The sequence below is a fragment of the Oryzias latipes genome, chromosome 11 (assembly GCF_053564925.1).
Source record: "Oryzias latipes strain Hd-rR chromosome 11, Olatipes_Hd-rR_3.1".
Lineage (NCBI taxonomy): Eukaryota > Metazoa > Chordata > Actinopteri > Beloniformes > Adrianichthyidae > Oryzias > Oryzias latipes.
The window spans coordinates 4,063,216-4,205,498 of NC_136247.1; the positions used below are offsets into that span (position 1 = coordinate 4,063,216).

A 142,283-nucleotide genomic window follows, 5' to 3' on the forward strand; every position below is an offset into this window, starting at 1 on the left:
AAATTTTAAAATTCTGTGACACAAATGATCAAATCATTTCTTTACAGCTTTATTGTAAAATAAAATCAAAGTGACTGTTTTCTGTGGGTTTTTTTTTATATCATATCCATTTTGGCCATTTACTCCTCTTCTGGAGTTTGGTTTTCTTTTTATGTGACTTGTGATGCAGTTGACTTCAGGCAGAAGCTGAGCTAAAAGCTGATCTGTCAACGAGGTTCAGAGGTTTTCACAGCTGATGATCCTCCTGCTTTGGTTGAAGCTTTTTTTGTAACTCGGAGCAAAATGTTAAAAAAAGGAAACGTTTTAATTTCCCAAATAGTACTGATGGGTGTTTTCAGGAAGCAATTCTGGCCTTAAGCTCATTTGTGTTTGGAAACCTCCATCCTGCAGACGAGACCCCTGACTTCCTGCAGGAAACTGCAACAAATTTACATGTAGACTCATGCATTAGGTCAACTTCACAAAAAATACTCCAAAATATTTATGTTCTGTATATAAACAATTTTCTAAAATGCAAAAAAAAACCTAACATTAAAATGGATAAAAATAAATTAAAATAGTATTTTTGCTTCATCAAAGCCTGTGTGTTTACTTGTTTGCTTTGTCTTTGTGTTATATAGAATAAATATTTGGGTTTAATGCTTTAGGGAATTAGAAAATGATTAAGCTGAACTCACTTTGCCGCCTCCTGCCTGGCTAAAATGAGCTTGTTTAATTTTTACAGGTTCATTTTAAAGGTTATACTGAACCCCGAGGGTCTGGAAAGCTCAGTCTGTAATAAATACTGTGAAGTGTTCTCAGCGTGTGTTAATAATTGCCTGAGAAGTTTTTTTCAAAACAATTGTATTTCTCTGTCAAGTCTTCTGATATTCAAAATGAAAAAAAGAGTGAAGGTACACATGCTCAAAGCAGGCATGTAAACAGAAAAATAACAAATGGAAAAGAGTTATCAAAGCTAGAAACAGATCACGCTAAAAAGGGGCTGCTGTTAAATAAATTTAATGACAGAGGAAACCGTTTGAGCCACTGAGAACAAAAAGAAAAATGAGGAAGTACATTTTAAAGTTAAAAAAGATGGTGGGAGTAAATTTCTCAATTAACTTTTCTGTTTTTATCCTAAGTGGTGAGTATGAAGTTCTATTTATTGTACAGAAGTTCAAATATAAAACATCAACTGTTGAGATGGAAAAAGACACTTACTCATGGTAGGCATGAGTCCATTAACAGAGATGTTTTTCCTGACAGAATGAAAATTGCAGAAAACTTTATTTCAGTCAGACAACTCTTGCAGAAGAATATTTATTTGACAACATCTTTAGGTTTTCACAACATCTTTACGTTGGGATTCACAACTTGATTCACAACTTCGTTTTGGCATAAGGCTCCGTTCAATTCCTTGAGATAATTCTTTTTTCCTTACACTTTCGGGTAACGGAGCCCACAGGTGGAAGCCGGGGAGGAGGGAGGGGCGAAGAATGCGCGCTGAATCCATCCCCACAAACCTCCAAACCAAACCAGAGAGAGAATAACAAATTAACTGTCCAGTCGAGAAAACAAGGCCGTGACGAGACTGACACACTCACTAATGCGGCCGACGCAAGTCCCCGAAGCCAGGGCAGGACCCACTGGGGTACAGAGCGGGGAAAAACAGGTGGAGCAGAACCAGATGCAGAACATGCGGGGCCAACGAACGAGGATCGCAGAGCGAATCAAAACGAGCCATAGACTTTGCACAAAAGAGACCAAACATAGGGAAAATGTCCACAACGGAGAGACGGGTCCAAGAGAGACTAATTTAACATGCTGACTAACCAGCAGCCACAACAACGAAAAAAATAAACAGAAGAACCGTCGTAATAATAAAGCCAGCATCGAATTAAAAATGGTCAAGATTGACATTCAGCTCCCAATGAACAAAACAGCAATAGAGAAAATGCCAAAAGCCACAGCCGATTCAGCCAGCATGTGAAACCTGTCCAGACGAGGACCGCCAGCCTTCACAACCACAGAAAAGATCCCACAACCCCTGAGACAATAACCGGACGACGCAGAACCACACAGCAGAAAATGAATCAGAAGTACACCATGAAGTGGACCATGAGTCAAAAACTACAATTCCCAGGGTCTTTAGGGGCGTGACATCACCGATTACTGAGTAAACAGGAAGCAAGAAGCCTTAGAAAAAACAACACGAGAAAAGAACCGCATGCCGCTCACCGTAGAAATTCTGATGGCCACGGCAGACGAGAAGACCCGGTCTGTTCCTGATCGGGCGCCACGGACAACCCGAACACCGCGGAAAGCACACCCCCTGCAGACGCACGCGACCGCGGCGACACGAACGCGCTGGGCGCCGTCAGCCTCCCGCTGATCGCCGCAAAAGGAAAGCAGATACGGGAAGCGAAAACCCCACATCAGAAAAATGGGGAGAGAATGAACAATTGTACACCTGACTTAAATAGGACGCTGAGCAGGTGAGTTAATTGACTGACCCGCCCTAGGGGAGTAACCTGTAACTCTGCAGAGTGTGCCTGCCCGAAATGCGACGAGTCGCTATTTAAAGGGTCGATCATGCAAGATTTTCTTTTTTTTAGCTTTTTATTATACTGTTCATTCCTCACAAAAACACCCCCAAAGTGGTATTTTGATCCATTCACAAATTTTTGAGCATTCTTCATTCCACATGCTCTCTGAGAATCGGTGCCTCCCAATCCACAGAAATGAGCGGGTGATGATCAGGTAAACGCTTTCTTTTTACATGCACAATATGCACACCTGTGGTGTTACCCTCACCTTTGGGCTTCACACCCAACAGGCTTTGCAGTTGCTGAGGGCGTGGTCTGACTGTTCTACATATACATAAGATCAGTCCCCAACCCCCGGGCCGCGGATCTGTACCGGTCCTTGGGTCATTTGGTACCGGGCAAACACAGAAAGAATAAATAACTTACATTACTTCTGTTTTATTTATTTCAGTATCTAAAAGATGTTTTTATTTTGAAAAATTGCCAGATTCTCTGTTACATCCGTCTATGTCACTCTTGACACAGGTCAAGGGCTCTTCTTGGTCACGTGATAGGTTAACGCTAAAATAAAACCCAGGAACTAGCAAAATGAGTAAAATACAAACGTCTTTGGAAAGTTTCTTTGCCAAGGGGAAAACGCCCAGCCAGGAGACAGATAAGGAGCCTTCGACTTCCAAAATAAGAAAGATACATTTAATAGACAGTACTTCTTTTATGCACCATGAGTGAGGGAAGGGGAGAGGATGATGACACCTGGACAATGTACAATGACATGGCCGTCAAAATAAAAGCTCAGGGTTCGTCTTGCCACATCTCTGTTCCTCCTTCATTGTGGCCTTGCTACAATAATCGTTCGCCACGTCTTAAACACCAGTCCGTGAAAATTTAGTATAACCTCATACCTCTCTCCGCCGTTGTAAGATTGGGGACCCCAGCATAAGGTGATTTGCCAGCCGTAGTAAGCTGGCACATGACAGAACAAAGCTTCACGTTCAGAAGACAAGATGTGTCTCTTCATCAACGCCCCATTGATGACCCCGATCTTGAACATGTCAGAACCAGCAGATGCACAAGGGTGCCACCTGTGTGCGCAGCTTCGGCCAACTCTCCTTGCCTGGTGGCGGGAGATTACAGAGGACTGGCTGAGGAAACAGACCGAGTCCTGTGCAGCATGTGACGTCTGCAGGAGATGGAGGAAGTTCAGGTGTAAGTGTCTGTAGTCAGCGTGGATGTGCGCCGCAGGAGCTCCCTGTGCTGTTTCCTACAGAGGTTCGGAAAGAAAGCAAAGCGTTGTGTCCGCCATATGCGTTTCCGAGTTCGGGAAACGCCATGTCTGGCACTCAGTAGCAGCTGTGGGTGCTGTCTAACATGGAGAGCTACTTTTTGTTACACTTCTTTTTGGAGCCTGGCTCCCAGAAAAGTTTTGTTGCCCCCACCTATTCGGGTATAGTCAGTGCGCTATAACAACCCTTCGGGGATTTTTGCCGTCTGAACGACGCCCCAACACCTGACCGATATCTTATTCCTCACATTCAGAATTTCTCGATTCGTTTGTGCGCTGCCTTAATTTTTTCTAAAGTAGACCTGGTGCGCAGTTACTATAAGCATACGGAGCGGGGGTGAAGACATGCCTAAGACTGTGGTGATCACTCCTTTTGGACGTTTGGAGTTCCTGCACATGTTGTGTTGCGAAATGGCGATCCAACTCTCCTGTGTGATGTTTCCACAGGACTGCCTCGGTAGGTCCTGCGGGATGGCGTCGCCGCATTTTTTCATTTGTCCATTCCCTCTCTGACCCGGGTGTCCGCATGTCGATGAAGCTGATTAGTTCCTATTTTGTGTGGCCTGGGTTGTGTAAGGACGTTGAGGGATGGGTCGCGTCTTGTGTTGTGTGTCAGTGTGCCAAACTTTACCGCCACACTAAAGTTCCCCTGGAAAGCTTTCCCGATCATGGCCAAGCATTTTGCCCATGTGCACAAGGATTTGCTTGGTCCCCTGCCTCCTTCAAAGGTTTTTATACACTTGTTAACCATTGTGGATTGTACCACCAGGTGGCCCAAGGAAGTTCCTCTGTCCTACGTCCGCTGACGTGGTCAGTGTGATTCTCTCTGCCTGGATTGCCCATTTTGGTCTGCCTCAAGCGAGGGTGCGCTCACAGATGACTGTTGGCTGGATTGTTTGCTGTGGTTCCTGACCGAGAGTAGGTTTTTGGAAAGCCACTACGAATTCTAGGGGATTTCTTGTTAGAGTCGTCGGCCCGGGATCCCCGTTTCCCGTCGGCTCCTGGCCCCGTGCACCAATGCATCCCACAGTCATTTATACCTGCAACGCTCCTGTCGGCTCAGTTTGTTTTTGTTTGACACAACACCACCCCTTCAGTCTCCCTACGATGGTCCGTGCCGTGTCCTGGAGAAGGGGGACAAATGCTTTGTTCTGGACATGGGCAGGCGCATAGAGCTGGTGACAGTGGACCGGCTTAAACCAGCGTTTGTGTGGACAGGCGACATTGTGCAGCCAGCTGGAGTGTCTCGCCATTGACGTCGTCCTTTCAGATCCCCGGATCTGCCACGTTCTGCTGTTACCTGCCCAGAGTCAGGACAGATATCATTAAACGCCCACGTAGAATGGGTTTTGAAGGTTGAGTTCCTTTCTAGGTGTTCTGGCCGGGCTTGGCACACGAAGGAATAAATCTTCACGTTCAGAAGTCAAGAAGTGTCTCTTCATCATTGCCCCACATCAATCTTTGCAAATGTTGGGATGTTGTATGTTTTCGTGGGAGAAACTCAGAAACGCTGGCGAGACCGGCTCTAGGTTGATGTCATGATATGGGCGGCACCCACACGGAGCGAAAGGCAGAGCCTCAGAATCGTCTTCCTTCCAGGTAGCAAATGAACTGAGAAAATAAAAAAATCATTCTTTAGTGTCATAAAGGTAATATATTATCACATACATGGATTTACTCTGAAAGACCCAAGAAAGGCATGATAGAGAAGGAAATATACACACAGTATGAATAGTTATAGACCTGCACCCAAATCTTCTCAGTTCATAAAATAATTGAAAAATGATTTACGCAAAAACAGGCTTAATTGTTGAAAAGTGTCTCAATTTCATACAGATTTAAGAACAACCATAACAGCAATGATTCATTTCTGTAGTTTGAATAGTGGCCAGGAACATTTCATAATGAGAGGTTTTGCATTGGTGCATTTGACAAATATGATTTGCTACTGTTTGAATGAAAGCACTTAGCATGAAAACACAAACACACAACAGGCCAAAGGATTCAGCAGGCTCCAGTTAATACACATGAATCCTCAGGTACTATGAGGTGCCCCACAAGGCCTAAAGTTTTTATTTAATTTATTCATACTGTATGTGTTTGTAAGAAAATATCATCTAAAACTGTCTCAATCTGGGAGAATTTAGAAACGTTTTTAACAATTGAAGACACTGAAATAAATAATGTTAGAGGATGGTTTGATTGAAGAATCTTTAGAACAGACACAAACTAAGGAGTTTTGGCTCTGAGAGAAGAAACAATCACATCAGTGTCAATGTTTCTATAAAAAAGATTCAATATTTTACATGATGTGTTGAGATGCAGCAGCTCTACTGACAGAAAGTGATGAAAATTATTCACTGTAAAAACACAGAGGATGAACATAAAAGGTTTATTTTTTAAGTCCAAGCTTTCAATATTCAGACCGATTCATCTTATGTGAAAGATAAGCAATCAGTTCATATCAGAGCATTTTCATAGATTTTTGCTGTAGGGCATGACTGCAGCTCTTTATGGAATTAAACTTAAATTTATTAAAATACTCCTAAAGTGGGGGCTTCACAGGGATGTAGTGTTGGTGCCCTCACCTCACAGCAAGAAGGTCCTGGTTCAAATCCCAGCTGAGACCCTTCTGTGTGGAGTTTGCATGTTCTCCAGGCTCTCCAGTTTCCTTCCACGATCCAAAAACATCCGTCATGGGTTTATTGATGATTTGCAACAACTTGTAGCGGGAACCAGCACCTCAATGCAACCGTAGCTGGGATAGGCTCCAGCAGCCCTGAGCAGGTCACCAGTCTGTTGCCGGGCAACTCAACCACACTCACACTAAAGAACAATTTCAGAGACACCAATAAACCTATGAAGCATGATTTTGGACTGTGAGAGGAAACCGGAGTGCCCAGAGAAAGCTCACGCATGCATAAGGAGAACACGCAAACTCCACACAGAAAGGTCCCTGTCGGGATTTAAACCAGGACCCTCTCACGGTGAACCACTACACCCCTGTGACGCTCACCACGATAACCATTTGAGCTTTTACTCTTTTTTACTTCATTGTAAGAAATGTTATGACTAAAAAAACTAGAATGAAAAGGAGGCGGCGTTTCCCCGGCAGGAGGGACACTGAAAATCCTTTTCCTGTGTGTTCAGTGTCATCAGCAGAACATGTAGTTGAAGTTGATGCCATAGGGGCCGAGACAGTTTTTCCATTCCCCCCCCGCCTGCAGGTAGGCGTCACGTTGTTCCAGGTCAGAACTGCGTGGAAGATCGATGAGCTCGAACCTTTCTGTGGTCAAAAGTTCATCTTTTGCAGGAGCTAATGTAAAGTGAATCAAATATAGTGAACAAAATTAACATGTACATAAGTTATTTTAGAATTTTATTGATTGATGCTCATATTAGTAGACCAGGTGTTGGACTTCTTAGTGCATGCTGCAGCACGCAGAGGACTTGTGTGAGAACAAAAGAAACCTCTGCTTGATCCAAATTAGAAACTAGAACAGATGAGAACTATGTGAGTTATAATGAGAAAACTTATTAGTGTAGCGACCTGGGGGTTAGCCCCGCCCTCAGCCCCTAAGGCTCATGGGAAGTGGGGAGTTTTGGGGTGAAAACCATGAGTGAGAGGACTGGCAACAGAAGTGACCTCCATGCTGTTTGGGCTGTGTGTGTGCTTGAATTATTGGTCTTGATGCTGAAAAGGAAACTTTGGTTCTTTGCCTGCTTAATTCTTGACGCTGTCTGGTGTTGCGCAGTGTACGGGGCACGGACAGTTGTCCAATGAAGCCACAATATGAGCATCTTCTCTTTTGCCTACCCACTAAAGTGAAGCTCCGGCTGGGTCGTTTCATTAGTAACACATTTTAAATCGGTCTGGTGTGACACGTTTGAAAATGCTCTGTAGAGAGAAACTTCCATCAGGCAGTATTGAGGCTACAGCCAAATCAGGAACATGTGACTTCCGCATTGAAGCATATGTATAAAACAGTTGCGGGCATACTACGGGCCGCGGGCTGGATCCGGCCTGCCTCCATGTTTGGTGCAGCCCACTGAACAATACCAGAGGCCGGTGTTTTTTAATTTTATCTGGCCACACGATCAAGACCTGCATAGAACGTAACATTTCATTCCCCCCTTCTGCAGTCCAAATCTCTAAAAATCTTGTCAAAAAAAAAAAAAGACAGTCTTCCCTTTCTACGTCGCAGTTCATCTTTCCCGGTTTAGCTCATTCTTTTAGAGCGATTATGCTGGATTTTTCTGTTCTTTTCTGTTCTGTGTCCTGATTGGCTGGAGACCCTGTCAATCAATAACCTCCGTGTCTCCTGTTCAGAAACGCAGAGCTCTTCAGATCTACAGAAATCTGTGATCGATGAGATCTTTGTTTTCATTTTAAGATCCTGGATCTAATTTCATGAAGGTTTGAGAATTTAAAGAAGACAGAAAAGGGTGAAAATGTTCATGTTTGTGTGAGAAAAATGTAGAAAGTTGGCAGTGAGGAGTTTTACTGCCACAATCGTCTGTGATCAGACTTTGTGATTTTCAAAGTCTCAGCGGGAAAATGATGGGAGAGGATCCACTATTTATTGGTTTTTCTTTTTACTGTATCAGTATATTTTTTCCTGACTTTTTGTCTTTGAAAATCACAGTTATTTGATCATTTTTTAATTTCATAAATAGTGTTATTTATTTTATTTAAAAGATCATGAATTAATAAAACTTAATTAAAGGGCTTTACAATAAAATAAAGATAAAAGAAGTTTAAAGAAAAAGAGTTATTGTGGCCTCACAAGAAAACATTTGGGGATTCTGCTAGCATCCATGTGGTGTTGGAAGATCTGTTGATTTTCATTCTTCCCATCATTCAAACACCACATGAATGCAGCATTTCTCTAAGTTTTACATGAGGAACATCAAGCCGTTGGTGCAATTGGCTCTAAATTGAGAACAAAAGTTTTTAAACTTTAAAATATAATCTTTAATCCAAATGTTTACATCCAGATTCCATTTTATTTCTTTCTCACTCTACGCATCTGCTCCTGGTCCGGCCCTTCTATCCAATTTTAGAACCCTATGTTGCCCGCCAGTCAAAATAATTGCCCACCCCTGGTATAAAAAGTACAAAAGGTACAAAAACAAACTTCCAGTCTGGTTCCAAAACCGTTTTCATTCTCTCTGATTAGATTTAATACAATTTCTGAATTTCTGGTGTTTAGGAGTAGTATTCTTTCAAAGAGTTTCTGGCTTTGCAATTCTAAAGAAAATGTGTGCATCTGTTTGCAAAAGCATAACCCTTCTGTGATTTGGCCAAAAAAACATTTGTTTGTGTAAAAAATAGCACACATTCAAAGACATTTCCTTTGTTTTTCAGGTCCTAAATTGCACATAATAATAATAATAATTACTAGAATGACCATAATAATAATAATAATAATAATAATAATAATAATAATAATGGATTGGATTTACCTGCACTTGTTGCTCAAAGCGGATACAGTGTGTCCATTATTTATTTACTCCTCACTCACACTTGGTGATGGTTTGTACTGATGTACCACAGCTGCCCTGGGGCAGACTGACAGAGGCGTGGCTGCCAGTTTGTGCCTACAGCCCCTCTGACCTGTACAGGTGCTTTCTTCATGAGTTCCCATCCAGAAACCTGTAAACTCAGGTTACAAAATGTTTCTGATGACAGAAACCAGTATGTAAACATCTTTATAGCTTTGCATAAGATCAGGTCATTTTGCACACAAATCAAAAAGACAAAGTAAAACTACAAAACCACAAAATGATTTTGCAATTTCAAAATGTTTTTACAGAGTCAACATTTAGTCTGCAAAGGCAGATCTGATTTATATATATATATGGAGATCATTTTAAAGAACATATAGAATACTTATGAAAGGACCAAAGTTAAAGGGATGTTGTCCTGCCTCTTTTTCTTTTTTTCTTGCCGGTCATGTGATGTCATAGCAGGCAAAAAAAGTGCCAGGTGACATCTTATCACACTCTCTGACCTTCTTGTGTTGACAAAGTGTTTCTTGCTCTGTGTGCGGTCAAAACACCAAGCAGCCATGGCAACAGTCTAAATGATCCTCACACGCTGGCACTTTGACCACGTGCACACAGATCACCAAGACAATAGCGAGTGAGGAGCATCCTTTACTGAGTTCAGCTGCACTCCACATCAGAAGATCTGGAGGGTCAAATCCAGCCCCTCACAATGCAGCCCCTCCTTAATTGGTGAAATGCAGCTGTCTGCAACTGTTGCTGCAAATCCGTTACAGGAAGGTTCATCAGAAAAGACACGTCCATCATTAAAATGATCGTTCACATGTGGCAGCAGGAATGTTGCAGGAACTGCTCCTGGAGGGGGTCAAAGGGTAGAAAGGCCACGGTTAATTCACAGATTCTGCAGCTAGGTATTTGTTTTATTTAGCACCAACTTCATGAAGGAAACATTTTTCATGAGTGCTGCTGCCTGGAGAAAACACCCACCTCCTGAAAGAACACAGCAGGTAAAGCTCTTTCACCCTCAGGAGCTGCGTTAAGCTGTTTGCTTTACTGCGCCTCACTGTGTGATCAAAATCTCAGCCCGCTTTGCACAGCATGAGGGAGGAGGGATAATCATATGGGCTTAGTTTGCTGCTCCAGGAGTGAACCTTCAGTCAAATAATTGAACAAACTCTTTACATGTGAGGCCAACTTTCTGAAGCGGAATCATGCAGCAATCCCCCATGTGCAAGCGGCACAGGAGGGGGTTCAGCACAGCACCCTGAGGGCTGCCATGCTGCATGTGAGGGTAGCAGAGAGGTCTCTGACAGACTAGGGGGGGTTTGTGGGAAAATGTCTGATCCAGGAGGACTGTGTTGAGCTGTGGTGAGGGCCTTCCTTCAGTTCAAGGATATCCAATCATCCACAAAACTCCAGGAACTGGAATCCAACAGAACTGGAATCCCACAGGATGATTTTTGTCTGGATCAAATTCTAAAAATGTTTCTTTTCTTGTCTTTTTTTTCTATCTTTTAATCTTCCATCGTTTTTGTTATTTCTGATCTCCTTGAATACTGGGTGGTAAGACAGGAGCAGGTGTTTGCCCTCTCTTGGTGGGTGGAGTGTTCCTGCCCCGGGTGGAGGACTTTAAATATCTTGGGGGTTTGTTCACGAGTGAGGGAAGACCGGAGCGTGAGATTGACAGGCGGATTGGAGTTATGCAATTGCTGTATCGGTCCGTTGTGGTGAAGAGAGATCTGAGCCGGTAAGCAAAGCTCTCAATTTACCGGTGGATCTTCGTTCCAATTATCACCTATGATCATGAGCTCTGGGTCATGACTGAAAGAACGAGGTCCCGAATACAAGCGGCTCCAATGAGCTTCCTCCGCAGGGTGGCTGGGCGCTCCCTTAGAGAGACGGGGAGGAGCTCAGTCACCCGCAGAAAGCTTGGAGTAGAACCCCTGCTTCTCATGAAGAGAAGCCAGTTGAGGTGGCTCGGGTATCTAGTCTGGATTTCTCCTGGACGCCTCCATGGGGAGGTGTTCCGGGCATGTCCAGGAGGCCCCAGGGAAGACCCAGGACACGCTGGAGAGACTATACGTCTCTTGGCCTGCCTGGTAACGTCTCGGGGTCCCCCCAGAGGAGCTGGAGGAAGTGGCCGGGGTGAGGGAAGTCTGGGCATCTCTCCTTAGACTGCTGCCCCCGCGACCCGGTCCTGGATAAGTGGAAGAAGATGGATGGATGGATGGATGGATGGATGGATGGATGGATGGATGGATGGATGGATGGATGGATGGATGGATGGATGGATGGATGGATGGATGGATGGATGGAAGGTTGCTTTAGGTAAATGATAGACCGCCACCACTTCTCAACAAACGGAAGCCAGTTTCTGGAGGGAGGGGCTCCTGAGGGAGCACAGGTAAAATGACCATGAAGGAGAAGACCCCGCCTCCTTTAGAGTGAACGTTGAGGAGCACATGATTACTGTTTTTATAATGTCTTTGTGTTTTTATCCATCTAGTAAACAGAGTAATTTAAATACTTTTTGTACTAATTTAAATATATTTATTTCATTTCTGTCACCTATATTTTCAGGACCTTTTTAATAATGTAGCATTTCTTGTTGCGGTTCTAATTTAATGCATCCTTGCCTTTTAATTAACAATATGTTTTTATCATTAATGCTATCCTAAACATCATTGTTGTTGTTGTTGTTAGTTGTAGGTCATTTGGTTTTCACTGCAAAGCCCTTCGGCGCGATGCTTCTTTTCTTTCTAATTTCCTCTGATATCAAGTTTTTTACCAAGTGGAGCGTAATTACGCTAACTCATATCCGGTCTTTTGGAACAGACATACTCAGAGTAAGCAAGTTCAGGCGAATTTCAGCCAGAGTTCAGGGTAAAAGTCAGGCTAGTTTAAACATGCTTCCTGGAATACCCCCTGTTACGTCCCTCTTCAGAGAGGAGGGAGAAATGTGTAACATAAAGAAAATTATGATAACCGGGCGGGGTTAAAGTTGGCCACACAGCCGTTTATTCAGTGACAAATAACACTCACAGGGGACTAAAAGAGAAATAATCAACTCAACACCAAAGGTGCAATAAATAATGGGATAACTTAAATTCTCAGGCTTTAAAGCAAGGCACCAAATTACTCAAAATGCAAACAAAAGACCACAAGAGTAAATGTAACAAAAGGACAAAACCAGAATCAAAGCTAAGGGGGAAACCAGAGGCTTTCTCAAGCTAAGGCCAGGCAGACAGCAGGGGCAGGCTGAAGAACAAATTCCCACTCAGGAATGCAGCCGCCACTGGAGCAGAGGATCCTCGGAGCTTTTAAGCTTCCCTCCAAGCCAGGCGATAGGTAGCAGCCTCAATCAGCTCTGCAGAGGGGCGGAGTCAGCAGCTGTGCAGGAGCTGGACTTCTACAGGAGCTGAGAACACATATGCATACACACACGCACACACAAGACAAGCAGACAACTACTAGGGGTCGTAACACCCCCCAGGCAAGAAAATGAAAACTCCACCAATGTTGTCATGTTTGTATTTGAGGAGAAGGAAGCTGGAGGAAACATTGCTGTGTCTCTAAGTAATCATAAATCAGATTTTCATTTATACTTTTGGTTTGTAAGAGAGAAGTTTCCATCTTGTTGACATCGATAAAGCGACTCTGAGAAACCTGCTGGCTTCAGAGTGAACGGCGGTTGTTTGGCCTTGAGTTTGTGGCCTCCAGGTGTGATGAGATGCTGAACTCCTGCAGCCAGAGGGGCCGTTATCATTCATGAAAAGGATTTTCATTCTTTTAGGATGGACCTGCAAAAAACAAAGAGTCCTTCAGGTCAGATCCAACCTCAGTTCATTTGAATGGTGGCGTGTTAAAGAATTTAGAGTCTGAAGGACAATTCCAGGTTTACTGTCCTTTTAAATAAAACAACGCCCCTCCCTACACCAAAAGAAATACATAATACATGAGACTGTTTGATTAATTATAATGTAATTCATCCCACATCCCTGCATTAAGGCCAGATTGTCTTCATTGTATAGTATACAACTTCACTTTTGGTAAAGTGAAGTTAAAGTCCCATTAGCTATGTGAACTGCGTTCTCTGCATTTGACCCCCCCCCCGGAGGAACGGTGGTTCCAGCTGCACCCTGGAAGCAGGTGGTGGTTTAATGCTTCATTCTGAGGATCTAGCAGTTGGAGCTAGATGTCTGTGTATCTATTTTTTCAATCAATTGAGGACTGGTACCCTAAATTTAATGGATATCTGTGAAGCTCTATGCATATTTTGTTGTTCTTGTTCTTTTTTAAATGTTTGTTTTGACTGCTCGAAATACGATATTTCCTTTTTCAATTCCAAAATACAAATTAGGTAACATGTTAGATAGGTTTTAAATGAGAGACGCTGGTAAAAATTATGCTATAGATGTTTTTGAGAGTTTATGTGAATTTTTGATGGAGGGTGGGGGGTTACTGGGTAGGATTAATTTAGGTTATAACACATGACACTTACTAACAATCTTTGATTTAATGTCAAATTATCCTAAGTTTGACATGTCTTTGTAAAAAAAAAGTATATATATATATATATATATATATATATATAATTTATTTATTTATTCGATACAGGGACAGCGAATATTAACAAACATTTCTGTCAATATGCCAGAGTTAGCCAAAGGTCAATTTTTTATCTGCAGTCCCTGGGTAGATGTTAAAATCACCCTAAAAGATTAAACTTTAATACATATTTACATAACATTAGGTATATTAAACCATACATTATGTAAAATTAGCAGTTAACCTAAAAATAATTACGAATGTATAACTGCTGATTGTATTGTTTTGTGCATTATTTTTGCTTTGATTGCTTGAAATAAAATGTTTCAAATCAAATATCAAATCAAGACCTAAAGGAGATTTAGGATTACTCCTCCTTTGTAGTTTTTATTTATTCATTTATTAAACAGGAAAAGATGCAAAAAATATTCTGGCCCAACGAAGTTAAAACCCTTTCCTCTTAAAGGTTCCTCCTCTTCAGAACATAAAACTCAGACGTACAACACACACAACATGACAAGACAGAGAAAAAAATCAATAAAATACAAATCATACAACTGAAGCAGTGTCAGGGGGACATGAAATGTGCCTTCAGTGGTTATTTCTGTCCGTTAAATGCTAAATGAGTGTTCTTTTGAACAGACTTAATGATTTTTTTGATCTGACGACTTGTGGTAGCTCATTCCTAGCTTTAGTCAACACAGAAATCCAAAATCTTTGTCCATGGGAGTTCCTGAAAGTATTTATTTACCAGTATTTTTTTGTTTGTTTTGTAGATGAGCATAAAAAGGATTTTTAGGGACATTTTTGAAGACAGTGCCAGCATATGGAAGTTTTTCTGTTCCAACTGATTCTGAATTTTTTAAACATTTGAATGGATGCAGCTGAAAAATCAAGAGTTAAAAAAGTTCAGAATCTGATGGAACAGATAAAACTTCCACAAAAACACATCTTTTTTTTTTGTTTCCTTTTTTATTCACTTAAATCTTTCTTGTACTTGTGAAGATCTGTGAGCCACTTCCTCTTCTGCAGACTTCTGAAATGTCACTGGTCTGTGCACTGAGGGGGGGTCAGCAAACATTCGACGGGGGCAAACTTCAGATTAGAATCTATCAGATGGAAGAACATTGTACACGTTCTTTGCAGACGTTCTCTTTAATTTGTGTCTATTTTATTGTTGTTTTCTTTTACTGTTGTGACCTTTAACACTAAAACCCTCTTCTGAATGTTCTGCCGTCTCTAAAAGCTTCTGTGGAAATCTGTTCTGCAGAATAAAAGCTGCAGATCCCGTTGATGATCAATAATAGTAATAATAATTGATACTTTATTTATCCCACAATGGGGATATTCTTCTCCGTTTGACCCAACCCCTGGGGGAGGGGTGAGCTGCAGCCAAACCGTGCTCGGGGGGCAGTAGCATTAAGGGTGCGGTGTTAATTGCTTGCCATTGATTTGGTAATTGCCCCAGTATCCTTGTTCACCCTCCAGAAATCAAACCCTGGTTTCCTGCGTGGTAGTCTCTCACCTTACCAACCGAGCTACCCAGCCACAAACAAGTACAAACAAATCCAAAAGTTTAAACCACATTGAGAATTTCACTGTTTTTTATGCAGCAGTTTGTCAAAGCGCTTCAAAGCTCCAGCTTTTATATTGAAATTAAAGTTTAAATTAATCCAAACTTCATATTTCACTTTCAAAATCTCTTCCTGGTTTCTTTTGGGGGGATTGAGAGGTTCAGTATCTTTGTCGGATTGTTTGAACCGGATGTGTTTTGTTTTCCGTTCTCTGTGTGGCTTGAATCTGTGAATGGATCACAGAGATTATTTGTTTTCCTGTCCGAAAGCTTAAAACATGCAGAGAAAAGAGGCTTCACCTCCCAGGAGACGCTCTGGAGCGGTGTTTGGTCATGTTGGATCTCTTTTAAGGACAAATGTAGTTTAAAGGCATCATGCGTGAAGCTGCATTCATGTCCAAATGAAATGAAACTTTATGTGCACTCACATTCACACAGATTTACGAGCTTGGTTTCCACGACGATGGAAGCTCTGGTTCAACAAAAACATGCTCTTAACCACCGTAAAAAATAAAAGCGCTGCTCCTGGATGCACAAACAGGAAACATGTGTTCCGTTGAAAAACATGAAGCATTTACAGTACAATGAAAGAAAAGCTGATGAAAGTGGAGAAAAAAAGTGAAAGTCTGGATAATCAGAACCTTTCAGCGCCTGATCATCCATGATGAAGGTTGTACATTTAGAGAAACCCTCCTCCTCTTACACTCTGTTACCTGAGCCGTGATTCCTGCAGAGGAGGGTCAAAGCTCCACCCTCTCCTCCCCAGCATGATGGTGTACACGTGTCCTGGCTCTCTGCATGTGGGTGCTTGTGAGGCGTGTTACACGTCAGTGCAGCGGTGAGGAAACATCCATTCAGAAGGGGACAGACAGCAGGGGAACCTTCACCTTCAGAGGATTGGGTCTTCTCTGCAGTGTAGCTTTCATCCCTTCCGCCTGCCATGATGATGTATTTCAGGAACCTCAAATCCTTGTGGGAGGGGGCTGGTTCTGTTTAATAGTGGAGGGTTTTCAGTGGTTTTTACAATCCTGTTATGTGCACATGTAGACCTCTGAGCACCTGTGAAGCTGAACGATGACATCGATCATTTAATGTTGGAAGAAAAAGTCCCTCTGACCGTGAAAAACAATCGTTTTGATGGGATTGTCTCCTTCAGTACCCAGACGCCCCGCCTCTTTGTCCGTCATTGGACAGGCCTCATCTCAGAGCGAACGACGGAGTTCTCTGCATCCCAGCAGGATGCAAACATCTGCAATAAGCAACAATTCCGGACTTGATTAGGAAAAGTTACTGTGGAAAATACAACAATCTGGTTTTTCTGAATGAGAATCTGTGTTGGACAAAAAACAGCCACGCCCACTTTTTCTCTTGGTTTACTTTGAGCCACAGAAGTCCAACAGAGTTAATAAAAACACCACAAAAATTCATTCGAAAAAAACTCATGAAGATTAGATGTTCATTTTAAACCAACGCACAGTTCATATACTTATAACACTGACGTGATTCAAGTTTTTCCTTCCATTCATTTGGCTTAGTCGGGGAGGGGGAGGGGGGGTTGAGGCTCTGGTTCGGTGGATCTCTGAAGGCTTCTGTGGAATGGAGAACAGATCCTCTGGGGGGGGCATCCAGGTCTGAAACTGAAATAACGAGCTAGAGGTCAGAGACTGAAGCAGGTGATGGTGCAGCCAGTGACTCGGCCCCTCCCACAGGCAGCTGCTAGTGTAGACAGCGACCCCCCCCCCCCCCCCCCCCCTCCCGGTTACCATTGGGTTCCATGAATCACCTATAGGTGACATCTGTGAGACAGTTTTACAGATGCTATAAACTGCTCTCTACACACTTTCTACACTTTTCTCTCAGCCAATCAGGATGCAGAACACAGTGTGCTGTGAAGGAAAAAAAACAAATGTGCAAAATTGTGCTTAAAAAAAAAAACAATGCAATTTTGTATGTAAGTAATGCAAAGAAACCCAACCAACAGTGGGGCGTTGCAGTTGGAGCTGCAGCTCTTCAGAGAACCTCAGAGAAATAAAACTTAACCTCCTCTGAACGAGTTTCATCAAAAAGCTGCTTCTTCTGTGGGAAGAAAACCATAAACCCAAAACCACAAGGCTGGAAGAAGACACATACGCATCCTAATGTTGTTTTTTAGAAACATCTTTATTCCATAAAAGCCTTTTTTCTTTGAGGCTCGAGTCAAAACAAAGTCACAAAAACACAACTTTATTTGAAATAATAAAAGCACACAAAAGTTTATTTTTATCCCATCGGCAGAACAGAAAAAGGTTTGGATAAGGAAACGGCCAAAGCCCCCACCTCACATGAGGACAAGGGGGGTGGTTACCCCGAAAAGGGGCGCATGAATGGATGGGCGTAAAAATATGTCTGCAGCAAATATTTGATCTAGGGTTTGCACAAAAATGTGGATTTACAAAAAAAACATTAAAAAACAGGACATTTAAGAAAATAAGAGTTTTTTTTTTAGGATATTCCACTTTTCCATCTCACCTGTTGACCCCAAAAACCAAAGAAAAAGTCGTGTCTCATCGTAGAACGTCAGTTTGAGCTCAGATCTAAACAAACTTTAACATGGGGGGGGGGGGGGGGGCAGGTAGAAAAAGAGACTTCCCTGAACGATGAGAACTGCTGAAGGGATTCCCTTTGAGAAACAGGAGGACTTTCCTGTCAGAGGAGAAGATGACAACAGGAGGAGCGCAAAGACCTCCCCCTGCTGCTTCAACTGAAGAGTCAAAGGTCACCAGTTCCAAACTCTTTGGCAAATAGAATCCATCATTTCAAATATTTTCTGTCATCAGTATAAAAACTGTGAATAAAAAACAGTTTGATCTTCTTCATGGGGGTGAAGAGCACAGGCTCCTGGAGACGGCCGAGTCCCAAACGTTGGAGCCTTTATTACATTCATGGTCAGAACCACGGCTCCACCTTCAGGCCCCGCGGCCTCCTCTTCCTCGCCGTCCTCGTCACATAAAGTCATGCAGCTCTGCCTCCAGAGCCGCGGCCATCTCGTCTGCCTCCGAGCTGCTGCCTTCCTCTTCCTCGTTGGAGTCCTTAGAGGATTCGTCAGAGGAGCTCCCGTCTTTCTGCCTCGTCTTCGCCTCCTCTTCTTCCAGCTTCCGTTTGTGGCCCCTAAAAAAACGAAACAAGGAGATGGGAATGAACACCACGATGGTTCTGGAAGTCCACACTTAGCAGATCATCAGAAAACAGGAACGTTTTCCAAACATAAAAAAAAAAATCATCTTCAACCAGTTAAAACTAAAAAAAAAAGGAAAACCTTTAGTGAACTTAAATGAGTGAAAATTCAGAATCTGCAGTGATTTTATTCACTTTTTAGAAACAATAAAACCAAGTGATACTCACACTCATGTTATAGTCACACAAAAGTGTGATATTCACACACACACCTATTTACACACACTAGTTATATTCTCATACTCCTATTATATTCACACATGATAATCACACACAAGGTAATTTCATACACAGAAGTTACATTGACAGACAAACATACACACACATTTTATTCGCACACGTACATTCACACACGTTATGCTTGCACACACACACACACACACGTTACATTGATGCACACAAATGCTAGAATCTCACACACATTAGCTCCTCCCTTTTGTGACATGACGGCAAACACGCCGTCTCTCTGCAGCTCCGCAGTGACAGTTTCTGCAGAGTGGCTTCTTAAGCGTGGAGTTAATGAAGTGGGTGGGGGTGGGGGGGTCTGTGCCTGGTAACTGTGGTGGTCTGACACCAACTCTGCTGGGAGGCAGAGCCCCCCCTCATTAGGCTGGGCTGCTGTCAGGACAGCCTCCCACCACTTCGCCGTGCGTTCGTTAAGGTCAGATGTCGGCTAATATCAGAGGAGAAGCTTCCAGCAGCCCCCCTGCTGGCGGAGAACCTGTGTGTGTTTATGGGGGGGGCCTCATGTTTGAGCATCCTGCCTGTCAAGAAGCAGCAGAGCCAGAAATACAGCTTCAAGAGTTTTTTATTCATTGGTTTGATTTGGCAGGAGAGTCAAACCAGTTTCTGTGAGCAGATGACCCCCCCCCCCCCTCCTTGTTTGCAAATAAACAGGGCGACGGGGGGTGTACTGGCTGGTCTGAGGTCCCCTGCTGCGCTTTGCTTTGCATCATTACACCCAATCTGAATCGTGTGCCGTTACAGCCCCCCCCTCCCATGCACACAAACCCACTCGCCTCCTTCACTTCTGAGCAAACAGGAGAAGCCGATTCCGTCCGTCTGCAGTTCAGCGCTTTATGTTCATGATCAGGCGCTCCGGGATGGTTGCCCTGCGGTGAGCAGTAACTGTGGGTCCTCCTTCTGCATCACTCTCCTTCTACTTTTTAAGTAAACCATTTTTGTTTTGTCTCAGCAACAGGCCCACAGTCCAACATGCACGTGTCAGGAATGTAATCTGCAATAAAAACCTGCAATCAGAAAAACGATGCGGAACCGCTCAGGTCACGTGACACAGACGCTCATCCTCATGCAGATGTTATCATCCAACAACGCCGAGTGAGGAAAACGCAGTTGAGATGTTCGGTCTGAAACGGCAGCTTTCTGACCGGAGAGAAGTGCTGGAACTGCCAGAGAAATGGGAACGCTCACATTCCTGGTTCTTCTATGGAAAGCCAAGAGGCTCAAAATACTCTCAGTCAAAATGACTGACATTTTTTGATTCTTCCAGAACATCGTTGATGCTTTAGACCAAAGAGCTTCCAGATGTGTAGAACTCCAAAAGACTAACAAGAGGCAAGAAAAGTCCACCTGACCGGTTCACTAAACCCCAAAGTTCCAATCAGTAAGACTGAAGGATCTGAGGAAACTGGCCATGTGCGAAAAGTGATCAATACAGCAATGACAATTTGAATTGCAATACGTGAACAAATTGCAAAGCGAAGAACAACTAAACACCGCAAAGTCTGATGCCATGGTTTTTCACCAGAGAAAGGTAGTTTTCCATCTCAGGGTGGGGGGAGTGCTCCTGCCCCAGGTGGGGGAGTTTAGCCCTTGTTTAACCCTTTAACCCTATCCTAGGCACTTTAACATTGGGAGTTGGGTCATCTAGACCCACTAGACAGTGCTCTGAACCTTTTTTCTTCAATGATTTGTGATCTTCACTGGTGTCCATGGATTACATGAAATCTTTCCACCTTTATCCACCTTTGTCATGGTAGGGAGAACACGTCAATGGAAGGGGGGGGGGGTCATCTGGACCCCATAGGATAGCACAAGGATTAAGTATCTTGGGCTCTTGTTCACGATTGAAGGAAGACTGGAGCGCGAGATCGACAGGCAGACTGGAGCAGCGTCTGTAGTTATGCGGTGGCCATACCGGTCCGTTGTGGTGAAGAGAGAGCTGAGCCAAAAAACAAAGCACCTTAATTTACCGGTTGATCTTCGTTCCAATACTCACCTATGGCGTGGACTTCGGACCATCACAGACTACAAACCTCCCCCACAGACATGTGACAGCTCCATCTCCCTGCTGAACGATCTGAACTCCTACGCTCGCTTTGAGGCAGCGAACAGCACAACGGCCCAGAAAACTCCACCCTCTCCTGGTGACCAGGTGTTGTCGCTGTCTTCGGACAGCTTGAGGAGATCCCTCAGCAGGATCAATCCACGGAAAGCCCCAGGACCAGACAACATCCCTGGTCGGGTGCTGAGAGACTGTGCGGGTGAGCTGGCTGATGTCTTCACAGACATCTTCAACATCTCTCTGAGTCAGGCTGTCATCCCCACATGTTTCAAAGCCACCACCATCATACCCGTCCCAAAAAAGCCATCTCCCTCCTGCCTTAATGACTACCGTCCGGTTGCTCTGACCCCCATCATCATGAAGAGCTTCGAACGGCTGGTCATGCGGCACATCAAGTCTGCCCTGCCCCCCTCCCTGGACCCATTTCAGTTTGCCTATCGGTCCAACCGTTCAACAGAGGACGCCATCTCAACTGCTCTTCACTCCCCACTCACTCACCTGGAGAATAAGGACTCATATGTCAGAATGCTGTTCATTGACTTCAGTTCAGCATTCAACACCATCACCCCCCCAGCAGCTCACCCACAAACTGGCTCAGCTGGGGCTCAACACACCTCTGTGCAACTGGCTGCTAGACTTCCTGACGGGGAGACCACAAGCAGTGCGAGTCGGCAGCAACACATCCAGTACTATCATGATGAACACGGGGGCTCCCCAAGGATGTGTGCTGAGCCCCCTCCTCTTTACCCTGCTGACCCACGACTGCGCTCCGACACACAGCTCCAACATTTACGTTAAGTTTGCCGACGACACCACAGTGGTGGGTCTCATCAGGAGCGGAGATGAGACAAACTACAGGAGTGAGGTGAGCCACCTGGCTGCTTGGTGCAGAGACCATAATCTCCTCCTGAACGTGGAGAAGACGAAGGAGATGGTGGTGGATTTCAGGAGAGTGCACACTCAGCATGCTCCTCTGACCATCAACAACACTACGGTGGAAAGAGTGAGCAGCACCAAGTTCCTGGGTGTGCACATCACAGAAAACCTCTCCTGGTCCGAGAACATCGCATCACTAGCTGGGAAATCACAGCAGCGTCTCTACTTCTACTACGCCTCGGGGTCCCCCCAGAGGAGCTGGAGGAAGTGGCCGGGTGAGGGAAGTCTGGGCATCTCTGCTTAGACTGCTGCCCCGCGATAAAGTCCCAGATAAGTGGAAGAAGATGGATGGATGGATGAAAACAACTAAAACATTATTTCCATTTCACTGCAACAGTTCCATTTAAGTCAAAATAACTTAGTTAACTACATAAAGGTGTTCATCCAGTTAGTCAAATGCGTAAAGGACTCCATCTTTCTCATTCATTAAAGTCCCACTCCAATCATCTTTACAAAAATAAAAATAAATAGTTCCCAGTGGTCTTTATGATTATATGATGATGGCGTTTTTAGCCAAAATTAAAAATCCTGTCGTTTTCTAGGACATAGTATCTGCAGAGCAGCAGGAGTTAAACAAATATTAGAAATTCACCTCTGAGTTGTGTGCGGGACCTTTGGTGAAGAGTAAGCCCGCCCCCACTTCCTATCACCCTTGGTTTAAACTCTCTCCTGCTCCTGCTCAGAACTCCAACCTAACATTACTGGTCCAACAAATATGGTGATCAATCAGATCTATCCAGACGTACAGTTCTGATCCAGATTCCAACTCAGACCAGGAAAACAAAGACGTTCATGGATCTGACAGTAGATGATCAGAATGGAGCAAAGATTTCACACATAGACGGACTGATGATCCAGTCAGTCAGCTTTTAGGTTAACAACATACACACAGTGCAAACTTCGTCATTGGAACAACAGTCACTGTTAGCTGCTTTGATTTTGCTCCAGGATGGTTCTCCAATGACACTAACTTTAAACGCTTCCCACAATGCTTTGTCTTGCCATGGGGGTGGGTGGGGCTGGGGGCTGGGGGTTGGAGGTGCGGTCGGAGTGTAAAGTAAGGAATTGGAGGGATGTAAAGAACCAAATAATAAAGAAAAACGTTCAACATTGAGTCTAAACTCTGGCTTCACTAAGGCGGGACTTCCTGTCGGTTCATGATAAGCCCCCCCCACGAGCTATGTAACAAAGACGCATTTTTGCATTACGATATTTATCTTTTTTAAATTATAAGGATTTTCTAAAAACACTGGTCGCTCCCTTTAACAGAAAACGAGTGAACATCTTCTTACTTCAGGAAGATCCCAGGAGGACGGATGTTCTGACAACAAGCCCATGAGGTTTTCAGAGGCTCCCCGGAGTCACACTCACAGCAGCTTCATCAGTGAGATGCTGCTGCTGCCGCTGCATGGTTCAGCATGGGTCAGATAGAACACCACCCAACCAAGCCGTCTTTTCCAACCCAAAGCATTTCCCAGACTTTGACTGACAGCTGCAGATGCTCTGTGTGATTGCTGTCAGTGGTTGCGAACGTTCACCGTCCCTGAGAGCAGATTTTGACTGGAAGAATTGGGCTTTCACACCTGGTCCTGGTTGTAAAAGCTCACCTGAAGCCCGTCTGCCATCAGATGGAGGGTCTCAGTGAGCATGTGCAGAGGAACGCAGGTTGGCTTAATCAAATACAGTGTTAATCTATGAAAACTCCCATTCATCTAGAATGGTTCCAAAGCAATGGAAGTTGTTGGAAGACGCCCCCTTTCCCCTCCCCGTTACTGAGAACTGGGAGCAGGGAGCTTGTGGCCCGCCCCATTTTCTACATGATAAATAACATTGTTTTCAAACGGCATTTTTACATCTGCTTCACAAGGACTGGAACAAAAGAGTATTTAGAAGTGAAGCTTTGGTGCGATTTCAGTAAACCTGATTTTCAAGTATGCTGGGTTTGCCGATTCATCGCTTCACTCGTCACTCAATAATTGGTCTTCACCCTGAGCCAATAGCTAAAGAGCTAACTTTCCTCACAGCCAATCACAATCAATTTCCTGCCTTTAAATTCATAGAAACATCCAGATTCCAGACACTTCATCAGCCCTCCTCGCCCCGTTCTCCTCCCGGCTCTTCAAATCGGAGCGGGCTGGCATTGACCGCCATTAGCGTGCGGGCTATAAGGTCTATTAATTTGGTCTGCGGTCATCACAAACATGTTCATGCTTCACTGTTAAATCTTTCAATCACGCTTTCAAGATCTCTCCTTATGAAAATGCATTTTCTTTTGTTTATGTCCTCCATCAGAAAAATGCCAGAACATGTGAAAAACACCATTTTCACTGTAGGGGGTCTTCATGGCAGCAAAGCGAGAACGTGTCCTGGATTTTTACGTGGAGACAACAGCAGGGAAACCATAGGACAACGGGGCAGAGCTCTGCATTCTGCTGCCCCGAGTCCTCTCCTGCTCTGGCAGACGCTGAGAAGAGCAGCTGTTTTCTATGACGGTTGGTGCTACTGAACGTCATCCCGGTGTTGGAGCTTGGCTGGCAGTCTGAGCAGAAGCAGCTTTCCTCTACCACCCACGACCAGCAATAAATAAAACACCCGCAGACCCAGCTCCTGTCCTGAAACAGACGGGTCTACGCGCCCATGTAAGGTCGTCAGGAGTCCAGCTGAACAAAACTCAGAAGAAAAACTGTCCCTTTTGTGTGTTTGTGTTTACATGTGTGTGTTTGTGTAAATAAGTGTGTTTTTGAAAATGTTTGACTTCAGTAGCTGGGATAGGCTCCAGCAACCTCAGGACTCCAAAAGGGATTTAGAGGGTTTAGATCAGGGGTCACCAAACTTTTTGAGACTGAGGGCTATTTCATGGGTACTAAGTGGTATGAAGGGCGCCACAGGACCTGCTTGCTAAAAACTTCTTTCTTTGGTCCTGTGTGTGTGTCTTTGGTCCTGTGTGTGTGTCTTTGGTCCTGTGTGTGTGTCTTTGGTCCTGTGTGTGTGTCTTTGGTCCTGTGTGTGTGTCTATGGTCCTGTGTGTGTGTCTTTGGTCCTGTGTGTGTGTCTCTGGTCCTGTGTGTGTGTCTTTGGTCCTGTGTGTGTGTCTTTGGTCCTGTGTGTGTGTCTTTGGTCTTGTGTGTGTGTCTATGGTCCTGTGTGTGTGTCTATGGTCCTGTGTGTGTGTCTCTGGTCCTGTGTGTGTGTCTTTGGTCCTGTGTGTGTGTCTTTGGTCCTGTGTGTGTGTCTTTGGTCCTGTGTGTGTGTCTATGGTCCTGTGTGTGTGTGTCTTTGGTCCTGTGTGTGTGTCTTTGGTCCTGTGTGTGTGTCTCTGGTCCTGTGTGTGTGTCTTTGGTCCTGTGTGTGTGTCTTTGGTCCTGTGTGTGTGTCTTTGGTCCTGTGTGTGTGTCTATGGTCCTGTGTGTGTGTCTCTGGTCCTGTGTGTGTGTCTTTGGTCCTGTGTGTGTGTCTTTGGTCCTGTGTGTGTGTGTCTTTGGTCCTGTGTGTGTGTCTATGGTCCTGTGTGTGTGTCTCTGGTCCTGTGTGTGTGTCTTTGGTCCTGTGTGTGTGTCTTTGGTCCTGTGTGTGTGTCTTTGGTCCTGTGTGTGTGTCTTTGGTCCTGTGTGTGTGTCTATGGTCCTGTGTGTGTGTGTCTTTGGTCCTGTGTGTGTGTCTTTGGTCCTGTGTGTGTGTCTCTGGTCCTGTGTGTGTGTGTCTTTGGTCCTGTGTGTGTGTCTTTGGTCCTGTGTGTGTGTCTTTGGTCCTGTGTGTGTGTCTATGGTCCTGTGTGTGTGTCTCTGGTCCTGTGTGTGTGTCTTTGGTCCTGTGTGTGTGTCTTTGGTCCTGTGTGTGTGTGTCTTTGGTCCTGTGTGTGTGTCTATGGTCCTGTGTGTGTGTCTCTGGTCCTGTGTGTGTGTCTTTGGTCCTGTGTGTGTGTCTTTGGTCCTGTGTGTGTGTCTCTCTGGTCCTGTTTGTGTGTGTGTCTCTGGTCCTGTGTGTGTGTGTCTTTGGTCCTGTGTGTGTCTTTGGTCCTGTGTGTGTGTGTGTGTGTCTCTGGTCCTGTGTGTGTGTGTGTGTGTCTCTGGTCCTGTGTGTGTGTGTCTCTGGTCCTGTGTGTGTGTGTCTTTGGTCCTGTGTGTGTCTTTGGTCCTGTGTGTCTGTGTGTGTGTGTGTCTCTGGTCCTGTGTGTCTGTGTGTGTGTGTGTCTCTGGTCCTGTGTGTGTGTGTCTTTGGTCCTGTGTGTGTGTCTTTGGTCCTGTGTGTCTGTGTGTGTGTGTGTCTCTGGTCCTGTGTGTCTGTGTGTGTGTGTGTCTCTGGTCCTGTGTGTGTGTGTCTTTGGTCCTGTGTGTGTGTCTTTGGTCCTGTGTGTGTGTCTCTGGTCCTGTGTGTGTGTGTCTTTGGTCCTGTGTGTGTGTCTTTGGTCCTGTGTGTGTGTCTTTGGTCCTGTGTGTGTGTCTATGGTCCTGTGTGTGTGTCTCTGGTCCTGTGTGTGTGTCTTTGGTCCTGTGTGTGTGTCTTTGGTCCTGTGTGTGTGTCTCTCTGGTCCTGTGTGTGTGTGTGTCTCTGGTCCTGTGTGTGTGTGTCTTTGGTCCTGTGTGTGTCTCTGGTCCTGTGTGTGTGTGTGTGTGTGTGTGTCTCTGGTCCTGTGTGTGTGTGTCTCTGGTCCTGTGTGTGTGTGTCTTTGGTCCTGTGTGTGTCTTTGGTCCTGTGTGTCTGTGTGTGTGTGTGTCTCTGGTCCTGTGTGTCTGTGTGTGTGTGTGTCTCTGGTCCTGTGTGTGTGTGTCTTTGGTCCTGTGTGTGTGTCTTTGGTCCTGTGTGTGTGTCTCTGGTCCTGTGTGTGTGTGTCTTTGGTCCTGTGTGTGTCTTTGGTCCTGTGTGTCTGTGTGTGTGTGTGTCTCTGGTCCTGTGTGTGTCTTTGGTCCTGTGTGTGTGTGTCTTTGGTCCTGTGTGTGTGTCTTTGGTCCTGTGTGTGTGTCTCTGGTCCCGTGTGTGTATTTGTGAAACGTATCAGGGATTTGATTATTTAAAAACCTGTTATTGTTAAAATAATGTTTAGGTCTCATAAAACATTAAAACTAAATCACAGAACTCATCACTGGGATTACTCGGAAAATATTTGGCATTTTCCTAATTTTGTGCAACACCAACAGTAAAAGTCCTCCAAAATGCTCAATACTTTCAGAAACAAATGATGGATTGTTTATTTATGGTCTGAAGAAGTGCAGCTGTTTTCCAGCCTGCATTACCTGCTATCTTTATTTAGACGTTACTATCACCAACTAAACAACCGTAAAAATAAATGGATATGGAAAATACAGACAAGTATTTAAAATGTCTGTAAAAGTTAGTAAATGATGACATTATTAGAATGAGCTGAGTAATTTAAGCCAACTGATGATCCAGGTGTTGCTCAATGGTCTCCGTGTGCTGTTTTACCTCGCCTGCACTCACTACCCCTCCCCTTCTCCTCACACACACAGACACACACACATGTCTCTTTCTCAAAGGCGGGAGCGCCGGTTCGCAAGTTTCAGGCCGTTCCATACTCTTCCATATATTTCACCATAGCAGAACTAAAGTGCATCAATTACTTTTTTTTTCTTTTTTTTTTCTACCTTGTCCTGTCCAACAGCTGGGCAGACAGATGAGAGCTGAGGGCCTCTTGTGTTGGACATATTTTACTTTAACAAGAGGGGTTATTAATCTTCAGACAAACCAGAGGTATGTCTGAATAAACCCCTTTTGTAATTGAGGCCAAACTTTATTCATTTCAATCATGTTTGAAAATCTTTGGTGTTGGACCGGACGGAAAAGGAAAGAGGGGAAGAAGAGAGAGGGACGTTAGAGAGAGGGGGGGTAGGGGGTGATAATAGGAGGGGAAGGGGGATAAGACCATGAAGCAGCATAAAGCAACAAGTTTACTGGTTGTTAATCATTATGGTAAGGTTCAAATGTAGTACAATAAGGGCGGAGCCTGTCCACACACACACTCAAATGTTATAAACACACCTGCTAGTTGCAAAAATGTCCACCTGTCGACATGTACACAAAACAGATAGTGTTCACACGCATACTTATGCCTTAAAACCAACTAGTGTGAAATATTTCAGTCATTCAGTCATGCAAACTGTTAGTGCAAAGGTGAGCTAACACCTGTGCTCAGGTGAGTGTTTATGTTCTTCTAAAATGGATGGTGGAACGTGGAAAGAAGGAGGGAGAGTGCCCAGCCATCCCCACCCCAAGACCCCCACCGCAGCAGCAGCGGCAGCCGGAATCCCCCCAACGCCACACGGGAACCGGCAGGGAACAACCGCCGCCCGGGCGACCAAGCCCGCCACCCAGGCCAGGGCCAGCAGGACCGCCGCAAGGCCCCCAGAGCCAGAGAGCAGGGAGGCACGGAGGGAGAGAGAGCGCCGCCCCAGCCCAACCAGGAGAGCAGCCCCCCCGCCGCGCCGGGAGAACCCAACGCAGGGCCCCACCGGAGAAGGACGCCCACAGCCCCAGACGAGCACCCCACCACCACCCAGGAGTTCCGGGCATCCCCCCGCCCCAACCCCAGGTACGAGCCAGGACCCCCCAAGGGAGACCCGCTCCGCACTCCAGGCAGCCATCCGCCCGGCCCACGGTTGGTCCAGGGAGGAGCGAGGCAGGGGCCCGCCGCCCCCGCCCAAGAGGGGGGAACCCCGGGGAAAAAAGAGGGCCCACATGGGGTGTTGTAAATATGGCCCGACCAGGCTCGGCCACAGTTGGAAATTTGGCGGGGCCCAGCGCTCAGGAGCAAGGACCAGAACCCACCCCCCAGGGACACGAACACTCCCGGCTCAGATGTAATGTGAAAGTGCATCAATTACTAATAGCAAGCACTGAATCATCACCCCTACTATCCAGGCAAGTACCGCTGTGCCTGAGTCTTAATTCACTATCCTCTCAGTAGCGGCCCCACTGGACATGTCCGAACCTGCTACCCGTGCCCCATGGAGAGCACAACCCTGGTTTGTCGAGAACGACACTCACATAAGTTAGCGGACAAACATATCAGTTTATTTTGAACACACCCACCACCAGCTAAACAGCCTAAACCTCACTTTTGCTCACAGCTCCCTCACGATTTAACACTCCAGAGATTCCCCACTTCCCATGAGTCTTAAAAGCTGAAGGCGGGGCTAACCCCCAGATCGCCACAAAATATTGATTTGCTTTATGAGCAGTGCTGTTTTTGGAGCATTCCCTGCGGGCGCCACAAGGGGTTTTCGGGGGCACAGGGTTGGTGACCCCTGGTCTAGAAGATGGATGGATGTTAAACTCTTGTGTATAAAGATTTTATTTGGTCCATATTTAAGAATACCTGAATATTGATTACCAGATGCAGTATTTAACCATGTGGACAAACCATCCCCCCACCGAGTTAATGACAAAAATGACTTCAACAAACATCAAAAGCATAAATACATGAACTGTGGAATGGCCTGAATCAAAGTCTTGGTTGCTCAACAGAATCCTTGATGAAATAAAATGAGTGTGTACAAAAGAGTTTGGGAAGAACAGAAGGACCATGGGGACACACCTGTCATCAGCATCACAGGTGTTTCTCAGAAGTGAGTCCAGGTTTTTCAGAGTGGCTGGAAGCTCCACCTGACCAGAGTGGTGATCAGAAAACCACATTGAACTTTCATGTTTCATTGTTTTAATGCAGAGAAACAGTTTAGCTCCTGTAATTCATGCTTTTATCTTAATTCAGATTTAGAAAACTTCTGATTATTATTTGCTTTTGTTTTGAAAATCTTTGTTCAGATTATTTGTGGTTTAGCCGAACAGCTGTAGCAGTTCTGGGATTATATAAAATTACCTCTACTTTAAAAGCTTGAAGTTTGGCCTGATATAATCCATGTGGAGGAAACTGCTCCCGCTCAGTTTGGTACCAGACTTGGGTGGGGGGTGGGGGCAGTGGTGTCAGCTGGGTGCTGGAATAAAGGATCAGCCCCACAGCCGGCTACGCATTATCGCACATAATTAGGCAGAAAATTCCATTATCAAAACAATAATTTCATTATCTCACTCAGGCTGCAGAAATGTGGAGCATCCTTCATTTTTAGACCTGACAACGGAAAGAGGGGATGCAGCAGAGGCTGGGGGTGGTTGTGGGTGGTTCTGCTCGGTCTGAACAGAACCGACCAAAGGCGACACTAACCCACAGCTGACCTTCTCCCAGCAGCTCCAGGACTGGACAGTGCTGCCGATGCTTTGTTCACAGAAACACCTCTGGAGGGGGAAGCTGCCAAACTGTTTGTACCTGACAAATCACATGATGGGAGCTGGATCACACGGCTGCAGATCGCTCCATGAAAGGACGGGCTCAGAGGGAGTGCGGGCGTTTAGAGGAAACATGAGCTGCAGAGCAAAAACAGACGAGCCGGTTTCCATTAGGCTGTTTGTTTGCTTCTGACCCGAGTGTCAGGAAGCTGTACGGTGTTTCATTAATCTGCAGCGAGCGGCTCTGCGCAGAGCAGGCAAAGGAAAGCTTTGAGGACAAAGCTCTGCTGCAACAACCAAGCTGCTCCAAGAAAAAAGCTTCAATAAACACAAAGTGGAGACAGGCAGCGCCGTAACAGAGTCAGGCTGAGAAACTGTCATGGACGGGGCCCTGGGGGGACAGACTTCCTAATTGGAAAGCACTCCCAGCCTAGTGTGGGTATAAAGAACAGGATCTTCATCAGGAAATCAGACTTTATCATCATCATCATCATCATCTGCTCTAATGGAGCTTCCAGCATAACCTGCTCTGGGTTTCTACCAGCGTTGTCACCACTAACCGGTTAATCCTCCATGCTGGTTAACAACACGGCGAAAACACAAAACATCACCAAGTATTTTTGCCTAGCTTCTATTTTATGACACTTCATTTAAGTGTTAACTTTTCATGAAAATGTAACGACTTGCTTTAATAACTTTATGATCTTGATGAGTCGTTTGATGACAAAAACGTCTCATTTTAGGCAAAATCTCAAATGAGACTAGTGCTAGTCATTTTAATTCGTAGGCTTGTTTTTAAGAAACAGACTCGTTTAATTTAAGGAAACTGTATTTAACAACAGCAAGGCAGAGGTTTAGAGGTAAATGTACATTTATATAAACAGACAATGTGTATTTTAGTCTCAATTCAAGATGTTTATTGTGTAGAAATAAGGAGAGTTGGATAGATGTAGCTATTAAATTGGATATATTTGGAAGGGGGGGGTGTTCAAACATACATATATATATAATTTAAAGATTAAAAAGTGTTTTTTGAGGAAAACATACCCATTTTAAGAGATAACGTTTCCAATTTCCATTGCAAAATACTTAAATATGAATGTTTATGGCAGATTTCAAGATTTCATTTCATCTTAAAACGGCAGGACAGCGCTTCCTAATCTTGAATAAATTAACAAATCAAATTCTACTTGTTCCATTTGAAGATTTTCTTTGCATTTATTAGACAACAACATCTATTCTTTGTTTTATTAAACGTGCTTTGAGAAGGACTGTTTTCCAGTGGAGGAGTTTGTACTCATCTCCAGCTTCATCTGAAAAACATGTAAACTCTCACTTAAGGGGGGGGGGGTCACACAGTAAATCGACCCGCCTTTAATGGAAGAAACAGCTGCTGGTAGTAAAACCGTCACTGATGCAAACATGAAGGAGACTTTCTGAGGACACTACGACCTGCACTGGGTCCCTCATGACACTGGTCTGATCCAACAGCAAAGCCAAAGGAGGGTTCAGGTGCTCTGAAGCCGTGCCACATCTATTCGAAACTTTGTTTCTATGTGGGGGCGCATGACAGGAGCTCAGCGCGCCCACAAAATGAAACGCCATGAAGTGAGCGGCACTTCCTCTTCCAGAAAGCCCGTCTGATGCCACCAGGCTTCGGCAGAAAACCCTCATTTCCCAGGCGGCCCCCGTTTCAGCCGATCCAAATGGAGCTTTGCTGCCAACAACGACAGGCTGTAATACAAGCTGATGGAGAAGATAAGATTTTATTTCGTTTCATCATCCCAAACATTTAAAAAAAACAACCTGGGAGGCATCACTGCTGGAGGAGGGCTGGAGCCAGACACGGAGGAGAGAAAAAGCCCAATCAAGGAGGAGGACTCTCACTCCATCTGTTCAACATGAGGATCGTTCTGGAGATCACTTTGTCTTTTTATTCAGAACTTAGAAGAACATCCACCTTTCTCTGAACTCTAAATGACACACAGTTGGGTTTTTTACTGTTGCGTCTTCAAAACGGCACAGATTCAAAGACAAATGATATTCCGTATAAAAGAAAAAAACAAATAAAAACCTTAAAACGAGTCTTAAAAAAGTTATAAAATTAAGGGCTTGGATCATTGATTGCATCTAAGAACTGGACTGAGTGACTCCTCCCCTCAGCATTCCAAACAGGAAGTACCTGCTGGCTCCAAGAAGCCAAAATCCCATAGACCATAAAAAAATAACCAGCTGTTATTCAGTCATTCTATTGGTCAGAATGATCTGATACCTTTATCAATATATTCTTGATGATCCTCTTTTTTCATGATATTATGTCTTTATTGCAGGTTATTCAAGTTACAAACTGACCAATCAGATGCCTCAATAAATTTAGGTGGTTAGATTGAGTGTATCCCACTTTCAAGTGGTAGAAGTGTGGAATTCAAACAAGCTCACTCCTGATTGGTGAGAGTGGTTGCCACAGAAACGGCTTGGAGACTGACTCACACCAATCACTGCTTAGTGATGTTGTCTGGGTCCAACATGGCGGCGTCCGCATCACCAAGAACTGGTGACTGAACAGACTTCATTTGGTTGGAGCCAAAAGTAGACTTTTATCTACGGATGACATCACACTCGCTCTGTCCACTTCTGTTAGAGAGTCAGTGCTTTGGATTCAAATATAAATAAAATCTTCTTAACCAGATAGGCCAATTTGAAATGACTTCATTAATCAAACTACATCTTTTGACAAGAGCAAAGAACGACATGAGGTCAGAAGAAACCAACATGGAGCTAATTCCTGAACTCGGAAAATTAGAACATAATAAGCGATGGAGGACATGATGGAAGACATGATGGAGGATGCGATGGAGGACGAGATGGAGGACATGATGGAAGACATGATGGAGGACATGATGGAGGACGCGATGGAGGACGCGATGGAGGACGCGATGGAGGACATGATGGAGGACATGATGGAAGAGATGATGGAGGACGCGATGGAGGACGCGATGGAGGAAGCGATGGAGGACATGATGGAAGACATGATGAAACACATGATGGAGGACATGATGAAAGACATGATGGAGGACGCGATGGAGGACGAGATGGAGGACATGATGGAAGAGATGATGGAGGACGCGATGGAGGACATGATGAAGAACATGATGGAGGACATGATGAAACACATGATGGAGGACATGATGAAAGACATGATGGAGGACGCGATGGAGGACGAGATGGAGGACATGACGGAAGACATGATGGAGGACGCGATGGAGGACATGATGGAGGACGCGATGGAAGACATGATGAAAAACATGATGGAGGACATGATGAGAGACATGATGGAGGACATGATGAAAGACATGATGGAGGACATGATGGAGGACGCGATGGAGGACATGATGGAGGACATGATGAAAGACATGATGGAGGACATGATGGAGGACGCGATGGAGGACATGATGGAGGACGCGATGGAGGACATGACGGAGGACATGATGGAGGACATGATGGAAGACATGACGGAGGACATGATGGAGGACATGATGGAGGACATGATGAAGAACATGATGGAGGACATGATGAAAGACATGATGGAGGACGCGATGGAGGACGAGATGGAGGACATGACGGAAGACATGATGGAGGACGCGATGGAGGACATGATGAAAAACATGATGGAGGACTCGATGGAGGACGCGATGGAGGACATGACGGAAGACATGACGGAGGACATGATGGAGGACATGATGAAAAACATGATGGAGGACATGATGAAAGACATGATGAAAGACATGATGGAGGACATGATGAAAGACATGATGGAGGACATGATGGAGGACGCGATGGAGGACATGATGGAGGACATGATGAAAGACATGATGGAGGACATGATGAAAGACATGATGGAGGACATGATGGAGGACACGATGGAGGACATGATGGAGAACATGATGGAGAACATGATGGAGGACATGATGGAGGACATGATGGAGGACATGATGGAGAAGATGATAGAGGACATGATGAAGAACATGATGAAGAACTTGATGGAAGACATGACGTAGGACATGATGAAGAACATGATGGAGGACATGATGAAGAACATGATGGAGAACATGATGGAGGACATGTTGAAGGACGAGATGGAGAACATGATGGAGGACATGATGGAGGACATGATGAAGAACATGATGGAGGACATGATGGAGAACATGATGGAGAACATGATGGAGGACATGATGAAGAACATGATGGAGAACATGATGAAGAAAATGATGGAGAACATGATGGAGGACATGATGGAGGACATGATGAAGAACATGATGGAGGACATGATGAAGAACATGATGGAGAACATGATGGAGGACATGATGAAGAACATGATGGAGGACATGATGGAGGACATTATGGAGAACATGATGGAGAACATGATGGAGGACATGATGGAGGACACGATGGAGAACATGATAGAGGACATGATGAAGAACATGATGGAGAACATGATGGAAGACATGACGGAGGACATGATGAAGAACATGATGGAGGACATGATGAAGAACATGATGGAGGACATGACGGAGAACATGATGGAGGACATGATGGAGGACATGATGGAGAACATGATGGAGGACATGATGAAGAACATGATGGAGGACATGATGGAGGACATTATGGAGGACATGATGAAGAACATGATGGAAGACATGATGGAGGACATGATGGAGGATATGATGGAGAACATGATGGAGGACATGATGAAGAACATGATGGAGGACATGATGGAGGACATGATGAAGAACATGATGGAGGACATGATGGAGGACATGATGAAGAACATGATGGAGGACATGATGGAGGACATGATGGAGGACATGATGGAGGACATGATGAAGAACATGATGGAGAACATGATGGAGGACATGATGGAGGACATGATGAAGAACATGATGAAGAACATGATGGAGAACATGATGGAGGACATGATGGAGGACATGATGGAGGTCATGATGAAGAACATGATGGAGGACATGATGAAGAACATGATGGAAGACATGATGGAGGACATGATGAAGAACATGATGGAGGACATGATGGAGAACATGATGGAGGACATGATGGAGGACATGATGGAGACATGATGAAGAACATGATGGAGAACATGATGGAGGACATCATGGAGGACATGATGGAGGACATGATGAAGAACATGATTAAGAACATGATGGAAGACATGACGGAGGACATGATGAAGAACATGATGGAGAACATGATGGAGGACATGATGAAGAACATGATGGAGGACATGATGGAGGACATGATGGAGGACATGATGAAGAACATGATGGAGGACATGATGAAGAACATGATGGAAGACATGATGGAGGACATGATGGAGAACATGATGAAGAACATGATGGAGAACATGATGGAGGACATGTTGAAGGACGAGATGGAGAACATGATGGAGGACATGATGAAGAACATGATGGAGGACATGATGGAGGACATGATGGAGGACATGATGGAGGACATGATGGAGGACATGATGAAGAACATGATGGAGAACATGATGGAGAACATGATGGAGGACATGATGAAGAACATGATGGAGGACATGATGGAGGACATGATGAAGAACATGATGGAAGACATGATGGAGAACATGATGGAGGACATGACGGAGGACATGATGAAAAACATGATGGAGGACATGATGGAGGACATGATGAAGAACACGATGGAGAACACGATGGAGGACATGATGGAGGACATGATGGAGGACATGATGGAGAACATGATGGAGAACATGATGGAGGACATGATGGAGGACATGATGGAGGACATGATGAAGAACATGATGGAGGACATGATGGAGGACATGATGAAGAACATGATGGAGAACATGATGGAGGACATGTTGAAGGACGAGATGGAGAACATGATGGAGGACATGATGAAGAACATGATGGAGGACATGATGGAGAACATGATGGAGGACATGATGGAGGACATGATGGAGGACATGATGGAGAACATGATGGAGGACATGATGGAGGACATGATGGAGGACATGATGGAGGATATGATGAAGAACATGATGGAGAACATGATGGAGAACATGATGGAGGACATGATGAAGAACATGATGGAGGACATGATGGAGGACATGATGAAGAACATGATGGAGGACATGATGAAGAACATGATGGAGGACATGATGGAGGACATGATGGAGGACATGATGAAGAACATGATGGAGGACATGATGGAGGACATGATGAAGAACATGATGGAGAACATGATGGAGGACATGTTGAAGGACGAGATGGAGAACATGATGGAGGACATGATGAAGAACATGATGGAGGACATGATGGAGGACATGATGGAGGACATGATGGAGGACATGATGGAGGACATGATGAAGAACATGATGGAGAACATGATGGAGGACATGATGAAGAACATGATGGAGGACATGATGGAGGACATGATGAAGAACATGATGGAAGACATGATGGAGAACATGATGGAGGACATGACGGAGGACATGATGAAAAACATGATGGAGGACATGATGGAGGACATGATGAAGAACACGATGGAGAACACGATGGAGGACATGATGGAGGACATGATGGAGGACATGATGGAGAACATGATGGAGAACATGATGGAGGACATGATGGAGGACATGATGGAGGACATGATGAAGAACATGATGGAGGACATGATGGAGGACATGATGAAGAACATGATGGAGAACATGATGGAGGACATGTTGAAGGACGAGATGGAGAACATGATGGAGGACATGATGAAGAACATGATGGAGGACATGATGGAGGACATGATGGAGGACATGATGGAGAACATGATGGAGGACATGATGGAGGACATGATGGAGGACATGATGGAGAACATGATGGAGGACATGATGGAGGACATGATGGAGGACATGATGGAGGATATGATGAAGAACATGATGGAGAACATGATGGAGAACATGATGGAGGACATGATGAAGAACATGATGGAGGACATGATGGAGGACATGATGAAGAACATGATGGAGGACATGATGGAGAACATGATGGAGGACATGATGAAAAACATGATGGAGGACATGATGGAGGACATGATGAAGAACACGATGGAGAACATGATGGAGGACATGATGGAGGACATGATGGAGAAGATGAGCGAACCATCACTCAAATGCTCTGGCTTCATTATCACTGAACTGTCGCTATGTCTGTATCTGAGCGCCGATGATGGCAACAAGTCAGAGCAGGTCTTACTCAACAGTAGGGAAAAACAGACAAAGGTGAAGCTACAGATGGTCCAGGATGCTTTGGTTCTTCATTCAGCTTCAGACTACAGCTATGTCTGGTTCTGATAAGCTCACCAGTTTAAAAATCAACACACCAGATTCTTTTAAGATCTAAATCATTTTAATTCAAATATGCAGGGTGTACTGATGTACAGGTTTAGGTGCTCTGGAATGATATAATGCAGCTTAATCCATGGTGAAGGCTAAAGACCTGATTTAAAAGTTGTGTTTGCACCTTATCCTCAGTGAATCATCCACAGAAGCACCAGAATCCCTTACGCACTATTTTTCTGTGCACTCATTTCTCTGTTTTGGGTATTTCTGGGACCCAGGCCCATCATGAGGTCATGCCAGCACTGCATCATGGGCTTTGAAAGACGAGTGTGAGCCTCAACCAGACAAACACACTTTGAATCAGCGTCCTCGTGCGTCGCCGTTGCTGTGACCGCGCTGTAAGAACATGCTCGTTCGGGCCGACAAGTTTCACACTTTCATCTTCACACGGAAATAAATGCACTCCAGAGAAATGAGGTGCAGGAAACAGGGGAGCGTGAACACGCATCGCCTGAAGGAACAGGAAATTAGAAGAGAGGCGACAGCGAGAGGCAGACGAGAGAAAGATTGTCACTCCGGCAAACATTAGAAGAGGAAGAGGAAACAAATTTGAGGGTGGACGGAGAAAGCGCTGCATAAAAACCAGAGGAAAAGTTTCAGATATGTCTGATGTCAATCACAGAACTCAACGTCAGCATCAACTGATGCCAGTTTACACAAGACTAACAATTGTTACGACAAAGAAAAGCTACACATGTTGAGAGATTTCCATGCACTCAAATGAAAGGGGTGCACTGCAAAAACTGGACCTTCAGAAGGTAAAAATAACCTTATTTCAAGAAAAGTTGTCTTATTTCCTATCTTGCAAGAAAAATAATCTCATGAATAAAGTTTTTAAGCAGCAAAATTATCCCGGTTTGAAGAACGTGTCTTTTTTCTTAAAATAAGAATCCACTGTAAGACCATTTTTCTTACCCCGTTGGCAGATTTATTTTGCTTATCTAAAGGAAATCTGCTAATGGGGTAAGAAGTTTTGACCTAGAGCCTGTCTTTGCAGTGTGACATGTCGCCAAGTGTGACGTAATGCCCATTTTACAGCACTATGATGAGCAGGTTTGAAGGTAAGGGATCCGTCTTTCTGCTGACGTTTATTGGTGGTCGTGTTTTGATCCGTCCTGAAATCCTTTTTTGCTGAAAGAATGATGACAATGTCTGTTTTTGAATAAATGTGACAAATAAGATAACCTAAATGCATATTTCATCTCTTAACCCTTGTGCTATCTTGGGCTACGTTCACACTGCAGGGCTTAATGCTCAATTTGGATTTTTTGAAAAAATCTGAATTTTTTGCAAGACCGTTCACATTTCCAAGTAAATCCGAACTTTTGTGGTCTCCAGTATGACCGTGAGATGACCCAAAACTGACCCGCATGCGCAGAAGAGTACTCAACGGTGAACGACGTCACTCGTTTGTGGAGCCAACGTGAACAATGGATGTCAACAACAGTGTTGTCAACAGTAGAGCTCTTTTTGCAATATTAAATTTATTTTCACGAAGGAGCAGCACAATCACAATCTTCTCATTTTAAGACGGCATTGGAGTCTGGATCGTCTGTACCCACTGTAGTAGAATCAGGATGTGTATATGTTTGGGCTGCGCGTGCAGCGGTGGAGAATGGGGGGGGGGGGGGGGGGGGGGGGGGGGCAGTGTGGGCGCGCATTCATGTTGTGTGTTACGGAGGAAGGAGAACGGTCATAAAAGAAGGTTTCCCTCAGAATAAATGCTATTGATTCTTTATTAACCCACTCTGGAGAATCCCGGAGAATCTAAGGGTCAGAACAGGGAGGAGGAGGAGGATCCGCCTTGGGTCCCCCGCGCTTCTGATCACGGCCGTAAAGGGGAAAAAGAAAAAAAAGTAATCGCGGGCAAGGTTCAACACCACGCTCGGCCATTTAGCTGGAAATATTTTCAAAAACCGCCCGGTTGCGATAAGAGCCCTGGAGTTTGGCCTGAATAGAGCCGTCACCCCAAATATGAATCCAATCGGTGACCTGGCTTCCTTTCCACTGACTGGTCTCATCAGCATCGTCTGCCGTGGTTGATGTTTATGTTCTCGCCTATTTCAACGCAAAATTATGACGTTTGTTGCGTATCGATGACGTATGGTCCGGAATCAAGCCGCCTGGCCGGTCAGACGGCGGTCGCAATTGAAAAGATCGGATACGTTTCGGAATCAGGACGGCATAACCAAGTGGCCTGGGTCGCAATTGAAAAGATCGTATCTGTGTCGTTCAGACTGTCATGTAAAGATCAGAATTGGGCCGCTTAGGGGCAAAAAAATCGGAATTGGGTCGTTTCAGCCTGCAGTGTGAACGTAGCCTTAGAAGACCCCACCCTTCCATTGACGTGTTCTCCCTACCATGACAAAGGTGGATAAAGGTGGAAAGATTTTATGTAATCCATGGACACCAGTGAAGATCACAAATCATTGAAGAAAAAAGGTTCAGAGCTCTGTCTAGTGCAGGGGTCTGCAACCCAAAATGTTGAAAGAGCCATTATGGACCAAAAAAATAAAAAAAAATATGTCTGGAGCCGCAAAGTATTAAAAGCCCTATTTACGCTCTTTAATGAAGGCAACGCATGAAACATGTATCTATATTAGCTATATTAGCCTACTATCAAAATGACTAAGTTGTTACAAATACATTATGAGCATTAACGATTAAATGTTTATTCGCCCTGCAGTGCATTCTGCGGAGAACGACGGGTCACGTGACTGCTCTGTTGTGCAAGTTTGACTTCATTACAATATCACTGAATTATGTTTCATTGCTTTGATTAAATTATAGAAATGTAATAAAGAAATCCGATTTTTGATGTCATTTTTTTTTTGAGGATTCGAACAAAAAACAACAAAATGGAACGTGCCTGCCATGCCCCTCTCTGGGAACTAAACAGAGTGCAATAAAATGCAGCCTGCGTTTATAAAAAAGAAAACAGCAGCCTTTTGAAAAGGTAAAGTATATAAAATCAAATTAATACAGTTAAGTTTGAATTCTGTGCAAATGCCAAGCAAGTCAGTGCAATGGTAAAACAGCAGCGTCCTCTTGTTTGGCTGTACATCTCTGGCAAAGACAGTCAGCTTGCGCTGGAATGACAGAACAGCTTCAAGCATTTGCGGCGCCTGTAGACTTTCCTTCAGCTCATTTGGGTGGCTTGTCACAGTCATATCCACCAAAAAGTGCAGCTATTCGAGCCACTCAGTATCTTCCAGTTGTGGGTAGTTCAGGTCTTTGCTTTTCAGGAATGTTTTCACGTGTTCGAAACACACCGGAGCTGACCCCTCTTGATGAGAGACTGGAGGCAATAATTGGGGAATCCCTTTTAAGTGGAGTAGTGACTGAGGCGGAGGGGGACACGACGCGCCAGATGCACCGGGTGACACACCCCCAAAAGCCCGCAGAGGTCCAACAGGACGGCTCGAGGAAGTCGGAACCGGCTCATAAGCCACTCGTCCTCGTTTGCCAGCACGTCTTCTTGCTGTCTAAAGATGCGTTCACTCCAAATTCTTTCATTTGACACATTTTCTAAGAGCGCAAGATCAGCCATTGTGCGTCATTACGCATTGTGATGGGGCATTTTATTTCCATCCATTTAATCACATCTGACAAGCTACAGATGTCGGTAATAATCCACGTGGAAATTTGAAATTGATCAGCGCAAATGTAATTTCTTGTTGCTTTCTGAATGGTTGAGACATACGCCATACATTGTTTTATCAAAAATAAACCAAACTAAAGGCATATGCATGAATACCATAATTCCATAGCTTATGACGAAATGTTTTACTATGAAAACAACTTTCCCTAGTGGACAATTACTGCATCTCTCTCTATCTATCCATCTGTCTGTCTGCACCTATATCTGCTCCGCCAGACGGACACATTGACGAGAATATCAGTTTTGTACATTATTTTGTTCTGTTAACTATATTATTTATGAGGATGAATTGCACAACATGCCAATATTGCAGAACATATTTCACTTTTCTTTCTGCAAAGAAGTGTTCATTTGAATTTCTGTTGTAATTTTGTGTTTGATTTTTTTTAGTTTGTTTCACTGCTGATCGATCAAACGGGTGTTCGTAGGCTGTTAATTGTAAGACTTGCTTTGTGAAGTCTTCATGTTATTTATGAGAGGCAGTATTGTCATTTTCACTTTCACGTGTTTCTTCCATCTGCCGACGGTGTCGCCGTTTCTCATTTCACCCGTTTTTGTGCGTACGCCTGGGTCAGAGCTTGCGTGAAGGACCGCCCATTTTCCCGTCAAGTTTGCTTTTTATAAATCTCAACTATTGCGTAGAGAGTGGCGTACGCCTTCTTTTGTGTGTACGCAACGTTTATAAATGAGGCCCCAGGTGTGTCTTGTAGCTCCCTTGAGGCTCATGCGGCCACGTCATGAAAATGGAATGTACCATTGCTGCTCGTGTGGTAAGAGCATCGTGAAGTCCTCATGAGGCTAATGTAAGTTACACGCACTTATGACATAAGATTGATGCTGTCGTACTGTGTCCTAGGCCATATTTTAGTCATCAGTAAGGAGACAATACTGGTCCCTTACCGACTGCGCACAAATGCTGCACACACAGGGTGTGCACGTGACACGCAAGTACCCACACAATCTACACTCTGATTGTCTAATTTCCCCATTTCTGACAGTCAGGCTACACGCAGGGAGGGTGCACTTATCGAGTGAACGGCACTTACGTCAGGGGGAGCAGGTCTTGGGGGGGGAGGTTCACAAATGAAACATCCACATGGCGTGTCTTTGTCTCAACTTCTTCACTGTTAAGTGTTCACTGCTACAATTTCAAAACGTTGTGCAGGCCACCAAGTGCGATCTGTATACAATTGCCCATTTTTCGCCCAAAGACAGTCCGAATCCACCCGTAAAGGCGGTTGGGACTAGAGGCCTCATTCCACAGCCTGACAGCGGTTGGGACAAAAGAACTCCTAAAATGCTCTGTGCTACATCTAAAGGCCCACTCCTTCTACTTTTATGAGCAGCAACTGTCCCACGTAGAGGATGTTCTCCGTTGGAAACGATGGCCTCCATCTTTTGTCTCATAAACACCAACAACAGACTCCACTCTAACTCCAAGAACTGACCCATCCCTCTAGCCCTTGTGCTATCCTAGACACTTTAACATTGGGAGTTGGGTCATCTAGACCCACTAGACAGTGCTCTGAACCTTTTTTCTTCAATGATTTGTGATCTTCACTGGTGTCCATGGATTACATGAAATCTTTCCACCTTTATCCACCTTTGTCATGGTAGGGAGAACACGTCAATGTGAGTGTGGGGGTCATCTAAGATAGCACCAGAGCTAGAAGAAGCTGAATGGAATTATGTCTTCATCCCTTTCTTCATTCGAACATTACCGTTTACTGTCGCATTTATTATTTAGTTATGTTTAAATATTCCTATATCTACCTCATAGTACTTTCTTTTTATTATCTATCCTCTCCTGTCTTACTCCTTTAAACCTTTTTCATATCTTTCTAGTTTGAAAGAGAGCACAAGACACCAAAGTCAAATTCCTTGTACATGCACTGTACTCGGCCAATAAAGCTAATTCTGATTCTGAAGCTCAACCGGAACGCATGACATTAATGTGAGGACGCAGGCCGAGCTCTGAACCTGACGGATGAACAAAGAGCAGCAGCTGATGTGAAGGTGACATTTGCGCGTTGATGAGTTTTGGACTGGATGAGCTGTAAACATCCATCAGCCTCCAGCTTCACTCACAGCTGATCAAATCTGCATACATTAGCATGACAGGATGAAAACTGGCTTTGGAAGATTGGATTAGCCGGATGCCGTTTAGCTGTGAGGAGAGCGCTGCCGCATTTGAACAGCCTGAACTGAAATGAGCAGCCAGCACAGGTAACTTTTCACCTCTTCAACTTTAAACGCAGACATGCGGAGGCCTGGAGCACCTGCCCTCAGCGCAGGTACTCACTGTGTTTGTGTAACTACAGCAGCAGATGGAAGAAAACCCCTCAACCTGAGCCTCTAGACCTCCAGAGAGCAGAAACATGCTGCTGATCCAATTTGATCCGTGTCAGAGGTCAACCCCTCCTGGAGGGGGGATCCAGTTCTATTCAGATAGAAATTCTCTAAAGGACTCTGCATGCCAATGAACGGAAACAATCCGTTTTTTTAAATCACACGTTAGAGATTAAGACAGATCTAATCCCACATTTGCATTACAGTCACATTAAAGTGAGAAGCAGAGTCTGTGTGAACAGAGGGATGACGAGCATCTTAATCTTCATCATCGCTCTGATTAAACAGGATGATGAAAACGTTGCTGCTGCTACTCTCTGCGGTGCCGCATCGTGCAGATCATGGAACATGCATGAAGGAGGAAACAAAGACCAACATCCACGCAGCATCGCTGCAGCCGTGAAGAACGCCTTTGAATATCTGCTCTCAAATGAAGATAAAGAGGCTAAACTTCCCAGCAGACGGTGGAAAAGATACTTCACTGACGCTGTCACCAGTAAAGAGGAAAGTGCACTGCTGCTGCTAACAAGGAGGCATCAAAATTAGACCCAAAGAGTCCGAGTTCCAGAGCAGTCTCTTAAAAAGTCAATAGATATCAACTGTGATGAATGTAATGAGTCTGCAGTAAAGATATTTCTGCTGCTTTGTGCTTTAAATGAGGTTCTTTTGCTGCAGAAAAATAACAGTTAAGAACAGAGATTTCAGAACAAAAACACACCTTTTCCTTTCTTACCTGCTGCACCGGGGTTTGTTTGCTCAGAGCTTTTACCAGGAAAGATGCACCAAAGGGTTCATTTAAAAGCACTCACAGACCTGTGGTCTGAAGGATTTCTAGGGATTCTTTCTCATTTAATCTCATTACTGTATGATATAAAAGCAGAATTAGACAAGATCCTGCCAAATCTCCATCCCTGCATGGCTGCTGGATGAAAAAGAAAGAATCTGATTCATCAGAAGAAGTTCAGAGCTGATCTGAGAAAAGCTCGGCTGTTTGTTCTGCAGATCCTTTCAACCCCGAGATGAAGACTTTCTGCTCACAGCACGTTAGAACGGACTGCTGCACGGAAAAAAAGATTTTTCTTAGGCGTGTGCGGCTCTGCAGCAGCGCCCGGACGCCACACTTTCCAGCCATCTCTGAAGCACATGCACTGAGTTCTTCAGATGTGCAGGGGCTTTTGCAGCCGTGTGGCCGCCGCAGCAGAAGCGTCTGGACTTATCTGCAAACACGAATGTCGCCCAATACATGGAAAACAGATGTGTGCGCAAATCATCTGAATAAAGCTCCTAGGATGCAATTAAACATCCTGGACGCCACAGACATGGTTGGTTAATGAATGAGCATCGCAGGACAACCAGGGTTACTCTGATACTAATGTTATCATACATGTGAGTTTGAGAAAAATGGGACAATATCGGAGGCTGAATCCCAGCTGAAATACCCATAATCCTCCAGAATGAGCCATCATCAAGCACACGTAGAGAGAGTTCCTCTGTCCGTCTATAGAAGCTGGGGATGTTTTCAGCTGGTTTCCTTTATAACTGGAGTAAACACCTGGAAGGGGGCGAGTTCACATTTTATCAAGAAACTATGAGACAGGCTAAAAGACAGAGGTCACTGTTGGAACTACTATGCATTTATCCTGCAGTTTCTTTGAACATCAGATGACTGAGATAAGGTGACGTGTGGAGGAATCAGCGGCTGTCCACATTTGCTGAGTCTACATCATTCTGGCACAGTTGGAAAAGACAGAAGCACAAATTTCAGGCTTTAGCTAATTTCCAGCTTTGGCTTGTAGCTTTGTCATCTGGAGGCAGATTTTCTGGAGAACATTGCTGTTTTTACCTCTACTTCTGGACTTCTAGAAGATCTCAGTGGAGAAGGTGACTTTTTTGTTTTAGTAGAGTCTGCCTCAGCGTTTGTTAGAAGTGTTTGTTGCCACATGAGCTTTGACTTCTTACAAGCGACTTGAAAAATGATTTGCGCCCACCAGGGCTGAAAGGGCGTCAACCTCAGACCTGGAGGTTAAGGTTCCAACACGGTGCATGAAGGTTTCTGAAGCCCAGGAGCGTGTGGCTCTTTGTTTTTCTAAACCAGCATACTGGTCAGTTGTGATCATGCAACGCTTATCTTAATCATCACTTTTGCTACATTGGCTGTTTGTTTCTTCTCTTCCAATCTACATTTCTTCTTGCTTTGAGGCGCATTTCTGTGCAGATCTGTTTGGAGGAGGAGAGGAAAGCAGACATTCTCAGGATAAAGATGTGTGGCTGGCAGCAGATGGAAGCATCATTTCAGCGCTGCAGAGGTGCCCTTTTGTGAGTGGTTGGATGGATTATGGCAGAAAGCTTGAAAGGAACAGCAATAACAGGTGCTTTGTGTTTACTCCAGGGAGAAACAAGAGACACGGGCAGGAGCAAGTCCTGAATGATGCTGAGAACAAAACCCAGGCATTCACATTTCCACAGTTTCTTAGCAACAGATGTCAGCCTGTTTGCGCCAAATAAAAGGACGCAGCAGAGCGAGGGACACGGGCTGACTCAACGGCAGCTTGTGGTGGACAAAAGGGTCCCACAGAGACCAGGAGGTCCCACAGAGAACAGGAGGTCCCACAGAGACCAGGAGGTCCCACACGGACCGGGAAGTCCCACAGAGACCGGGAGGTCCCACAGAGACCGGAAGGTCCCACAGTGACCAAAAGGTCCCACAGAGACCGGAAGGTCCCACAGTGACCAAAAGGTCCCACAGAGACCGGAAGGACCCACAGTGACCAAAAGGTCCCACAGAGACCGGAAGGACCCACAGTGACCGGGAGGTCCCACAGTGACCAGGGGGTCCCACACGCACCGGGAGGTCCCACACGGACCGGGAGATCCCACACGCACCGGGAGGTCCCACACGGACCGGGAGATTCCACACAGACTGGGAGGTCCCACAGTGACGGGAAGGTCCCACAGTGACCGGGAGGTCCCACAGAGACCAGGAGGTCCCACAGTGACCTGGTTTCAGCCCACTCTGAAGAAAATGGTGTTCTTAACATTCTCTTTTAGCATTTTCTTATTATGGAGGACATATATAAAGAAAAATAAGCTTAACATTGCATTTCTGAGTATTTCTTCATCCAAATCGTGACAAATCAGGCGCTGACTAAAAAATGCTGTTTGAAAAAGACCATAATTGTGACGAAGAAAATAATCTGGGGGGTTGGGCGGTCACAGTCTTCCTGCTTCACTCCATTCTGATCATCCACTTATCCATGGATGGATAGATCTGATATTGATCACCATTTTTGTTGCACCGCTCAAGTTAGGTTGGGGGTGTGAGGGTTTGGCCCCACTCCGATCATCTTTTGATCTATTCTCAAAGTGTTCCTAGTGGTCTTTTAATCAGGATTGCGATGATTTTAGCCAAAATGAAAAACCTGCGTTGTGTTCTAGGACATAGTTTCTGCAGAGCGGCAGCAGTAAGGGTTGATCGCTCATGTCATAATTAAAATTGTGGACGTGTAAATGAAGGTCTCTGGTTCTACAGAATTCTGCAAATGTCATTCCTGATCTCCAGATGTAGCAGTCACTGAGCGGCCATGTCTATCTTTCACACTTTTTAATGCATCTTATGCTTTTAAAGTGGTGACTAAAGTTGAGTCTGCTGAGCAGGGTTGGTGGGGGTGAGTGCAGGCTTATTATGCTGTTGTTTGCACCTTTCTATAGACCCAAACACCCACCTGCCAGTTTGTGCCCACATCTCTTTCAGAATCAAATGCACGCCTCCCCCCTGCTGTCAGTCTATGTAATCATGTGCTGCTGCTGTGCAGCCCTGCAGGCTGGGGGCGGAGCCCTCCATAACAGGGGAGCCACTCAGTGGACAGAGTATTTTGGGCTTGACTTATTAGCAGCAGCCAAAGGTGGCAGGCCGGGTGACAGGTGGACTGACGTGTCTGAGCGAGCGTGGACACCGAGCCAAAGTAGACAGGTTTAAAGAACGCAGATGTTTGTGTGAGTCTTCATGAAACAAAAAACACACAATTACTACAGGAAACTGCGGCGAGAAGGGACGATAGAGCGGGGAAGATCTTCAAGAGAACAGACACAGCAGGAAACTGGAGCATGAGAAGTTTCTGTCCACGTGGGGGGGGGGGGGGGGGGGGGGGGGGGGTGTTCAATAAATGTAGAACAAACATCTCTTCTCTGGTGAGCAAATGCTTAAAGAATAAAAAATAATAGCCTGCTTTGTGTTCAAACTCAAGGTGACCCCCCCCCCCCCCCCCCCCCCCCCAGCAGAGTTGTGTTGCAGCTGCCCTCAAGGTACTAAATACTACATTTTTAGTAGTTAGGGGTGGGAGGGCACTTATGACGTACAGGTGATGCTGTTGTACGGCGCCCTGACGCCACACAATAGTCAGTATTATGTCGGTATTAAGGTCTCAATTTCTTTAAGTTGCATGTTGTGTAAGTGTTCACTATGGCCCGTCCGTCACCTGACCTGTGCTTGTAGAAAAAATGAACATTTCTCCTTCAGGGTTGACAGAGTAATCTATGACTTTGATATTTTGTGAGGGCCACCTGCACGCTCCGTACAGGTTTGCCCACTTTTCACCCGCAGACAGCCCATAACCACCAATGAGTTCAGCTGTGAGCAAACCAGCCACAGATCTGATCAAAGACACAAAAATCCCACCAGTAATGCTATAGTTAGGATCACAGATTAAATGACAGATTACTGGCGCTGGTGTAATCCATCTTATGCCCTCTGAAACATGTGCTTGGATAAAAATAAAAAATAAAAAGTAGCAAAGAATGAGGAGTCCAGACAGCCTGGCCAGCCCTCAGCAACAGGAGACGGTCATAATTATGTTCTGAAATCGTCAAACGCCTGCTGTTTGGAATCAGTCTCCATGGCAACGGACCACACTGTCTAGCTCGGCTGCGTGTTCTGATTAAAGGGGATGGAGCAGTAAGACGTGGAAAAATGCACAGAGGCCTGAGAGTCCTTCTCACCTGGAGGACTTTATGTAACTCTGACGCCAACAGAGAAAGACACTCACACACCATTTCTCTGCAGGGAAAGTGGGGGGTGACGGAAACTGCGTCTCACCTGGAGACATTACGGGATGGACCGTCACTGCTGGATGCTGTGAGGGGCTTCTCCTCCGCACTCTGTGGACTGACCCCCCATCCAAGCCGGTGTCCAGCTGGGGGCGGTCTGCGCTCCTCCTCAGCCTTCGTCTCCTCGCTCCTCGGCCTCTCCCTCCCGCGGCCCTCGCTCTCGTTGTCGCTCTCCTCACCTAAGATGTCGTCCACCTGCATTTGGTTTGGTTTAAAAAAAGCTGCAGTGAGTTTTCTCATGCCTTCAACACACATGCATCATGACACAACTTCAGAACCATCGCATCAATAACACACACACACGTACGCACGCACAGGAGTGAAAACAGGCTTTTCTTCCAACTACGCCTGTATGAAAACTATAAACGGCATCTCCACAGAGTCCTGTGCTGTAACGGACACACCTGTGATTCAGGTTTCTGTGTGTGAATGCAGACCCCCATCCAGCATCCTGCTAGAAACCAAGATTTTTTTGAAAGTCAGACTTGCTTTTACCAGATTCCCAAAAAATGTCCATGTTTCCCTAAAAACAGACGATTTATAAAAAAAAAAAAACTCCTGAAAAAAGGGATTCATTGTTCTGTTTGGGTCATGACTATTAAAAAGTTTATGATTTGAGATCAGAATCTCCATCTGTTTTAGGAGCACTTTAGTGAGCATTGTAACTCCTCAGGATGTGAAAGCCTCCTCATGATTGTGGTCTAAAATGTCAATAGAACTGATATCAAACCAAAAATCAGTCAGCTAGATCTGAAAAGTCTGCATCTTAAACCCAAACACAATTTTAATAATTTAGATGATTGCAAAAACGTTTCTCTGGCTTTTTCTGCCCCTTTAACTTCATGTGGATGACTTCACAGAAAACAAAAAAACAAAAGTCAATCTGCTTAGGAGGAAAAACACAGACACAGCCTGGGATCTGTGCTTTTTCTCAGAAGGTAATAATTCATGCAGCCCATCATTATCGATCATTTGCTGAAAATTGGTCCATTGGCAGCCTGAGATCGATGGAGGCGAGCGCAGCCGCGGCAGCGTGTGCCGCCTGTGGTCATCGGATCATTAGAAGAGCCGGGATGAAAGACGGCAGAGTATTACTGGCCTGAAGCGCGCTCATTACAGACATGAAAACACACAATTTGTCCACATGAGCAGGAGATGAAAAGAAGGTCCATCAGGACATTAGAGACCAACAACCGCTCGACTTCAGCAGCTTTTTGTCTTCCTCTTTGCTTAATATTATCTCACATGAATACTCGCTCCTTAGGCCTTTTTTAAAATCCTTCACTGCAAAAGCCAATGACAGTCAATCCTTCTGAACCCAAGCCAGCAATTAGCAGGAGCTGCAGTGGAGGGAGGAGCGGGGGCTGAGGCCCGGGGTGGGGGGTTCAGCTGAGAGCGGCATGAAAAAAATGAGAAACCATCGAACGGAGCTTTGATTTCAGCTCTGTTCTAACGTCTCACTCTGCAGCACATGTTCCTGCAGAACGTCCGGTTCTGTAGCGGATCTCTGAACCAACGCTTCTCCGTACTCCTGATCAGATTTATACTCAAGCAAAAAAACATCCAGCTGTGTTTTCCTAAACATTCCTCCTGTTTTTCAAACCTTTCATGCAGGAGCCCTGGTCTCCTTACCATCGCAGATCAACAGGGGTTTATTTATTCAAGACTGAAGCTCCTGCTGAGTGAAGCTCACCAGGATCCTTCATAGACCTTTCTCTTTGCGTTTTATCAGATTTGGTTCTGCTGCTCACTGTGCATTAAACATCGTGGTTGAGTTTTGAACCAATCACATTTTAGCTACCGTATGTGGATAGGTTCTATGAAATCTCCCAGATTCCTTCAGAATCCACAAACGAGGCTGTTGTGTGTTCAGCAGTTTCATCAGCCAATCAGATCTCAGTCTGTGACAGCATGAAGTCTTTGTGTCTTCATGTCCGAACAGGATTCCTCAGAGAAAAAAATGAAGTTTTTTTGGTTCAAAGAAATGATGGTGAGTTCAAACCTTTGACTTTTCTTTTTAAAACTATAACTACCTCACTTACTGCAAGGCAAGCAGTACACCAGGTGCATCATGGGAGTTCATGTTTTCTATTGCTTAAAGCAACATTTTCTTATCTTCTGCTGCACAACAGAGTCTAGTTCTTAAAGTATGACCTGTATTAATATGTATAGATTAGAAAGGAAACTGAACGCTCTACCCATGTTGACATGTTTAGATTTGATGGTAAAGGAGAAGAAGGATGACGGCGTGCAAAAGTCACAGTGGCAGAAACATGATTATTTTATTTCTAGTAAATATTTCAAAAAGTTCTCTAATAGACATCGAAAAACATCCTAAGATTAGAAGTCTACAAGTAGATGAGTATGAGACCTCAATATGCACAACACTATTGGTAGACCTCTAATACAGTGATAAAATAGAGTCTACAATAGATTTACATCAGTCCTCTACTTGACATCTATTGCATATGTATATTAGTTAACCAATAGACATCTAAAATAGATGTATCTATTTTTTTTACTTGTTCTGTCAAATGCAAACATATCAGAGCTGAAGCCTACAATTGAATTTGAGGCTAAAGTTTATTTACATTCTTTGTTTGTATATTTTATTTTAGTTTTCCACAATGTGTCACAAGTAACAAATACATTTTTTGTTGAACCGGACGATAAATAAAGATAGCAGGAGAAAGAGGGGTGTTAGGGACGGGGGATGAGGGAACAAAAGAAAGGGGAGAAAAAGAAAAAAGGGGAGTTCAGAGGAAGTTGGAGGATGGTTAAAGAAGTAGTGCAACAAGATTTATCATTATTGCTGTCAGGTGTGGATGGTATCCAAAAGGGCGGGGCTTGACAAGAGACACACTCAAATATTACAAACATACCTCTTGGCTCCAGAGATCTTCACACACAAACATGTCAACACGTACACAATACACCTACAGTTACCACGCACAAGTGGTGTACCAAGTGGTTTTATCCCACTAATTAGCTAACTAATAGACATCATGTGTCCAGCGGGATAAAACCCAAATGGCTTGTTTACAACGCACAAGGCATGATGGGACCGCAACGTTTTAGCTGTGGGAAAGTCGTCTGCAAGAGAGCTACACCGCGGTATACAATAGACCTCTACCAATTGATGTCTATCACATGCATAAACATACATATGGTTGTGAGCTTAGAAATAACCATGATGACTTCATGCCTAGTGAGGAATCACAAGAAGATGAAGGTCTGAACCAAGAATTCAAAGAATCCACCAGAGTCCAAACCATTGCCTTTATCTGAGAAATGGACTGATTTAGATGATTTTTTCTTGATATTTTGGTATCTTAGTTATCAACTGAATAATCGGATGCCTCAACAACAGCAAACGGTCTCACAGATTTGTTGTAGTCCGCTTCCAGAAAGCTCTCTCCTGATTGGTAAGAGGGGTTTGCCATAGATGAGATGACTCAGATTGACTCTGACCGTAGTTATTTGAGTCCAAATCCAAAGACAACGAGGATCTGAACCCAAAATCTAGAAAGGGTGATGGTCTGCAGGGGTTGACATAGCCCAGAAATTTGCACTGGCCCACAGGGCCAGTAGTTTTTGAAACTTACTGGCCCTGCCTGAAAGTTACTGGCCCGACACCGCGCATAGCGGGACCCGCCGCTCCGCAGGTGCTTGCAACTTTAGGGGGGTCTGTGGGCATGCCCCCCCGGAAACTTTTAATATGGTGCAATTTGGTGCATTCTGGTGACACTTATTTATACACTTTTCAATGACTAAAAATAGAGCATATCAACTTAAATCTGCTCTAGTCTGTTTCAGATGTTTTGAAGAGAGCACTGCAGTGTAGTAGGTAACACTAGTTCAGAAGTTTTCATGCTGCTTCTAACGGCAAATATCGCAATAAATCATAAACCTTAAATGTGTTAAAACAATCTAATGGCAGCTTGAACCATTTAACGAATCAAATAAATCCCTTAATGCATTTGACCAATCGGATGGACGCCTTCACATTGTTGACCAATCAGATGGAGCCCTGTTATGTTAGATGTTTGTAACCTATGTCAACGTGGCTCATTTGGAGTATAATTTTTAAACTGGGAATGGTTATTTGGTTATTTTGCTGTTTGTTTATATACCGCAAATTATATCGTTATCGCAATTTTAATCTCTGATATCGCATATCGCGAGTTTTCCTCATATTGTGCAGGTCTAACTGAGATCATTCAGCTAACTAGAAATACTTACTGCTTACAGTGTTGTAAAGAAAAACTAAATTAAGTAGTTTAACATTCTACTGCATTTGAGTCTGAGATTCAGGTATTTGGAGTTGCCTTTGATTCTTTGACATTCAGCTTAAAGCTTAGTGGATACAGTTTCATCTTCAATGCATTCATTAAATATCTTGCTGTCCATACTACTAATTATACCCATTACTCCATCTAACATATTCCTATCTATTCCTGCCATGTCTTCCACATCTCTGACATGCTTCAGTCTCTCTTCAGTGACGGTGTCGGATTTATAATCAAATGTAATAATAACCCACTGGCTTGTGCCTTCGTTGTTGCTGTTTAACATTGTTTTGTATTGAATTGTTACATTCAATAAAGTTTGAAAAAAAAAGTAGTGAGCGCGTGCCGCGTGGTGCTCGGCAGTGAAAGCCGCGCGCGCAGGCGGGAGAGAAGGAGAAGTGATCAAAGGTTTCCCATAGAAACCCTTGAAGTCTGAACACAGGACTAGCAGAAAAACTAAATTATGAAGACGAGGTAAATCTACGCGTTTTCGCAAAATTTACTTTATTGAAAAAGGTGAAGAATATATAAACCGTTAAATATTTTAGTGGCCCGAGCGGACAAGTGAAAAGTAAAGTCTTGTGGTCCGCACTGCTCGAAAAACAGGACCGGGCCAGCGGACAAATGGCTATGTCGAGCCCTGGTCTGAATCCAGAATGCATCTGATGCAGTGAATTGCAGTGAGATTCTCAGCTGGTGAGGCTCTGATGCCATCAGTCAGATTTACAAAATGAATGATACAGTCACTTATTCACCATTTGTTTGGCAACAGTTAAAGTGTGTTGTTTAAAATTTCATTTTAACATTTTTCTTCTGTTTTCAGCATTGAAAAAAAAAATCATTGTTATTATTAACTTACTTTTACTAATAAAAGAAGTCTGTGTGCCACTCCTGTAGAAGCATCACATAGATAACCTCTTTGTTGAGGTCTTCCTTTTTTTTTCCCCATACGTTTTAAAAGTCTCTCCGTCTCAGGGCCTCAATTTTGGCAGATAAAGTCTAAATGAGTCACAAACTGGGACCAATGTTATCAAAAAGTTGTTGAGAGATAAAAAAATGAAGTAATAAAAAAAAAAAAAGTTTTTTTTATGATAGAAAGACCAAAACAGTAGGGCGCATGAGTCCGTATCAGTTCAGTCAGTGTGTGTAGCACAGGCTGGGCATGGGCACCTGGTGCCTCACCTGCCACTTTCTCCTGTTTTTGAACAGGAACTTAGTATAATTGCTTCTTTTTTTCCCTGAGAAACGTTGAAAACCCACACAGAAAAAAGTAATCATAAAATAAACATAATTTAATAAAAAACAATATTCATTAAGTTTAATGTGTGTTTTAAGCTATATTTTGAAAGATTGCACGTCACTGATCTGATAGTTTTTTTTGTCACACACCTGTGCTGTGGTTGTTCTACATCCACAGATACTGATGTCCTGTTTTCAGAGGGGCAGGACTCTGCCGTTTCACGTGCACGGTTAAGCCAATGCCGTGTCCGAAGTCTCTTCCTGCTCCCTGACTACATAAGGGATTACAGCCGATGAAGTCTGCATTATCACAAAGGATGCTTCCACGAAATGCACCAATTTCTGATAATGCAGACTTTATCTGCCACTAACCAGGTTATACCATGGTCACTTACAAAAGAAATAAATTACATAACATATTTGTTATGTGTTGCTGTGTGTTGTCACAGTAACATGACAACGTGCTGAGTTGGCAGCGACCTTGACTGCAAAGGAAAGTGATATCTATGCTGATGATCACGATGTGTTAAATAAAGCATCAGTTCGGAGAGAAAGTTCTCCTCTTACCGCTTGTTTTTGTCCAGATGATGAAGCTGAATTTTGTTTTAAAGAAGCAACGCAGTGATACAAAACATTTAAGCTAGGTGACCGGTACTTCTTTCTTAGGCGTGCTTTATTACTGTGGATTATCACTTTTTAACGCACACCCAGCAGCCCATGAGAATCAGGTATTCACCTGGACCGTGGAATCATAAAGATTTATATAGTGCAGGTAGAGGAGTACAAGTACTTGGGAGTAACCATCGACAACAGACTGAGCTGGAAGAGCAACAGCACTGCTGTGTGTAAGAAGGCCAGCAGCAGACTCCATTTCCTGAGGAGGCTGAGGTCCTTCAACGTGTGCAGCAAGATGCTTGAAATATTCTACCAGTCTGTTGTGGCCAGCACTCTGTTCTTCTCGGTGGTCTGCTGGGGGGGCAGCATATCGGCTAGGGACAGTAATAGACTGAACAAACTGATCCGAAGAGCGGGCTCTGTAATTGGTTGTAAAATGGACACATTTGAATCTGTGATGGAGAGGAGGACTTTAAATAAGCTTGTAGCCATCATGGATATTCCTGAGCATCCTCTCCATCCTGTACTGGATGGTCAGCGGAGCTCCTTCTCCAACAGGCTAAGGCAGCTTCGCTTCACACAAACCGCTTCAGGACATCTTTCATACCTCACTCCATTGGACTCTATAACTTGTCATCCATGTGCAATAGATAAAGTCATTTATGGTCCGTCTATTTTCTCTCTCCTGATGTGGCACGCAATACAACTGTTCTAATTCACTGATGTTTCTTTCCGATTGATTGTTCTGGTTCTCTGTCATCTATTGTGTGTAAGTTTGTATCTTGAGCCTAACGCCGACGCTGCAACAACTGAATTTCCCAAGCTGGGATCAATAAAGTATCTTTATCTTTATCTATCTATTGTACTATTACTAGTACAGGATTATTAGTGAAATTCTAATAATTATGTATTTTATCACTGTGTTCTGATCATGAAAACTTGAAAGATTTAGAAAAAATTAATCAAAATACATTTTTTTCATATGTAAAAGCATTCAGACTCATGTGGTCTTCATTTGTTCAGCTCAATCTAGTTAGCATTGATTCAAGCTGGTTTTTTGCAGAGACTTCTGGGAAATTTTAGGGCACTAAGATCTGGAGACCTCACAGACTACACAGAGCACAAGTCAGTAGGGAAAGAATTCTGACACAACTTCTAACTTGTTCTTCTGCTCCCAAATGGATCCAGTTCTTTTGCTGCAGCAGCAAAGGGAACACGTGGTACTCAAATCACTTCTGTTCATTTGTTCAGACCAGCTTCCATCGGCGTCGGGTCTCAGCAGACTCTGCACAAGAACAAAGGCGTCTTTGCAGCACACCAAAAATGACTGCTTTGATCTGCGTCACCAAAGGAGGAGCGAGGATCAGGGCTGCGACGGGAAATTAGATGTAAACACGGAGCTGAGAAATACACACTAAAGATAAGAGCAGACCCCCGTCTCTTTCAGTTTCAGAGCCTCTAAAACAATCTTTCACTGACTGAGAACCCCAGCAGAGAGCGTTCCATCTCTGTGGAGGAGAGCTGCAGAGCTCAGCCTGAACAAAGCATCAAAGTGTGAGAGCTGAACTCCCTAACAAGGTCTGCAAACAGGAAGACACAGGCTGTGATTTTTTTCCATCGCTGCCGCGCAGGGGCTCCGACGCTGCAGCGGAGGTTAGTCGAGGAGAGTTACATAAGTCTGATGAACAGAGGGGGGGGGGAAGGCTGCCTCAGCTTCTTAGATAAGTGGAGCGAGCTCCTGAATCTGCATTTTTCTGAGATTTTTCAGAAAGTCAGGCTGCGAAAAGATGATGCCCCCGAAGAGGAAAACCTCCCCCCATCCTCACCCGGTATGAACATCTGGAAAAGTAAAATAGCAAACAAGAATTAAAGTTATCGATGAGGGATTGAGGGCTGAGGTAAATACAATTACAGCGGCGCACATTAAAGACCGATGATGAGGGCAGACGGGAGCAGTGACTGATGACTGGCCGGGACCTCCTGTGATCCTTAATGAGCTGCGCCTCGGGGGGGGGGGCTGTTCCTCCTCCTTTATCTGTGCCGACATCCTCACAAACCACGACTGACGGTTTGTTCCCTCTTATTTGCAAAGCCAGGCGCCGGAATGTGACAACGCTTACATTAGAGTGGAAAGCAGTGCTTGCTGATGGGGAGACATCGGTGCTTCCAGCATCACTGAGGGAAAGCCTCGTCACACGCTTTAGAGATCAGACGCCAGAGCAAGAGTTTAAGTAAGACAAGCAGGAAGAAGAGCATCAAACAGAAGCTGTCAGAGCAGTTTTATTGTCAAACTAAAAATGAAGTATCGTGTGGACATCTGCACTCACCGACCACTTCATTAGGTCCACCTTGCTAGTACCGGGTTGGACCCCCTTTTACCTTCAGAACTGCTTTAATTCATCAATGTTCTGGAAACATTCCTCAGAGTTTGGTCTATATTGCCATGACAGCATCACACAGTTTCTGCAGATTTGTCTGCTGCACATCCATGATGTCAATCTCCCGCTCCACACATCCTAAAGGTGATCTATTGGGTTGAGATCTGGTGACTGTGGAGGCCGTTTGAGTCCAGAGAACTCATTGTCATGTTCTAGAAACCAGTCTGAGATGATTCCAGCTTTATGACATGGAGCCTCATCCTGCTGGAAGTAGCAGTCAGAATATGGTACACTGTGGTCAGAAAGGGATGGACATGGTCAGCAACAAAACTCAGGTAGACTGTGGTGTTGGAACCATCCTCATCCTAAACCACTGAAGGCAGAATGGATGCTTTCATGTTGTTGATGCCAAATTCTGACCCTACCATCGGAATGTAGCAGTAGAAATGGAGACTCATCAGACCAGACAAGGTTTTTCTAATCTTCTATTGTCCAGTTTTGGTGATTCTGTGTGAATTGTAGCCTCAGTTTCCCGTTCTTAGCTGACAGGAGTGACACCTGGTGTGGTTTTCTGCTGCTGTAGTCCATCTGCCTCAAGAACTGCCGCTCACTGGATATTTTCTCCTTTTCAGACCATCCTCTGTAAACTCTAGAGATGGTTGTGGGTGAAAATCCCAGTAGGTCAGCAGTTTCTGAAATCCTCAGACCAGCCCGTCTGGAACCAACAACCATTCAAAGTCACTTCAATCCCCTTTCTTCTCCATTCTGATGCTCGGTTTAAACTGCAGCAGATCGTCTTGACCATGTCTACGTGTCTAAATGCATTGAATTGCTGCCATGTGATTGGCTGATTGTGTTAACAAGTAGTTGGACAGGTGTGTCTAATATAGTGGCCAGTGACTGTATGTATCTGGACTGTAAACCTAAAAGGCGGGACTAAACCCCTTGAGCTGAATATTTAAAGCAGTTGCTCCACTTTAAAGCAGCTTTGCTGACTGTGATAAAGCCTTGCATTAGATCCAAAGTGAAATGCATCACACATTAGTGGTTTTGCAGCCTTTAAACAAAACTTGAGTGCAGCTGAATCTTTTTGAGCTTTATGTCCTTTAAACCTCACAGAGGACTACAGCATGCGTCTGCAAACCAAAGGCCGTCAGGGAAACGCTGACTGAGCCAAACCCCTGAGTCAGTGGTCGGCACACACCTCAGCCGGTTTGTCCATCCTTACTGTGAACCTCAGATGAAAAGCAGCAGCCGCAAGGAAGCACAGAAACTTCCTGAGCTCTGCAGACGACCTTTGAAAGTAGGAGGAGCCTGAGGGGATCTTTCTAGTTTCACAGCTGAGGTGTGAAGCTGTGACACAATATTCCCAAATACAGCAGAAACTTGTCATTTTGCTCAATTTCTACAGTTTAAGGAGCAAAAGTGCTAACTTTACTAAATGCCAAAACTTGGGCTGACATTTTCAGGGAGATAGTTTGGCTCTTAAAGGGCGTTTTGTGCAGACAGTAGGAAGCATGAAATCAGCTAAGAATCAGCTCAAAATGTGAAGATCAACAATTCTAGGGATTTTTCAGACAGTCTCTGTTTGGGCTTCAAGATTTCCTGATTCCCAAAGGAATTACGGATACGGCCAGAAGGAAGACAAGAGCGTCATATTTTGCATGTCTGATGGATTTTATTGCCATCTGCTCACCATGAAAACCCACGCATACACAGAGGAGAACATGCAAACTCCACACAGGAAGAGGTATAAACCAGGACGCTGAGAGGCACCAACCACTGCACCACCGTGCAGGTCTGGGGTTCACATCCACATCATCTAATCTGAATAGAATCAGCAAAAAAAACAATAAAAACTAGAAAGCAGGAAGTTTATTTTCATGAAGGGGTAGGCAGAGGAGAAACTTCCTGCAGGGGTTCAGCTGACACTGATTTAGAGTAAAGAGTTTTAAAGAGCTTAAAGCATTCTGGGAAGAAATTACCCAAACCTTATCTACCTTCTTGGCCTGCCTCATCCCTTTATGTGTCTTTCAGGAGACCTATCAGAATTAAAACATTTGAAAATTGACCCGTATAAGATTAAATTCATTCTTGTAGCAATAACAATAGCTTAAAAACTGTTTTCATGAGCTGGAAATCAAAGAACACCATAAACTAGGGCTGCACGATATGAAGAAAACTCGCGATATGCGATATTAGTCATTAATATTGCGATAACGATATAATTTGCGGTATATAAACGATTAGCAAAACAACCAAAAATATTATTCCCATTCCATTACAACAGCTTAAAAATTATACTACAAATGACCCTTGTTGACGCAGGAGGCGAACATACAACATAATAGGGCGCCATCGGATTAGTTAACAACGTGAAGGGGTCCATCTTATTGGTCAAATGCAGAAAGGGATTCTTTCAATCCATTAAACACTTCAAGCTGCCATAAGATTGTTTGGGCACATCTAAGGTAACCAACTTATTGCAAATTTGCTGTCTTTTGCGATATGCATATTGCACAGCTTGATATTGCAATAACGATAAATTTGCGGTATATTGTGCAGGCCTACCATAAACCTGTCTATATGGAAACATTTATTTCTCAGTTTATTACCTTCTCTCCCCGACACGACCAAACCACTACCTGTATGGTCACCTTCATGGAGTTCCTAGACGAGCGTTAAGTTTCACCTGAGAATCAAATATATGACTGGCTTGTGTCCTCACCTTTTTCTCTCTATAATGCCCTATTCACTTCATTTGCAGGCGTCTGATGGTTATGGGTAATTACTCTCAACTTTGTTTGTTTGTTTATTTGTTTTATCTACTTATTTATTTTTGAAATAATGAGAAGATGATTATTTACAGTGTGGGTTTCAGGAGGGAGACCGCTATTGATTTTTCCAGTATAAAGAATATAATGAATTCATAGTTATATACATCTTGAGGGAGCCGGTTTAGCTCGTGCTGGTTTGCGGCGCCTTCCATCCGTGAAACCCGGGTTCGACTCCGGGCTGCTCCCTGTTCCCTTCTCTAACTCTGCCGGTTCCAAGCCCGGTTTGAGAAGGTTGCGTCAGGAAGGGCATCCGGCGTAAAACATTGCCAAGTTTACCATGCGACTTGTTCGCTGTGGCAACCCCTGATGGGAGAAGCCGAAAGAGGAAGAGAGAGTTATATACATCTCGAGCCTTTCCTGTCTATCTATATGATTCTTTAATAATGTATCCCTAAATATGTATCGTTAATGAATGTATGACGGTTAGTTCAAGCTTAGGGATGGAATTCTCTCTCGTTGTCCTTACATCACACACCCACACACACACACACACCTTTCCTCCTTATTTTTTATCTCATGCCTTAATGTGTTAGTATTGGTAGTTGTCTGTGTTTGTCAGATCTGTTTTTTTCCAGTGTTTGTTGTTGTTTTGTTTTTCTGTTGTCTCACTTAAATAAATATATAATTTAAAAAAATAAAAAAAGAGGGTAAAGAGTTTGATGAAGATGAGATCAAACTGCAGGTTCTGAGGCTCCTCCTCTTCACCACACAGAACTGCTGCCTCTAAATCCTCTGATCAGACAGAAGCAGAGATCTGCTGCTTTGAAGGAGCAAATGACCCCCCCCAAAAGAAAACAAGGGAACAGCTGATTCACAGAAAGATCATCCAGTCGGTTCAGCGCTGCTGCCCCTGCCTGGAAACTCGCGCACATGTTGCTCCGGTTAAACGGGCGTCCCGCCATGCAGCCCCCGCTGACATTTAACATCTACCTGACTCAGAGACGCTCCTCGCCAAAGCCAATTAGGTCCGCTTGTTTCTCTGAAGATCCAGAGTTTAAGAATGTCATAGCCTGGCCTTTAGCGTCAGCAGCCCCGTGGAGATGACATTTCAACTGCAGCGCGTCTACAAAGACGGCCCCTCCTTCCTCTGGAGCTACAAAGATGTCTGACTAACCGGTGCGAGCAGCACATGCAGATGTTTGGCGTGCGTGTAATCCCTGTGCTCCTCTCTGCACTTTGAGCTGGAACAGCGTGAAACTGTTACCTGTGAAGCGCTGAACTTCAGTGAATGGAACCTGACAGAACCTGGGGGGGGGGGGGGGGGGGGGGGAGACAGCCAGATTCAAAGCTCCTGTTCTTTGCTGAAAGACTTCACTCTCCTTGAACTTTGAGCACAGCTGGATTTGGGAAAACCGCCTCTGAGGTCCGAATATTTCTAGGAAAGATTCCTCTGAGAGCTTGACTCCACACGAGTTTCCTTTCTTTGAAGGATGATTTTTTTAAGAACGCACTAAAAATCCTTCAGCAAACACGAAAGAAGACTAAAGCGAAACTAAAATGAAAAAATATGGTCACATTTTGGCAACTAATAGGATTTTTCGCACAGTTAAAGATGAGTAGTGTACTTTAAACCAGATTTTGTCATTTTTCCAAAAACATAGAAAGAAAAAAGAACAACTAACACCACAAACAAGCAAAAATATAGATGAAAATGACAGATTCACACCACAAACACGCAAAAACATACAAATAAAAGATCAATTTACACCTCAGACATTCAAAATTTGAAGGAAAAAGATACATTTACACCACAAACAGAGAAAATTAAGCTGTAAAAAGTTAAATTTATACCTTAAACATAAAAAGATCCCTTTGGCAGGTTAGACAGGCAGCTTGGATGTATCTAAATACTTGAATAATATCCATATTTTGGAGAGTATTTATTTATCAGTGGAAGTTGTGTTTCTGTAATTAAATGTGTTTAAAATCTGCCTCCAGGTGAAGTCACCTGAACACGTGGAAAACATGAAGGAGGAGGAGAGGAAATGGCTTCAGCAGTTTAGTTTTCCCTCTAGAGAAATTCAAATGCTGCTCAGAAAGTGGAGACACTCTGGGTGTCAATCGTTACTGAGGTGTGATATCATTTGAAAGGTTAATCAGACTTCCTGTCATTATTTACAGGTGATGAGGCTGTGGATGGAACCGTGCTGAGAGAGTTCACTGGACTCTGGAGGAGTGGACGCTCGGCCGTGTCTTACCGTCCTTTAGTGCGTGTTTACAGCTGTCAAAGCCTCCACCGTGTTCAGATCATGACCTTCCAGCCTCTGGCCGTCTTACCTCTCTGTCCATGCTCTCCAGGTCTTCCTTGCAGAGCGTGTACAGGGGCATGGTTTCTGACATGCTGGGCTGCCGTCTGCGCCGCGATGGCCCCGCCTGCTCGCCGTCCTGAACGCATCCCGCTGCCTCCTTTAGCGGAGTGGGTGCAGCCGCCCTGAGGTAGAAGCAGAAACCCCAGTCAGGACGAGCAGGTTGGTTGGGGAGGTAAACAGAAACACTCAATCCCTGCAGGAATGCTGGGAAGAATTCCTTTGAAAAACAACGTGTGTGTGTGTGGGGGGGGGGGGGGGGGGGGGGGGCTACACACAATGCTCAGGCTCAAGGGCCCAGCAGACATATCAGCAAGCTCTGCTTAATTGAACAGATCTTCTTTGATCGTTGGACGCGACTCCCGGAAAACTCCTCTGCTCCTCCGATCCGGGAATAGAATGGGCCGATTTTCCACTTGAGATTTTTAATTACAGCACATCATCACAGACCTTTTCGTTTGAAGGGGAGTTTTAGTCTCATGCTTGGTTTTCGGAGCTGAAGTGATGAGTCAGAGAGCTGCAGAGCAGCCACGGGAAAACCATCGCTGTTGTCCCTCAGCGCTCCTCTGGAGCTCCTGCTCATGCCCCCCGGGGGCAACAGTATCCACAAACCTCTGTTTAAAGAGAAACCGAGGATGGAAAGGAGGCTCGCATGGTCGACATCTACTCCAGCTAAGAAGGTAGAAGCTCTCATCAATATACTGAGCAGAACAGAGCCTTTTTCTAAGAAGGCTAATATGTGTCCAGATTTAGCTCAGCTTGATGCATTTGGTTTTGAACTGGGGCTTCATTAAACTGAAGATAATAATGAAGGAGCAAAAGCTCCATGAAGGGCTTCCGATTGACTGAAAGCCAACTCTGATTGATTACATCCGTCCGCCATCGTAATGTGATGAGACTGCCCTGTCTGTACGGAGCAGTTCAGGATGTTATCCCAAGAGGAGACCCCACGCAAAATAGCTCTTCTCCCCACAAACTTCTCCTTCTTCAGTCTTCACAGCATTCAGAGAGGGAGGAGGATCTTTAAATATAGTTGAATGTCATTGTGGGGTCCACCGCCATTCACACTATAGTCATGTCTGTGGAACACCGACCTGCCGGTGCAATGAGCCCCTCTGGTCTGGCTTCATAAGCTCCACATTGCAGAGGAAATATTTCCTTTCACAGCCGCTTGTTGGGCCTAAGAAGAACAGCTGCCCTTACAGGTGGATACAGGCTCTTTGTGGGGGGGGGGTCTGACTTGTACGGCACACGCGGGTGACTTGCACAAAATGTCAAAGGCGTAGATCGCTCATTGAGCTAAAATAATCGCAAACATTATTTTCTACAGGCATGCTGAAAGCTACAGGTTCTAGTGAACACTTAAACAACCCGTGAGGGTGAGGAGGGGTGAGGTAGGTGAGATGCAGGCATGTCATTGGCATTTTTCATTTTTTACCTCCCCCAATCCTGCATTAGGACTCTTCAAGAGATAAGTGTGTGATCCTTACATGCATCCTGATTGTTAGAAATGAGCAGGTTAGACTATCAGAGTGTAGTTTGTGTGGACATCCTATGGGCAGTTGCGTATTCATGATGTCCCTGTAGGTAGCCTAAAGGGTACTAAAAGACACCTGCGCTCCCTTTAACATGCAGCCGCTCCTCTCTATGACCCTCCGTGGGCCGGACAGCCCAAAAACCTGCAGCACCTGCACAGGTGTGAGTAACTAAGGCGTCAGGAAAGTGTTGAAATGTAGGGTTTGGTCCTCCATCGTGTCACAGGGCACCACCTAGCCTCCTCAGGCTCTGACATGTTTCTTTGAAACGGACACATGGACAAACCAAAGAAGGAGTCCTCAACGTTTAGCAGAGACTTCTATGGTTCTTCTCTTTTCCTTTGAACTGGTTCGTTCAGATGCTGAGTCAGCAGCTGCTGTTGTGCGTCAGTACCTGAGGCTGGGCTGATCTCGGGGTTCAGAACTTGATGGGTGCAAGTAGGATGGAGGGCGCTGAACGTTGGGGCCTCTGCGGATGAGCTTTCCTGTTACGGGGTCATACGTCCGGGACTCTGGGGCTGGCGGTGGGGGTCTGGGCTGGATGGGGGTGGGTTGGAAGGCCGGCTTCTGTGTGGAGCCCTGACTTTCAGCAAACGCTGCTGGGCTGTTGCTCCTTCAGGGACAGTGGGGGGAGACGAAAACGTTCATGCATCTTTGAACAGTCAGGAGTTAAAGGGTGATCAGCGAAGGACTTGCATACCTGGGCGTCTTTGAGTAGTCGTCCTTCAGAGGGTACAGCTGCTCATCCACCCTCTCCCAGCGCTCCAGACAGCTCCACAGCCAGTCGGGGTTGACCACATGAAGGTGCTTGTAGCCCTGCCCCTGTCGGACCTTCTCTGTACCTAATGGGGGCCAGCAACAGTTTACAGAACTCAGACTTAACCTAAACCACAAGAGAAAACATGAACTGCTGCTCTTTTCCATCAGAGGAACCACATGGATGTGAGTTTCCTTCTACAGTTTTGGAGATTTAAAGGCAGCAGCTCTACTGAAATATCAGAGGAAAGAACTTCAAAATCCTGTAAATTCTTATTAAAATGGCCTTAAAGTTCTGCCTGCACGGAAGAAATGCTGGCAGACATATCTTCAGAGGTCAATGCTCTGCCAGAACTGGTCCAAAGCTGCAGATGGAGGAAAGATGTTGGGCTGGACGCAACAGCTAAATGAGATTCCTGCAGAACCGGCCTGGTTTGGACAGGTCTCCCTTGGAGATGCATCCAGAGTCAGAGCCAGAGACGAGCCTGTGACCAGTCCACTTCCACACTCAAATATACCCCCTCTACCACTTCATGTGGAGCTTCCAACACCATGACCACCTTTGCTGTTGTTTCCACTCACCTGCTCTTGCTGCGATCAGGTGCGTCGTCCGGCCTGGATCTTGAGGATTGAGGATTAAATTCCTGCTGACCTTGGCCCCCAGAGCTTTGGCGTGGTAGTACTCACGCGTCCTGTCCATGGGGTAGTTGGTGGGGTACAGACCACTGAACACTATGGTGGCGTCCTCCAGAGTCTTGCTCTTCAGCTCCGGAACAATCTTACGGATATCCGGCATCTGGGCGGTCTCCTTTCTCAGGTAAGCCTCGTAGCGGGCGTAATACTCCGCGTGGATCCTTTCCAGCACCTCCTCCAGGTAGATTAGGTGATCGTCGTGGTCATTGTCAGCTTCCTCCTCCTCATCTTCCATGCTCTGGTCCAGCAGCTCCTCCCCCACGGTGACTCCAGACTGTTCACTGTTCTGGGACTCCGTCTCGGGCTCTCTCTTGTCCAGACATCCGTTTCCGAGCTCGGGTTCGGGAAGTACGACCCCTGAGGGTTCAGGGCTTTTCTCCAGGTCTCTGCTGGTTGGAGCGTTCCCATCAGAAGGGTCTTGCTCCTCTGATTCCTGACTGGATGCCTTTGTCTGGCAGGACTTTTGTTCCAAGTCCTTGTCGGTTGATTGCGGCGTCTCCGTTTCAGAGTCACTGTCACTAGAAAGGTTGAAGTCCAGGTGATTGGGGCAGCTGGGAGCGTCCTGTGGTTCAGCTGTCCTGCCTCCATCCTCCATGTCTGCATTGTCAGCCCTCTGAGGCTCCTTCTCCTCCACTAAACTCACAGCCTCCGGTTCTGACCCCTTATGTCCTCCTTTGTCCTCCTCCTCAATGCTGGTTAGGGCTGTCCGCTCGCTCACTGCGTCTCCCTGAGAACCACGAGAGGAGCTGCAGTCGTCCCTCTGCTCCTTGACCCGTTTCTTCAGACCGTTATTCTGCTCCTCGGCTCCGGGTTGCTCTGCGTTCTCTCCTGGTCTGCAGAACGGTCCGCCTGCAGGAACAGACGGAAAGTGTTCTCAGAAAAATAAAGCCAAGCAGAATGAAAGCAGCATTTTAGGATTTTGGAAAATTTTTGTTTCTAAGAACTAATTTCTATTCTGTTAAATTCTATTGAATTTGTATATTTGTTTTGGAAACACACTGAATGTTTGAACGGTTGTTTAGATCAGAAAGCTTCTCATTGTACAAACACTGGAGGCCGCAGACTCATTGTTTCCTGTTTAAAGAATTCATAGAAGATGTTTGCTTCAGAATTTAGTCCAAAAAGAATATACAGATGGACGGAGGAGCAACATGGTTGTTTCACCGCGTGCAGAGACTTTGCTTGATGTCCATACGCACGAAAAGTCACGTCACCCATACTTTATTTAAGAAGAGGAGAAAATTAAGGAGGGAAAAGAAGCAAAGATGAAGCTCTACACAGCTGAAGCGTGGAGATGGACTGAAGGAAGCTGAGGAAACTCAACATGGAGTCACTTATGCGTCTACATGGGCATAAAACATGAAGGGTCGTCAGGTTGTGGACCTAAAAAGGATCTAATTCACATCTAAATGAAAATGCAGGAGAAACTCCAGCAGAAAGCTGAGAACAAACTCTGGTCCAACGTGATACTGGACTGTCATGTTCTCCTCAGGACCTCAAGCTGAGCACGGCTCCGTTTCTACAAAACATCCGTCCCAAATGTTCATGATCACCCACCTACGGATGATTCTCCTGCAGGTCTGACGGAGACCTGCTCACAGTGAAGCCCCCCTCCCTAACAGATGATCTTCTCTGTAGCTTCTAGCAGCTCCAGCTGACAGCCGCAGAGATCTTGTAAAATAAAAAACTGCAGCACCAACATGCCCCCCCACCCCCAAACCTGCTGGTAGGTGGGAATCGGTGGGAGAATAAACCTCATTCCTGAAAGAGAGATTCAGCAGGAACGATTTGCTGATGAAGCCATTTCAGAGAGAAAGGCGGAGCCTCACGAACGCGAATATTATGGGTGCATGAACGGCTGCGCTGCCTAACCTGCTGGGTCATAATGACCCCGCCAACAACTGGGACAGAGAAAAAACCCCTCGCTGCTGCCCTGGCGCCTTTTAGCAAACACTTCAGGAGGAGGATATTCCAGCGGGATAACAGGCGCTCCAGAGAGGCGACTCTGCTGGAGCGTGAAATCAAACTGCCAGGCTGTCAGAAATAGGCATGTGAAGGGAAGGAAGTTTGCTTGTGTGCTTTGTTCTCTGAAGGCGCTGGAGAGGAAATCATCTGAGGAGGCGGGGGCTGGAGAAGGAGCGCAGCAAAGTCCTGAAAAAAAACAACTTTGACTTCTCCAACTTTGTACAAACACAAAATTCCACATTTATTCCACTGGTAAACACCAACATTTGGACTGTTTTCAGGATTTATGCTCAACTTGTTTCTGCTTCTCCTTAAAGTCTCACTTTTCTTTGGGGTCTGTTGTAAAAGTGTTCCCAGTGCTCTTCTAATGATGAAAATCCAAAATCCTGTGTTGTTCTCTAGGACACAGTTTCTGCAGAGCGACCGGAGGTCATCAGAAATTCACCTTTGAGTTGTGGACGGGACTGTTGGCATGGAGTAAGCCCGCTTCCATTCCCATCATCCCTTTGTTTCCACTCTATCCCACTACCTTACAGCCCCTCACACCCCCAACCTGACATTAGCAGTTCAACAGAAATGTTTAGCTACATCAGATCTATCCATCCGTTCAGTTCTGATCCAGATTCCAGCTCAGACCAGGAAATCAAAGAGATTCATGGATCTTTTTGTCTGCAGGTGGATGATCAGAATAGAGCAGAGCAGGGAGATTTTGACGTATTTTCTTCGTCACAAATCACATCTTTTTCAAACTGCATTTTTTTCTGCTCCTGATTCACATATATTTGAATAAAGAAAAGCCAGAAATGCAATTTTAAGCTAAATTTTCTTCATATTTGTCCTCCATCATCAGAAAAATGCTTTAAAAAAACACCATTTTCATCAGAGTGGGTCTTTCAAACCAGTTTTTACTTTGAACTCAAGAGACTTTTGAGTTGGACAGATGTTATTGCTCTAGCAGGACTTTTGTGAACTTTGGTCTCACAGGAGTTTATTTGCATAAACCTCTTCTGTGCCTGAGGTTTATTTGCTCTGGTGAACACGTGTTTACTAAAACATAAAAGGATGTTACGTCATGTAGAAAGGGAGGGGGAAACACTGCAAGAGGAACTGGTTGAAGACAACATGGCGGCAATACATCATTAGCCAAAACTGAAGCTCTACGTCTCCCCCCCCACCCCCTTCCCATTTCAGTCTGAGAATATTTGGGGTTTTTTTTGGGTCCAAAACCACAAATTTAATTGGTGACCCTAAGAGTTACGTTTTTTTTCCAGCTTTTAGAGTTAAAACTTTAACACGGGAGACGTCTTTGTCAATCTCTTCTGCGATTAACTTGAATCAGCTGATCTGCAGAGAAAAGAGTCTTTCTGCCAGTAAAGAACAATTCAAACCAGCTTTTCCCACGATCTGCATATAAAGTGTTTCATACTGCCGCAAAGTCGCCTTTCTCTGCAACGGAATACTCTGATTCACTTTAATCGAGTTGAAAAGTTACAGTGAAGTAATGTAAACACTGGTTAAAGCTAAAGCTCCGGTGTAACACTTTTACAATTCTGAACACTTTTGCTTAGATCCTTTTTAAAAAGAAATAAAAGAATGACCCCTTTTGCCCCGTTTTAAGCTCATGCTGCACACTGAGATGCCACAATTCTGAAGTCTTGTAGCATTTCTTTTTCCGGCTAATGATGTTCTGCCACCCCTCTTGTGAGCGACCAGGTCCCCCTCAAACACAGAGCCAATAGAAGACAGCCGCCCCCCCCCAATGAAGAAGCAGCCTGCAGGACATCCACACCTTAAAAACCCAACACCAGAGGTGAGGCTTGAGGACGGTCCGCCTCTAGAGCAGAGAGCACGCAGACTGCAAGCTCCTACGGGTTCAAGTACAAAGCCCGACTTTCGGAGACAAACCGGTCCCCCCCCCCCAGAATGAGCCCTTACTGCAGGCGGGTCAACACCTGTGCCGACTTCAGCCAAATCGCTGATTTGCGGGACAAGGTGAGTTTTTTGGCGACTTGGACGGGTCGAGTTCGTCTTCATCCCGGCTGTGTTGACGGGATGTTCGGGTACCTTTACTGGCCGCCAGCGCTTCCCGAGATCCCGGGGGGGCGTTGATGTCTCCGGCTCCCTGGAAGTAGACGTACTTTTTCACGGTGATGAGGTTCGGAGCAAACTTCCAAACGTCTTCGCGGTCATCGATGATGCAGACCATGGAGTCCCCACAGGGGAAAAGGTACCTGCAAACACACCCTTCCCTCAGAAACAGGCAGCAACTTCAAACACAAACACCTTCCACCTTCACTACGACTGGGAGGAAACGCTAAACAAATGCCTGGGATTATATGATGGAACCCCTTAGAACCAAACACACCCTCCCAGAGAGGGGTAAACATTGCAGGTCTCACTGAATGCAGACAGTTCTGAGCAGACCTTAACCGTTCTAATGAAACCCCATCCTGGTTCTACCACCACCGTGCTTTACGGCTCGGATAGTGTTCTTCCAGCTTTTTCCTTCCAGGCTGAAAGGTGATTCTTAGTCATCTTCATCGGGTCTGAAAGGGTTCTGGATTTGTCCACACATACGTCTTCCGACACAGAGGCTGTTTTACAGCGGCTCCGTTTACATTATACATGCAAATTGCTCCGTTTCATTATTTCTCTGTGATCCCGAATCGATCTTGAGGCTTGTGAAGCCACCTTAAGAGAAATCCTGACATTTCATAAATTAACGGCATGATTGTAGAAAAAAAAAGCGTGAAGATTATTGCTCTGCAGGTTCACCGAGCGGTTTACCCCTTTATACTTGGTACGGGCCAACAGCATGCCCGTGTGTCACAGACAGCCTGCATCTACCAGTAAGGGCAGTAATGACCAGGGCTTAAGGAAGTATGTCGGTCACGTGATCAGTTGCGCCAAACCGTCTCTGAAAATCCCTTTGGTTCTGCTGCAACACAGGAAACTGAACAGCAGAGCGGATGTTCCTCACCTTAGGTTTCCCGTCTTGGAGAACGGATCGATGCATTCATCTCTAGAAAGGATTCTGTGGGAGAAAAGCTTCTTTTCGGGATCCAGAAAACCTAAAAAAAAGAAGAACAGAGAAGTGTTTTTAAAGCTTTACCTTGAGATGTGTTCTACAGAAAACCCTGGGCTGTGGCGTTTATCTGGTTCTTCTCTGGCTTTCCCTCTGTGCCATGAGGTTTTTGGAAAGTCGTCATGCTTTGGGGAGAAATCGGTCAATAAAAGCTGCTCTGATTCTGAAATGTACGGACGCTCTGCATCAGTGAAGGCAAAAATCCAATCCAAATGCATGAAACATTCATCATGAGGCGGCAGAGCGGTGCCAGAACAAAGCTGCTGTCATTATGAATAGTCAAATAAAAGAGTGCAGCATGAATACCAAGAAGATTCCAGAGAAACTCACAGCCTTCAATAAAGCAGTGAAAGGTTTATGAGGAAGAAAGTGCAGCTTTAAAAACTTCATTCAATCATTTGTTTGGAACTTCAGCACCACAGATTGAGAGAGGAGCGAACAGCTCCCTCTAGTGGACGCGTGCGGGAAGTACAGCAACGCTGGTTACGGGGGCTGCACACTCCGTCCGTCACTCAGGTGCATTCATGAGGGCACAGCTCCGCAAAACCTGCGTTTACCAGCAATAGTGTGTGCATAGAGGCGGCTCCCGAACGTGAAGACGTGCAGCTCGTAGAGTTTGGCCGTTTTCTCCAGGAATTCCTTGCAGTGGGGGCGCAGGCGGGTGTGCAGCATGGGCTCGCCCCGGCCCAGCTGGAAGTGGAAAATGCCCTGAAGCAAACACACACAGAGACGTATCAAAGTGAACTTTCTCCTCAACTCAACATTCAGGTTCTAAAAAGACAAAACAAAAACAAGAATGACAACATTAAGGACAGTTTTTCTAGATCCAGTAACTGAAGATGATCTGAATTAACTCAAAAACCAAATCTGATATCTGGGAAACACATTTTCTTAAAGTCAGTTTACAGAGAAAACTTTTAGACTGAACCAAAAACGAGTCCATTCACACAACGACAGATGTGATGTTTGAACTAAAAAGTGGGATTTTAATCCAGAAAGCAAAGAAAAGAAGCCGTCAGGTTTTTAGTCTGACGTTTGTTTACATCTGAGGAAGACCAGGAAAGGCCCTCAGTGATGAAGCTCTCGTCCTCTGAAAGCATCAACCTTCTCCTCAAATGTGACAGATTTATGTTTATTCCCCTGAACAGACATGACATAACATGTCATGTCTGCAAAAGATGTGATTTGTGACATAACAGACTCCTGCAGCAGGTGAAGGTAGAAACACCAACAGGGCCCTGATGGGAACAGGCCCTTCCCTGATGGGAACAGGCCCTTCCCTGATGGGAACAGGCCCTTCCCCTGCAAGGCCTGCTGGGAAACAGGGATGCATTTCTTGGATTATTCTTCACCTTTTAAACATGTTTGGGTTCTATCCAAAGCGACTTACAGATCGAGGCAATGTGGGTTCCTGCCCAAGAGCGTTTGAACCCCCAACCAGCAGCATGAAGTGGTGTAGCTCTGGCAGACTGATTCCCTCAGAAACCCCACATTAGAATCTGACCGGTGACTTTGCAGGCAGAAATCAGAGAAACCCTTCTCCTCCAGAACAAAGCCATTAATTCTGACAGTACCGAGCTTTTTAGAACCCACTTTGTTCCAGGACCTAAAGCCAGGTTTGCCTCCTGGGCTTCGCCTTGAGCTGTACCTTGTTGGACATCTGCTGGCAGTGCTGCTCTGTGGTGTGGATGAGCGTCTGGTCCAGATCCACCATGAGGACCAGCTTCCTGTTCCGGTGCAGCCTCTGCTGGTCCTCTCTGCCCAGCTGCTCGGCTTGCTGCCAAACAAAGGAGAACCCCGCCGGTGAAGCCGAGTATGACAGGCTTATGGGTACATTTTCTCCACCGTTTTCAAACATTCATTTGTAGAAGAACCAGCGTGTGGTCCACTGCAGGAACACTTCTTTAACCTCAGACTGAGAGCTTCGTCTTGGATATGAACTCAGCTTGAAGTGTGGACGCACAGACAGCTGCCATCGTGACTCACCTCAGAGCTGACCATCAGTTCAGGGACACTGTGCACCATGGAGACGGTTGCCGTGGAGATGGGGGTGTGCTGGTTTCCGTTTGTCCCCTGAAGCCTGAGACGAGAGAGAGAGAGAGACCACGCTCAGGTCCTCCAGCAAACTGTCAGAGGAGGTCTGCTATTTGTTTCAGATCCACCACCAAACACACAATCCCAACACTTACACCCCAGCACGGATGGATGCTGACGGAGAAAACAGGAAGTCAGCGTCAACAAATCCACATTTACTCACAGATGTGTACATTTAAGGAGCTAACGAGTGCATTTTTATTGAACTTCACTGTCACTGATGTGGTTTTAACAGCTATGGAAAAAACACAAGATGTCCAGGTAATGTGAATGTCTGCTCATTTAAAACGGTACTCTGGATAATGTAGTTCAAAATCCTTTTACACTCAAAAACTGATTATTTTATCATGTTTTGGTGCAGACGGATAACATGGACTACAAAGACCAATGTAACCTGGTCCAACTCGATACAAACAGAACTTTACCACTGAGAGATTAAAGCGATGCAGAGAAGTGACAGCAGTAGATAAAAAAACCTCAAATTTCAGAAATGAGACACATTTAACAACAAAAGAAAGTGAACATAAATACATTCATCCCAGTAAAATAAAATAAAAACTTAAGAAGGGGCATTGCTAAAAGATTAATTGAAAACTATGTGGACAAAAACAAATAATATGCTGAATCATCATTAGGTGTGAAAGGAAAAAAATAGGCGTTTCAAACAGAAATCCTGGTGTCTGGCGCCCCCTGATGGCGTCATCTGGAATAGCACTCTACACAAACTAAACCTGACAGCTTTTATAAATTAGGCATTATTTACAAAAAAACAGAAGACAGTGTATTCTTACTGAGTCAAATCCTGGCCACATTCGGCGCATAAACCCTTCATGACAACAGGGTGGCTGCATTCTTCGATTCTGACAATGACACCCCTGAAAACAAACAAACACACAAACATAGATTAGTGGAAACATTCAGTGAAATTCACTGGTCATGTTCAGGTGGAACCCATGACTCTGAAAGAGATACAGGGGGTTCTGCAGAAAGATGGAGCGATGGATGGATAGATATTCAGCTGGAACACAATATTCAATACATCTGCAGTGCATAGATTTTAAATACATTATTGGTGTGGACAGTGTTTCTAGTTCAGACTGCTTTTTAAAACAAGTTTCAGATGAGTGTTCCCCACTAAACCACAGAGGTTTAGAATGAGATAAAGATGAGGAAAAGGGAAAAATAAGGTGAAAGCCACGGAAAGGGACGTTTTTTTTGTCCACAGGTGGAGTTTAAAAGAGGCACCTGAAGGCTTTATGAGTCTGAACCCTTTCAGTCCAGATTTATGTCAAGTCAGATGTTTGAATTTTTAAGGGAATTTTTCCCTAAAAAAAGTTTATTTCTGTTTAAAAAAAGAAGTAAAAAAAAAGGTTTTTACTTTCTATAATAATAATAAATATATTTAAAAATAACTCGTGCACATTTGTAGAATAAAGAAATTAATGAGATAAAAATAGGTAAGCAGGACAATATAAGGCTTCTGAAAAATAGAGGGAAAGTGTCCATTTGCGTCATGCGCTTGTCAATGAGATGACATTTCAAAATAAGAGACATTGTTTGTTTGAATGTATATTTATTAAAATCGAGATAGTCTATAAAAGGTTGAGTGTGGCTTCTATTCTATTTTATTCTTGTTTGTTGTCTCTCACTGGAATACATGGTAAAATCGAGCAGAAAATGTGATGCTGAGAGGACTTTGCTTTTAATTTGAAAGTCTGTTGAAGTTCAGTTTGTTTACGTTGAGTCGCTGTTAACATGCTGCTAACATGCTAGCGTGGGGTTAGCATGTTAGCCTGAACCAGAGAAAATTAATAAAGAAGAGACGAACCATGATAAGGGCCCGCGTGCCATTAGAATACCACGCGGGTCCCCCTGACCCGAACGTTTCCAGCAGACTCACCCCGGAGGAATGATGTGTCCGGTCTGGCAGCAGAGCTCCTTCACCACTCCTGCACGGTTCGACTTCACCTTCTTCTCTGATGGCCGGACGCCCTCCGCCGCCTCCTCCCGGGGCACGACCGCGCACAGCGCTATCACGGAGTCCACGTTCACCAGTGTCCCGGGCTTCACTTTCCACTCCAGCAGCCGCAAAGGAAGCGCTTCGGTCGGCCAGCACATATCCGCCACCTGCGCCGCGGGGCCCTCCGCTGATGCGCCGCCAGAACCCACGGGAGGGTCCTCCATCTGCCCCCCCACTCCAAACCGGTAATTCGCACGCAGAGGTCCGGTCACAGCAGCTCCACCGATGTGCCGCGGATCAACGATACGCAGAGGGGAAAAGCCTCCAGAGGTTTTCACCCAAACCCTGGACCCTTCAAGGTTCGCTCTTCCCGCCCGTGAAAGCGCAACACTGACACGGACAGCTACGGCATCCGGTGCGCAGCAGCGAACCAAAACACACTACCTTTCAAAATAAAGGTACCGTGCTAAATAACATAGCCAGATTGATTTTTTTAAGCACTTTAAAACAATTTTAGTGTAAACACGACTCACGACTTATGTGTGTGTCTAATGTTTAAAGTGTGATGATGTGCTCAGTACAAACATGTCAGACACGTTACAGTGTGAATCAAATATATCCAGCTTTTATTTTGAAAACAACACGTTAATCTTGTTCCTTTTAAAACTTCAATCTAAAAAAAAGTTTTAAAAATATTGATAGTACTAACCTATTGAAATATGTACTCAATAAATACAAATAAAAATAATAAAAAGGGAAGAGAAATGTAGACATTTTTCTGCATGAAACTTTGCCGGTTCTTTGTCGGTGACACTTGACGTGTGATGAAGGCTGTTGTTCAAGGATAACACACAAGAAGAAGCAGAATGCTGTGGGGGCGTTTTAATGGTTACTTGTGCCTGTTTGGGGGGGTGGGGTTATGGGCATTTTGGTCACAGATTAAGGTCACTTCATTGCAGTTTACTAATGTGGGAAACATGTTTGTCAAAGTATTAAGCAGGCAAATATTAAAGAAATCCGAATCGATCAGCAGGCCGAGGGCATGACCTTTGACACTTACCCGTGTCTGTTTAGAACAGAGAGTTCCGCTGAGATTAGATGTTACCTCGCGTCATTAGAGGCGCATTAATGTTCCGGAGAAAACATCCTTTCAAAATGACATGCCCCCCAACATGCAGCACACAAAGGGCAGTACGTTTCAACTATTAAATAAAATTCAAAGAATATGCATTTTATACGGGTTGTTAAAGTCGATGTGTGAATGTATTAAGTAAAACTTTTATAAAACCTTTTTTTTTTTTTTTAGCTAGACCGGAAGTGGGTAAGTAGAGATCATCTCGCATTTCTACACTCTTTGGTCAATCGTGGCGACTATGCTAGGAGCATCCGGAGGAGGAGGAGGCGCAGACTCCGGACTTTTTCAGGCAAGAACGAGGATCCTGGAGTTCCCTCGCCGCTCGGAGCAGTTATAACTTGAAGAGCAATGACGGCGGAGGCCTCGGCAGTGGTAAATACCAACACGTTATGCATAGAATGTGGGGTTTCATGAATTTCACCAGCAGCTAGCTGTTATTAGCAGTCATGCTAGCCGGTGATGATTCTGTGTCAGACTGTAAATATCTGTCAGCGTTCCCGCCTTTCTTCTCACACTCTTGTCCAAGTTCAACCGCTGACAGGAGCGTTAGTTCGCCTCCTAACCAGCTGTCTTCGTTTGAAGACAGGAGATCATGTTCTCCTCCTCCCATGATGATGTGAAGAACACAGAGAGGACATCTTCACATGTGTCAGCCTCAGGTCATTGACATCTCTCTATCTCCTAAATCAATGTGTCAGGAGCAGAGACATTCTGTCCCTCAGATGCAGACAAAAACAACAAGGCCTGGCCTTGGTGGGAGATGGACCCCCCCATCCCTGCTCTGCTGTGCTTTGACTCAAAACAGACTGAAGCTGGGAGCAGAGATCATCTCTGTCAGGAGTCTGGCTGCACAGATGACGCCTTGCTTCACAGATTATATTTAATCCAGCAGTTTTTGACTGTGCCTGTGAAGACGACACGTGACTGAGGCTCTCCCCCCAATTTAGCTGCGATTATGTCGGCACCACGTGTCTCTGCTGAGAAGACGCCCTCCTGGACCGTTTCTCCAAACATCCAGATCTTTCTCCTCAGTCAGGTACAAACAAGAAGTACATTCTGGGAAAGCAGCTGCTATCTGCTCGGTGTTTTGCTAAAACCAGGACTGTTTGTGTGTCTTTCAGGGGAGGCAGGCACAGAGGGATGCTGTGGAAGAGTGTGGCGGCGCTCACAGTGGGCGCCGTTTGTGTCCAGTATGCGGCGTCGGACGCCAGAGAGAGGAGGAGGAAGAGGATCATGATTGAAGGATTCGGCCGTTTCTGCAGGTTGCTATAATGTTTCATCCAACCAGCCTCTGTTAGAATGGAAACTTGACTTGAATTTGATCTTGATGGCCCGGTGGTGTCGCTTTTATGCTAACGTTGGGATGTTTGAGGAGCCTTAGTAGCTTCAACCCGGTGAGGATGTCCTCATGAAACCCCTTTTTTTCCTGCTTTTTTTTAAACAGATTGCAATAAACATTTAGCTGTTGAAACTTTTCTATGCAAAACACACATTTCCTTCAAACTCCCTGTGGTTTCATTCAAACCTCAGCTTCTCTGTGCCTCTCAGGTCTGTGTCTGTGGGATTCCTCATTTCTGTGGATTACTGGTGGACCACGAATGTGGAGCTGCGTGGAGTCGAAGAGGTAAATGACTGGTGTGCTGCTGTAGAGTTGGACCTTAAGGACCCACCGCCTCTGCTTGAAATGAGTGTTTTTGATTGAAGAACTCCAAAGTCTTTGTTTGGAACCAGACAGGTAGTTTGTGAGGATCCAGATTAGTGAACTGGTCCTAAAGAACCAGAGAAAGGCACAATTGGGTGTTCTTTAAGCATTGTCCTGATGATGGAGTACATGTGGGCTGCACGGTGGCGCAGTGGTTAGCACTCACAGCAAGAAGGCTCAACGGGGGACCTTTCTGTGTGGAGTTTGCATGTGTTACCCGTGCATGTGTGGGTTCTCTCCGGCTTCCTCACACTGTCCAAAAACTTCATAGGTTCATTGGTAACTCTAAATTGTCCCTAGGTGTGAGTGTGAGAGTGAATGGGTGTGTGATTCTGGACACTATACCCTGCGACAGACTGGCGACCTGTCCAGGGTGCCCCCCTGCCATCGCCCACAAGTGGCCGGGATAGGCTCCAGCAGCCCCGTGACCCCGAAAGGGATAAAACGGTAGAAAATGAATGAATGGAGGACATGTATAAAGAAAATACAGCGTAAAACTGCCTTTCTGAGTATTTCTGTATTCATAATGGTAAATCAGGAGCAGACAAAGATGCAGTTTGAGAAAGAGCTGACTTGGGATGTAGAAAATAGGCTCAGTGGTCCTCAAGCTCCCTGCTCTGCTCTATTCTGATCCATCCACTCATAGACAAATAGATCCACGAACCTCTTAGTTTTCCTCATCTGAGCTGGAATCTGGATCAAACAGCTGGATAGCTTCAACATTTTTGTTTCACCAGTAATGTCAGGTTAGGGGTGTGAGGGAGAGCGTAAACAGATGGGTGACGGGAAGTGGGGAAGGGCTTACTTCACACCAACAGACCCGCCCACAACTCAGAGGGGAATTTCTGATGAACTCCTGCCGCTCTGCAGAAACTACGTCCCAGAAAATGACAGGTTTTTGCATTTTGGCTAAAAACGGCGTCATCATCATTAAAAGACCACTGAGAACGCTTGAAAAGAGATTAACAGATGATTGGAGGACTTTAGGGTGGCTGCGCCTTCATCACAGCCTGTAGACTGTCTCCATAGAGCAGGTTGAAGAATCATCTGAAGAAACTGGGATATAGAAAAAACAACCTGTCCATACTTTTCTGAGGCGTCGACTATCTGGATCGCTCGTCTTAAATATCAAAGTCCGGCTTTGTTACTGATCTGCCTGTGTGTAAAGACCCAAGCAGAAATGTGATATTTCTGGTGTTCAGTAATACGGTAAAGTTGGTTTGCTTTGCCTGAACGTCAACAAAAAACGTCACCTTGGCTTCATTTCTGAGGTGGAGTTGATGTCTCGGCTCAAAATGCTCATTCCTTCTGTCTTTAGCTGCTTTAAAAACTGTTTTTTGAAAATCACCTGTTCTTTGAGACTAAAACTGTAGCGTCATGTTGGTTTCTGCATGTGGATCCAGTCCAGTGTTCTGCGGTTTCCTCCTATAAACCCAAATATGTCTTGGTGTGCATTTATCAGCCCTCTTCTATTTTTATCATAGAGAAAAATAGTTGATTGTGGTGGCAGGTTTGTGGTAGCCCCCCGCGGGGCAGACAGTCACGTCTTCTGTCTGTCCCACCCTGCTAGAACAGCCCAATCTACCTCAGCAAGATGTCCGCCTGCCACCAGAGGGCAGCAGAGTGCATGGTGGAAGCAGCCATAAGGAACGGGGGAATTTACGTCAAACTGGGCCAGGGTCTGTGCTCCTTCAACCACCTTCTACCCCCCGAGTACATCCGCACCCTGCAGGTGCTGGAAGACCAGGCCTTGAACAGGAGATACAAAGAGGTCAGTCCATGGGCGGGAACGCAGCTCCACGGAGGGAAACTCTGAGGGTAACGGGGATTCTGCCTGCAACAGGTGGAGGCTCTCTTCCAGGAGGATTTCAGCAAACCCCCCGAGCAACTCTTTAAAACCTTTGACCATAAGCCCCTCGCTGCAGCCAGCTTGGCTCAGGTTCATAAGGCGGAGCTGTGGGATGGGACCCCCGTCGCCGTGAAGGTGAGACTGGGCGTCAGCCCCCACCCAACTGACTGGAACTAAAGTGCGTTGTGACCTCGCCAGGTGCAGTACATCGACCTCAGGGATCGTTTCGACGGAGACATCCGAACCCTGGAGATCCTTCTTGACATGGTCAAACTGATGCATCCGAGCTTTGGCTTCCGATGGGTTCTGAAGGTCGGGAGGTTAAAAAGACCCCTGCAGTCTGAGGTCAGAGCGCCTCCGCAAAGCCTTTGCTGTCATCTCTGCAGGACCTGAAGGACACGCTGGCGCAGGAGCTGGACTTTGAGAACGAGGCCAGGAACTCAGAGAGGTGTGCAGAGGAGCTGAAGCACTTTCAGTTTGTAGTTGTACCAAAAGTGTTCTGGCAGTACACCAGTAAGGTGAGTGGATTTGTTCCTCTGTCCTTTGAAACATCTACATTTGGAACGTCGTTCTCCTCTTCTTTCTCTCAAAGAGAGTGCTGACGGCAGAGTTTTGCAACGGCTGCAAAATCAACAACGTGGAAGAAATTAAGAGACAAGGAATTAGTTTGAAAGATGTGAGTTGGTTCTTCTACAAGCCAGGCTGCTGTTAAAGTATGTGCTTTTCAAAACGCCCGTTTGCTTCTCAGACTGCAGATAAACTCATCCGAACGTTTGCAGAGCAGATCTTTTACACGGGGTTCATCCACGCCGACCCTCATCCAGGAAACGGTTGGTCTCAGACTCCGTGAGCTTTGTCTGCTTTCACTAGAGGGGCTGCAGCGGATCAGGAGGCTCCTGTGAAAGGCTTTGGTTTGTTCATATCCATGCTGCTCTCCTCCTCCTCTGCAGTTCTTGTCAGACGTGGTCCTGACAAAAAAGCTGAGCTGGTGCTTCTGGACCACGGCTTGTACGAATACCTTCAGGAGCGGTAAGATGCTCATGCACCTTCTCGGGTGTGCATGTTGCAGCGCTGACTGTGCGTGACCTTTGACCCCAGGGACAGAGAGTCTCTGTGTAAACTGTGGCGGGCCATAGTCCTGAGGAACGAGGCCGCCATGAAGAAGCACTCCCACGCCCTGGGAGTCACAGGTGAGGAGGTCCTTTCCCTGTGGTGACGTGGCCTGAATGTGAGGCGAGACTCTGCAGGTTTTCTGCTCTGTGTAGAGTACTTCCTGTTCTGTGAGATGCTGCTGCAGCGACCCATCAACATGCACCAGCTGGGCCTGTCCAACATCCTGAACAGAGAGGAGACGGCCTACATGCGCCACATGGCCATCAGCCGCTTCGACAGCATCATGCAGGTGCTGAAGTCCATGCCTCGGCCCATGCTGCTGGTCTTCAGGAACATCAACACCGTCCGCAGCATCAACATCACTCTGGGAGCGCCGGTGGACCGCTACTTCGTCATGGCAAAGAGGTGGGTGTGGTGGACAGATGCTGAACGTTGAACTGGAGCCAAGAGCGGTTTCTACCTCCAGCAGGTTTTCATTTTTGAGTTTGAGGAGTTTCTGTCTCTGCCGTTGTGAGAACAGGAGCGAGTGTGAAGTCAACCACAGAAAACGACTGACTTCAAGCTCCAACTAAATTAATTCTGTTCAGTCGGAATTTTTTTTTTTTTTTTTTGCCATGTTGGGGCCAGTGAGCAGTTAAAGGTCCGTTATAGGTCGGGCTTAGCGCGGTTGTCTAAACTATGGCTGAGCAAACGGCAGCCCCTTCTCGAGAAGCGCGTGCCTGGCTTTGGACACTGCTGCCTGGGTGGGCTCAGGTCCCTGGCAGCAGGACGCTGGGTCAGGCTCCTTTGTCTCGCTTCCTATCGAGGACGCACGCGGGCCGGCCGGGGCCTCAGTAAACGCTTCTGCTGGCCAGAGTGGTCGTCCGGCGGGCAGTGGGGCTGGTGACAGCTCTCCTACCACGGCAAAACGTGCCCATCAGTGTAGTAAACACGCATGTGCAGCGACGTATGTAGGAATCAGAGAAGGTTTGATTGGCCATTCTACATGTCAATCAAATGATGGTGAGGATGATGATTTGCTTTGTTTATCTCTGATGGCCAGTGATCCACCCACCCGTCCTTAATGAGCAGAACATGTTAAAGGAATCTGTTCTTCTGACCAATACAATGACTTTGGCTGAGTTACCTGTTTTTGTGAGCTTTTGGAGAGCTGAAATAAAATCAAGTGAAATTCTAAATGCTTTTGTTTTGTTAAGGCAGACCCATCAGTGTAGAGATGCTATCTTCATTAAAATCATGTTTAAATGGAGACCAAACGGGTGTTTTTTGCCTGCCTCCCCACACAGACCAGCTGGGTTCTGGTCTCTGTGCCTCAGAGGTTTAACAGCGCGTCTCTTCCTCTGCAGCGCGGTGCGAGGCTCGGGGAGGATCCAGGCAGATAAGACGGGTGTTCTCCCCAGACTGTGGATCTTTCACTGGTGTAGGACTACATGGGAGAGCCTCAAGTTTGAAGTGGCTTTGAGGTCAGAGTCTGCCGTTATTTGCTTCATCCGAGGCTGAATCCTTCCTTAGACTGTGCTGCTGTGTCCTCCAGGAAGGAGATGGTGACCATGAGTCTGACGCGCGCCTTCCTCAGGCTCCTGGAGGTCCTGGGTTTCACCAGGCTGGACGCTGTGGTGTACGAGTTCCTGACATGATGCACGTTCAAGACCCATTCAGCCAGGACAGCTTCAGAAGGCTGGAGCCTGACGGGACAGTACGGCTCACCCAGGAACTTCAGGGGGGGAGTTTGTCATTTAAGGAGGCTCAGCAGACTTTTTCTATATTTATAATCATTCGGTTTCTTTAGCCACTTTGTAATCAACAATATTTCGGCTCGTCGGCCTCACGATGTCGTCAGGACAATAAAATGCTCTACCTCTTCAAGACTTCACAAAGCAAAACTCCAAACTCAGTTCAGTTTTTAATACAAAACATTTTAGGAAAACGGGAAGGAGCTGGGAGACGGGCGTAAGAAAATACTTGCTCATGTGGAAACGGCGCTCAGAAATGAGCCGTGACTCTGTCGATTTCTAGAAGGTCGTCCAGGATCTGAGGAGGAAAAGACAGCGCACATGAGGAGAAAGGCGCTCCTGTCTGAGCGGGCGCTCTGCTCGGCACTCACGATGTCCTGCGTGGTGCCGATCTTCTTGGCCAGCTCGCTGCGCTCCATGGTACTGAGGTACAGGTACTTGGCGAGGAGCTCTCCGTCCAAGATGTTCTTCACTGCGTTCTGCAGGCTCCGTCTGTTGCTGTGCATCATTCTGCGTTAGAGGAGACAGACGTCAGCCTCCGTGGAGGTGCTGGGCTCTGCGGAGGCCCGTACAGGAAGCTGACCTGAAGGCTTTGGGGTTGAGGCCCGCGTGATGAGGCAGCATCGTGGTCAGAGCGTTCTGCAACATCAGCAGACGGCGGTACGTCTTCTCCTGCATGGGGAGGAGCAGTCCAATGCCCCCATCCAGTGTTGCTGCAGGGGAAAAAAAGATTCCTGACATTAGTCCAGTCCTTTTCTAGGATTTTATTCACATTTTGGACACTCATGCATGTTCAGATGATGGGAAGAAGTCCACATTTGTTGAAAGGAAAGTCATGAAACCACCAGAAGAAACGGCATTTTTTGCACCAAACAAATGATCCTATTCCATTCAAGATAATCAAAGAACCTTTTTCTGAACCGGATGGGACTTGCAGCATGAATGGAAATACGGCTCGGCATTAAACAGGATGCCGTTTGCTGCTGTGACCGTCTGCAGCAAACCCAACCGGCTTTTCTCACCAAACCAGGTGATGTGCTTGTTGTCCCAGGTGAGTGCCTTCTTGCTGCCGGAGTCCAGCGCTCCCCTGCACGGCATCCTCCACAGAGAGTTGATATGGGCTCCGGCGTTAAAGTCAGCCCGCCTGAGCAGCCGCATGCCCCCGAAACTCTCTTTAGCTGCAGACACGGCAGCAGGTGAAAGGCCTGCGTAAGTCATGAAGGAGCATGCTGCAGCTCAGAACCCACCACCTACCTTCAGGTAGATACATGTAGACAAAGAGATTCTTGTCTCGGTCTGAAACTACAAAGACAGTAAATTTTTAGAAAAGCAGAGGATGGATGAGAAGAATTCAAAGCCAGCTTCATTTCTTACCCAGGAATCCAAGTTGGTTGTTGTCCACGATGAACTCGATGCTGTAAACCTCCAGGGGCTTTGCATCCTGTTGAGGAACCCAAAGGGAAAGCGCTTTAGTGCTCCTCTTCATCAGTTAGAACCCAGAGGAAGAGCTTTAACAATCAGGATGAAGATGCTGCGGGGTCACTCCTCACCCGGCTGACCAGTGACAGCGTCTTGCTTTCCTCCTGGTAACGCAGCAGCGAGATGCTCTTCATCACATCAGCTGCCAGGATGAAGTTCTTGATGCTGATCATCTGGTGGATGTAGAGCTGCGTGTCGATGAAGGCCATGCCCGTCAGGTCGTTGTCTTTCAGGGCCCACAGGAAGATCTAAAAGCAGAGGAAAGCACAGTTACACACACAGCTGCAAACAAGGGAGGCCAGCGTAATCCCAGACCTAAAGAGTTGCTATGGCAACCACACAAACTCATGTGGCCAATAAAAGAAAATTGCTTTCTGGTTTTCTGCTGTCAATAAATGCATCAAATCATAAATGTGTCAATTTCAAATACGCTCACTGTCCACGTCATTAGGCACACCTGTCACAGCTTTCTAATCAGCCAATCACATGGCAATAAGTGTAGGCGTGTAGACACGGTCAAGACGATCTGCTGCAGTTCAAACTGAGCATCAGAATGGAGAGAAAGTGATTGAAGTGACTTTAAATGGTTGTTGGTACCAGATGGGCTGGTCTGAGCATTTCAGAAACTGCTGATCTAATGGGGATTTCACCCACAACCATCTCTAGAGTTTACAGAGAACGGTCTGAAAAGGAGAAAACGTCCAGTGAGCAGCAGTTCTGTGGGTCCAACCCTGTACTGGTAAGGTGTAGCTAATAAAATGGCCGGTGAGTGTATATAGAACCATAGAATCCAGAAGGCTCATCCCACCCCCGACAGAGACCCAATCAGAACAAAGCTGAGATGTATCAAAGCTAATTTGAGCTCAGAAAAGATTTCTGAACTTCTGTCGGTCAAATAAAAGCAGCAGGACAGGCGTGGGGGGCGTGGCTCAGACCTTTTGTCCGATGGCTGACACTAGGTACCCGTGGCAGTGGCACAGTGCCGTCACCGGGCCTTTCTGCTCCTTCTCATACAGAACTTTGAACTTGTTCTTGGTGAGGGGCTGGCCCGGCTCTGGAACCACCTCGATCACGTCCAGGATCAGGATCTGAGGCAAACGCAGAAGAAGAGGCTGCAGGAACCTGTACAGAGGGTTCTTCATGACACCTCTGTGCCTCCGCTCACCCGCCCCCTGCAGGTGACCTCCTCCCCCTGCAACACGCAGGTCCCCGCAGCTATGTAGCCCTTCAGTCCAGACACGGTCTCCTGGCTCCGTAGCGCTACCGTCTTCATGCAGGTCACGTGTTCCCACTCCTCCAGGTCGATCCTAGAAGACACAGCTAGCATCTGTGATGGACTGGACTAAAGGAGTCCTGGACCACAGTGGGGGAGGGTCTTCAGAATCACTCAATGACACGAGACGTTTTACCTGGTGTTGGGAATGGTCTCCCAGCTCACTGGCGAGATCAGCTGGATGGAGAACTTCTCCTGCAGAGGGTTGATGTAGCGCTCATCTGCAGGGAGGACCAGCAGATTCCCCACGTTAGCAAAGACCTCCACACACGTGTTGACAGTGGAGCTGCAGCCTTCAAATAACTGGACCTCAGCTCAGCACTGCCTCTTCAGCAGGATGTGTTGGAAAAGCATCAAACTGGTTTAGCTGCAGTCTAAACAGACCACCCAGATCCCCCCCACAAGCCTCAAGAAAACCCAGACACTCCCAAAAGGTGGATCTGTGTTCCGGACTCTGCTCCCACCGTCCTGACTACGTTTCTGTGGCTGCATCCTCATGGAGATAACCCTCAGAACTCTGACTGCAGAGTGTCTTCATCTCTGCTTTCCATTTAGTCTCTATTGTACTCTGCAGAAAACAGCCTGGTTCCCTGAAAAACAGGATCTGCTCTGCAGCAGAAAATGATCTGAATGAAAACAGAAGCTGCCTTGATAAAACACTGATGTTTTGTAGGAATCAAACAGCAGGAACAGGGAGCTGGTGTGTGTTTTTGTGCTCTATGACCTCTTTCAATAGTTTCAAACTCCTTCTCCTCTCCAGTCATCCTGGGGATGCGCGTGCACAGCTCTTTCACGCTTGTGCACACAGCATACACCTGAAACAGAAAAACATGTCAGACTGCAACTTCTCCGTCCCGTCTGCCGTAAAAAATAAACATCTGAGCGTCTCGTTGTGCAGCTGCATCATCTGTCCGACAGCTATTGTAGCTCCTCCCCCTAAGAACCCTGCACGCTGCTGGAGCAGCCTCACCTTGGACTCGACGTGATACGAGACGAAATGGACGGTGCACCTCAGGGGGATTTTCCTCACAGGCCAGGGGGCGTCGTAGGACAGGTAGGTGGGCAGGACGCTGATCCTAAGCTCACCCTGTGCAGGAGAAACCAGCCACGCCCCACTTTAAAGCTTAATAAAGACTTTTGGAAAATGCACAGCCTAATGTCAGGAGGCGATGTTTTCAGCTCTACTGATGCAGTTTAAACACGTCAAAAGTCAACAATATTATGGAATTTAAGACTAATGTTGCATTCAATATTTTTGAGTCACAGTGAAGAAAAATGCAAAAAAATAAAATAAAGACAAAATGTTGTGAAAGATGAACTGTGGTTTCAATCTGTTAGAATTGAAGTCAAATCTTCACAAATCCTAACAGTGAACCAGCACAGAATGTTCTGGTGTTGGAGGTTCCGTCAGGCTGCAGAGGAACTGAAGCAGCTCCATGATGCCACAGACGGATGCGAGTGAGGAGCCACGCAGCTGGAGCTTCGGTGTTCCGCCTAAGCAATGAGGCCCTGTGAAGGAGCCGTTGCACCCATCCGACAGCTGGACGCTGGAGACCCAGAGAGAATGTTTGGAGGCGTCCCGTTGAAGCACATACCTGTTTGTTGAAGTAGAGGAAGCCTTTGGGGCAGTTGATGTTGTGAAAGGGGGAGAAGGACTCGATGGGTCCGTCGATGGTCATGGGGTGAAGCCTCAGCCCTCCTCGAGAGGTGATCAACATCCAGTGGGGGGATGGGCCACAGATGAACACCTGAGGAAACAACATGTATCAGGAGCTAACCCTTCTGGGTAAATTCCAAATGGACTTTAGTTTGTACCCCAGAGTATCCAGAAATGTCCTCAAAGTACCGGAACCTGGAAATTCGGCTCTTCACAGCCACATTTTCCTCAGGACCTCCGCCCTCCGCCTTCTTGTCTTTCTTCAGCTTGGGTTTCTTCTCTCTGAAGTTAATGCTGTGGGGCACCTGAGCCGGAGGAGAAACGCCATCAGACGCTTCGCTGGAAGCAGCCGCTACTCCGCTCCAGACTCACCTTTTTGAAGCGGACTTTCAGGTTGTTCTGCGGCTGCTGCTGGTCGTACGGGAACGCTTCGTAGACCAGAAGTTCGTTCTCCACGTGGACCTGAGACAGCAAGGGCCTTCGGTCTTCCACAGATCCAACACAGAGATGGAGATCAGCCCAGGGGAAAAACTCACCAGCAGATACGGGCGGCTGCGATTGTTGCCGAGAGCAACCAAAGCCACCTCTTTGACCAACGGGATCTCTCCCTGTCGAGTGACTTCCTCCTTCTTCCCGTCTCCCTGTGTCGCTGACTGTCCAGAAGAGCTGTCCACCAGCACCCTTTGGCCCACCGGGAAGTTCTTCACCAGGAAGACCAGCCGCCAGTCAGGCAGCTGGTAAATCTGCCCCACAAAGAGTCAATGAAATGAAGCACAACAGACTTAAACAAGTTTCCCAGTAGCTTAATCTAAGAGCGCTGACAAATGCTGCAGAAGGATGACAAAACACTTTCACTTCCTGTTTGAAACACCTGTGAAATAAAAACTAATGAGTTACAGTTACAGTCTGTTATAGTCACTGAAAAAGACAACTATTATGAGCCTCATGCTTTTCCGTAACAACTCGAAGTTGCACACAGATGTAGGTGTGGCCTTTTGATTGACAGGTAAGAAAGGACAGAGTTTAAGGGCTCACTTCGACCTCACATTTCCTGCCATCAGAGCACCTGAACGGAGGGTCCAGGCAGACATACCTCCATTACGCCGTTCTCCCGGATCAGCACACACCAGTGGCTAGGCTCGGCTTTGCCCGCGCTACCCTCACCCCCAGGGGGCGCTGTTGCTGCAGAGCCGCGGCTCATTTCCTCTTTCCCGGCTGCCATGCTGGCGCCGGACTCGCCGTACAGCATCTCCTCTTCATCATCCACTGTGTTGCTGCACAAAAACAGGAGAGGTCATCAGACTGCTGCCCATAAGTAGGAGGAGCAGTGGGAGGTTCTGGAGAGCATGTGCCTCCTACCTGAGGTCCTGGTAGACTGTCTCTGTCTCAGAGTTGCTCCTGAGGATGAGGTCCTCTTTGGAGGAGCAGCTGGATTTGTTTTCTGTGGTGAACATCCCACTGACGTCTCGATACGCACACAGAGCGATCACTCGAGATAGCTGTGGGGCGAGAGGGTTTCAAACGCTTGCAAGAAGTGCAACAGCTTTTATTGGCCAGCAGGGGGGGCAACCACAGAACCTAAAGGACATTCCACTCACCGTGGAAATTTGAGGTTTCTGCAGAGCCAGTCGGTGTGTTTTCCCCATGTAAGTGTCACTCTTCAGCACAAACATAGTGACCACGCCCTCTGCGGTCATAATAACGACGTACGGGTCCGCCACAGAGCAATGAACTATGGGAGATCCCAGATCCACTGGGATGAAGTGAAGCTGCTTCACTGAAAGGTGAAATGAGAGTTAGAGGGGCTTCCATCAAACACTCTTCAGGCTCATATTCTGGGATGTATTTGTCTTCAACACTAAATGGATGCAGCCTCATTTCACCTCCTTCAAGAAGCCGAAGTCCCATGGGGGAGACCTGGATGATGTATTGGTTATCTCCAATGTTTCCAGCAAACACAGTGGGTCCCTGAGTGGCAAAGCCACTGGTGTCCAGCTCCATGATCTCCTGACCCGTCTGCAGGATCTTAAAGAGAAAGAGGTTTTCCTTTCATTAAACCTTTTTTCTCCTTTCCTGGTTCCAGAATCTGAATGTTGACTGAATGTTTCTTCTGTTACCATGGTTGAATCTTCTCTGCTCAGGATGAGGAAGCCGTGCTTCTTTGCATCGTCTTCCAGAGGAGGCTCTGTCTTATCCTGCTCTTCTTTCTTCTCTGCGTCCGCTTCCTTTTCTCCTCCTTCACTCTCCTCTTCTGTCTCCACCTTCCCTCCATCCTCCGACTCCTCATTTTTGCCGCTCTGGAAATCATAAAGTTACAGACTAAGAAACCAAAGCGACAGCCGCGCAGCAGGAAGCGTATTTCTGTTGAGCGTACCTTCTTGTCTTCCCCTGAGATTACCGTCCACATGTCGTGGCAACCTGGCAGCTCAAACGTAGTGACTACTTGAGGTCGGATGCTTCTCTGAGAAGAAAAAAGCAAAAGGATAACAAGAAATCTCCTGAAAGAGACAGGGGGCGTGAACATGTGCCTGGGGTGTTTACTGGCTGCTCCGTGGATCTCTGAGGCAGCCGTGGTAAACCCAGACCGTGCTGTAGCACCGTCTCAGGACCTGTGGCAGACGGCCCTCGCCACCACAGGTTTCAGGACTGTGCGGGACACCGATCAGGTGTGTAAACAAACTCAGAGCAGACAGAGATACCTGCAAGACGGACAGAGCACCGTTTTTGCCGTAGCCAGAGCAAACAACGATCTCCAAGTCGGGTTCAGGGTTGCTCTGAAACTGTGGGAAAAGTGACATTTAGGTGGATGAATGTAGAAACAGAGAGTCGTCTGCATGGGTTCCAAAAGTGTCTACCTCTTCAGAGAGAAAAGCAGGTTCACCCATGGAAGCATTCGCACAAGGTCCAATGTTGAGTATGCTGTCGCAAACCTGTAGGGAAACACAAAAAAAAAAACACACACTTCACACAAGAAATCCTCTACTGAACGAAGGAGGCTGAGCTTCATCCATTGGCTTGATATTTCAGTCAGCTCACTGTCCAGGTGCTGCTTTATGAGTTTACACATCGATATCAGAAAATACTATTTGGATTTTGATAAGTTTATTATTCTACATTTTCTTTTCCCTAGGGGGGGCCTGGCAAAAAACTTTACCGTTGACTATCTAGAAGAAATCCAAGGAATCTGGAAAACTTCCCCTGCACTGTCCAGGTATTTCTCTCTGAGTCTCACTGGTTGAAGTTTTGGATTAAGATGACCTGGATGCTAAATGGCGTGTACTTATAAAGCACTTTTCTACCTACAAGGCCCAAAGCTGTTTACAGTCACACACACAGTCACACACTGGTGGCGGCTCCGCTGCCGAACACTGGCGCCAACCTACCACCAGAGACCGAGACACCGCCTCTCTGCTGGTTCATCACCGCAGTGATCAAAAATCCCACACCGTCACAGCTTTAGCAACATCACTAGTTTTTAAGGAAACTTTGGATCATGGGTGTCAGAAATTTGATACAAATGGTTGGAACTCAAAAAGTATTTTTGGTGACAAATATAGTTTACTGCATTGAAGAACCTGTGTGTTAGTGAACACACAGGTCAGCTTAAAGGAACTGCAGGCACAGGAGCTTCTTCAAAATGTAGGCAGAGCAGAACTCTGCAGATCCTCTGCACAGAGGAGATAGAAGCCAACTTTTTTACCTCAAAGGAGAAGGTGGCCAGCTGAGTGCCTGACTGGGCTTCACTTCCATAAACCTCGATCTCATCCACCTCATCTGACAAGACAAAGAAGTATGAAGCAGAGCAGCCTGCAGAGCCAGACACGGAGAAACTTTACCAGGCGACAGCGAACGCACCAGTCCAGTTGCTGGAAGACTCCACTCGCTTTTTCTTGTTGGGGGGTTCCTCCTGAAAGGTAGACATGGTCTTAAGGAATTTATCATTTCTATTTCTGCCACACAATTAAAAGAAAAGTATTTGTGTCACAGACGTGCCTGCTTCTCTTTTTCCTGCTTGTCATTTCCGTCCTCTGCGGGCGCCTCCTGCAGCTTCTCCGTGTATTTCAGGAGCAGCGAGTTTCCCAGACGGGAACCCAGGAACAGGTAGCCGGGCTCCATCGTCACCATCTGACCAAGACAGACAAAGTGAAATGGAAGACTGCTCCTGCTGCACAGGTGCAGCCCGAAGAGCAGCAAAAAGGAGCAGCTCTGGTCTCCTGAGCGTTGGCAGAACTCACGCAGGTCGTCAGGACGCTGGCTGCAGCTTTGTCAAAGTGAAACGCACGGACGCTCCTCATGCCGTCCGTTATGAGGGTCAACACGTAACTGCAAAAACAGCAGTGGTCAATGAGGACGCACAAATTGTAACAAAAGTCAGGAATCACAGCTGCTCACATTTCCCCTCCTTTCAGGGAGATGACCATCTTGTCATAAGCGATGAAGTCAGACTGACAGCAGTCTAACGTGATCTTCACCTCCTCCTGCACGCCTGTGTAAAACCGCCACAACCATGAGCTTGAAAAAGGAATAAAGAACTCTGAGTGCTGAGAGAACTGTGCTTACGCAGCGGGAAGGACGTCGTCCCATTGGTCTGGGAGTTCAGAGAGACTCCATACGGCGGGACACTTTGGTTCAGATACAGCAGAGAGTTCACAGCAAACACCACCACACCTCCTGAAAAAACAATCAAAGGTCAGAGATGGCGCACGCCTTCACACAGTTTGGCCCGTTGAAAAGCTCAAGGAACGCACCGATGGGTTTGGGGACGGCCATGACCTGCGTGCAGTCAAAGGGCAGGTTACTGAGAGACCAAATGACGGGATGAACCTTCTGCATGATGTTGAGGGAGATGGCCACGATGCTGCAGGTGTCCTGACGAACGGCAACACGCCTGGAAGAAATGATCACAAACTGCTGTGTCTGAACGAACACCAGCATCAAGCTGTGGTTAGAAACGGTCCCTGACTCACCCGGGCCACGTCTGGTTGGGCTCAAACAGAATCAGCAGCGTGGGCTCATAGTAGCCATGAAGGAACTTCATGTCAATAATGTTCAGCAGCTTCTCATCCAGCTCGCGGACATCTATGATGTAGCTGGGCAGGAAGCTGGATTTGGGTCTGCAGAAGAACCAAACAAACGGTGCGGGTTCAGACTACAGCAGGTCAAAAAAGCCAAATCCTCCTCTGAAATGTGGCCGTACCCCTCTCCAACTCCGCCCTCCTGCTCATCGGACAGTGTGTCTTTCCGGAACGGCAGCACTACGAGCTTGGTGCCGTAAATGAGCATCACGGCACAGCGGTTCTCTGGATCCACGCGAACAATGGGAATGTGCACGTTCTGGAAAAAGCCGTCCTAAAAAGGATACAAAATGACGTCAGAGAGAGAAACACAGTACCTCTACTGCTGTTTTTGCTCTCACACATACTCTGAGCTCTGGTTCCTCAAAGTAATGCAGGGAAAGCGTCTTCAGGTCATGCGTCCCAGGATCGTACTCGATTACCGACAGCTGCAGAGAGGGGAATGCGCCCAAATCAGTGAGAAGCAAACCTCAGCAGTTCAGGTGTGAGCAACATTCAGATCACGTCACCTTTGCATCTTTGAAACTGAGGAGGAGGGCGTCTTTGCTGGCTCCTGTGAGCTGCACGCTGGCCATGGACATGACGTTGCCGAAGAGAGAAAAGGACGCCACCTGCTCCAGCTTCTCCTTACGGGTTTTGGCATCTGTAAGAGGTGAGTTTGTAAAAGGTGAGCTTCGGCAAATGCACAGCTGAGATGTTTGCATCAATGCAGGCATACCAGAGGATTTGTCTGATGATGAGGTACTCTGGAAAGACACAAGGCATGACACAAACAGTAAAAAGGCCATTCAAATGGCAATAGCTGCTACCATGTCTGTGAAAAGATTCCAGTCTTAGTACCTCCACATCATGGATGATCCTGTAAACAAACAGTTGAGATGTCCCGGCGACCACCAGGTTTTTCTCCCTGCTGGATATGAAGTTGCAGTAAACAGAGAACTCCACGGCGGTGGGAGTGTGGGCCTGCCTGTACACAGCGTACATCCTTCCCCCAGCAGCCTCCAAACTGACACACAAAACACAAATGTTCGTTTTCAGCGCAACAACATTCACAAGTCCGTCAAACCGCAAAGTTAAAGACGAATTTTAAAAGAAAAGGGCGGATTTTCAGTTAAATCATTTCCCTCCTCTTAGTTTATTTACTGTATTTAACCATAGTGAACCAGACTCTGCTAACGGTTAGCCGCTACCTCTGCGGCAAGAATGAATGGGAGAAACGGCTAACAGCTAGCATGCTAGTAGCACATCACAACGCCGGCAAATGACTGGTGTTTAAATCACTTTTACCTAAATTCAACGTACCTATGTCCTCTGCGCTATTCGAGCTACTCGAGGTTTCTATTTTGTATTTCACTTAGGTCAATTTACGTTTATTCGGTCATATTTAATTAGACAAATAATCAAGCCGGACAGGTAGCTGTTTTTTTTCCGTCTGCCTTCTTCTTCTTTACTTCGCTTTATGTTTTTTAACGAGGCGCTGCTGCCCCCTGTTGGTTACAAAAAGAAATGCCAGTTATCTTTCATACCAGAGAAACCCTTGGATGGATGCTCAGGTACAAGACAAGATTAAAATTAAAAATAAAACACTACACATACTGTGCAACTTGCACATCAACAATCAATATTTACACCCCACTGGTTTACTGTGTCTTGTTAAACACAGAATGTAATATATAAAATAATCTATATATAAGGGGAAAGTTTATCATTGAACGCTTTTATAACATTTCTATGGACTCCCACAATGCTCAGTCTTTGGACCAAAATTTTTTTCAAACTACATTAAGAATATTTTATTAATGTCAATAGAGGTGAGATTTATTTTTTTGCTGATTATTGTAATATTTTTTGTACAGGAAAAAATATTGATGAGTTGTTGACTGTAGTTGAACAAGAGTTTAGGTTGATTAAAAATTGTTGATTATAACAACTTATCTCTAAATGAAAATAAAACAAATTTTAAAAAAAATTCTGGCAATAGAAATGCAGGAATTGTTCAATTATATCTAAGTGGTACAGAAATTCAATACGTTAAAGGAGTAAAGCTTTTCCTAATGATGAACTGTTTTGGAAATCTCATATAAACTATATAAAAACCAACTTTCTATATTTATTGGTATTTTCTTTAAAATTAGCGATGGATTAAACAAAAAGAGTTTAATTACGGTTCATTAGTTCTCCTGTATCTTTCACATTGTGCGGAGATTTAGGGAAATGCAGGAAAAACGTGGTTGAATCACAAAAAAAAGTTATTAGAATAGTTCATAGAGCAGAGTATTGTTAACCAACAAATTCTTTATTTTGTCTAAAAAAAGTTTTTAAATTAAATTAGATTGTTGACAGTAAAGTATTAGAAATTGTTAATGGAGTTAAACATAATTTAGATCCAAAAGTCAGAACTATTCAAGAGGTCTTTAGAATTTTGAACAGGTTAAAGTTTGAACTACGATGTGTTTCAGTTCTTGGAGTGAAATTATGGTAGGAATTGAGTGATGAATTAATATTTAGTACTTTGTTTGCAGTTAAAAAAATGCCTAAAACAAAAATGCATAAATGATTACAAAACACAAATCTAGAAGGACTTTATTTACTAGTAAAGAATTGTTTTTATTTTTATTTTTATTGCATCTATTTGGTTTGTTTAACTGATCAACTTGGACTTTGAGGATATTGAAGGAAAAGCATCTGATAAGCTTCATATGCTTCTGCCTTATTCTCTTCTTTATTGGACGATAGTTTATATTGTATATTATGTAAACAATACAAATGGCAAACTAAACCAACAAACCAATGACTGACTGACTGAATGAAAAAAATGCTCCTGTTAACCCTCTTTTCCTGATGACTTATTTTCTTTCAAATGTGGTACACAGTCCACCAGTTCAGGTCAAGATTCTGTCATCACAGATCTCTTTAAACTCTTATTTTTTACATTTGTGGAGGTAATGTTTAAAAAAGAATCTGTTCCCGGACCGGTGGAAGAGTCCAAGTTCCGAAGAAAATCTTTATAATGTTTTGTGATTACTTTAAAATTACTGGAAACCCCATTATTGAATGTCAAAATTTTATTGTATCAAATTCAGCATTTTTTATTTATAATAAAATACATTTTTCCAAAGGCCCCAAAGTGACTGGAAGACATGACTGGTCCTGCAGACCAGTGGAGGGGGGGTCAGGTGTGTGTCAGGGAGGAGCGTGTTCGTCATCATTTAAAGTTTCCTTTCAGAGAAACGCTTCACCACTCAACCAACTGACGTGATCACCTGAATTCCAGAGAACCTTAATGAACATAATAGATGTGGCATTTAAAAAAAAATCCCTGCTCACCATGGCAACGGCATTTATTCAAGCCTCAAACCTTCATTTTATCGTGGGATCACTTAGTGCCACCAGTTCTTTTCTGAACTTGACTGTTTTTGGAGACATCGAGAACAACTCTTCACCATGGAAGGTCACCTGAACAAGGGGAGCCAGACGAAGCATCTGTTTGTACCCGACATGGAGTATGTCTACGACACGGACACATCCGTTTGGAATTGTTCCTCCTTGTATCGGGAGCCGTTTGAAGAAAGCCCTAGAGATGGGCTTCCACCTCTGGCCTTTCCTAGAGTCAGCCCAGTTGGATCTAGAAGAGGTATTTCTCACCCTTCCTCTGCAATGGGATGACATGTGTGTGATGTTTCTGTCAACCATGAAGGAGGAGTTTAGCATGAGAAGTCCACATCTTGTTTCTCTTCAGGGAGGGAAGTCCAGCAGGCCAACAAACCACAGAGAAAACCTCTGCAATTACCTGGAACTGGGCCTGTCCAGTTCACCAAGACCCTGTCTGAAACCACGATAAACACGAAGGATCTTCAGAGCCAGGTGGACCATCTGCAGAAAAAACTGACTGAGGCCAGGACCGAAAACCACCTGCTAAAGGAGCTTTTGCATCTTCACACGGTGGCGCTGAAGTTCTACCAGGCCCCACAGAACGGCATTAATGAGGTACAGTGGACGTGGTTCACTCTGATGCACAAGGTCTCCTTGTCTGTGTTTTATCCACGTGTCTCAGCAGAAAGCTGAAGCTCCCCCAATTCGCCCTTCCTAACATCACACATCATCGTTCCCACCATTCGGATTATATTCTTTTGGGTCTGTTCTCAGATTACAGTCAAGCACAAGGAGGCCACGGCTTTGGCGGAGTTGCTTAATGACAGCTATGTTGTCCGTGACGGCTTAGCAGAGCAGCTCCAGGCCACTGAGAAGAAGCTGGAGGCCACCAGGAACAAGCTCCAACAGCTGCTCCGACATCCGCCCAGCCTGCTGGAGGAAGAGGAGGTCTCTGTTAGACTGATCAAAGCCACTGAGGAGCTGCAGGAGAAGGAGCGGAGGATACAGGTGAGGAGGGGGAGGAGCATCTAGTTGAATGATACCTCAGTCGCTGAACTAATCCATGCAAACACCGGCAGGACCTGGAGAAGAAGCTGGATGACTGCCGATCCACACTAAAGTGGCAGCTGTTGATCCAAAAGCTAAAAAGCGACAAAGCCAGGAACGAATCTTGGAGGCACAAATAATTTAAAAAAACGTTATAAAACATCTCACTTTTGAGATTCTATCATAAAAATAAACTTGAGGCGTCTTAAACACGCATTCCATCATGACATTCCATCATTTGCACCTTTTTCCTGCTGAGATCTTTGGCTGAAGACGATGAATCCCAGCGTGATGACTTTGCAAACAAGCCAGCAGGTGATTCCCACTCCAGCTGCTCTATTTCTAAAGAAGACTGAAGAGTTTGAAGTATTCTGTAGCCCTTGTGCTATCCTAGGCACTTTAACATTGGGAGTTGGGTCATCTGGACCCACTAGACAGTGCTCTGAACCTTTTTTCTTCAATGATTTGTGATCTTCACTGGTGTCCATGGATTACATGAAATCTTTCCACCTTTATCCACCTTTGTCATGGTAGGGATAACACGTCAATGGAAGGGGGGGGGGGGGGGGGGTCATTTAAGATAGCACAAGGGTTAAATAAAAGTTCCATAAATACTAACTTCTCTTCTTCATGTTCACTCAGATGTACATTTAATTTACAGCAGTAAATGTAGAATTTGAGGAAAATAACACAACACCCCTCAAAGTATTTCAGGCTCCAGCATTTGCTCCCAAATGCTCAAATATCTAAGAAAAGTTCAAAATAACAACTGGATAGTCATTAACTCACACGGTGAAAACACAACAAATATTAAATGTTTAATCTCCTCAGAGATCTCAGTGTTTTTTGTGTGTTTCATTTAGTAGTAAAAGTAGAGCAGATTGATTCATTGGATAAAGATATAACCAGTAATTCATACAAAACATGTTTGTTAGCTTGGAGCTATGATGACTGACGGTCTCCTGTGCCTCTGACCAGAAAAGTAAATAATGATATAAATATATAGAAAAAAGAGCTTTTTTAACAAATCAGTTGATTGGGATGAATACATTTCTATATGTTTCCATATTAATAATCCTTTTTTTGGGTCATTAATATACTGTTTCTGAAGGAACTTTTTCACCACACAAACCCAAACAACTGACAAGCTAAGGACAAAACTGATAAGCCTTTCAGGCCATTCATTCATGCAGTATTTAAATACTTTAATTCTCATCCATGAAAGTTGATTTTTATTAATAGAATTATGGAAATTGATGGACTTTTCCATGATATTCTCCTTTTTTGGAAAAGATCTGTACACTCATTAGTTTAAACCAGGGGTCTGCAGCCTGGGGCTCAGGCGCCACATGGGGCGCCATTGAGGAAAAATACCATACATTCTAATATATATTTTTTGGGTTTGTAGTTTTGCTTCATTTGCTAATTAGATTTAGTCATTTATATTTAGATTAATAAAATGTCAGAAAACTGAGCAGAAAGTTTAATTGATCTGATTGAGCTTGAAGCAAATATTCTGATCTTCTGCTGCATTTCCATGTCTAGTTGATGTTCAGAGGGAAAGTTCTTCAAGCATTGTTTTACATTTACATGAATAGATTTTGTTTACAAAAAGATTCTCCATTAATGTCCTCAAGTTTAAATTAAATAGTATAAAGAGAAAAATGCATTCTTAATTGAAGTAAATCTGCAGCAGCAGGAAGATCTGATTGACACAGGAAGTGTTTTATTTTGAAAAGATTTTGTATGCTGCTACCAAAAGTGAAAGAAGTCTGTTTCAGGTGGAAAAATACTAAACTGTTACAAATTCATTATTGTATTCAAAAGCTGCATTTTACAAATGAGTTGTTTAATGTCAACAAAATGTAAAGTTTATTTTTCTAAAAGGTGAAGTGGGATTTGGGGACTCTCGCTTTTCAAGTCTGTCAGAAACTAAACCAAATGTTTTATTGCCAAAGGTTGCAAACGCCAGGTTTAAACCTTCATGGTCTGAGATTGATCATCTAATTACTTAAGAGGGGTTAAGAAAATCATATAATCACTTTTTTTAAAATTATTTTATTTAGAAAAAAAAAAAAAAGAATGAATGAATGAAAAAACCCACAAGGAACTCATTTGCCAAAATGTTCAACCTTATTGGACTAAAACATGAAGTTAGAAATAAAACAGACACTGTGGTTTATTTATAATGTTCACAAACATCAACAACAAAAAATGTTGACATAGAAATAAATATTAAGTGTGAAGAACTTGTCTGCTGTGGTCTTGGTGACCCCTGCCCCCTTCACTGCCTCCAAACAGCTTTAGATGCATTCAAAGTCCTTCAAACGTAGGAATTCTGGACTTTTTTCTGTTATTTCTGATGCGGATAAAGTAATCTAATACTGGAACCAGGATGAGTTTTCAATATAGTTCAATTCATATAGTGCTCAATGAGAAGAAACCCGTCAGTACCGGGGGAGGGGTTCATGAACCGCCGCCCTCTGACATCAGGCTTTTCAATCTCATCAAGGTAAAAGTGCAAACATGCGGCTGGCTCGTCAGCGGCTAATTCTCTGACATGTTATGAGATATTCTGGAAAAGCTTGTGTGTCGTTGAAAATGACGAAAATGGTGGGCTTCTTGATGTCGTCGGTTACGCTGTCGTATCTGAGGGGAATGGCGCCGGTCTCCTTTAGCGGCGCCGTCTTCATTGAATGGCAGCCTTTGGTGAAGTCTCCCGTCAGGACCTTGGACACAAAAATGAATTTGTGCCGGTCTGCATTGGGGGGCGAGTACTGATCCTGGACCGAAAGGGAGGAGTTGACTGCAAAATAAACGCCCTGGCCGTAGACGGTGGCTGTGTGGGGACACCAGAAACAACAACACAAGGTTAGACGCTGGAGGTCACCCTCCAACCAGCTGAGTCTGAAGAAGCGCTGAAGCTGACCGTTCTTTCCGCAGAAGCTCCGGTTGAAGCCGTGAACGCAGATCTCCTTCACGCTGCCCTCACTCGTGCCGTGGTACAGCGTCCGCTCCACCACAGGGTGCGTGGACTGCTGCAGGATGCTGGCCTTCTTCAGCTTGTACTGATTGTACAAAAGACGGTTCATGAGCCGCTCAACCTGCAACAAACAACCGTGGTGAAGACAAACGTCTATGGAGCTTTGTGTGAACAACCGCTGCGCCGCCGCCATCTTTACCTGGATGATCCGGATTTTGCTGTGGTGCTCGTAAATGGTGGAATAAAAGTTGGTCACCACGTTCTGAAACTCCTCAGAATCCTCTGTGATTTTGGTGGCATCAGGCAGGTTGGACAGCAGGGAGTACTCCTCCTCTGTTAGCACACGGCAGTGTTAGCACCTTCACTCTTTCAGTCACAAAGTCTAAAGCTGCGTTCACGCTGAACGCCATTTGTGCGTCCAGTTTTAATGTTCAGGCGGGAATATGCGTATAAAAAAGTGAGAAAAGTTGTGGTCTTTGCGTGAAACTTTGGCAGATGTATCATGAATGAACCCCGTCAAGAACACGTAAACCCGAGCAGAAATCACAGAGTCAGCACCATGGTCAGCGCCCGCATGGGCCCTGGCAATGCTTTGATTTCATCAAACGGTCAGGTTCCCGTGCACCAGTTACAAGTCAGCTACAAGGGGCCAGATGAGGCAGCCCGCCAGGGCGGGGGCGGGCCCCTCTGCCAAGATAGGGCACCCCCGGCGGGAGCTTCAACCGGGGAGCTCTGCGAAGAAGGCCCTTGTGAGGGTCCAGAGTCGTAGCCGCGCTCCCTGTACCCGTCCCCCCCCCCCGCAACCTGCCTTCCGAACCGCAACGGACACCGCCCCGTGATGAGCCGAACCGGGGGGGAGCGGGAGACACCTCCCCCTTGGTATAGACAGTTGGATGGGGCGAAAGATTTATATACATGTCGCACAATACCAGACTCATGTATGAACCACGCATGGTAATAGTGCTGTTTATTTGCAATTTCTTTGTGATTTGTGCCGTCGGCCGAAACCTTTGATGGACATCTGTGCGCATTGATGAATGACGACGCAAGCAACACTTCTGAAATACATTTATCACGCAAGACTGAAACTTCATACGTGGACAATGAGCAGAATGTACGTAGACCTTTAAGTCAATGTACAGATGTGACCTGAGGTCCTGTGGTGCATTTCGAGCATCGGGCGTTGTGGTCTGACAGTAGCATGTTTTGAGCGGCACGACGTGAACAAAAAGGTGAACTTTGGCTAAGAAGATGCGTTGCATCAACCAATCAGGGACTCTAAAGATTGGTCATGTCTTCCGTACATTGACTGAATATGAGATGTCCAGTCAAATGTTTTCATGTAGCAACTTTTGATGCTAGCTCCTCCCACACCCGTCAAGAGCGTCACGTTTATGAACGAGTGTCAAGCAGCAACTTTGATACAAAAGACAGGCAGTGGACGCGAATTTGACACGCGTTTTGTGTGAACGCAGCCTAACAGTGGGGGGGACAAAGGTCTTCGCTGACGTGGCAGTATTAAAACAGGAACACCAAGAATAAAAAAAAAAAAAGCAACAGATTTTGGGCAATTGCATGATCTGCGATGACTCTGTAGGACAGTTTGAGGGAGGCCTCTTCCTGTTCCAACATGGCTGCACTGCAGAGCACAAAGAAGCTCCATGACGATGCAGAGGAAACAATTTGAAGGAAAAACCCAACTGGTCTGCACAGAATCTAGACCTGAACCCGACTATTTAGAGCTGAGACAGCGAGAGCCAGACCTTCCATCCAACGCCAGAGTCTGAGCTCTGCGTCAAAGCCGCTCATTTAAAAACTAAATCCAACATTTTTGCATGCACCTTTAGTGACTTATGTCGAGGAGAAATGAGTACTCTGCTGCTTCTTCTGGAAGTCAGCTCATGGAGGCTGCAGACCTGTGGTTGAGCTGCGCTTCTCAGTTGTGGCTCCACAGACAGGAAGGCCAAACAAATGCTGGCTTACCTAGAACTCCCTGGAACAAATCTCCCAACTCCAGTAACTTCCTGGATATTTTCACAGACTTTCCTGAAGCTATGTTGTGTTCTTCCATCTTCTCAAAGTTAATGCTGTGGGGCTGGTTGTCAAACAGGACGTCGATCGTTTTGAGCTTCATCCTCCAGGCCTTCTCCATGAACACAGCGGCATCGTCAGAGTAAGGGATGGTGTCCGGTGACGCTGGATCATGCTGCACCCATTGGACCGCTTTGAGGATTGCCCTGTCAGATATGAAGTTGGAGAGTTTTTCCAGCAGCAGCTTTACGTCCCACATGGCCCCCGTCACGTAGTCCTGAAACCCTGAAATAGTAATGGTGGTCCCCTGAACGTCAGCTGCAACGGCATGCTTCCGCTTGATCATCTCCAAACAGGTCTTGTAGTAGTCGGACATGTTTGGGACGGTCTTGTGCGCCACCTTCTCCTCCACCTGTCGTTGGGAAACCTTCTTTTTGAAGGCAATGTCCACCCGAATCAGGTCGGAGGTATAACCTGCAAACACCTCCAGCTGGAGGGTGTTGGCCGCCTGGATTTCTTCCTGTAAGGAGATGTTTGCTTTGGTCTGTTTGTCTGAGCCGGAAATGGTCTTTGTTGCCCCGGAGGAGGCCTCATCCTGGATTATTGTTTTAGACAGTTCCAAAGCTTTCCGAAGCTGATCCTCTTCAGTTTTCGTGGACTGCTCTGCTTCCATGGAGTACTGGATGGCTAGAGAAAGCTGTGCCTCCTCCAGATGTTCTCCACCTGACAGCAGAAAAGCTGCACTGGCTCCATTTCGATCTGCAAAGGACTCAGGAGCTCCAAGGAGAGTGTCAGAGTTCTGATCCGACAAGCTGCTGGGGTCGGAGTACAGATCCACGTTCTCCAGGTCTCTGAGCTGGTCTGCTTGCTCCACCGGCTTCCTTCTCTTTGCACTCGTGGATGAAACGCTCCTCTCCATCTCTTCCTTTAGGCCTGCAGAGAAAAGAAGATCAGAGTTAGGAGATGGAAGAACATCCTCCAGGACGGGAGGCCGTTTGCTCACCAGTTTGCTTTGCATCCTCAGACATCTTCGGGAGACTCTTCTGAGACATCATCCTCCAAGCAGTCTCAAAAATATCCTGCAAAGACAAGGTCAACATTTCCTTTAAGGCCAACCTGAAAAAACCTCAGCTTCTCAGTATCCATCATAACAGTAAACCAATCAGAAACCAGCAGAGCCACCAATAGAGAGACTGATAGATCTTTGAAAGTGAAGCTATCTCGTTAGGATCAAGAAGAGGATTTGAGCCCTAATGAGGAAGATTCAAACATGATGAGAAGAACATCATGAATAATGACACCTGTGTTGATCCCTCTCACACCTTTTTCCTCTGATAGGAAAAGTCTGAAACCCAGCACAGCTTCTCCATCAGCCTTGCTCACAAATGTGGGGATCACCACTGAAGACGAACTTTACAGCAAACCTCTCCAGATCAGACCCGTTTGTTCTCCTTGATCTCCTTGACCTGTATCTCTCTATACTGGACAAAGTCCGTGTGACGTCCTCCACAGAAAATGGTTGAAAATGAAGTCCTAGCAACCACTCTAGTGAGTCAGGAGTGAGCTTGGTGGAAGTCCACACCCCTACCACTTGAACGCGGGCTACACAAAACCTGTCAAACATTTTGGAAGTTGGACGTGAGGCCAGCAGGCACCACCGACTTCATTGCGACATCTGATTGGTCAGTTTATAACAGGAATTACTTGCAATACAGCAGAAATATCATAAAAAATGAGAGTTAGCAAGAACATGTTGGCGATGTGATTGACTTTAGTGAGAGAAAGTCCCCGCCCCCCCCCAGTCTGTATCGGTAAGACGGATGTAGAAATGGTCTCATCCTACAGGTTCCTGGGCGTCCATCTGGACGAAGACGTTCATGAGTAGACTTTACTTCTTGAGGAGACTCGGGTGCTTCAATGTTTGCAGCAGAATGCTCCACGTGTTCTACCAGTCTTCTTTGCTGTAGTGTGCTGGGGTGCTGGCGTCAAAGCAAAGGATAAACTCATTAGAAAAGCAGGGTCTGTTGTGGCTTCAAGCTTGCCAATCTGGAGGAGGTGTTGAAGGACAGAGGTTTTGCCGGCTCAACTGCTGACCACCATGAACAAACCCTCCCATCCTCTCTACAAAGCGGTGGACAAACTGAGATGCAGCTTTAGCAGTAGACTCATACACCCCCGCTCTGCTAAGGAAGTCTTTCCTGCCATCCGCCATCCGACTTCACGCCTTGCCCGCCCATGTGTGGAAGTGTCCTTGGGCAGGACACTGAACCCCACCTTGCCTCTGGTGGGAGGTTGGCGCCAGTGTTCAGCAGCGTGTGTGTGGATGTGTGAATGGGACTGTGACTGTAAAGCGCTTTGGGCCTTCGAGGAAGGTAGAAAAGGCTATAACGCGGTTTACTTTTCACGGTTTCGCCACTTCACGGATTTGCATCATGCATTGTGTTCTGCATTCTGATTGGCTAAAAGTCACTCCGCTTCTTCTCTACCTGTGCGTCAATAACCTTGCAGTTTAATATGTACAGGTACGTAAATCAGCTTGCCAAATTTACATTACATACGTGCAAATTATTTTGTAATTTTGAGTTTCTCTAAAACCCATAGAAAAAGAGAAACAACAACTGCCTATCACTATGTTCTTCTCCCGAACAAACACAGCTGCACCGCGGGCTTCAAAAGAAGAAAACACTGCAGAGTGGAGTCAGGATGCAGCGGCTCAGTATGAAGAGCAGTGAAATACACCTGAGTCACTATTTGTCCCACTGTACTTTGTATTTTTTTAAATAATCACTTTAAATTTTCTCCCGTTTAATCCAATTACTCGGGTCGCGGTGGGCGGGGCTAATCTCCGCAATTTGAAGCCTTCTGTTCACATTGATGATTCAAATTATTATTTGACAGTACAGTACAGAAGTTATTTGTTGAAAAAACCGTTTCTAAAGTACTTTGATTTCTGAAACAAATGCTTGAGCCTGTAAAAACGGTTTGTTCTTTTCAATGTATAATAGAGTATTTAATTGTATAATAATTGTAAAAAAATAAATAAAGGTTTCTACTTCACTCTACTTTTGCCTATCACGGGTTATTTTTGGAATGTAACCCCCGCGAAAAACAAGGGTTTACTGTACACGCCATTTACCATGTGTGTATATAAGAGTTTTTCTTCCCCTGTATATTTTGTATTTATTTTATTGTGCTGGTACTACAACTGAATTTCCCTAGGGGGATCAATAAAGTGGATTTTAATCTTAATATTATGTTAAAAACAGTATCAGATCAAGAATGGTTCTTCTGACCAATGGAATGACTGAGCAACAGCTGTTTATTTCTCTATAGAAGTCTATGGGATTTTGGCTTCTTGTCATTAGTTTGGACTCTGATGATCTCTGAGATTCCTGCATTGGTCTTCCTGGTACCTGGTGGGGTAGGTTCCTCCAGGGCACATACTTTGGGCAGATGTAGACCGCAAACTTGGACTCCATCTCGTTCAAAATGCTCCTGCATTCCTTTTCTTCTAAGAAGCGGGTCACTCCTGGAGCATCCACTGTGATGGTCCTGGTGCAGATGGAGGAGACCAAATCTTGCAGGACTTCCTCTGTCATTAGGCAAGGAACTGCAGGACCTTGGATCTATCAGGCGAAATCCAACCAGACATTAGAAAAAGCCAAACTCCCAAACAACCCAGACCAGCACGAGACGTTCGTTTGTGCACACACCTTCAGTTCACAAACATCTTGAGCCTCTGAGGGAATAATGGACACCTGGCTCATGTCAGCCAGCAGCTGATGGCTGTGGTTCTGGATGTACTTCAGCATGCCCGGCTTCATGGTGATGACCCGTTCGATGGGGGAGGACAGGAACTGCAGGATGACATGCTCCATCTGCCTCTCCTTTCCTTTCAGAGTCAGAACGTCCAGGTGTCCTCCTCTATCGGACATCTTCACAGAGGTGAAGCTCAGAGTCTGCAGCAGCTCCAACCACTCCCTCAGCTGCAGCATGAACTCCTGATCCGGGCTCAGGGGGATGCTGACGCGGCCTGCCTGGGACTTTAAAAAGCTGGACGCAGTGGCGGCCGCGTCCGCAGACAGCGCCGTCAAGGTCAGGCTGGAGCCCCACACGGAGTACACGGCGGGGGTGCCACTGTCCCTGATGGCTGTCAGCAGATGTTCCTCAACGTCTTTTCTGGAGAAGAACTCGGCCTCCACAAGATCAACAGAGAAACAAGCTTCCACCATGCTGCTAAGAAAGTCCAAGAGCGTCCGTCTCAGCTGCTCCACCTGAAGTCTGTCAGCTCCTGCAATGAGGACGCCGCCATCTTTAACCTGAACATCTACGCTTGGATTGGCCTTCTGGAAGTCCTTCTGAAAGGCGCTGTAGACAAACAGAGCCAGCTTAGCTGCATCTGTGATGGGTACATGGAGCTGGACTGCTTCTGCTTCCACGCTTTGAACGTCCATGTTTTCTTCTGATGGTGCCGCCCTGGAGGTGTGGCGTGCCTCCGCAGCTTCCCGCGTGGCGTCTGAAGGTTGGACTCGGGCAGTGTCGTCACGATTAGGTGTAGAGGAACTGGTCTGCATCTGAACATGGTTTTCCGATCTCGTGACACCCTGCTGCTCGGTTTCAGAGTCACGCGGCGTTAAACTCTCTGGTGGCTGGAGAAAGTCGAAGCAGGCCTTCACTGCAAGCTCAGTGTTGTCCAGTTTGTGTGGCCGACCCAGGACGAGGTCCACAGCTGGAAGAAGAGACGTTTGTTCTCCTCAAAGTGTCAAAGACAAAGATTTGACGGTGGACGAGCAGAATTTTACTCACACTCAAAGTTCACAAAGGACACCTTTGCTGCAGCCTCTGACAGCATATTGACATCCTTCACCCTCTGGCCCCCACCTCGCTCACTCTCAAAGTACAAGGTCAGCAGGTCCTGGTTGGAGCCGGGGGGAAGGTTCTCCACCAGCACCGAGTCCGTCTGACTCAGCTGTTCAATACAGACCACGGCCCCGTCCAGTTTTCGTTTGGAGATCTGTGAGCTGAGAGCCTGGAAGTCTGCAGAAAAGAGGAAGCATGACATGAAAACCATGAGCAACATCTGCCTGCTCATGGCTGTGTGAGCCTGCATACAGGCAGGCGTCTCAGTTCATCGTTTGGGGTAGGGCTGGGCGATGTCCCCTAAATTGGCATTTGACGATGTTTGCAGTCAACCATCGGGATGGACGATGATATTGTCTGGGTGGGTGGGGATGGGGGGTTATTTTTTGTTATTGTATAAATATTATTCATTATTTTACTTTAATTTATGTAATTATTTCCCAAATAATGACTCATCCGCAATGATCCAGTCTAAACTGAGGGAAGTGACTTTAAAAAAATAAAATAAACAAAATAGAAAAGAAGTGGTCCGGTCCTGCGTTTGATTAGACCGGTGGAGCGAGCGACCGTGTCTCTAGCAGAGCAGACGGACTTACAGTTTTGTGTTTTAGGGGAAGTAAGGATGCTTTGTTACGTGTGGGAGACTTGGGACTGTGATCCGTCCCGCAGCTCTACGTGAACGAACAACCGGAATTTAGGAGAAGCAGGTCTCCCGGTAAAGGCCTGTTCACACCGGGATGAATTTCGCGCGCGATATTCGCCAACGTTTAACGCCTTGTGACTAAACAAAGGGCACCAATGTGAGTGTGCACACCGACGCGAAAAAACGCCACGCGTCAAAGCGTCACTTTTTAAAAAACGCCTCGGTTCGTTTTTTTGGGGTTGACGCGTCGGGTCGAAATCTATACGACCAATGAGAATGGCGCTTTTGCCCATGTGTCTGGAGCTTCTGAAGTTCCAGTAAAACACAACTTGGGGGCGCTCAAACACAAAACTGCCTTGCTGAGCACACATACCAGCGAAGAAGATAGACGCCAAGTAGCGTCTACACTGCCGCGAAGAAATAATGACGGACATTCTGAAATATCCCCGAACCAAGTACCAGTTGGAGCTACTGGTGCTTGAAATATTCATGTTTTCTTTGTTTGACTCTGACAAGCGCGTAAATACTTGCTCTCTTCTTCTGAGGGAAAAGCGACTTTAAGAAGCGTAAAGTTGCGCAGCGCCACCTTGTGTACAGGAGTATTTCTGTTTACATTAAGCGCCATCTAATGTCAGGGAATGAAATTGCATGTTCACTCGGCTCATCGTCAGCGGAAATCGCCTGGGTGTGAACACAAAAAACGTGGCGAAAAACGCTGGCGAATAAGTGTGTGTCGGGGCAGAGCTTGGAGCGCTAGCTAACGCAGTCTGTAAGCTTCATAGCAGAAAGGCCGCTCAGTCCTTAGAAACCGTTCAAACAATCACGTGGATTTGTGTTTCCAGTCGTGTCCCGACTAAATAAAGGCTGATGTTATTCCCATATGTTTACGTGCAGCCAGGATGCAGATTGCAGCGTTTCACGCATGGATTTTATGTTCATGCTAATGTTGTTAGCCCGTTAGCATACTGCTAATCCTGGCTTCCGGCTCAGTTCTTGAACAGAAAAAGCACTGACCACACGGATTAAAATTAAAATGATGAGCAAACAGGTGCTTCATAATAACCGTAACATTAATAAAAGCACGTTTAGGAGATCATCTTGTATATTACCGAGCTGACGTATATATGTATGTAGCCGCTCGGCGGAACTAAGTTTCTCTTACGGTTTTTAAAAACACTACCAGATGTAGTTACCACTCTGATCAATTTCTCAATGAATAAAACTCTCTCCAAAATATACAAACTTTTATGTAATTTAGATAACAATATTTCACTTCCGACAACAAAATGGGATGCGGATTTGAGCATCAGCACAGATGAAAGTTTTTGGTCAGAACTTTGTCTAAACACCTTTAAAATGACAAAAAATCCAAATCTGCAGCTAATCCATTTCAAAACTCTTCACAGAATTTACTACACTGGACAGAGGATGTTCAAGATGGGTCTCAGTAACTCAGACATTTGTCAGCACTGTGACAGTAATCTACCCGACAATTACATGCATGCACTATGGTTCTGCACGCCTGTCCAGGCTCTCTGGCAGCAGGTATGTGCCGATCTATCAGTCTGGCTTAAGGTTTCAATCACAGCTTCACCGTCACTTTGTGTGCTTGGTGACATGAGTGCCATCGATGTAGAAGGAGGATTAGGCTCTATCATTTTCATAACTCTTTGTATTGCTAAAAAAACTATTTTAATAAATTGGAAAAGCAAAAAAAATATAAATATAAGTCAACACAGAAATCTGCTGCTTGATCATATCAGCTTGGAAAAAATGTCAGCCCAAAGTTCAAGTAACTTTGAAAGAATTCGGTCTCTCTGGTCTCCCATAGCTAACTCCGTGACTTAGGGGGTGGGGGGGGCATGGTCGTCGCTGCTCCTTGCCCTTCTGCCGTGGGCCGGGGTGGGGGTCGGGGCCTCCGGTGCCTGGCCGGGGGTGGTGGGGGCTCCGTTGGTCGGGGGGTCGGGTCCGGCGCCTGGGTGGGGCGGCCTGGGGCGCTGCGTGGTCCTCTGGGCTTGGGTGTGGGGGTGCGTGGTGGGGGGGGTGGGGGGGTGGTCTGGCTTGGCTTGGGGGGGTGGTCCCTTTGCCTGTGCTGGGGGGGGTTGGCGGGGGGCGCTGCTCGGGGGGGGGGCCCAGCGGCGCTGGATGGGCTTCCCGTCTACACCTGGGGCTGGGATCGGCCCTTCCCTGGCTCTGGGGCGGGACGGGACAACCCTCTTGGGGCCCCCGGTCGCTCTGGGTGTCATCCGCTTCGGCTGCGGGGTCTGGGGGTGGGGTGGGGTGGGGGTCTTGTCGGCCCTGTCCTGTGGGGGGGCATTCTGGGGGAGGGGGGGGGGCCACTATTGGTACGGGGCAAAGGGGGTTGACGGGTCGGGGTCTCCGCTGAGGCCCTCGGCGGTTTCCCCGGCCGGTTGGCTGCCTCGGTCCCGTCGAGGCCTGACCAGAGCTCTTCTAGGGCCGGCGTTTGGGGGTGGGGGCCTGGGCTTGCTCCGGGGGGGGCCGGCGCTTTCTGGCTCCCCTCTCTCTGTGTGGGGGTGGTGGTGCTGGGCCTGGGGTGTCTGCGCCTCCGGGGGTGGGGCCCCGGGGCTGGGTGGGCCTGGCCCCCTTGCTGGGGGGGGGGGGGGGGGGGGACGGCTGTTTGACCACCGGGGGACAGTCTATCATCTGTCCCCAACTTACCCCCTTCCTCATATAACCTCATAATAGGGTGAGGGGGTGGGGGGCTTAGCCTGCGATGAGCCTTGGGGGGGGGGGGGGGGGGTTTACTAGGCAGTGACCCCCCTCCTGTGGTTGCCGTATGGAGTGGGCCCCCCCTCTTTCGGTTTTATTTGCACCTTAGACATGTAGGGCCCTTGGTAGGGGGGGTGCTTGGACATCACTGCCAGCAAGCAGCGGATGTCCTCCTAGCACCCTACCCGCCAATTTTAACCGCACCTTAGACATTTAGGGCCCCTTGGTGGGGAGGGTGAGGGGACGTCACTGTGAGTAATCAGGAGACGTCCCCTTAGTGCCCTACCCGCCAATTTTAACCGCACCCCCCTTAGTACACACACCCCTCCCCCCTCAATATATACATCCCAACATAAACACACACACATGCACACACACACTCTCTCAAACACACATACACGCACACACATTTTGCAAGGAAGGTGGGACCTAGGACCATCTGTCCCCTGCCTCTTCCCTGGTGGGGGGTACGGGCCCCTTTGCAACGGCGGCTGTGTCCCCGGGGTGCTGGCTTCCTGGGCCCGGCGGTGCTCTCTCCGCGCGGTGGGGGGGTTCACATTACATCTGAGCCGGGGGTGTTCGTGTCCCTGGGGGGTGGGTTCTGGTCCTTGCTCCTGAGTGCTGGGCCCCGCCAAATTTCCAACTGTGGCCGAGCCTGGTCGGGCCATATTTACAACACCCCTTGTGGGCCCTCTTTTTTCCCCGGGGTTCCCCCCTTCTGGGCGGGGGCGGCGGGCCCCTGCCTCGCTCCTCCCTGGACCAACCGTGGGCCGGGCGGATGGCTGCCTGGAGTGCGGAGTGGGTCTCCCTTGGGGGGTCCTGGCCCGTACCTGGGGTTGGGGCGGGGGGATGCCCGGAACTCCTGGGTGGTGGTGGGGTGCTCGTCTGGGGCTGTGGGCGTCCTTCTCCGGTGGGGCCCTGCGTTGGGTTCTCCCGGCGCGGCGGGGGGGGCTGCTCTCCTGGTTGGGCTGGGGCGGCGCCCTCTTTCCCTCCGTGCCTCCCTGCTCTCTGGCTCTGGGGGCCTTGCGGCGGCCCTGCTGGCCCTGGCCTGGGTGGCGGGCTTGGTCGCCCGGGCGGCGGTTGTTCCCTGCCGGTTCCCGTGTGGTGTTGGGGGGAATCCGGCTGCCGCTGCTGGTGCGGTGGGGGTCTTGGGGTGGGGATGGCTGGGCACTCTCCCTCCTTCTTTTCACGTTCCACCATCCATTTTAGAAGAACATAAACACTCACCTGAGCACAGGTGTTAGCTCAACAGACTGAATGACTGAAATATTTCACACTAGTTGGTTTTAAGGCATAAGTATGCGTGTGAACACTATCTGTTTTGTGTACATGTCGACAGGTGGACATTTTTGCAACTAACAGGTGTGTTTATAACATTTGAGTGTGTGTGTGGACAGGCTCCGACCTTTTTTTTTTGTTTTTTTTTTACATTTGAACCTTACCATAATGATTAACAACCAGTAAACTTGTTGCTTTATGCTGCTTCATGGTCTTATCCCCCTTCCCCTCCTACTATCACCCTCCTTCCCCCCCTCTCTCTAACGTCCCTCTCTCTTCTTCCCCTCTTTCCTTTTCCGTCCGGTCCAACACCAAAGATTTTCAGACATGTTTGAAATTAATAAAGTTTGGCCTCAATTACAAAAGGGGTTTATTCAGACATACCTTTGGTTTGTCTGAAGATTAATAACCCCTCTTGTTAAAGTAAAATATGTCCAACCCAAGAGGCCCTCAGCTCTCATCTGTCTGCCTAGCTGTTGGACAGGACAAGTTAAAAAAAAAAAAAAACACTACTGCGCATGTGCGAATGATTTATTCCGACCGAAAGTGTGACCCATGTGAACGTTTGTTATATTCTGAAAACATTTTTCTGGGCCCATGTGCACGGTTGAATTCTAATCCAACCAATACTCCTTATCAAGATATTTTGCACATGTAACCGCGTCTTATGGTGTCGACTCGCAGCGTGGCGGGGGCGTGGCATCACGATGGTGTCTCTCCATCGGGATGTCAGTCACCCATCATGGAGCTCTGAAATAACAACTCGACTCCTAAAAGCCGGAAGCTCAGAAGCGTACTCGTGTCAGGGTACCATGCAGAGCGTTCTTCACATGGGGATGCACCAAGAGCTCAGGTTACACAAAAACATCTCATAATCTACATGATAATGTTCAAACTTCCAAACTTTGAGAAGGTCTTCACCAAAGTCTCCCTAATGGCGTTGGTGTCAAGCAGAACTATGTCTGTAACGCTAATGAACGGCTCAACTCAGAGGCATCAACTCCAGGAACAACAAAGGTTTGAGCAGCACCACATCCAGGTCAACAGCACTCTGAAGGCCTCATCATGTGGTACTACCAGCTTCTGCAAGCCGGAGATCCTGAGATTTATCTAGAGGGTGAGCAGAATCGGAAGAATTTGGAGCATCAGAACACAAACCAAATGTTTGCCTGTATATTCAGCTGCAGGCTTCCATGTAAATACCACCACCACCCTCACCACCACCATCCCAGTCATCTCTCAGTGACACAATAAGCACAAAATTTGATGGCAGGACTTTTTGTTTTTAGAACAGCACAAGCACAGCACAGTGGGGCAAACAAGCATTTAGTCATGGATCTATTTTTCTGCAACTGGATGCATCAGAATGGAGCAGAGCAGGGAGCTTGTGGCGTGCCCAGTGTATTTTCTACTCCAAAAAATAAGCTGTTTTTCCAACGACATTTGGTTATCTGCTTCTGATTCACAACGATTTGAATCAAGAAATGCTCAGAAAAGCTTAATTTTCTCCATATGTGTCCTCCATCATCAGAAAAATGCCACAAGAGGATGTTAACAACACAGTGGGTCTTTAAGACTGTTAAAGTCCTCACTGTATGCATGTTTTCACACACTTTTTTTCTGTCGTTTAACACATTCAAGCTTAAAAACCTCATAAAAAATAAGCTCAGTATTATAGAATGAAAACAAATATCTGATCGCAATCGAAGATTTATCTAGATTTGTCAAACGCCACCCAATCAGGGCGCAGAACACGACGCACTGTATAAAAAAAGGGATGTAAATATTACACTGAAAGCATCCACAGAACAGCAAGCGCAAAAGGTGAAGCATCATATGGCGAGGGAACACTGTAATTGTTGAAAAAGCAAATCCTGGTGGTTTTTTGTTTAAAATTACACGTTTCCATCACAACGTGCATTTGTTCTTTGTAGTTATTAATCCTAACTGCAGCACTGAGCGGGTTTCAACATTTCTGAAAGAAAACCACAAACCTGTGGAAATGGGCTGGCTGAGCTGAATGAGGATGACATCCCCCCCCGGGGAAGGAAACAGCGTGTACTCTCCCACGTTCAGGTCCATCATGTTCTCCACGTACAGCTCGACCATCTCCATGCTGGTGTTGGGGTTGATCCCTCGCAGTAGCAGCCTGCACGGGTCTTTGAGGGGGGGCCTTCGCACCTGCAGCTTCACATTGTGAAGAGAGTGGGCTCCTTTGGACAGAACCCTAGTTGCAGCTGTCGAAACAGAACCACAGCGCACCGTTAAAACTCGCCCAGAAGATAACATTTGTGTCCTGTCACAGCCGGGATTTGAACCTCTGACTGACAGTTGAGTGAGCTACAGTCCCCATGTCCCTGTATCACAAACTTCAGGGGATAATAAGACTCTCAGGCCACATCTTACCCTGTGCCTCCTCAAACACCAGCAGAGTACGGCCATCTTTCCTTTGCACGGATTCGAGTGGGCCGCCACCAGAGCGCCGCTTGTTCTCAAAGTAGAGGTACAGCAGCTCCTCGTCCACCTCTTCAGGCGGGGCCAGCACCTCCAAGCTCCTCTCCTCCAGGCTTTCAGCGGACATCCTGACAGCAGGCACGCGAGTCAAACACACAACAAACTGGACGTGCAACAGAAACGCACAAAACTGAAGGGATAAAGTTCAAGTTCCTGACGGCCTTGACACAAGTGTCGGATTTTCAGGACCGAAATAAAGTTTGTACATGAACAGTTTTGACCACAGATGTAAAAAACCCCAAATGTGGGACAGAAGTGGCTCTACTGAGGTCCATCACAGGACAAGAAGGTTGCAACAGAAGAACTGGAACCGAGCATTTCCCATAAAATGATTCTGCAGAGCATGTTAATGACAGAAAGACACAATCAGCTGCAGGATTCTCCTCATCATGTGGGAACTGCACACATTCTGCAACAACTCCTCTATTAATGGGGTTCGGCCTGTTGGTGAACATGTATAAATAAATAAATATCTGTCAGGAACCAGACTCAGGCAGAGGAGACATGTCAGACCTACATTCTAAGGCACGGAGGAGGAAGTTCACTTTTAAAGAAAAATCACAAGGACCTACTCCACATTTACACCTGTTCCTGTATACTTCAAATGAATGTGAGGGTGACTGAGCATGCTCAGTCTAAACTACAGGTTAATTATGAAATAATTATTTCCATCTCCTGACCTCTGATCAAAGGGATTCAAACCACCGACGTGTTCCCAGCGGTTACTGTGATTGGAACTAGAAGGTCCACAAAATTGAAATAAATAAAAGAAGAAATCCTGTAGGATCAACACGAGAAGAAATACAAATGTGCATCCGTAATGGAAGGAATCTCACGTTTATGGAAGTAAAGTTATTGCGGATTATTAGCTTGGCGGGTCCAGAAACCCACATTTGATCACTAAGCAGACTGGAAGACAGGCCGTGGTTTATTTTCGTGAGGCGTTTCAGGACTTTCACTTTGAGTGCGGAAGTTTGAGACTCTAGTCTAGTAGTCAGACTTTACCCTCCGGTCCAAACAGGAAGTCCAGTCGCGTTTATGTTCGAATAAAACGCTAAGAGGTTGGTAAATAAACTAAAGTAGCGTTGTCGACCAGACGGCGTTATGGTTAAGTAATGTACCTGATCTCCGCAGAAACTTTCTGCGTCGCCGTGACACTGACGTTATTAAAAAAAATCTGCGGAGATGGTTAGCTAGTCCGCGCACGCGGAGGAGGAGACGGGTTCGTCGTTACATTACTTTGTTACTAAGGAATACTGGAACGAGAAAACGGCATGTTTGTCTAGCTTTAAAGTGGTTTAGAGTTACTCACCTGTACTAAAAGGTAAACATCGGCACTATGTCTGACTGCACCGCAGAAAGGGGGTGCTACTTGGTGTTCTTCCGGTGACGTCATGTGCGTATCCCTCCGCATCTCAAAGAGACACGCCCTCGAAACGGAAGAGGAAATACACGACGTGTTTTTACATAAACAAAAGATTCCATTTAATAAATCTTGTCATGCACAACATTTTCCATCTTAGGAATAATTTTTAAAGATATGAATAATAGTAATATGAATAAAATCTACCGAACTACTCCCAAAAAAATCTGTTTGCACAAACAGTACCAAAACATGTGTGTAAATGAATGTTTCTGAATGATCTCCGTAAAAAGCTACAATTAGGATAAATATCTTCTTAAAATTTTGTTATGAAGTCCTAGTGTAAATTTCATGAGGAATTTTGAAAGATACTTATTTTACCTTATTTATTAGATATTTATGAGGGTTAATGCAAACTACTTTCCAGCTATCTGGAACAAAGCAACTTCAAGAAATTTAAAAAATGGCAAGAGACATTAGCCTTTTGCAACAGTTTGTGTATTTTATGTTAGCACCATAAAATACACAAAGCAGATTCTTAAACTACAAGATTACATTGACCCAAATAAATCATTATCTTTTTAACATGGGAAATGACTGCCGATATTACACAGTGGAACTGTACAACAAAACAATTACACTTGACAATAACATTTCAATTGTTCACTTTAATAACCAAAGTTGTTTTTTTTTAGGCCAGATACCCTTCCTGACACAGCCTCTGTATTTTCAAGGCACATGAGACCCAGATTGGCAACAACACAAAGGGTCTTGCGTAAGGATACACATTCGTTTTTGTCTCGCTTTCCTGTGTGACAGTCCTATACTTAAGTAAGTCTATATTCCAATTTCCAGGATATTAAAGAATAGACTTTGAGTTAGATGGATATGAAGTATTTTTCTTAAAAAGAAGAAACAGAAATGTTGTAGTATTGCTATTTATGTAGATAGGATCCACAAATAAAGGTTGATGGAAAAGATGATTGATAATGTGCTTGAATGTCTTACAATTGAATTATGTGGACAGAATAAGAAGAATGTTATTGTAAACTGTGAATTTTGAACACAGGGATTGAACATAATGAACTGATAGATAACTTTATGAAACTCCAGAATAAGATCATGTTTGCTGGGGGTGACTTTAATATTTTTATATCCAAATCACAAGACCAAGTACGATTACACACATTCAATAAAACTAATTGATTATATATTCTTAGATGAAATGACTAATGCTACAGTAAGTTGCTTATTATTAACCCTTGTGCTATCTTAGATGACCCCACCCTTACATTGACGTGTTCTCCCTACCATGACAAAGGTGGATAAAGGTGGAAAGATTTCATGTAATCTATGGACACCAGTGAAGATCACAAATCATTGAAGAAAAAAGGTTCAGCGGACTGTCTAGTGGGTCTAGATCAGTGTTTTTCAACCAGTATGCCACTGGAGATGGTCCAGTGTGCTGTGGGAAATTGCCCTCATTAACTGATCTAACAACATTTCCCATCTCCAAGATATCAGCTCTTTGTTCATCCAAACAGGCCCTGATAAAACACTGAGAAATTAGGAATATGAAAGATCGTAAAATACTTTTCTCTTTGTCTTTATTTGATTCTGTTAAAGACATTTTGATAAGAATGACTGTACCACGATTTAGCAGCAACTAAAGCCGTTTTTGAAAAGTCCCGCCCCTTTAACTGTCTCCACCAATCATTCTTGAAGGCTTGATCACACGTCATCAGTCTGACCAATCAGAAGTGGTTTCTGCCACAATTGTCACAAAAATGCGTGTGAGATTGCGGAAGGACTGTAGATCGACAATACAGACTATGAATTTCTCCTTTTTCTTTTTTTTTGGATGCTGGTGTGCCGCGGGTTTTTTGTCAAGTTTAAAGTGTGCCATGACTCAAAAAGGTTGAAAAACACTGGTCTAGATGACCCAACTCCCCATGTTAAAGTGCCTAGGATAGCACAAGGGTTACATGACAACAGTGACCATCTCCCCATTTCTAAAGTCTGCAATAACTACTACACCAACAGGCAAGCTGACAAAACCCTACAAGCTATGGGGGCATTTAAAAACAATAAAATACAACAAGACTGGGAAGTAATTTACAAAGAAAGAAATGCTGACAATGCAATAGAATTAATTTTTAAGACTTTTAAAAATATTTTATGATTAAAAACTGTCCAATAAAGCAGTACTAAAAAAATAAGCACTTTGAGCAGTATATATTAAAAGGACTGCAAAATACTTGTAAAAAGAAAAATAATATGTTTAAGGAATTTATAAAACATAAAACTATAAGAAGGCATAGGAAAAATATAAAAAACACAAAAATATGTTGACGACGAAAGACTGTTACCATGATTTACTGGAGAAAAATAAAGATAACAACAAGGGTATGTGGAAAGGATTAAAATGATTTGTTATTAAAAACCATACAAATCATTTCATTTATCAACAACATTTTATTGATAACAAAACGTGTGAGGTCGCTAGTAAATTTAATAACTCTTTTGTAAAGATTGGGCCGAGGCTGGCACTAGAAATTAAAGACACAAAACGCAAAATGAGTTTATAAAGCATTTCTACTTTAATGTTTCTTAAACCAGTAAATGAAAAAGAAATTGTTGACATTGTCAAGAAGTGCAAAAATAAGACTTTCACTGATTATGATGGAATTAATAAGAAAATAGTTAATACTGTATCTTGCGATTAGCTTAGCACTCACACATTTGGAATATATCAATACAGAATGGTCAATTCCATACAATTTGAAAATAGAAGTTATCCAGGTAAGTTATACTGTGATAGAAATTTGTGATAGTCTTGCACACGTGTCAAACTCAAGGCCCGGGGGCCAAATGTGGCCCGCCATGTTATTTTATGTGGCCAGTGAGAGCATAAAAGTTTAATTTCTTAAAATCAAATTTTTCTTTAGTTGATTACATATTATTTATGTGTAGCTGCTGTTGTAATTATTCAATGTTTGCAGGTCTGTATGCAGACAAATTGTTGTCATCAAACCATCAGTTGGATTCAAGGCTGTGTGCAGCCTTTTTTTGTAAAATGTTACACGTGTCATACATGTTCTTTGCAGCTCAGTTTTATTAATTTTCACTAATGAGTTATTTAACATTAAGGAGTAGTTACATTTATTTTTCATTACATTTAGTTACATGTATAAGTTATATCTGGCCCTTTGAGGACAGCCACTATGCTGATGTGGCCCTCAGTAAAAATGAGTTTAACACCCCTGGTCTAGCAGCTACCCGTCTTTAGTTGAGCCATCAGTAGGATCCCATTCTGCAACCACGTCTTAAGTAGAGTGATCTATTTTTAAATCAAAGATCTCTGTTGTTCCAGATGATGTGCTTGTGCGGTGAAAAGTCATGTTTGTAAATGAGGTTCCACACTAAGAGGACCTGCTCATGAGACAGCATTAAGTTTTTCAATCGGACGACAACTGCCGCTTAAACATCTAAAACAAACAAAACATTCATTGTTAAATGAGCAGATGTTCCATTAAAACAGCAGTTAAGAAGACAAATCCAATCTGAAAAGTTTGCACTGGAGAGAGTGATTTCAATGAGTTAGACTCAAAACAACGTCCATGAAAATCCATTATAAATTCATTTCATTAGTCAAGCACTAATGTGAAAAAGAGGATGTTTCTGCAAAAAGTAGTCTGGAGGGAAAGAGAGCATTTTTGTAAAATTAACTACATCAGGGGTGTCAAACTCATCAGGGGCCAAACTCAACCCGTCTGATCTCAAGTGGGCTGGAGGACTATCATAACAGCAAAATAACCAATGGTCAGCGTGCTATCTGCAGCTTTGTTCTTGTTTTGGCTCAACCAACATAGTAGTCTGATCATTTTTCATTACACATTCATTCACAGGAGCCAATGGATCTCACATAAAATGCATTTCACTTAAAATAAAAATTGTTTTATTAAATTTTATACAGACTAAATATTTTACATCTGACACCGGAATGGACTAGAAATGTGCTTTTTTTTAACATCCTTATACTTTTTACTCTTCATGAGTGGGCCGGATTAAACCATCTGGTGGGCCGGATACGGCCCGTGGGCCACATGTTTGACACCCCTGCTCAACATGAACAGCAGTCAATCCAGTCAGATGCTGAAAACAATCATTAGTATTCAAGGGTCTTTTTTTTTTGTCATTTAACACGAGGTGAAATGAAAGTAGTGTCTCTGTTCGTGGGCTTGTTAATTACAGAGCAATTACTAAATAAATGTGAGAAATTTGATCAAATTAAACTCAAATGCATTTACAGTAAAATATACTTGTAAAAACTAACATTAAAAACATAAACATGATGTAAAATGACACAGAATCGTGTCTTGGCCCATGGGTGTCAGATGAAAAGGGGAGGGAACGGGCTACATGGGGTCCCCCTTAGTTCAGCAGTCTGGTGCCTCAGTCACATGCATCTGTACACCTGCTGTGGGTGTTTGGGTTGTCCGGGAACATGGAGGGTCATGTATTTATAGCAATAATTACACACACTTATGTAGATGATGCTGTTGTACGGTGCAACACTCTAGTCAAGGGATGGGCAAACTTTTTGACTTGTGGGCCCCAAAGGGTTCCTACATTTGTCAGAAGGGCCGGATCAGGAGCAGATCCGTGTAGTGTTTTGATAATCCACCTTATAAAATTTCATGGAGTCTGGAAAAAAATGTGCTTAAAATTTTAAATAAAATTTGGTAGATATACATAAAACAGAAAATTTAAAAACTTTTATTACAAAACAGACTTTTCACATTTCACCACCAGTTGCACCAATGGGTTGATGTCCTTCAGGTAAAAACACGAACACAGAGAAATGCTGTGTTCCTGTGTGTATTTGTAGAGCACCATCCATGGGGGGGGGACCATTGTTAGAGAAAATACACATCAAGCATAATCAATGTGATTTGGCGGGCCACATAATTCATAAATTTATTCCAGTTTAACCCTCGTACTATCCTAGGCACTTTAACATTGGGAGTGGGTCATAGACCCACTAGACAGTGCTCTGAACCTTTTTTCTTCAATGATTTGTGATCTTCACTGGTGTCCATGGATTACATGACATCTTTCCACCTTTATCCACCTTTGTCATGGTAGGGAGAACACGTCAATGTAAGGGGGGGGGTCATCTAATATAGCACAATGGTTAACTACACCCCTGGGCTGTAGTTTTCCCACCCATGCTCTAGTCGTTAACAAGTGCGAGTACTGACTTGATCCGTATGCTGCAGGCACAGGGCACCCTCATGATGGCCTAATTTCCTAATTTCTAACAGTCAGGCTGCACGCACGGGGCCCAGTGGAGCCCACACTGAATAGCACCTTGCACAGTGCAGCCCCCCCCCCCCCCCCATGTCTCACCTACTTCACCCTTACCAGTTGTTGAAGTGTTTGACATGACATTGACGCCCATAGCATGCCTGCAGAAAAAAATGAGCCTGAACATTTTTTTCACTCTATGGATTTAGTGGTCGACGAAAGAAGCTGTTTCTCAGGCTGGTGGTCCTGCTCTTTATGCTCTGCAGCCTCCAGCCTGTGGGGAGTAGGGGAAACGGAGTGTGTCAGCGAGGAGCAGGGTCTTTCAGGATGCAGGAGGCCCATTTCCAGCATCTGGCAGTGCGGATGAATATGGTGGTCTTCAGGCTGCCTCCTGCACCTCTAATCACCCTCCGCAGGACCTTTTTGCCCCTAAACAGCTGCTGTACCCCACAGTGATGCAGGAAGACAGGATGCTTTCCACTACATACTTACAGAAAGATTTCAGGACAGATATCCCAGCACGTCTGACACTCCTCCACAAGAAATTAGAGCCAGTGGTGTGTCTTCCTGACCTGACCAGCCAGGAAGTGTTGGTGCTACAGATGAGGTTGTCAGAAATGTGCATGTCCAGATACCTCAAGCTCAAACCCACTTCCCTTTTTTTTACTTGTCCTGTCCAACAACTGAGCAAACAGATGAAAGCTGAAGGGCTCTTTTTTGGACAGGTTTTCTTTTTACAAAAAGAGGTTGTGTATCTTCGGAGAGCCAGGATGTATATTTGTATATCAGCCCTTTTTGTTTTTTTATTATTTATAACATTTTAGAAAGTGCCCAATCTCTGGCTCTGAAATGATCCATAAGGATGTGTCCAGCTGTGGACCAAGAACCAGATCCAGACTCTGCTGTGACCCTCCTCGTTTCCAGACCAGGACCCCCCAAAACCCCATGAGGAACACCTGAAGTCAGTGGATGCTCATAAACCATCTGACAAAGTTGCTGAAGCAGAAATTCCAGAATTGTCAAAAGATCATCCAGCTACAATCTGAAATCATAAACAAGATTATTCCAACAAAAAGGGATTTTCTTTTATCAAAACATCAGATCTCTATTCTAAAAGATGAACAACAGCTTGTTTCTCTGCTGTGTTTGAGCTCTGAAAACACTTTAAGTAAAGTTGCAAACACAGTCTTGTGCTCACCTCATGCCTGGAGATGAAGGAGACACTTTGCCCGAAGGAAGAGGACCCCAACTCATGCAGAGGCTTCAGCAGACTTAAGGTTCAAGACTTGTGGGTTTCATCCCCAAACTGTATCGTCGTCTGACAAACATTTTTACTTTTCGGTTCTGAAAATAATCGACACCCATAGTAGCAACTCATCCCAGCATTCAGCCATTTGATGAGGCAGAAGTTTAAAATAAATATTGGATAGGAGTTTAACATTTTTTTTCTTTTTTTTTTTTTTTTTACCAGGGATTCATATCATAATTTGTGGTTATTGATATGATTCATAGTGAATCTTGGTTCATTTTGAATGATCTGATTCACTGACATAAAATAGATCCAGATCATCTTTATCCAAAACTTCCAGCAGTGAGACTCAGACAGAAATTCCTGCTACTGAACAGTTTTCCAGATTCTTGGATTTCTTCCAGATCATCAAGTTAAATGAAATCTGTGTCCAAACAAGTAAACTAGAATGAATGTCAAATCCATTCACATCTTAGTTTCCTAAAGTTCACCACTGTTGTTTTTCCACATCCAAAGAATCCAAAGGGAACATTCTTAGAACATTCTAGACACTGGATGGTCACATGACTTTATTCAAAGTCTGTCCACACATTGGACTGGAATGATGGACTGATCCGTGTTTGATGATGTCATCACATGTGTGTCTGCTGTGAGGAATTTGGTCCTTTATACATTATAGTAAAATAAACATATGTTGTTTTCAAATTCAAATGGTATTTTCCAATACAATAGGTATAATGTATGGGTCGGTTTAATTAGAAACCTGCCTCAGACAGATACATCTGGTTGGATTTTAGGAATAAAAATCAATTTTTCGATCAAGTCGATTAATTGTTACATCCCTAATTTTGGTCCTTCAATAATTTCATGATTTGTTTTTCAGTTGTTTCTCTGTCTTTTCTTTCAGATTATAATCACACAGTAAACTGCGTAATAATCAATAAGAAATGGAACAAAAGGTTTGGTGAAGACCATGTTAAGGTGAACCACTGTTCCTTCTTGCCCTCCAGGTGGCAGTGCAGAACATGAATTCATTGAACAGATGCTGAACTATTTCAGCCTGGTTATAAAAATGTTCTCCAAGAATCCAGATGAACCTGAGATAAAATACTTTCCTTCAGGCATGATCAGGTACAAATGAACACACCAGGCAGCACAGGATTTCCATCTGATTTTTTTAAGAGTCCATGCAATTACAAAAAAATCACCATTTTCATTGGAGAATCACAGAATGACATTGATGACTGTTATCAGGTATCAGGATCACACAAAATACCCCTCTCAGAAATATGAAAATAACAGTTTTACAGAAAAATTGAATGGAAAAATAAAGTTTTTAAAAAGTCCCAATAAAGGCACTACAATGTTTGCCACAATGTACATATAAAACATACAATGTTTCATTGGTTTCAGTGATAAGGCATCCAGCATAGGCTGTTTAAGTACTAACATATAGGTGTCAAAAGCTGCAGGTCATCTTCTTCTACTGCAGTGAATCATTCATCTTAAGGTCAGAGAAAGATCATGTTCAGGAGGAAAGTTTGCTGTAATGACAGGAACAATTGTAAACTGAAATTCTAAGGAAATCAAACAGATTTGATGGGACAGAAAAAACACCAGAGTTCTGATAAGTTAGAACAGAAAAACCCTAAAAAAGACAAAAAACAAAAACAAAAAAACAACAACATGCAAGTGTTTATGTAGATAAAAATATGACCTTCCAAATGGCAATGACCATTAGTTTGTGAGCAGTTGGAATGATCTGGGATAAATTGGTGAACCCAGACTCTGTTAAAGAGCCCAGAGTCTGCAGCACTTCAGGGGTGCTGAGAAAACACCAGGATGAAGGACAGAAAGTCTTCACACTGGGAGGAACGTCTGCAGGGGACAGTCGGGAATGACAGAAACATATCCAGGACTCTTATAAATACATTTGATCCAGTTTTTTAAGAGTAGAGGACAGCGTGACCTGGGTGTTAATGGAAAAAAAGAAAAAAGGAGCTGAATTTGGATTCATCTAGGATGTTTCCATGAAGGGTGTGAACAAAAAGAACAAAATAAAAATTGGAGGATTAGACTTTTGAAATGAAGGATTGCTGCAGATGTGGCCCATAAGAGCAGAACACCTCAAAAACAGCGTTGCATGGTGACGGCAGCATCATGCTATGGGGTGGTAACTGCACTGGCTTGGGAAAGTTTGCAGATCCCAGTCTGAGAAGGTTGCTGGAGTCTGACCTCAGTAGTGACTGCTGCACTCATCCACATTTCAACAGAAACATTCATGACATTTTCCATGAAGTTTTTCATCTCAATCATCATTCCTCAGTCTTGCAGGTTTACTTTTCTAATTATTTTTCAGGGTTTTAGTTTCAGAAAACCCACAGAAAACTAATTTTATCAGTTCAATGTTTTGGAGCAGCTTTGTTAAAAAACCTGTAAATTTAACGCGTGTGGCCGTGATCCATTTGTATTTTTGGAAACGGCAGCCTTAAAAAACTGCTGTCTTTTAAGGCAGACAGAGACAAACTGCATCTGCCTGAAGAAAATTCAAGGATATTTGTTTTTAAATGTTAGTCTGGTGCCTTCAGTGCTTTCTAAAGAAGCGCATGCTTCTTGTCAACATAATTTTCTAACAATAAAAGTGCAGCTGCAGCCTCACATTTGGAGTCTCTGATTTCAATACTATTTTCTTTTAGGTCAGGATTGCAGTTTTGGACATCCCACTGACAAAATCACTGAAAACAGATGCTACAACAGAAATGTGGTTTTTGTTTGCAGACAACGTCCCAGTCTCCTCACAACAGAAACCAAGTCCTGGTTTTCATCCTGTCTGTGTGGAGTTTGCTTGTTCTTCCTGAGCAGACGTGGGTTTTCTTCAGCTTCTTCCCACCCTTAAAAAAAATAGTGTCAAACAGGTCAGTTTGTGAGTTTAGTTAGATTTTGTTGTGAGGATTGTTCACTGTAGTTTGGCTTTTGGTCATGTTCTTTTTGCTTTTTTTCCTCCGTCAGCCACACCAGGTTTCAGTTGCCACTTATCCACAGCAGTCTAGATTTGTGTTAATGGTCCTGAGTGTATGGAAGTGTCTGGTCTTCAGGTCACCATTGTCAGGTCGTCTGCTCTGACATCTTTTTATTTTTTTTATAGGTTTTTCATGCCCAAGTTATTTTATGAAATGTTTACGTTTCTGCCACCAAGCCCGGTCTTCCGAGAATGACTGACCATCTGTCCTGGATGTATGCTGCCTCTGCTTTAACAAAGTGCAAGTAAACTCCAGCGACCCCCGTGACCCTAACAATGAAAGAGCGGGTAAAAGTTTATCTGCTTTACATTCTGCCCCATGACTTCATCCCTTTATCTGCAGGCAGACAAGCTTAAAGCCAGCACTTCTGACATGTGAATTTTCATGTTCAAATAATGTTGATGCTCTGAGTCTGACATGATCCATGCTGGTGTGTCTGTACATCTGAAGGCTGTGGCACCCCTACGATTGTGCACAGACCTCTCAGACATCCTGCCTCTGTCCTCTCATTCCGGAGAGTCGGAAAGAGACAATGAACTGAGCCAAAAGGTTTTCTGCATCGAAAAGAAAATTCCTTTTTTCTTTACCCTGCAGCTTGAATAAAAAAAAAAGAACAAACATTAAAAACGCAAATAGAAATGTGTATGAATAAAATATTCAACATATAAAATGGCAAATATTAAAAAGTCCCTATGCGGTCGGTACTATCTACCACGAAACATCTGGATCTTGTGCTTGTCTGCCAACGTTAAGGTGAGATTGTATTCATAATCTCCATCGTGGACACCGGTGTGACGGAAAGCTCCCGCCAGTTGGTTGTGCTCCCAGTAGTGATGCCAGTTTCCATGCTGATCAGCACCAAATCCAAACACACTGACCTGAAGCCAACAAGAAGGACAAAATCACTGCATCAAAGTTCCACAAACCTCTGTAATTCAGGCTTTGACTGAGTAAGCTCAGAAACTGTCCATGTTTGCTCAATCCGTCCTCTTAGATGAGGAGTTTGAGCCTTTTCATGCTTGATATTTTAAACTCACCTCATCACATATGTGGAGGGCAAACATCAAGGTCAAGAAGCCGGTGGAAGGGTAATGTCCGCGTCCCTCAAGCCAGGACTCATAGACATACTTGATGAATCTTGGGTTGATGACCACCACCTGCAACAAGCCAGACCAGAAACAGAAATGTTTGGCAACTTAGTCTAGCTTCATTCCAGCTGATGAGTTTAAAGACCAACAGTGCAGTGTGACTGTCTAAACCCCTTTCTTCAGAAAAACAAAAGACATTGTCCTTTTTTTTACTGTTATTAGTTATGTTTAGCCGCTAAAACCAATACAAGCTAACCGTAATTCTGGTTTACTTTTTGAAGAAAAGAAAACCCACCTGTGAGACTCAGATTGTTTTGCATACTAACATCTCACTGAACCTTAGCTTACTCAAGCTTTCCACTGAAGTTCAGGACAAATTCAACTTAAACTGATTGTCAGCGGATCAATGTCTCACGGATTCCCAGCCAAATTTCTCTGTCTGGACTGTCAGAATCTCCCTTTTGTCTTTAAAAAATTCTAGGTCCGGTTACAGACAACCACAAAGCTATCTCACATTTTCACACTTTGTCTGTTAAAAAAAATCAAACCAAGGAGTCCAGATACCAGTTTAAGCCTTAGTCACAAGCACCCATGTACAGGGGTTGACCCCATGGTGAGTCATAGAGAACAACGTACAAATATATATATATACACTGGTTTTTCGCAGACACTTCTGGGAAATTTAGGCCACTCAATCTGGGAATTGTAGATTCAGACAGCACTATATTCAGTATATAATGGCGAACGCACTATATAGTGCACTACGTAGGGGTTAGGGTGGGAATTCGGACATACCCTCTCAGTGTCTAACAGTAAGGTTGGCCGCAAGGACAACGCACTTATCATGTAGACAGCACTAATGGGCTCCTTGCATAGGGTTTGAGGGGGTTGAAAAAATGAAAAATCTGTACAACACGCCTGCGTCTCACCTACTTTAGCCGTACTAAGTGTTGACTAAATGTTCCCTACAACCTGTCTACTGCAGCATGCCCATAGGAAAAAATGTGCGTGCAGGACTCGCAGACACTCCGTCTCTACCCGTAAGGCAGTTGTGACTTAGGCTTTAACTATCATGAGAGAAAAGCAAAGGCATGCAATGATCAAAACTAGAATAAAAAGCTTTTGTCTGTATCTCTGAGAGATATCTTCTCTGAGTGTCTGAAGGTTTGGCTGCTGCTAAGAGCTACATAACAGGAAAAAGCAAGGATGCTCACTTTATTCTATTAGAGTATCACTAAAGACAAATGACAAAACATGTAGACTCACCTTGTTCTTGTTTGCTTTTATCCAGGACTTAACAGGCATGTATGTTCTGTAACACGAGAGATCAGACTTATGAACTTCACAGTTTTGAATTAAGGTTGGCACAGGCTATTTTTTAGGGTTTTTGCAAAAACCATATACAGATACATCCGGAGAGAAATGTTTGCAGCTGGGATGAAAATTTTCATGCGTAACATTTTACGGCCCAAGTAACTCAAACATTACAGGCTGAACTGTTCAAAGGTAAGAACAGAATGGGGAGCTGTGTAGGAATATTATTGAGTCCTGTGGTCAGACATACATAATTCACTCTCCTCCGTTCTGATCTGGCCCTTTTAGAACGACACTGACATCTCTTCCAGTAAAGCTTAAATTTAATGATGCAGGAGGATAACTGCCCATTTAGGGACAACATTTGCGCAGATACTTATCCGCCATCTAACTTGTTGCAGTAATTGTATTGGCCAAAGCATAACTTGGCAGCGGCTCAGCTTTTTTTTTCTGGGAAGTACAGCAATCAGGCTAATGACCACAAGTCACAAAAAGATGAAGCAGCTGAAGGTGAAATCCACTGAAATGCTGAAACTTGGCGATTAGCCTTGTTATGGCAACATGTCAAATAGAAAAAGTGAGGGGGTGTGACTGGAATACATATAAGGGAGGATGCAGTGAAAGCAGCACAGGCGTGTTTTAACTGCTTTTCTAATAGAGCTAAAAGGCTGAGAATCCATCTGCAGTATAGTGACCGTGAACCTGGAGTGCTCCACTTCATCTAGAGGGGTTAAATCTCGGGTAGGGCCCCTTCTTTTCACAGTATGATCCATTATTTTGCAGAAAGTTACACCTTTAAAGCAACTTTATGTGTAATTGAGCGCAATTACCCTCTAATAGTGCCAGTGGTCAGGGCACTAATGATCCACTGCAGGTCCAGAGTCTTGAAGGGAACCAGGACCAGACTGGTGGTGTTACTCAGATCTACAGCACTTTCTGGGTACATGACATGGTGCGTCGTTTTGGCTCCGACGTCCTTCTCGAAGCCTTTGGTGGGCGCCTTGTTCATCCTGCAGGGAAGACCATGAGGAGCTTTGACAGAGAAACGCGCATCTGCTTGAACACGTTTCAGACATCTGTCGAGGGACTCGAACACTTGGGTTTTAGGCTATTTCAGTGGGTACAAAGTCCATTAACGGAAACATATGTTTTTAAATTGAAATACGGTAGAAACAGCCTAAAATTAAATACACATTAATACAGATACAGAGTAACACAAGAAAGGAAGGGGGTCAATAGAATGAAAGTATGAATATGCTCATGCTCTAATTTTCTGTTACAAACATTTAAAGTGAGTTTGAATAAACCGGAAGGAAAACCAGCAAAAAGTAAACAAAACAAACAACCAAACAAATAAAAATAGGGCCTACCTATGGAATGTTAAAACATTTGCAGAGAATGCTTACTAAAATTGAAAAAAATGAAAGAGCTTATTAGGGAAAACAAAACTAACAATGCTGTGTAAAAGCCTTGATGCAGCACAAACCGTTAAGCTATCGTGGAGGAGTTTAAATAAGAAGGAGCCTTGCAGGAATAGATTTATATGAAAGTTTTGGACAACTTCCTACTTGGTAAAAAACCCAGGAGAAGGTCAAAGGATTAAAAAAAGCAGCAGCAGCATTGAGTTTCAGAAACCAAAATGTTTTCTGTATTTATTCATTTTTCAAAGTTAATCCTGGTGAAAGTGTAGTAAACAAAGGATTGCTTCCTGTTCTTTGTGGTCTAGCTGATGTTTAGAGGTAAACAAAGTACAGCATTATCCTATGAGAAGACACTGTTTACAACTTTAAAGTTTCATTTTTAGGGAATATTCAACTTTGAAACGTCACAGGTTTCTATCTGTTTTGAGAAGTTGTGGGTGGATAGGAGATCTAATTTGTGATATCCCACACTTGGACTTGAGTTCAGAAAATTATTTAAAAATTAATGAAATGAAATGACTTCCTGAGTGCTCAAAACAAAGAACAGTCTTACAACTGTGAGACCTCATGAACTGGTGAAACAGACAAGTAAAGCTGAATATCTTCAGCATAGCAAAGCATATGCGGAGCTGCCCAATAATGCTACTAAATAAGAATGGTCCAAGCACAGAGCCTTCTGGTACACCACCACCAATGCTGCTATACAGAGAAGAACCATCATTTACAAGAACAAACTAAAATCTACCAGAGAAATTTGACTTCAAGCATCTTAAAGTCCCACTCCAATCATCTTTTGGCCAATTGTAAAAGTGTTCCAGTAGTTTTTTAATTATGAAAATGCCATTTTTAGCCAAAATGGAAAAAAAAAACTGTGTCCTTTTCTAGGACATACGGCAGTTTCTGCCAAGCAGCAGGAGTCCATTAGAAATTTGACTTTGAGTTGTGGGCAGGACTGTTAGTGCTGAGCAACCCAGCCCCTTGTCCTCTCCCTATTGCAGAGAGCTCAGAGCAGGGAGCATGTGGCCCCCTCCAGTGTATTTCTACATCACAAATAGGCTCTTTCTCAAACAGCATTTTTTCATGATTCACAACAAGTTGATTAAAGACATATTTTGAAACGCAATTTTGAGTTTAATTTCTTTATACATGTCCTCTATCATCAAATAATTCCACAAGAACATGTTTAAAACACCATTTTCATCTGAGTGGGTTTTATAGCAGTTCTTGTGATACCAATGACATATTGCTGTTACGGATGGTCATGGAAGATAAACCCAGGAGCAGTAAGACTCGAACACGTCAGTCAGGTTTCCCAAAATTTACTCAATACAAATGTCCAGACAAACAACCCAGAACAGAAGATGCTCCAACACAGAACACAGAAAGGAGAGAACCTAAATAGTAAACCAGATAATTGCAGGCAGCTGTGATCAATCAGGAAGAGGCCACAGCCAACCTGCCAAAAAACACAACTAAAAAGAACACTAGAGGGCATCCATAACAGTTGCAGTCTTTGCAATAAAATGTTTCAATCAGCAATGGTCAGTGCAGCACTGAGGTCTAAAACAACAGAAACAGGCAAAAGTCCAGTGTCTGCGGTCATGAGATCTTTGTTAGACTGTTTCTGGGCTGTGAAACTCCTCAAAGATCATTTCTATTCAAATGCTCACAGAGTTGAAAAGCTACAATTTTCTAAAGAAATATTGACATCAAGATAAGATTAGATTATAAAACGTATAGTTTAGGGCTACACTTTTAAATTAGGGTTTAAGTACATCTACCTTTAAATTCAAAAGAACGTAGCTTGTTAATAACCACATATTATTCTAATTAATTTAGGAAATGTGTCTATAAGCATTTCATCTGGAATTGGAGTCATGAGATCGGCTGAGGATTTAAAGGAAATTATGGATGCTACTTCAGAGAAGCATCTTTGGCTTTTCTGGTTCAGGGATCGTTGAAGCTGAGGTTCCTGAAAAACTATCAACTTCAGTGTTGGGGAGAACTTTATCTGTAATAGAATTTACTTTATTGGTGAAGAAGGTCCTACATTCTTCACCTCTGAGATCTAAAGAAATACATGGCTCAAGAGAACAGTGACTCTAAGGCTACATCATTGAAAAGAAACTTGACTTCAGTGATGAATTATTCTTATAAATCTCTTTTAGGATGGAAAGTTTTAACTTTAACTTTCTTCACGTTTTCACCTATTTCAGATTTACTATCCTTAAGACACAAAAAGCTATTTAACACAACAGTCTATGAAGACTACCAGGTAAATATTATTATATAAAACATCAATGCCTCACAGTATGAATCACTTCACAGGGTAACACTCAAAGGAGTCCTTGTATTCTGTAACATGACTGCATGCCCTAAGAAGTGTGAACCAACGGCAGAGAGGCCTACACACCACACATTTCCAATGGATAAAAAAAACAATCCAGAAAAGCTTCTCTTAAGTGAAAGAGAACTCTAAGAGAGCATGAATCATGGAACTTCCAGTGGAAGCTCAAGGTTGCTTTAAACATTGTGTGGAATTGACTGTCTTTGCTATCAGTTCAGCTGAAGAGTCAAGCTTGGTCAGTGGACCAATGGACCGAGAAAAGCAGATAAATGACATGAGCACTGCAGGGTCCTGTCCAAATTCCCTTTTTTTTTTCTTTGAAAAGAAAAGACCCATTGAAATTAAGTCAATGGTAAATGGTGTATATTTATTTTACTACCTGCCTTGAAGGCCCAAAGTGCTTTAAAGTCACAGTCCCATTCACATACATTCACACGCTGATGGCAGCTCCACTGCCAAATGCTGACGCCAGCCTATAACCACCAAGAGCAATGAGGGGTACGGTGTCTTGCCCAAGGATTCTTCAACATATGGGCTAGCAAGGCAGCAATCGAACCTGATCTTCTGATCATATGCTCTACCTCTTCACCACGGCCAGGAGATGAAACAGCACCATCCTTTCTGCAGGAAGACCAGAATCCAAGCCCAAAGGTCTTTGGGTTCACAGCATTGACAGAGAAGCTATTACTGATAGTTTGACACTATGGTTTGTCTTTAAAGCACAGTGTAGTTTGTAGTTTTAGTTTTTTGAGACCTTTGTACCTGGGGTTCCACATAACTCAAGTCATAACAAGGAGAAAGGTGTTGGCACTTAACAGCCCCAAGCCCCCACTTCCCATTCTGTTTCTGTTTCAGTTTCTTTTATTTCAAACACAACTGAAAAATAAACACAGTAGTTTAAAATACACACATAAAGCAATACAGTGTGCTTGAAAAGGAGTGGCTTGAAAAGAAATATTGTCTGATCCCACCCCACCTTTTTTTACAACACCTGATGATCTACGTATTTTTATTTACAGATTTTATTTGATAAACATTCACATTACATTCCACATGGCAATTGTGTAGAAGTGACATTTTTTGTTTTATTAATCATTTCTGCCCTTATAAAGTTATATTAGTGACATCGTGTAGGTTTTTTTTTAGATCGTAACTCCCATCTCTGTCTCTGAAGATTTACCGTGCGTTTATTGGAAGTAAGTTATTCCTGGCTTTATATATGCTGAGTGCCGTCTTCAGTTTCATTAGATCTCCTAATTTCAATAAACCTGACTTTAAAAATAGTGTGTTTGTATGTGACCCATAATCCACTTCATGAACTATTCCAATAGCTTTTTTTTGTAAGATGTACAAACACTGTAGGTTTGTTTTATAAGTATTTCCCCAAACTTCTACACTGTACTGTAAATATGGTAGAAATATGGATGAATATATTAGTAATCATGCTTTGTGAGTGTATGGGGCATTTTTCCCAACACTTCTATGCTGTGGTTTCCAGCTTATTTTGTCGTCCATAATTACTCCAAGGAACTTGATTTCAGTCACTCTTTCCAAAACATGATTATCAACAGTAACTTTTATTTCTAAATCTGCAGGAATGTGTCGATTTCCACAAATCATGAATTTAGTTTCGTTAACACTGAGTGAGAATTGATTTTTGTCAAACCTTTTTTCTAGTTTCCCTAATTCTGTGTTTACTATTTTTACTACTTCACTCAGATTCTCCCCTGTACAGACTCTAATTGTGTTGTTGGCTTATAAAAAGTATTTGAGTGTATTTGACACTGTATGTCATTAATGTACGGTGTAATGTACAGTGTTGGACCTAATATTGGCCCTTGTGGAACTCCACAGCTTCAATTTAGCAGGGATGATTTAGAGTCATCCAGATTGGACAAACTGTTGCCTGTTTTTAATGGAGCTGTTTAACCAGTTTAATGCCAGTTCAATTCCATGTTGTTCCAGTAAAATGTTATGTTAAATAGTGTCAAAAGCCTTTTTCACCTCGATGAACACTCCTACTGTGAATTCTGTATTATCAGTGCCATTTATATTTCTTCAGTTAATTGCGTAATCGCCGTGGATGTTGATCTATTTTTTTCTAAATCCATATTGGTTGTCGATGAAGACTCTCATTCATCCAGGTGGATTCCATCATAGTGGTAGATTTAGGGGCTGTCATCTGGACTTAGTTATCGAAATTAGAAGATGTTTCACCTCTTATCCCAAGCCTTTTGGCTAAGAGGTGAAACGTCTTCTAATTTTAAAAACTAAGTCCAGATGACAGCCCCTAAATCTACCACTATGACATATTGGTCGTCGGATATTAGTTTATGTTTTTCGACAAAATTTTCCAGTCTAGTAAGGAATAGTTTTTTGAATATTTTTGAGAATTGGCAGAGTAAACACTGATCTGTAATTTGTTAGTTGGTGTTTGTCCTGATTTGTGTAATGGAATTCATCATTCATCTTCTTCCGTTTGTCCCTTTTGGGGTCACGGGGCTGCTGGAGCCTATCCCGGCCACTTATGGGCGAAGGCAAGGGACACCCTGACCAATTAACCTATGAAGCATTATGAAGAATTACTTTATCAATTTTCACTTTTTTGTGGAAATGTTCCTGTTGAAAGGATAAATTGCAAATAAAGGTTACCGGGTCGACAATGGAATCAAAAACCTTTTTAATCAGCATCATAATTATTCCGTTAAAGTCTGCAGATGTTTTGTTTTTGAAATCTTTGACGATTTAAAGAATTTCTTTTGCTTCCATGGGTTTCAAATAAATTGAGTGTGAATTTCTCTTTATGCAGTGTATGATACTTTCCTTTTCTGATATTTTTGGATTCTCAACTTAAGAGCAAACCAGCAAGTTCCTGAAAACAGATCACTAGAAGCTGGTTGCAATTTTCTATTGACTCATGTTAAAAAGTCAGACTTTACAGCAAAAATGATGTATATAACCAGTGGATTGTTTTTCAAATCAGCTGTTTTCATTGTGTAGACCACGTTTCAACAAACTCAAATGTGGCCCTCCATGTCATTTTATGTGCCCCACGAGAGCATAAAAGCTTTTAATCTCTTAAAATAAAAATTGATGTGTATTTATTCATATCTAGGGGGAATTGGACTTGAAATATTGGATTGGGCAACTATACATTAGGACTTAAACACTGTCCATATAACCTATCCTGACAGAATCAAATGTAAAAGGATTTATGCTAGAATAACAAGAAAACATATGTTTTCTATGCAACTGTAATTGTCACTTTAAAAAGTTATAATAAATAAATAATGAGTTATTTAACTTTAAGGAGCAGTTACGCTTGTTTTTCATAACAATTAGTTAGATGTATAAATGATATCTGGCCCTTTGAGGACAACCACTATGCTGATGTGGCCCTCAATGAAGATGAGTTTGACCCCCCTGGTATAGACTTTGTGCATTTAGAGGCATGTCTTTTTTATTTGCAGGTGGACTGATCAGGTTAACCCGACAGAACTTTCCATTTTCCTTTGTTCCACCCAATCAAGTTGTTGAGGTAAGCAGAGAAAACTCCGGTCAAGGTACAGAATCCAGAGGGGGACCTGAAAGATTATCTGTCCACTTGTTCATGTCTGTTTGAACACTGAGCTTTCCGTGTAGTTCATCTGTTCTCCAGCAGAGGCTTAGAACGTCTAAAACTCCAGACGTTCAGGAACCCCCAGGAGTTTATTTTAATAATGATGGATTCCTGACAGAAAAATAAAAAAATTATTCATTTTCAAAAAGACCCACGGATGAAGCAAGTGAGCACGTATTTTAGCTGGGAGAGTTTAAAGATCCATTTTAATGAAGTCATTTACAAAAGCAAACATTGTTGAAACGACCTCACATTCAACACAACAGAGCAAATATGAGCAACGATGTAATCTGACATGAGAGCGAGGCTTTCTCCTTTCAGACCAGACTCCAGAGCAGACGCCGAGAAAAAAGACTGCAGATTGTAGGATCTAATTAAAGGCTACCTGCAGTAATTATGTGTGTGCAGACGTGTGAAGATGTGTTTGTGTGCAGATTTTCATTTTTCCTTTCAACCCACACTTGATCAGGCAGTTAGCTTCCGGCCAGAAGCAGTCACACACTTGACTGAGAAAACGCTGTAATTGTAAGTAATATATTCCCACATAGGTTGTCGGCTCTGCTTTGGCTTGTTTTCATTTTAAAACTGTTCCTACAGTTGAGCAAAGGGGTGGGAGAATCATGCTGGGAAACATAATTTTTTTTGGATGCTCCAGGCAAAGGATCTGAGAAAAAAGATTCTGCAGAAGATGTGATGAGTGGTACAAAGAAATCTTCCAGCATTGGCCTCTATGGTGTGGATGGATCATGATAATCTGATGGTAGGGTCTCCAGATCAGGACCTTCGCCAAAGACCTTTTGAGCCCCATAGAGGAGCTGCAGTCCTTGTTCACAAACCAAAACATGTGACTGACATGGACTCTGTCGTGGGCCGTCAGGGCCCTCAAGCCCTTCACTGAAGGTCTACAAAAATCCTCAATCATGATGAAACAAGTGTTAATTATGTTTTGCCCATGCATACTTGAATCACTCCAAATGGTCTGTCCATTCTCTTTTATTGTGTTTATGATGGTTATGCTGCTTTTAGACAGACGTATTTTCATGTTGGTCTTCAGCTGTCCTTTGTTGCTAGGCAGGGTAAGGGCCTTCACTCTCCGTTCCGAAGGTGCTGTGATGCGAGATCAATGTCGGTCCTTCAATTCTTTCAGCCAATCAGATTTTGAGTTGGTGTCACCTTCTAGCAGGCTTAGGCAAGGTCACAGTATTCAGACCTTCTGATTAAACCAGGGGTGTCAAACTCATTTTGGTTCGGGGGCCACATTTAACCTGTCTGATCTCAAGTGGGCCGGACCAGTAACATGAAAGCTAAATAACAGCTTTGTTTGTTTCCTGCTGGCCCTGGCCTGGGTGGCGGATGTGATTGCCCGGGGGGCGGTTGTTCTCTGCCTGCTGCCGTGTGGTGATGGGGGGTTCTGGCTGCCTGCTGCTGTGGCGGGGGTCTTGGTGTGGGAATGGCTGGGCACTCTCCTTACTTCTTTTTACATTCTCTCCTCCATTTTAGAGGAACATTAACACTCACCTGAGCACAGGTGTTAGCTCACCTTTGCACTAATATTTTGCGTGATTGAATTAAATATTTCACACTAGTTGGTTTGAAGGCATAAGTATGCATGTGTGAACATTATTTGTATTGTGTACATGTTGATATGTGAACATTTTTGGAGCCAACAGGTGTGTTTATAACATTTGAGTGTGTGTGTGGACAGGCCCCGCCCCTTCTAGACTTGTATTACATCTGAACCTCACTGTAAGGATTATAACCATCCAGATACTTGTTGCTTTATGCTGCTTCATGGTTTTACCCCCCCCCCCCTTCTATAATCACCCTCCTACCCCCCCCCCCCCCTCTAATATCCCTATCTCTTCTTCCCTTCTTTCCTTTTTCGTCTGGTCCAGCACAAAAGATTTTGATTAAAATGAATAAAGTTTGGCCTCGATTCCAAAAGGGGTTTATTCAGACATACCTCTGGTTTGTCAGAAAATTCATAACCCCTGTTGTTAAAGTAAAATATGTCCAACAAAAGAGGCCTTCAGCTCTCATCTGTCTGCCCAGCTGTTGGACAGGACAAGTTAAAAAAAAAGAAAAAAAAGAAAAGAAAAATCTGAGTGAGTCATGAAGCAGCCTGACAGATTTGTGTGTTTGGCACTGACCGTCCCCCGTGTGTCCACTGCGTCTGTCGAGTGAAAATTTTCGTCTCTAAAGCGAATTGAAAACTAAGTAGAAACACAACTAGACAGACTCTGCTCTCAGCACTGGCCTCAATGGAAAAGAAAAGGACTTCTTGATGGAACTGAAGACGATAATCTACATGACAGGGTGATGGACTGTTAGAGAAAAGAGAGGAGCATGGCTTTTGTCTTAAAACAATTAGATTTTTTGATGACTGAAATGATGAATAAAATAAATAATACTCCAGATTTATGTGGTTGTTTTGCATTTTGTGTGCTGGCTGTAGTTGTATAGTGAGATTTGTTTACTGTTTTGTTTATTCAGAGGCATAAAAATGCTTAAGAAGATGTTGAGTGATTCAGACGTAGCACGACTGAAGGTCCATGTGTGTAATGCACGGTTTGCCACTGTATGGACTGATATTTTGCGGCCTACAAATTCTTAACATGACTTTTTTGGTATTGTCTGTCAGCTATGGAGAAACGCCTCCATCAGAAACAACAGTTTATAAAGTTTCCAAACATCATTTCTGGAGGAGTTTCCTTCTGCAAACTGTCAGGTGAAGGAAAAATCCATGAAATTAGCACCGGTCTTCAGTGCACATTGTTATTGCAAATATGGGCTTGACAGAATTATGAAAATCATCAAACTGTCAGTCTAGATTCTTGTTCATCCAGGCTGATTTTATCAAAGCAACAGAAAGTAATTATAAAACAAATGTACGCATTTCACATGTTTGATAGCAAAATTGACTTGTTTGAGCTGAGCTCATCAAAAATGTATGTTAAGATGGTCATAGGAAAATGTGCATAAAAGATTCATTCATTTAGGAGCTACAAGGACTTCAAGTGGAATCCAAATTATTTCATCATTTTAATTTTGATCTTTTCTCTACCAGACTAATAACATTTCTCTCATTGACAGAGTACTTTTTACCTCCTGCAGCCTTCAGCTAAATAAAGGATATTTTCTTTTCACTTTGCAGTATAGGTTGTTCTTGCATTGCTAATTTCCCTTTTTTGCCCATTCCTGTGGCTTCCCACACAGCAAGGCTCAGATTGTGACGCTCGACCAAATAGGTACAAAGAAAAGGGCACATTTTGCACACGAGAGGTTTCTGCAGAAAACTTTTCTGCTAATAGCAGAATAATAACTCCTGCTGTCATGGCGGAGAGGATTCATGCAGACAGGGAGGCTGCAGAAGTCACGCAACAATGCAAAGAGACATTTCCTCATGATAATTGTCTGAAACGCTTCTCTACTGCTGTGAACCTTTCACACAGATTCTGTTGATGCTCATGCAAGTCTCCATAACTATCACCTGCTGTTTGCATCAACATGAGAATTTTAAAGTTTGGTCAATGTGGCTTTGCTTAAAAACCTCCACATCTGTCCTGTTTGCGGATTCTTCTGAGTGTCAGAGTGGCTTTTTGTCAGGTTGGAGTCAGTAGTTTGAAGAGCACGCCGCCTGTTTGTGCATTTACTGATTGATTGATCATGCTGATGGGAAGTTAAAAAAATGTGAAAAATTTTCTATACACGGAAATCTCTTTAGCCTCTCAGCATCATGTTTATAGTTAGATCCCAATGTTTGTGAGTGGTTCTTTTCAGATCTTTACTGTGTCAATAAATGACAGTACAAATAACGTGAGTTTCTGTTTTCAATGTTTCTCTCTTTAACTTCAAATTTAATACTTACTTTGACTAAGTGATGTGTCTCATTTGCAGCTGAAGGTGGGGTTGAATGATGAGGTCAAATACGACATTTTACATCTCATAATAGTAACTATTGTGATAGAGAGGCATTGGGGCCAGGGCGGTTTTAGTTCTGCTTTTATTTTGGTTTGCTTTTGTCACTTCCTGTTACTCACATTTCATCTTGTTTCAGTTGTCATGACGTTTCCTTCCAGTGTAAATTGTCTCACAGTGTGTTCACCTGCCCTCCCTGATGTGAGCACCTGTGTGTAATTGTGTAACCATTCCTCATGTTTATAGTCTGCGCCTCCCCTGCACTTGTTGCCAGATTGTTTTGTGTGTTTCACAGAGCTACGAGCTTCATTATTTACTGAGGAAGTTTGTCTATTAAATCAGAACTTTTATTTGGATTTTCCTGCATCCTGGATTTGTGTCCACACAGCATCCTGACAATGATAGACTTTAAATGATACTTTTACATTAAAGTTTATTTCTTACTTGTTCAGTTTCCAGATTTAAAGAAAAAGGACTGTTGTGGTGGGAAGTTTGCTACTTATCTGGAGCCATCTGTGTGCAGCGTTAGATCCCCTGCATAAAAACAGTCTGAAGGTTTGGTGTTCCTTCACGGCTTCATTTTGATCAAACACACAGCTTCAGGAAGCAGCTGATGCAGCAACTCTGCAGTGAGTATAGCCTAGAGAATTTAAGGGGAGCCCCTAACCATCCTGCGGGTAACGGGCAACGAGCAATTTAGCAGAACATTGCACAATCCCCTTCAAACCTTACTGGTGACGTGCAAAAGAGCTGACTGGGGAGGTTCTGCTATAAGACCACGCCGACTCAAACGATTGGTGAGTCCCTGTTTGGTCATCAGCCTTGGTTCCCTATTGGTTTTTGTTGGGACAGGTTACAGAACCTGTCAGAGGAACCATTCCTAAGTGGAAAAAGCTCGGCAGCGAATGACGTTTGCTGTGGCTAAAGACCAATAGACCTCAGCAGCAGAGCGGAAAGTCCAAGCGCTGTCAAAGATGAAGATGCTTTTGGAGGTATTTGTGGCAGACTGTTTTGCTGTGTTTTTGTCCCCACGTCATACATCTGTTGAGCTTGAAGCCTCTGTAGATGAGGACTTTGAAGAGAGTTGAACACTTGTTAGACAGGTTGGATCTAAACTTGGCCTGGCAGCTGGCTTTGACGCCCTAGGCTGGTCCATCTGGGGTAAGGAGGGCTTCTTCAGGCCCTACCTGTGCAGGTAGTGAGTGGAAGTCAGAGGACCAGTTGCTGGTCATCACTCTAAAAATCTATCTTCTGCCATGTGCTGTTGGAAGGTTAAATCTTAAAGATTCTCATGTCCCCTCCATTCCAACTTGGTCCAAATAGATTGGGTTAATCACCAGAGAGGGCTGCTATGGCAGGAAGTCTGCCTCTTTATCACAGATTGGAACCACCTGTGTGCGGCGTTTGATTCCCAACAGGGGGAGAGTAAAGAAAGTGTTTCCTTTCTGTAAGATGTTACGATCAGCGCCACTCATCTGTGGGCGGTGTTGCAGAGTGCATGGCGTGTTTGGAGGCATCTGCCGAGGCTCTGCATCTTGCCTCTGCATGGGCGGGGTGGGTGGTTTGCTTTTTTCCCAGGTTGCCACTAGCTTTAAAGCTTAAATCACACTGTAGGTCACGTCTAATGTCCCGCTCCCATCATCTTTGGATCTATTGTAAAAGTGCTCCCAGTGGTCTTTTTTTAAGATTATGAATGTTTTGGTCAGAGCCAAAAAACCTGTGTCCTTTTCAAGGACTTTTAAGGACAGTTAATCAGAAATTCACCTCTGAGTTGTGGATGAGACTGTTAGCGTGGAGTAAGCCTCTTCACTTCCCATCAACCATCACCTATCTGTTGACATGCTCTCTCGCTACAGCCCCTCACAACCCCAATCTAACATTAGCGGTGCAAAAAATATGGCTGCGACCTCAACATTGGAGCTATCCAGCCTTACGGTTTTGAATCCAGCTCAGATGAGGGAAAAGACGTTCATGGATCTATTTGTCTGGCAGTGGATGCATCAGATTGGAGCGGAGCTGTAGTAACCTGTACGTTACATCTACAAGCTTTTTCCAATGGTATTATTTAATCTGCTTCTGATTCACCACAATTTGAAAAAAGAAATACTCAGAAATACAGTTTTAATCTTAATTTTCTTTATAAATGTTCTCTTTCATCCAGAAAAAGCTACAAGAACATGTCAAAAACACTATTTTCTTCGGAGTATTTATTGTGCTGCTCATTCTCCTGTCCTCCTGCAGCTGCATAAACTGTACGTTATCTGTAGGTTGGGTTCAGCTTCTGGGGCTTACCGATGCATGCTTGAGCTGCTGTTGCACCGGTTGCTGTCCATTGATTGAGTTTATTTGCATGATAGTTGCATTAGACCTTTAACCGGAGTTGGACATCCACCCAAGTTGGAGGACGTCAGTGTGTGACTTGAGCGTTGTCGACTCATGGTGCTGCAGTCAAAGAATCTTTACTACACTGTAAATTTGTGTGGTTCTAAAGTTTGGAAAAAAATCATTTACACCCCATAAAAATACAATTTGAATCTGAGTTTTCCTTCATGAGATGAAAGGTTGAACGTCAAACAGCAGATTCATGCTTATCTATGAAACAGATTAAACTGACCGTATGACCAGATCACTGGTGTCTATGAGCGCTCCATAATTGGACCCTTTCAGGTTCCCGGAGTTCCCCACTACGGAGCACGTCCTGCAGCGCTGTGGGCCAGCGTCCATGAAAACCCCCTCCTCTGGGATGATTCGGAACAGCTCCTCCACCACCTGGGTGTAGTTTGCTGGGTTCTCTTCCCTCTGCAGCCACTGGTAAAAGAAAAGACAGCCATAGGTGAAGGGTCACTCACTTTTAAATAAATGAACCTGGCAGAGGGGGCTGAAGATACCAAGGGTACATCTGAGGGACCATCAGCTCTGGCCCCCTTCCTAGTAGGCTTACGTTCCATAAACGACCCCCCACCACCACATACACACAGAATGTTTAATGATCTGAGGCTGCATCTCCACAGGTTCTTAGCGGGCTTTTAAAAATCTAAAGTGGGAGTGAAAGTTTTGTGGTGAAAAGAGCAGACAGCACAAACCCTCTGCTCCAGGAACAAATGACCTCAGCGACAACTTGATGGAGGAGAAAGTCCAGTTTATCCGCAGAAAAGATCAAAGCATTTACCCCCCCCCCCCCCCTGCAGCTTGAGGGACACCTCCCAACAAAAAGTCACAGAAGCTAAACTCAGAGTCGTTTGGGTGTTCTTGTCACAAATGAGGGTGAGGTGAACATCCGAGTGGTGATTACGAACAGTGCACCTTTAGCACGGGGGGCACTACACTCTGGTTTTATTGAATGAACTACATCTGCTTAGAAATATATGAATGATATTAAACAAAAGAACTCTGAATTTGAAGAATAAAAGCGTCATTGTGACACAAACTCAGTTTTGCAGCGATCATCCAGCGAGCCAGACGTTGGGTGTTGGAGTCACGATGAACAGAAATGAGGAAGAAAATCAAAATGTCCACCTCAGTCTCAGACCTGCAGTGCTGCACTGGCATGGAGCTGCTCTGGCAGGGAGCTGCTCTGGCAGGGAGCTGCTCTGGCAGGGAGCTGCTCTGGCAGGGAGCTGCTCTGGCAGGGAGCTGCTCTGGCAGGGAGCTGCTCTGGCAGGGAGCTGCTCTGGGGTTTCTCCAAAGGTTTTGCTGTACTTTTTTTCTAGAGCAGCCGCCTCTGTTCCACCGTTGGATTGCCCTGTGGGCTGCAGGTTTATGTTTGAGGACACTCAAAATGCAGATGATGTGCAGGTTTAGCTCAACGGCACAGCGGCAGAGAGCAAACATCCTGCAGGCGTCTCAGGTGAAGAGCGTCTGCTTGTGCAGCACAGCTCCTCAAGGCTTCCTGTCTTCTTTCCAGGAAGTATCACATTTCCTGATCTATGGTTAGTTACAGTGAGGACTGGATCTGGATTTGTTTGAGCAGATTACATAACTCTGTTTGCTCTTCCAAACACGGAAAGCTGAACTGTATGGTTTATGCCACATTTGAGAAAATGGATACAACTGTTTCAGAAATCTGTCAGCTCCTCTGCAGAAAAACGATTTAATCTACAGCACCCTAAATTTTGTTTTTCCGTCTGAATCCATTTACGTTTTTTAAAATCTATGTCAGTCCATTTCTTTGCACATATAATTTAGAAACTATTTCAGTTTTGTTTTGTCATTTGAGATCAAAAAAGCAAAAATACTTTTAGTTATACGACGAAATAAAATGAAAAGAGACTGTAAAAAAATCATGAATGTAAAATCAGTTCTTTTATTTCTATTTATGAAAATTCCTTTCAAAGGTCGTGAGTCGTCTAAAAATTCTACTTTTCAATATAAACAATGTCAAAAGTGCTTTATTATTATTTCTGGCTTGATCTGATAACAAAGGCATAACTTTGCCCAAAAAGTCAGTTTGTTTGTTTTTATTCTTGTCAAGGAACTAAGACGTGGACACAAGATGCAGGACGACAGAAGTTGTGAAACACAAGGATTTTAATGCTGAGGAAGGCTCTGAGACTCGTACACTAGTAACAGTCATAAGAGAACGATCCGGTGATAAGTGAGGAGGAACACAAGGTATATACACACACACACACACACACACAACAGTGATTGGCAACAGGTGAGTAAACAGGTGCTGGCGATGAAGAAGTCAAGTCAACAGAAGCACAACAGAACACCGAACCGGAACCTA

The 142,283-nt window shown here is 44.7% G+C and overlaps 6 protein-coding genes across 15 annotated transcripts in view; 2 read left to right on the forward strand and 4 right to left on the reverse strand.

Annotated features, from left to right (window-relative positions):
* Positions 1-17,575: 17,575 nt before the first annotated feature.
* ctdp1 (CTD (carboxy-terminal domain, RNA polymerase II, polypeptide A) phosphatase, subunit 1) lies at positions 17,576-74,853 on the reverse strand. Of its 2 annotated transcripts, XM_078955288.1 has the most exons (14): positions 74,372-74,853; positions 73,263-73,346; positions 72,364-72,457; positions 72,026-72,154; positions 70,935-71,085; positions 70,273-70,363; positions 69,357-69,523; positions 67,200-67,478; positions 65,217-66,176; positions 64,579-64,720; positions 64,273-64,491; positions 62,315-62,468; positions 48,669-48,874; positions 17,576-18,583 (listed from the first exon to the last, which is right to left on the reverse strand). In XM_078955288.1, exons 1-14 carry the CDS (start codon positions 74,653-74,655, stop codon positions 18,418-18,420), a joined length of 3,126 nt encoding a protein of 1,041 aa, XP_078811414.1. In that variant the 5' UTR covers positions 74,656-74,853; the 3' UTR covers positions 17,576-18,417. The 2 variants fall into 2 exon arrangements, with proteins under 2 accessions (XP_078811414.1, XP_023815984.1); XM_023960216.2 differs by lacking the exon at positions 67,200-67,478 and having other exon boundaries at positions 74,372-74,850.
* Positions 74,854-75,737: 884 nt separating this feature from the next.
* adck5 (aarF domain containing kinase 5) lies at positions 75,738-82,113 on the forward strand. 4 transcript variants are annotated; one of them, XM_011481308.4, is made up of 15 exons: positions 75,738-75,938; positions 76,514-76,602; positions 76,688-76,828; positions 77,115-77,190; positions 78,839-79,039; positions 79,112-79,252; positions 79,316-79,429; positions 79,504-79,635; positions 79,710-79,793; positions 79,866-79,947; positions 80,068-80,146; positions 80,216-80,307; positions 80,383-80,635; positions 81,577-81,693; positions 81,765-82,113. In XM_011481308.4, the coding sequence occupies exons 1-15, from the start codon at positions 75,915-75,917 to the stop codon at positions 81,865-81,867; spliced, it is 1,728 nt and encodes a 575-aa protein (XP_011479610.1). In that variant the 5' UTR covers positions 75,738-75,914; the 3' UTR covers positions 81,868-82,113. The 4 variants fall into 4 exon arrangements, with proteins under 4 accessions (XP_011479610.1, XP_011479611.1, XP_023815985.1 ...); XM_011481309.3 differs by having other exon boundaries at positions 75,781-75,938; positions 78,844-79,039; XM_023960217.2 differs by lacking the exons at positions 75,738-75,938; positions 76,514-76,602; positions 76,688-76,828 and adding an exon at positions 76,844-76,960 and having other exon boundaries at positions 78,844-79,039.
* A 7-nt stretch (positions 82,114-82,120) lies between these two features.
* Positions 82,121-93,094, reverse strand: cpsf1 (cleavage and polyadenylation specific factor 1). 2 transcript variants are annotated; one of them, XM_011481306.4, is made up of 38 exons: positions 92,750-93,094; positions 92,288-92,453; positions 92,166-92,193; positions 91,957-92,090; positions 91,795-91,875; positions 91,570-91,721; positions 91,340-91,486; positions 91,121-91,260; positions 90,933-91,043; positions 90,765-90,858; positions 90,608-90,695; positions 90,366-90,497; positions 90,228-90,279; positions 90,073-90,146; positions 89,228-89,302; positions 89,072-89,152; positions 88,747-88,833; positions 88,490-88,669; positions 88,256-88,397; positions 87,971-88,149; positions 87,732-87,871; positions 87,466-87,646; positions 86,909-87,115; positions 86,745-86,834; positions 86,531-86,677; positions 86,311-86,463; positions 85,686-85,802; positions 85,440-85,530; positions 84,852-84,936; positions 84,608-84,749; positions 84,378-84,530; positions 83,514-83,690; positions 83,338-83,404; positions 83,218-83,265; positions 82,986-83,141; positions 82,547-82,676; positions 82,335-82,473; positions 82,121-82,261 (listed from the first exon to the last, which is right to left on the reverse strand). In XM_011481306.4, the coding sequence occupies exons 2-38, from the start codon at positions 92,429-92,431 to the stop codon at positions 82,214-82,216; spliced, it is 4,392 nt and encodes a 1,463-aa protein (XP_011479608.1). In that variant the 5' UTR covers positions 92,432-92,453; positions 92,750-93,094; the 3' UTR covers positions 82,121-82,213. The 2 variants fall into 2 exon arrangements, with proteins under 2 accessions (XP_011479608.1, XP_011479609.1); XM_011481307.4 differs by having other exon boundaries at positions 92,735-92,913.
* Positions 93,095-94,774: 1,680 nt separating this feature from the next.
* LOC110015889 (lebercilin) lies at positions 94,775-96,076 on the forward strand. The gene is made up of 4 exons (XM_020707022.3): positions 94,775-95,081; positions 95,187-95,434; positions 95,594-95,827; positions 95,899-96,076. Exons 1-4 carry the CDS (start codon positions 94,892-94,894, stop codon positions 96,004-96,006), a joined length of 780 nt encoding a protein of 259 aa, XP_020562681.1. The 5' UTR covers positions 94,775-94,891; the 3' UTR covers positions 96,007-96,076.
* A 1,944-nt stretch (positions 96,077-98,020) lies between these two features.
* parp10 (poly(ADP-ribose) polymerase family member 10) lies at positions 98,021-114,345 on the reverse strand. Of its 4 annotated transcripts, none has more exons than XM_004074389.5 (11): positions 114,218-114,345; positions 112,798-112,973; positions 112,386-112,628; positions 105,687-105,917; positions 104,594-105,609; positions 104,294-104,506; positions 101,884-101,959; positions 100,833-101,813; positions 99,049-99,182; positions 98,796-98,970; positions 98,021-98,705 (listed from the first exon to the last, which is right to left on the reverse strand). In XM_004074389.5, exons 2-11 carry the CDS (start codon positions 112,970-112,972, stop codon positions 98,407-98,409), a joined length of 3,543 nt encoding a protein of 1,180 aa, XP_004074437.1. In that variant the 5' UTR covers position 112,973; positions 114,218-114,345; the 3' UTR covers positions 98,021-98,406. The 4 variants fall into 4 exon arrangements, with proteins under 4 accessions (XP_004074437.1, XP_011479606.1, XP_078811413.1 ...); XM_011481304.3 differs by lacking the exon at positions 114,218-114,345 and adding an exon at positions 114,027-114,195; XM_078955287.1 differs by lacking the exon at positions 114,218-114,345 and adding an exon at positions 113,911-114,044.
* Positions 114,346-121,988: 7,643 nt separating this feature from the next.
* The window catches only part of st3gal1 (ST3 beta-galactoside alpha-2,3-sialyltransferase 1), a 71,176-nt gene continuing 50,881 nt past the window's right edge, over positions 121,989-142,283 (reverse strand). The window contains exons 4-8 of one of the 2 annotated variants that reach the window (XM_011480963.4): positions 140,169-140,362; positions 127,080-127,259; positions 126,202-126,247; positions 124,885-125,004; positions 121,989-124,725 (exon numbers count right to left, since the gene is read on the reverse strand). In XM_011480963.4, the coding sequence (XP_011479265.1) occupies positions 124,552-124,725; positions 124,885-125,004; positions 126,202-126,247; positions 127,080-127,259; positions 140,169-140,362 (714 nt within the window). In that variant the 3' untranslated portion in view covers positions 121,989-124,551. 2 annotated transcript variants of the gene reach the window in all.

Bases quoted from the DNA above. Each gene is read 5' to 3' on its own strand.
- ctdp1 (XM_078955288.1), bottom strand. From the start codon at position 74,655: ATGGAGGACCCTCCCGTGGGTTCTGGCGGCGCATCAGCGGAGGGCCCC. The intron at 73,347-74,371 runs GTGAGTCTGCTG...GTTTGTTTTCAG, and splicing joins GGACACATCATTCCTCCGGG to GGGTGTCATTGTCAGAATCG. The intron at 66,177-67,199 runs GTTAGGCAGCGC...CTGTTCCTGCAG, and splicing joins GGGTCATTATGACCCAGCAG to GCGGACCGTTCTGCAGACCA.
- adck5 (XM_011481308.4), top strand. From the start codon at position 75,915: ATGACGGCGGAGGCCTCGGCAGTG. The intron at 79,794-79,865 runs GTGAGTTGGTTC...TTTGCTTCTCAG, and splicing joins AAGGAATTAGTTTGAAAGAT to ACTGCAGATAAACTCATCCG. The intron at 81,694-81,764 runs GTCAGAGTCTGC...TGTGTCCTCCAG, and splicing joins AAGTTTGAAGTGGCTTTGAG to GAAGGAGATGGTGACCATGA.
- cpsf1 (XM_011481306.4), bottom strand. From the start codon at position 92,431: ATGTACGCTGTGTACAGGCAGGCCCACACTCCCACCGCCGTGGAGTTC. The intron at 88,150-88,255 runs GTGAAATGAGGC...TTCACCTTTCAG, and splicing joins ACTTCGGCTTCTTGAAGGAG to TGAAGCAGCTTCACTTCATC. The intron at 86,464-86,530 runs GTACAAACTAAA...TTGTTTCCTCAG, and splicing joins ACATTTCTGGATACTCTGGG to GTGTTCATCTGTGGCCCATC.
- LOC110015889 (XM_020707022.3), top strand. From the start codon at position 94,892: ATGGAAGGTCACCTGAACAAGGGGAGCCAGACGAAGCATCTGTTTGTA. The intron at 95,082-95,186 runs GTATTTCTCACC...GTTTCTCTTCAG, and splicing joins CCCAGTTGGATCTAGAAGAG to GGAGGGAAGTCCAGCAGGCC. The intron at 95,435-95,593 runs GTACAGTGGACG...GTCTGTTCTCAG, and splicing joins CACAGAACGGCATTAATGAG to ATTACAGTCAAGCACAAGGA.
- parp10 (XM_004074389.5), bottom strand. From the start codon at position 112,972: ATGTCCGCTGAAAGCCTGGAGGAGAGGAGCTTGGAGGTGCTGGCCCCG. The intron at 105,918-112,385 runs GTTTGTGGTTTT...TCTTTTCTGCAG, and splicing joins CAGCCAGCCCATTTCCACAG to ACTTCCAGGCTCTCAGCTCA. The intron at 98,971-99,048 runs GTAAAGATGGCG...TGTTTGTTGCAG, and splicing joins GCAAAATCCGGATCATCCAG to GTTGAGCGGCTCATGAACCG.